This window comes from Eublepharis macularius, chromosome 19 (assembly GCF_028583425.1).
Source record: "Eublepharis macularius isolate TG4126 chromosome 19, MPM_Emac_v1.0, whole genome shotgun sequence".
Lineage (NCBI taxonomy): Eukaryota > Metazoa > Chordata > Lepidosauria > Squamata > Eublepharidae > Eublepharis > Eublepharis macularius.
The window spans coordinates 13,278,288-13,399,436 of record NC_072808.1 but is presented as its reverse complement, the minus strand read 5'-3'; the positions used below and the strand labels follow the sequence as shown (position 1 = coordinate 13,399,436).

The following is a 121,149-nucleotide window of genomic DNA, read 5'->3' as shown; positions in this document are numbered from 1 at the left end:
GCCACTGTGTGAAACAGGATCCTGGATTTATATGGGCCATTGTTCTGATCCAAGGGGCCACCTCTTATGTTCTTAAATAACTGTTGTTAATTGGTCCTAATCATTTTGCTCCGTGCAATCCATAATATGCCAAATGAAATGACACAAATCCTAGTTGACAAATTAACTATTTGCTTATTGCAGTGTTGAAATGCCACTGACTGCAGTGTGAGGCCTGTTGCTATTGTAAAACATTGCTTTGCCATAGTAAGAGATACAAACAAATGATAGGTTGAACTATGATCACAATTTTTGCCAGTGGTGATTCATTTTTAATTGGAAGGTGGTGGGCATGGTGCTTCAATGGGGAATTTATTGTCAAAACAACTTTAGAGATGATAACGAGGTTTGTTGTGAAATGCGCCTTGTTTTAGGCAATCTTTCAGACTGAGAATGGCAACAAGACTAGTTTCAAAAGAACATGTTGATTTGACAAAATAAAGGGGAGCCTTGCAGACTTCACAACATTACAGAAACAGGAAAAACTATGATGTTTACTTTGAAATTCTGTTGTGACCAGTAGAACTGTGAACTGTAATAAAAAGAGGCACCAGTTAGCAAACAGATGACCTCTGCACTGCAAGAAACACAGCAGTTCATAATTTGTTTCTGGGTGCAATTCAAAGTGCTGGTTCTGATCTATAAATGTCTAAATGCTTTGGGCCCAGGATATCCAAAAGATCATCTGCTCCTACATGAACCTGTCCATTCATTAAACTGTATTTCCTGAGTTACAACTGGTAAAGTGAAGGAACCTTCAAGCACGTGCCATTCCATCTCCCCGTAATATTCACTGGTGCCTTCATCACAAGAGCTTAAGTACGACAATGTGAAGCCTCTTTTATTTCATCAGGTGTTCCGTTGATTGTTCCTTTCTGATTTTCTATTTTTGTCTCTTTTGATTCATTTTTTTCTGACGTGATTTTTATCGCTGATGATTTTTGCGTGTTTGAATTTTATTACTTGCTTACAGCAAACTTGTTATTGTTCATGCGGAATGAAAATAAGAAGAATACAATAAATATATTCTAACAGACTGGAGCGTGCAACAATCTTTTACAATGAAGACCGTCTGGCTAACCTTATTTCTTGATAAGATACTTGTTTTCAATTGAATTGGACAACGCTTGTAAATTTTACAGCAATATTTCCAAATCGGACTTTAACCAGAACAATTGTTCACCTACAAAACCTTGAAAAGAAATTGTCGTTTGTTTCTCTCCATTCTTTTCAAGAAGCAGTTTGTTCTGTACACCATGTTCCAATGACCTTTCCTCTACTCCCAGATCAGCGAAATTAGTCCTCCTGACTGAGCCCTTTGGCTAATATAGTCCCAGCCTATTGTTAGAGATATCACATGACTTGTTAGGGGAAGGTTTACTCATGGTCGTAGAATCATGGGTTTCCAAACAATGACTCCCTCCCAGATCCATTTCACTGTACATAAAGTTGCCAGCTCCAGGCTGGAAAATTCCTGGAGATTTGGGGTGGGGCCTGGAGACTGTGGGATTTAAGGAAGGGCTCAACAGGGCATAATGCCATAGAATCCACCCTCCAGAGCAGCCATTTTCTCCAAGGGAACTGGAGAAAATGTGGCCTGGGAGATCTCCAGCCACCACCTGGAGGCTGGTAACCCTAACTGTACAGGACCTATACAGAGTTTGCAGTTGAAGCTCATTGAAACCAATGGACTTGGACTGGATTTACTCTGCGTAGGGTTGCAGCCAACTATGAAAGCCAAGCACTTCTCAGTTCATCTTGAATTTAACACATCAACAAGTACCTTTACATTCTGCCACATCCGACAAAGCAAATTTCCAGTTCCCTGAATTATTACGAAATTACCCGGGTGTGATACATTCATTGTGTAAACTCAGAGAAACAGTCACGCCATTCAGTGGGGCCTTCCCATTGAACTTCCTAGGTTTGCCACCATTCAGTATTTTGATCTTGAGTTCTCAATATATCCGTTATATTTTTGAATAAAAGTATCGAAGGATGGGACAGCTTAGGGAGCCAACTAACTCCTGCCACGCCCGTGTGTTTCCCTGCCAGTACAGCAGCTTGCACCGGCATTGCTCCATGATACTGGTGCCTGGCTAGGTGCAGTGCGCTGGGATGTTCCATCAGTGCATTTTGGAGATATGCTAGCATATTTCAGAGATATACCAGCAGAGCACTTGGTTGGCACCTTGTGTGCTTTCAACCCCTCCCCCTGGATTGCAGCATTAACAGATGTATTACATCACAAAGTTTTGTCATAGGTTTGCCAGCCTCCAGTAGGGGCATGGAAATCTCCCGAAATTACAATTGCTCTCCGGACTGTAGAGGTCCGTTGACCTGGAGAAAATAGCAGCTTTACAGGGTGGACACTGGGGCATCAAATCCCTGCTGAGTTCCATCTCCTTCCCAAACTTCATTCTTCTCAGAGCCAAGCTACAAGTGACACCTGACACAGGTTGGACACTTGTCAGCTTCCCTCAAGTTTTGATGGGAAATGTAGGCGTCCTGGTCTTGCAGTTTGGCTCTCCATTTAATTAAAGTTTACAGAGCGGCAGTCTATGAGAGGGAGAACATGCGGTTGGGAGGGGAGTGCAGGCATCGGGCTTTTGCCAGGCGCCCCCCCTTCCCCTCTGCTGGGTGTGTGTGGGGTTTCTGTAAACTTCAATTAAATGGAGAGCCAAACTACAAGACCAGGACACCTACATTTCCCATCAAAACATGATATATATCAAGTCAAATTTGAAGGCAAAAATTCTCTACAAGGGAGTAATTCTTGTAATATTGACTTGATGTATATCACTCTAAATAATTCACACAATTTATATATAAATGATTTTGATATAACTTTTATTGTTGCATTAAATATTTTGCTAAATATCTCGCTTAGTAAGTTTTCATGACACTATTGCTTTCGAATATCAGATGGCATAGAGTCAAATAAGCTAGGAAACATTAGGAGAATTAACTCCCTAACAGAAGTGATATGGGTGAAGATACTGAGAGCCAAGCTACAAGTGACGCCTGACACTAGTTGAACACTTGTCAGCTTCCCTCAAGTTTTGATGGGAAATGTAAATGTCCTGGTCTTGCAGCTTGGTTCTCTAACTGCTGTCCAATGGACTTTTCAACGGTCACTTGTCCAACATTCCTCCAAGCTGCCTACATTTCCCGCCAAAACTTGAGGGAAGCTGACAAGTGTCCAACCTGCGTCAGGTGTCACTTGTAGCTTGGTTCTCAGGCTCCGCCGCCAAATCGCCAGGAATTTCCCATAGCAGAGCTGGCAACTCTATTTCATGAACAACTGCCTACTTCATCAGAAAGCCTAAGCTGCAATAAATCTATTAGTTGTTCAAGGGCTGCAAGATTTTCCATTGTTTTTGCACAACAGATTAACAGCGTTATCCCTCTGTTAATGAATGGAGGCTTTGGTCCCAGAAATTGCAAAGCATTGCCAGAGGGGTTATCTGGCTTCTCTCTCAAGTGAGACGCAAGAGGAGAATTGGCTGCTATACAGATACATGATTTTGAAAACTTTAAATATTCTTTAAAGTAAAGGACATGATCTGGTAACCTCCTCAAATATCTATATAAGTGCCATTTATTCAGATAACATCAGATTATCCAGAAGTTTTTGAACATTGTCCCAGGAGATGAGATTTCATTCTCTCTCTGTGTGTGCGTGTGACACCAGCAATTAGCTGGTGTTTTATAATTCTATAGATAATGTAGTGTCCTTTTGTGTGGTTGTGTGAATATTATTCTATACAGGGGTCATTTTGTAGAAAAAGAGCTGGAGGAACTCATTAGCATACCTCATTAGCATAACTCATTAGCATATACCACACCCCTTGCCATCACCTGAAGTGTGTCATTGGCATCACTGATTTGCATATGCCACACCCCCTGACATCACCCATACTGGCTGTTTTGGACCCAATCCTGGCCATTCAGGGCTGAAATTGGGCCCAAAATGGCAAAAAGGGGGCTGAAAATGGCCAAAAAGGGGCCCAAAATGGTCAGGATCGAGCCGCTGCTGAGTGGGAGAGTGATCCATCACCCGTCAGAGGCCCAATCCGGGACATTTCGGCCCCAATCCAGGCTGAAACGGGCCCAAAAGGGCCAAGAGTCAGGTGGGCAGGACCACCTGACATGTGACCTCTTTGGGGAACTACCAGAACCGCGTTCCTGCACATACCCCCTTGAAATGAGCCCTGATTCTATGGTACCTTTAATAATTCAGTACCTTTTTGTGTGTATACTTGCCTGTACTCTTGCACACAAAAGTCCTTAAAACGTATATCACCTTTCATGCATCACATGGTAACATTCATGTCAGTCTCTGAGCAAAGGATGTTTCTGAAAAATGTGCTTATACATTGGAAGATAGATTCATGTGGCACATATCCTATGATGTGAGCACAGTTTATTTAATGTGCACTTATGTCTTTGAAGAGCAATACTCGAAACAACCAGACAACTTTAGGTGTGTGTTTTGTTTGTCTCACATTATTTTTTTTATAAAGTCCTATTGCATTGCAAGAATCACATCACTCATAATCTCATAGCACAGACTTTGGGGCAAGTGTTCCATGGATTGTTCCATCTGTTCAGCAACAAGAATTGCTAGAGCATAGTGCAGAGCAAAGACGGCAACACTCTTTTTTTCGAGGATCATCTAGTTCAGGAAGCTGTCAGTGTCGATAACAAATCCTTGCCAGCATTGGCCATATTACCTCCAAAGGTCCACTTTAAGAAGATTAAAGCTGCGGCTATTTATTCTATTAATAGGCAAGAAGGCGAAACCTGGCAGGAAAGGTTATTCAAACAAGTGATCCAAGCTATGGAAGGCAAACTGGCGACTGTTCCCCACTGGACTCCGGCAATGATCAAAAGATTGCTCTCTGAGGACGTGAGGCACCCAGCTGTGTGGAGACCCTAGCCTCTTCCTTCTGGGCATGGAGATATTTTCAAAATGAGCTGGATCAACGCATGAATGCTTTGTACCTTTAGCAACGAGATTGTCAAGTTCCATCCCTGGAAGAGGCTGGATAACATCTGTCAGGTACAGAAAAATGAGTGGGTTGCCTTGCTAGGATTTTCCCAAGACCCTTCTAGTCCATGAGCATTGATTCGCTGTCATTGACTTGTCAATGCTCCTTTATTTATTGAGATCTTCAAGGGACGCCTTTGATTCAAGCAAGGAACCATTTGCCCGTGGCGGGCATACATGCTGCAGTCTAATCTTCCCCTTGCCTCCAGTACCATGTGACAGAAGCTGGTACGGGCAACTGCCTCCTAGTACTCTCTGTGCCCTTACAGCAGCCATCGCAGATATGAAAGAGTGACGATCCAAGGTCTCTTAGCTAGCTTCACAGCTTAGCAGGAATTTTAATCCAGGATTTTGTAGTCTGGCTTTTATGCGACACCTTCTCTCTGGGCTAACTTTTGGGCAAGAGTAAATTGCAGAAATTTTATTTTTTAAGAAATGTTCTTAGCTGCATTCTTCTGTCCTAAGAGAGATTGTACTTTTGCAATCTTCTGCTCCCGATCTGTGGCTTTTTGAATTGGCTGTATGTATGTGATCCAATCATTAATTTTTTTAAAAAAAAATCTACACTATCCAACTATGTCTCCTTTGCAATACTAAGAGAGCAATCCTAAGCAAGTCTACTCAGAATCTTACGCAGGTCTGATCAGTGCTCTTACTCTCAGGAAAATATTCTTAGGATTGCACTGTCCAAGAAGTTTGTGGACATTATTTCAATTACTATTCTTCTAGCTCAACAACACCCTTCTTGAGGCTGAAGCGATGGTTTCCCTTTTTACTGACAAAACCCTGATTGTGAACAACAAAGATAACCATGAATTGGATGTGGAGCGCCAGCTCATCCGAGCGCTGGAGAATAAGGTGATTCTCTTGTATTTTGGCTCTGGCGAATGTCCTCGATGCCAAGAGTTTGCACCCATCCTGAAAGAGTTTTTTGTGAGACTCACAGACGAATTTTACGTGGAGAGATCATCCCAGCTCGTCCTGATTTATGTGTCTCTGGATGAGACTGAAGAAAAGCAAGACAAGTTCCTGAAGAAAATGCCCAAGAGGTGGCTGTTCTTGCCCTTTCTGGATGAATTCAAAAAGTAAGAATTTCACAGTTTGGACAGAGCAAAGACTCAATTAAAATTGAGCAACTATGGCCACACTTCCTTAATTTGCTTTGCTTATTATGTGCGGGGACATTGCTATGCAAAATGCATTGGTTTATTATTCATCATATTAATTTTGCGTGGTTTTCCTTATATGTATTTCTTTTTAATTGTGAGCTTTTATGCTTGTAATCTGGTCTTTTGGTGTGGCTTTAATCTTGCTTTATAAGAAATCTTGTTGATTGGACTATGATGTTTGGTGTCCTCACAACCTGGAGTTGCTTCGTTAGCCACCTTGAGTCTGAAAAGCTAAGGTGGGATATAGATGTTTTAAGTAAATAAATAACTTATACCCTGCTTTCCAATCATAAGGTCCTCAAGGCGGCTTGCAATGTAATATATATATACACACACACACACATACACAGGGCTTTTTTTCTGGGAAAAGAGGTGGTAGAACTCAAGACCGCACAATGACATCACTTTGGGTCAGCTGGAACAAGGGGGGAATTTTTTAAAGTTTAAATTGCCATCAGTGGAAATGGTCACATGGCCACATGGCTGCGCCAAGCAGCACGGAGGGCAATCTAAACTCCCCTCTGTCTGGAGATCAGGAGGTGGGGCCACCGGCCATATGACCATTTTAAGAGGTGCTGGAACTCCATTCCACCACATTCCCGCTGAAAAAAAGTCCTGTATATACAGCTTCAGCTTCTGCTCAAAATGTTAGTCCTTTGCTGCTTTGACTCCAATATTATTCCATTGCTAATTTCAGAATGTCAATTGCTAGGTGGTGTATATGCCTCTTCTTCATTCCAGAATGAGAGGTCTTTTTTAATAATACAAATTTATATATCCAATGATATATCAATTCTACCTTAACTGGTGGAACGCCTAGATGTGTAAAAGGTAAACAAAGTAATTTAATGTACTTATTGACAGCTGAAAGAATGCAATTGGGTCAATTGTGAAAACAGTCAGGTTTACCCAAGATAGATAAATGACTTTTTTAAAAAAATGTAGAAAAGAGCAAGAGTCCAGTAGCACCCATAAGGCTAACAAAATTTGTGGTAGGGTATGAGCTTTCATGAGTCATAGCACACTTCTTCAGAACAACATTAAAAAATGTTGTTCATGATGTTAATGGACAAACTTTCCGAATTGAATCCAACCAGCTTTTTCACTCGGTCTCATTCAATTCCCCTCCTTATTATAGCTCCTTTGTGGCTTTTTCCATGCAAAACTCATAGTTCCCAGCAAAGCCTTTTTGGTAGTCGAAGGTGACCTCCTCCTTCCTTTTTCACTAGTGGAAAAGCTGGCAGGATCCAACCCACTGCATATAAATAAATTGGGGGGGGGGGACAAATATGGAAGATAGGTTTGTTCAGCAATGGCAAACTTTGATTACTGGGATAAGAGAAACCCAACAGTAAGAGTTCAACAAGAAGTTTATTTTGTATTTATTTACTTTATTTATACCTCACCTTTTCTGTCCCATGGTGACCCAAGGCGACTTGCATCATTCTCCTTGCCTTCTTTGATCCTCACAATAACCCAGTGAGGAAGGTTAGGCTGAGGGTGTATGACTGTTCCGAGTTTTCCGGAATTACAACTGATCTCCAGGTGACAGAAATCAGTTCCCCTGGAGAAAATGGCTGCTTTGGAGGGGGGACTCTATGACATTATACCATTCTGAGGCCTCTCCACTCCCCAAATCTTGCTCTCTCCAGGCTCCACCCCCAAAATCTCCAGGAATTTCCCAACCTGGACCTGGCAACCCTATATAAGGCTGACTAGGCCGAAGCCTAGGCCAGGGCCATATTATTCATAAGGCTAACTAGGCTGAAGCCTAGGGGCCCCACAGGGACTAGGGGCCTGTCAATTTTTTTTGCTGAGGCACTGTTACCTGCACCCTAGGACTCCAATAGTTAAAGGCACTTTACACTCTGTGCCGTAGCAATACGTGTACATATCAGCTCCAGGAATTCACTTGTATAAGTGAATTCACTTATATTGACCTCCCCTGCCTCCATCACAATTCAGTCTCCAGGGGAACTGATCTCGGTCACCTGGAGATTCGTTGTAATTCCAGGAGAGCTCCAGCCACCACCTGGAGGCTGGCAACCCTAGTATCAGGGTCAGGCTGTCATCTGTAGTGGGGTGAAAGACTGAAGTGCTGGAGGGGGCCTGAAATACCTGAAAGCCTAGGGGCTCGGCCATGGGTTAATACGGCCCTGGTGGGAGCACTGGCTGGTTCCATGAAAAACTCATAAAAGAAGTAAGGTGTAGAGTGACCCTAAGTTGTTGTTGTGATGGAGGCAGGGCAATACAGAGTAAATGATTCTACACATTATGTAGGAGAGGAGGAGAATTCCACAGGTTCATTCCATTTTCAGCATCTTCCATTTGAGAAGTGTAATCTGTCATTCCATCCCGAGACAAAGAAAACAAATGAACACCAAATGATCCTTCATCTCTCTGTCATACCTCTCCTCAGACTCCAGCCAGCATTGATGTTCTTTTCATTCTCTGGAGATGAATCTTTCATTCTTTATTGTTTCCTAGGGAACTGGAATTACGATTTTCTGTGAAGGACCCCCCAGTTGTGGTGGTATTGAAGCCAAATGGAGAGGTCATCAGTGCCAACGCGGTAGAGGAGATCAAGCAGATGGGTACAACTTGCTTCCAGAACTGGCAGGAGGCAGCCGATCTGGTGGACAGGAATTTCCTTTTGGCACAAGATTCTGACAATGAGGCTTGGAGGAGCATCACGGATCCCCTCCGTAGGCTTAAGTACAAGCTGAAAAAGAAAAAAAGGAAAAAGAGAAGCAACAAAGAGGAGGAGGAGGAGGATGAAGATGAGGACGAGTCCTCTTGATGGGTCATTTCTAGAGATGGGCACGAACCAGAAAAACACCGAACCATGTGGTTCGTGGTTCGTCAAATTCCACGAACCACGAACGTTCACGAACCTGCCCCTGGTTCACGAACCGGTTCATTTGGTTCATGAAAACATCACATCCAGGTCAGAAAATCATCACTTCCGGGCCAGCAGACGGTTACTTCCAGGCCAGCAGAAGTTCACTTCTGGGTCAGCAGAAGTTCTGCAGGAAGTCCATCCACTGTTGCCTAGGAAACTGATTGATTGGCACCAGGCTGTCGTCAGAAATGGGATCTTACGAACCGTGGTTCACGAACCACAAACTGGCCTGGTTCGTGCTTCATTTTGGTTCATATTTCGGTTCGTGCCCATCTCTAGTCATTTCTTTTGGACACTCTGATGAAGTTGACTCTTCCCAAATTATTACTATGATTTACAGTCACAGTAAAAGAAATTGTTATTGGGCACAAATTTCTGCTTCCAGATATCCTGTTTTTCTCCTCCTTCTCTTCCTTCTGACTCTGAACATACCTATGGAAGCGTTTAAGCAACATCTGGTTAAACGTTGAATCCGCATGTGCGGATATTGGTGTGAACAAACCAGCTTCAAATTCATCCTTTACCATTTTCTAAACTAAAGGATGGCCCCATAGAAAGATCACAGCCAGGGCTGGATTAAGACATGCTGAGGTCCTAAGCAATGTCATGTTTAAAAGGCCACAGAGCATTATCCACAAATTGTCATTTTTACTTTTTTTTTTTAATTTAGTGGCTCCCATATATCCTAAGACCCTAAACTGTAGCTTATGTAGCTTGTGTATAAATTCTGACCTGAGTTCCACCTTCCTTCTTTTACAATGCAGTTGTATTTTCAGCCTCAGAAGTTGGGGACTGACATTGTTGAGCAAGATTTTCAGTGGTTGGTAGGGTTGCCCGGTCCTCTTAACCCCTGATGGGAGGGGGGGACCCAGCATTCACCTTTTGCGATGTCTTTGGATGCACATGAAGTGCAGGAGTGCTTCCAGGGCAGCATGATAACATCACTTCCAGGAAGTGACATCCTCAAGTAGGGCCCAGGCATTCTCCCACATTTCACAGTGGGACAATTTGGGCCCCAAACTGACTCAATTTGGCCCATTTAGGGCCCAAATCGTCCCAATGCAAAGCATGGGAGTGCTCCTGCAGCTGCATGATGATGTCACTCCCAGGAGTGACATCTAGAGTTGCTAGGTCCCTCTATCCTCCTGCTGGAAAGGTTGGGACCTGGCACTTACCTTTTGCAGGTCTCGCTCTGGCAACGGTGTGATGACGTCACTTCTGGACGTGACCACTCCAGGTGAGCTGTGATGTCACTTCCGTAATGTTGTTGCACTAGCTGTGGGAGCACTCCTGCACTCCACACGGCTCTGATTCGGCCACTTTTGGGCCCAAATTGGCCCCAAATGAAGCTTGGGGATACTCCCGTGGCTGGCACGATGACATCACTTAGTGCCATTGGCGGGCACCTGGGAACCCTAGTGACATTATCGTGCCACCCTGGGAGCATGCCCGGGAGGCCTATTTCCTCACCTTTCCCCCATGCCAGCCAGATGAGTGGTGGCGAGGGCAGAGGGTGGGAACAGGGGATCTCCCTCCCCCACCGCGGGACCTGGGATCGCTAGTGGTTGCCAGTAATGTGTATAGCACTTTGCTCTTCCCCATGAAAAGCTGAAGGAGTAACAAAGTAAAATAAACTAATATTTCCGTATTTTCTTTATCTGCAAACTTCATAAACATCTGGTTGCCTACTTCCTCCCCATGTACTGCTGTTTTTCTCCAATCCACTATACTTTAGATTCATGTAACAGCTCAAGCTGGCCTGACATTCAAAACAAGCTATGTTGGCCTCTCTGTAGGGTTGGGAAATTTCTAAAGATTTGAGGGTGGAGCCTGGAGAGGGTGGAGTCTGGAGAGGGGAAGGACCTCAGAGGGGTATTATACCATACAGTCCATCCACAAAAGCAGCCATTTTCTGCAGAGGAACTGATTTCTGTGGCCTGGAGTTTAGTTGCAATTCTGTGAGATCTCCAGCCAGCCACCTGGAGGCCGCCAACTCTTATTGCTCTTTTAGAGAACATCTCCTTAGAAGGAACCCAGCAGATGACTCTTCCTATTGGAATTTGGAAGAAAGAAAGAAAGAAAGAAAGAAAGAAAGAAAGAAAGAAAGAAAGAAAGAAAGAAAGAAAGAAAGAAAGAAAGAAAGAAAGAAAGAAAGAAAGAAAGAAAGAAAGAAAGAAAGAAAGAAAGAAAGAAAGCCCTGTGAATCCATAGCATTCTTTTTTTTTTTATAATTTTTTTTATTTTTCATAACTACAAAACACTACACCAGACTATCACAAGGAAAGGGGAGAGGGAAGGGACAAAGGGGGGTGGAAAAAGAAAAGGGGGGGGGAATGAACTACAAACACTAAACACTACACTTCAATGTTTCCCTTCATACTGTCATAATACAAAAATAGCTCCATAGAATAATGATGGAGTGGTTAATCATACAGAGAATAAACATTTCAAATTCTGATTAAACTTTCCTCCCCCTTCTAGGTCCCGGACGCAGTTCTCTCTGTGCAACTGCTGTTGCGATGCTCTCCTCCTCCTCCCCCCCCTCCGGCTCCTCCTTTTCTTCGTTCTTGGTGCAGCAGAGTTCTGGGTTTTTATTCTCAAAATCCTTTAGTTGATCTTCTGATAATATCTTATAGGCCTGATCTTTATATCTGAACCATATTCCTTCCGGGAATAACCATTTGTACTTTATTCCATGGTCCCTCAGAAGAGCTGCAAACTTTTTATATTTAAAACGCCGTTTCCGGACTAGAAATGGAACGTCCTTCAAAATCTTGACTTTCAAACCCATAAAGTCCAAATCCGCATTGTATGAGTTATATAGGATGGTGTCCCGAATCTTTTTAGATGAAAAGTCAATAATGATCTCACGAGGCAACTGTCGCTTTGTTGCATATTTTGAAGAAGCCCGACGGACCTCCAAAATGGCGCTTTTAATCTCTTCTTTAGTCGTCCTCGCGGGTATCGCCAATAGTTCCGAGACCACCTCCCACAGATCCTCTTTTTCCTCCTCTTTCACGTTTTGGAGACGCAAAATTGTCTGCGTTCGTTCCACCTGTAGCCCGATCAGCTGGTTCTCCACCAACTTCAGCTCCTTTTTTGTAGCCTTCACAAGTGACGCACTTTCCAGAGCAGACTTTTCTGCCCCCCCCGCTGCTGCCTTAATGGTTTTCACCTCGCTTTCAATTAAGCCCACCCTTTGATCAGTTTCGTTCAGCTTGTCAACAAAGGGTTTTATAGCTTCCACCACCGCCCTGCGCACCAACTCTTCGAGCGACTCCCCCTTCTGCAAGGTAGCCGAGATTGACTTACCGAGAGCGGGACTTTGCTTCTTTGCTGCCATTTGGGGGGGGGGGGCGCCAACAAAATTCTGGAACTCAACGAAGGGGAAGAGCGAGTCTTCTTCAGATCAACCTCTCCTTCACAAACGCTTGTAGAACAGAAGGGATTCGCTTGTTTACAGGCTTCCGCCTGTTTCTTTTACTTGCCGTTTCTCGTTGCCCGGCGGCACTCGAGGCGGCGCGCACATCTGCCGGCCTCCATAGGGACAAACGGGCAATTCCCCCCCCGCATTGATTTCGGGGAGTTCTTCCCGCCGCGTCCCGGACCCTGGCTCCCTCCCTGGGAGTCCTGGGGGCTAATCCTTGCGGATCAGCCGCCCGGTCAGGGTGCCCGGTCGTTTCCTCCCGGACCAGCCGAGAGGAGCGTCCGGCATGGCTGAGAAAACGAAACCGAATCCTGAATTCATAGCATTCTGCTAGGCACTTCATGGTGAATGCAATACAGACCTATTTTCTGTTGATTTTGTAAATCTGATGTTACTTTGATTGATTTTGTATCTGATTGTCGGTTTTAGACACGTTATATAGCTCGGATTATTATGTTGGTTTCAATTGCGATCAGCCTGAAGGGCTTTGAAGTGGAATGGACAGGAGATTATTTTGAAAAATAAAGTAAAAAAATAAATCACATAAGTAGGCAAAAGGGAGAAGACATTTAAAACCTATCAGGTGTCATCATTACGAAGAGAATGACCTTCCTCCATCAAACTTACATCTCACATCCAGGATTTTTACAGTCACTGATTCTTAGCCCAAACAATGTAAATGGCTGATTGTGATACTACTATGATTGCAAACTCTGGCCTGGAAAATTCCAGAAGATTTGGGGGCTATGCCTCTAGAGGAGGGAGTCTGGGCGGGGGGGAGGGGATTTCACCTAGCATCTAGAGAATAACATATCCTCCCGAGCTGCCCTTTTCTCAAGAGGAACTGATCTCTGTACTCTGGAGAGCAATTGTAGTTCTGGGGGAACTACCTGGATGTTGGTAAGCTTAGGGCCAAGCTACACATGACGAATGACACTTGAACGGCAAGTGTATTTCTCCCTGTTCACTTGCCCTCCACTCAATCCACTTGCTGTTCAAGTGTCATTCGTCATGTGTAGCTTGGCCCTTAGAAACCACACTAAGGCAAGGGTGCCAGTCTGCTCCTGGGGAATTATCTGCCATGGGGCACAAAAAGAGGAGGAGAAGCCAAGTATCTTTGACATCCATTGTTCCCTCTTGGTCCAAGGTGAACCCTTAAGATACTGAACAGCTGGGTTCAGCCCTTGACTGGCTTCTACTAGAAAGTCATTTTAAGAAAAAAACATTCTCAGCCTAGTTGCCAATTTCCAAAGAGCTCCAAAACGCAATATAAATTTTCTCTTTCAAGATATAAAAGGGAAGGTGTTTACTAGTCCCTTCCCAGCTGTGTCTGTTTGATTGAGAACAGCAGAAGAGCAAAGATGGATGGACGGATACACACACACACATATACATACTAGATTTTTAAAACTGGAAAATAATTTTACATGGTGCCATTCGTGAGTCAAAAGGCACCAAACGGCACGGCACAGACTGAGTGGGCGGAAGTAAGGCCTCCATTCAAGTACATAGCCTGCAGGGGGCAAGTAATTTGGGACAACACTTCTTGGGGTTTAGTTAACTGGCTGAGGTTGTGAACTGATCTATTAATTGTGAGCTTTGTAGTCAGTTTCTTAACTGCACGTGCAGGGAATCATTTAGAGGCAACATTACTTTGTATTGCTGGAAGATATCTGAGACATTTAATGCCGCAATACACTACTTTGGAATGGGCTGGATTTACATCTGAATAAGATCGGATTAGATTTTAAAGCTGTATTCACGCTTCACTGACAGATAGTTTCATAGGAAACTATACCGAAATCAACAGGAGGTAGGCGTGCACAAAACAGCACCCCAAATCTGACTTCAGCTTCCTAAGAGGACTTTCCATTTCTGCGAAGACTAAATGTTATAACCAGCTGGGTGTGTGCGGTTCAAGACTTGGGTGAAAAACAATGAAAACCTCCTACATGGGAATACCGACTTGCACATTAATTGAACACATGCAGAACCATGTACAGATAGAGCAACAAAACCAGGGACCATGGGGTACGGTGCCTTGGTCTTTCTTTCTCTGTCCTGAAACAAAATTTGCTGTTGTCTCATGGCCTGTCTACATGATAATAATAACAACATTCGATTTATATACTGCCCTTCAGGACAACTTAATGCCCGCTCAGAGCGGTTTACAAAGTATGTTATTATTATCCCCACAACAAAACACCCTGTGAGATGGGTGGGGCTGAGAGAGCTCTGAGAGAGCTCTGAGAGAACTGTGACTGACCCAAGGTCACCCAGCTGGCTTCGAGTGGAGGAGTGGGGAATCAAACCCGGCTCTCCAGATTAGAGTCCCGCGCTCTTAACCACTACACCAAACTGGCTGACAATGATATATTGTCACTGGGCCCACCTGGAAACTGTCAAGCAGACATGCTCTGGGAGGTCCTGGGTAAAACTTAGAGTGCCAGCCGCGTTGGGGGGCAAGGGGGATTTGGGCCAGGAACACAGACAGTGGGTGGGATAAACTTCCCCCTCCAGGCCATTTTCTTCATCTGTAGCCTCCAATGGGGCAAATAGTGACACCCAAGACCCAGTTCAGGTCGGGGCAATGGAGTAGAATATAAAGCTTAAGCCTCACTCCATGTGCTCTGTAGTCCCAATCTAAAACAGGCCCTCACAGACTTTGGAATTCAGTTCTGAGCACAGAACTCCCCACACATGTTTGGTAGAGAATCTCCATGGTTGATATCTGGGGAATATGAAGACAATATACTTTGCTCTTAGGCTCTCAGAGCTAAACTACAAGAGACGAATTACATGAAGACGCTCATGTGAAGGGAGTCGCAATGTTAGCCGGGAAGCCATGTTCTAAAAGACAGATCGGAAGGCTTTGTCAAGTTCCCCTCTCTACAGAGCCAGAAAAGATCGCAGCTCAGGGCCAAGCTACAAGTGACGAACGACACTTGAACGGCAAGTGGATTGAGTGGAGGGCAAGTGAACAGGGAGAAATACACTTGCTGTTCAAGTGTCATTCGTCACTTGTAGCTTGGCCCTCAGAGGGTTTGTTTATTTCCTCTTCGCCTCCCAAAGGTTTTGATAGTTTTACCTTCCCTTCAAGGAGGCGAAGAGGAAATAAACAAACCCTCTGAGGAGCAATATTGGTAGCTCTGTAGAGAGGGGAAAATTGACAAAGCCTTCCAATCTGTCTTTTAAAACTCAGCTTCCCAGCTAACATTGCGACTCCCTTCACGTGAGCGTCCTCGTGTAATTCGTCTCTTGTAGTTTATCTCTCAGTCGTCACCACTACACTTTTTCTCTGCTTAGGAAAAGTTTAACCAACAAAATTTCTGTCAGTTAACCTGCTGTTAAAGGCACAGGAGCAGGTAATTTAAAAAACAAACAAAACTGGAACCCCTGTTCAGTATTGCCCCTTCGCACTGTTTGAGGAAACTTAACGTTCCATTTGTGCACTTTGAACAAGAATCCCTGAAAAGTTCCACCAAACCTTCAGGTAGAAAACAGTTAATAAGAGGGAAGGAAGTCGGAGGATTGGCTTGCTCTTAGAGATACTCAGGAGGCCTGATTTCATCACTCCTGCCAAAGGAATGTGGGAGATCCACACTGGCTGACGCTGTGTCTGTAACCAGACGGGCTCGTCCATTCTCCACAGACAGCTAACTTGTACTGACACTTCCGAGTCTAGTGTCCTTGAAGGGGATTTGAACTGAGGGACAGGCAAACATTTGACTGGACATGTCTGGATTTCTTGCGGTACAATTTTCCACAGAGAGAGGTGAGGATTCAGTTCTCCAGGGTGACCAAAAACAAACATGGCAACTTGTCTCTCAAGAAGACCTTATTTCTCAATCAAGGGCACACCTCAGCTCACAAACTTTTGACGGATTTCCATATTGAGGAAGGAGTTTTCGATGGTTTTTAAAGGTGTGTCTGTGTCTTCTTCTGTGTGTGTTTGGAAAACGTGGGGCCTTCTGTGGTGTTGGATCTCTGTTTGAAAGAATTGTCAGATTGGACAGTTACTTTAGAAGGCCACGGGATCCGCTGCCCTGTTCTGAAAGCTGATTCATGACTTCTGTTCTTAAACAGCTCCTGAGAGATGCCTATTGAGATTTGCTCCCCGTCATGATTTGCTCTACAACCACCTTTGATGGAAACTGATTTATTGGGACACTGGCTAGACACTCGGAAAGCAACGAAGATGGGACTTCTTCAGAACCTGAGGACATTGCACTAACAAATGCCACGCTGAAGCCATGGCTACTTGGGAAGGAACTCTTTTGTGTGAGACTTACCTCAACTGTTGGATCTCCTCCTAGGATGCTCCAGGAAAGGGTATGGTAGGGAATTCACTGCTGCCGAAGGGTGGTGGATACCATTTGTGACTCGAATGCTAGTTGCTGGGGTCTGAACATGAGCAAGGCCAGACACCACAATGTCTCCAACTGTGATGTCAGACAGTCACTGGTGGGCAATGGGCTCCCAGCCAGTGATTCGGGCTTTCTGTGTGCCATTTGGGCTTCTGTGCAGAAGTCGGCCTCCGGGGAAGGCACAAGTTGTGTGAAACTCTGCCCTAACCAACTACTTCAAGTCACCAAGTATCTGAGGGAGATTGACGGAAAGTTCCAGAGTTTTCGGGAACTTTTCCAGCGAGATGGTGAGTATTTATTCATATATTTATTTGCCACTTAGCTCTTCCTCCACTGAAGCCAAAGGACACCGTAGTGCCATGGGAAACTGATGAGGTGGGTTATGCTGAACCAAGAAACAGTGACTTACCTAGTGAGTTTCCAGAGAACGAACAGTGATTTGAATATGGGGTTGAGTTGGGAGTTCCGCTGTTCAAGACCACCATGGTAGCTGCTGGGCTACACTAGCTCTCAAATTCAAGCACCCAAATTATTCGCATCCAAGTTCTATAAATTACCTGCCTGTATTAATATTTATTTAAATCGATTGGCTGTCTGCCTTGATTCAGAAGAATCAGGACAGGTAACTACATGTTAAACACACCCATCCCATTAATACAAAATGGTCCAGTTAAACAACTGAAAACGTAACTGTCACAACCAACACGGACTTAAGTGCCGTGAAGTCCATTGAAATCAATGAGTTTCAGCAGGCTTAACTCTTCCTTCGATTGCGGACAACTGACTTTGTAACTCACAGTCTTCTAATGGCTGAATCATAGCCTCCACAACCCAGGAAACAGGATTGTCACCTGTTTGCGTTATGAAATATTTGTATTTCAGGTGCACTGCCCATAGAAAAAATGAAACTGTTCTGTAGGGTAATAATTGGCTTGAAAGACCATGAAGCATTAGGGATTTGTGTTTCTGTTTTGTATTAATTAATTAAAGCAAAATGACCAGACATTACTGATTGTTTATATGTTATGTGCCATCAAGTTGCTTCCGACTTATAGCAACCCTATGAATTAATGACCTCGACGACATCCTATCATTGACAGCCTTGCTGAGATCTTGCAAACTGACACTGTGGCTTTTTTTAAATTAAGTCCTGCCATCTCATGTTGGGTCTTCCCTTTTTCCTACTGCCTTACACTTTTCCTAGGATTATTGTCTTTTCCCGAGAGTCCTGTCTTCTCAGCTTCAGTTTGGTCATTTTAGCTTCTAGGGAGAAATTCAGGTTTGATTTATTGTGTATTTCCTTAGTAGTCATTACTTTTGTCTGCAGTCCTGCTTTGGCACTTTTTAAACCTTCATCAGTAGTCATTTCAAGTCTTTGCTGGTTACTGTGGTATCATCTGCATATCACAAAACCATAGAGTTTTCAGTGATTCCTAGACAGGCCTGGACAGTTCCTAGACAGTTCTGTGTTTTCCAGGAAATGAAGTCACACTGGCACACTGGACCCATGCCCCATGCCCCTGTCCCCCATCTTTCAACATCAGATGTTGTCTAATGTCATACAAGTTACAAAAGTCATTTCTGATGGGGCCAGTTCAGAAATGCCTTGCTCTGTCCACACACTTCCAAAAGATTGGCATTCCCCACATCTTGTCAATATGCTGGAGAAAGCTGTGCCTCTCAAATGCCTAGAAAGCTAGCAGGTGTGCAGGGAACCACTATGCCCTCCCCATTCATACCACATCTGGCTCATCATCACATTCAGATGCACATACACAAGAAGCTAGATAAGCCCAGGCATGTTGCTACTATCCTCTAGGGTTACCTTGCCTGGTGCCTCACGGTAACTCAGGTCCCCAGAATTTGTCCCCCTGGTTGTCTTGTATCAGGAACCATGACAGTTAAGAGATTTTTTAAAAAGTTTTCCTAATTCTGATGTTATCCATGTGACATCACAATCCCATGACATCAGAGTCACATGACAGGAAGAGGGGGCATCAGAGTTATAACTTCATTGGAGTTCAAGCCAGGACTGTAGGCAACAGACCAGCAGTGAAATCCTATGCAGTTAACTCCAAGCTGGCTATGGCTATGGAAACGTATGTATTTATTAATTTATTATATTTCTACCCCACTTTTTTCCCTTTTGGGGACCCAAAGTGGCTTACAAAAAAAAGAGCATGTTTTATACATGTTTAAGTACAACACAGTATAAAAAAAGTTTTTTTTATCAAGGACCTCTGCAGATTGCAGTCTTTAAATTTTAAACATTTGTGTGATGCCTCTGCAGCGTCCGCACTAGTCAGTGACAATAAAAAGCATTGCCCTGTAAAATATTGCAGTTAAAACTAAAACAAGAAATATACTTCTAGGAAGAAACTGTCAACTTTCAAGAAGGGTGCCCAGCAAGCTATCACCGAAGTATAATTCATAGTGGACTGGTTTAAATCTGTACACCAAAAATACAATAAAATATGCTAAGTACACAAGATAGCAGCAACCATCTGACAAACTCAACTCCAAAGTACTGACTTAGGATTTTTTATCTCACTATACCTTAATAAAACTTGCAACTCACCACCCATTACAGGTGATACTAGCTTATTCTATTTAATAAAGGTAGGTAAAGGTAGTCCCCTGTGCAAGTACCAAGTCATTACTGACCCATGCGGGACATCGCATCACGATGTTTTCTTGGCAGACTTTTTACGGGGTGGTTTGCCATTGCCTTCCCCACTCATCTACACTTTACCCCCAGGAAACTGGGTACTCATTTTATCAACCTTGGAAGGAGGGAAGGCTGAGTCAACCTCGAGCTGGCTACCTGAACCCGGCTTTCACCGGGATCGAACTCAGGTTGTGAGCAGAACTTGGGCTGTAGTACTGCAGCTTACCACTCTGCGCCTTTTTTTCCTGATCAGATTTGGGTTTTGCCAGGGCTTTTTTTCTGGGAAAACAGGTAGTGGAACTCAGTGGTGGACTTCAAGACCGCACAATGACATCACTTTGGGTCAGCTGGAGCAAGGGGGGAGTTTTTTTAAAGTTTAAATTGCCCTCGGTGAAAATGATCACATGGCCGGTGGCCCCGCCCCCTGATCTGCAGACAGAGGGGAGTTTAGATTGCCCTCCGTGCTGCTTGGCAGCACAGAGGGCAATCTAAACTCCCCTCTGTCTGGAGATCAGGGGGCGGGGCCACCGGCCATGTGATCATTTTTAAGAGGTGCTGGAACTCCGTTCCACAGCATTCCCGCTGAAAAAAAGCCCTGGGTTTTGCTTATTGTACTCTACACATCCTGTATTTTATGACCTCATGACCCTGCTGTTCATCGGCTTGTTTGTTTGTTTCAAACCTTTTTGTGAACATTAATGCAAAGCGAGGATCCGCTCACGACATTTGCAGAAACGAGCTCTAGTCCGCGAAACTATGCTGCAGTAAAATGTGATTGGTCTTTAAAGTGCGACAACAAGACTGATTATTTTTGCATAGATAAAAAAAATAAAGTTCCTATTCAAACAACATTATGAATGAAGAATTTAGAAAAAGATGCACAACTTTCTTTTTTAAAGGGAAATAGCCCACTCCAAAATGCCTGGGTGAAGACCAAAGAGAGGAGTTTTGGGAATGCCAGGTTCAAAGAAGAGGAACCCGGCTTCTTTTTAGGCCTCCGAAAAGAATATGAGACATGGCCAGCAGGTGGCGCTCTCAAACAAGTGATGCTATTCCTGGCTGTTTGTAGATGCATCATAAGAAAACCTCATACTACATCATAAGGAAGTCCTGTAGCATTAGGCTGGATTTCCAAAGTTGATCCAATCTAACCGTAATTTGGTGGCACACAGCAGTGGCGTACAGCACTGGTGTACAGATTTAATAAGAGTAATAACAACAAACAACAACAACAACATTCGATTTATATACTGCCCTTCTGGGCAACTTAACACCCACTCAGAGTGGTTTACAAAGTATATTATTATTCTCCCCACAACGATCATTTTGTGAGGTGGGTGGTGCTGAGAGAGCTCTGAGACAGCTGTGACTGACCCAAGGTCACCCAGCTGCCTTCAAGTGGAGAAGTGGGGAATCATACCTGGCTCTCCAGATTAGAGTCCTGCCGCTCTTAACCACCACCACCAAAACAGCTTAAATCCACTGGGAATTACATAACAGGTGAGACACAAACGTAGCCCATGTGGGGTGCAGGGTTTTCATAACAATTACTAAGAATTTGCTCTCCCTCCATCCTAGTAACGCTGCTACAACATTTCATTGTTTATCTCTGAGTTTTACAGTTACTGTGGCAGTATACTCAACAGTATTGTTACAATTTCCAACTTATATTGGAATTATTATTTGTGCATATTTGTGTTTGAAAGCCGTAGCAACAGAATTTACTCTTAACAATAAATACTACTGTCATTTGTGTCCTCAAAACTTACCATAAACAGGACTCATTTCGAGGGGGAATGCGCAGGAATGCAGTTCTGGTAGTTCCCCCAAGAGGTCACATGTCAGGTGGCCCCACCCACCTGACTCTCGGCCATTTTGGGCTTGTTTCGGCCTGGATTGGGGCCAAAATGGCCTGGATCGGGCCTCTGATGGGTGGTGGATCACTCTCCCGCTCATCAGCGGCCTGATCCTGACCATTTTGAGCCCCTTTTCAGCCATTTTCAGTCCCTTTTTGCCATTATGGGCTCAATTTCAGCCCTGAATGGCCAGGATTGGGTCCAAAACAGCCAGAATAAGTGATGTCAGGGCGTGTGGCATATGCAAATCTGTCACACTACTGACACACTTCCAGTGATGGCAAGAGGCATGGCATATGTTCATGAGTTATGCTAATGAGTTATTTTAATGAGTTCCTGCAGCACTTTTTCTACGAAATGACCCCTGACCATAAATGATAAAATATAACAACCGAATGCCTGTAAACGTATAATTTCAGATGGGTATCTGACAAAGGTACCTTTCAAAAAGCTCATACCCTGAAAATCTAGTTGGTCTCCAAGGTGCTACTGGACCCGAATCTTAGTAAACATATAAGCAGTCTTCTTGAAATAAGGTTTCAGAAGGGTTGCCATGTTCGTCTCATAGTAAAACAAATCTGAGTCCACTAACACTTTAAAGATAGGAGTGCCAGCCTCCAGGTGGTGGCTGAAGATCTCCTGGAATTAACTGACCGCCAGGCCACAGAGATCAGTTCACCTGGAGAAAAGGGTTGCTTTGGAGGGTGGACTCTATGGCATTATACCATTCTGAGGCCCCTCCCCTCCCCCAAACCCTGCCCTTTCCAGGCTCCACCCCCAAAATCTCCAGGAATTTCCAGACCTGGAGCTGGCAACCCTATTTAGAGACCCAACAAAATTGTGCAGGGCACAAGCTTTTCTGAGGCAAAGCTTACTCTGTGAGATCCAAAAAGCGTACAAAAAAAGTGTCAAATACGAAAATATCTAACGAAGTGAGCCTTGATCCACGCAAGCTGACATCCTGGAAAATTTTGTTGGCATTTTAGGTGCAACTGGACTCACGTTGTTTGTTCTCAAAGCAAGTGGGCTATTTTCCCCTATCATTGTGGGACCTGGGTACTTTAACAAAGTGATTGATGGGACATAAGGTCCAGATGTTGAACAACACTGGTTCGTTTAGCACGGGGCCTCACGAACAGCTTGTTCGCAAACAGCTGATTGGGCTGTTCGTGGCTTTTTTAAGTTTGTATTGCTGTTCGTGCCCATCTCTAGATATGACTGAACACCATCTGGTGCAGACATTACCAGGAGGCATGTGGGGGCAGTGAAGACCCCATGACTTACATACGTATCAGCAGACATGTTCTGTTACATCGGATGTGCGTCTGCCCTCGGTTTGCCAATCTCACAGGTAGCTATTGAAAAATTTGATGCTCAGGAGGTATCCTGGGATACAACACTGGCTCCTTTCATGCATGTTGGATAATGCGCTTTCAATGCACATTAGCAAATCACTTAGAATGTGAAACAGGAAAATCTACTTGCAAACGATTGCTAAAGTGTATTAGAAAGTATGTTATCCAACATGTGTGAAAGCACCCATTGCTGGTGGCCTGGTTTTCTTCAATTACTCATCGAGACATTGGATCGCCTCTAAAGAAAGTTATGTCTTAAAACTCTGAGTGTAGATTATTTTTTTAATGGAAATACATGGTATAAGGAAAACACTGAGCTCTCAAGCTTGTAAGATAAATGCAGGGTGGGGGGCAAAGCACAGGCAGGGGACATTTGGCGGATGGAGAAAGGGGGTATTTAACCCTTCTTCTGCTTGCCAGTTCTCCCCTGCAAATGCCCTCTGTCTGTTTTAATCAATGGTCTCCCAGGGCAGGCTTCAAAACCTGAAAATAAACCTGACTTGAGCATTTGCAACGGAGAATCTGTGATTGCAAAAAAAGTTGAATGTCTCTCCCTCCTGTTCATTCTTTTGGCACATATGTAGGTGTTATTAATTTTAACAATATGTCCCATGAACATATTGGCCCAGTCCTTCGGAAGTGGCTCACGCCGACATGACCGCTAATTAAAACCGCATGTAAAAAACTAAAACAATTGTTACAATATTGCTAACAGCAAAATCAAGGATCGATCCATTACGAAGAGACAGGAAAGAGGAGGAAAGAGTCAACACAATCAGCAAAAAAGTCTGAGTGAGTAGAAAGACTAGGCAACCAGGTGAGCAGCAGCGGGGAGAGGGTTTCAGAGGCAAGGCACCACCACAGAAAAGTCCCTGTGCCTAGTCACAGCATCTCTGCAGGTAGTGGACACATATAGGTGGGTCTCGGACAGATATTTTAATTCGCAGGCAGGCTCCAACAGGAGCAAGTGGTCTCTTAAATATCATGACTGCAAACTGTTTAAGGTTTTATGAGTCATGCCTAACTCTTTGAATTATGCTTGGAAGAGCGCTGGCAACCCCCACAGCTTTTTTATTTTTTTTGCAGGGCAAGTGTGAAGTGTTTTCAACAGTTTGTGGTCAATAGGCAGCCTTTCTGCAGCATGTTCCACTAAGCTCTCAAACAGTCTTCAATGGCAGCCTCACGTATAGCCCACTGCAGTTGTCCGACTACTGTCTATCCCCCCTTTCATTTTTCAGTTCTCAAGAAACTGTCGTTTGCCAACATAACAAATCGTTCCAAAGGAGCAGTTTGGTATGGTGGTTAAGAGCGCAGGACTCTAATCTGGAGAGCCGGGTTTGATTCTCCACTCCTCCGCTTGAAGCCAGCTGGGTGATCTTGGGTCGGTCACTTAAGAACGGCAGGACTCTAATTTGGAGAGCCAGGCTTGATTCCCCACTCCTCCGCTTGAAGCCAGCTGGGTGACCTTGGGTCAGTCACAGCTCTCTCAGAGCTCTCTCAGCCCCACCCACCTCACAGGATGTTTTGTTGTGGGGATAATAATGGCATTCTTTGTAAACCGCTCTGAGCGGGTGTTAAGTCATCCTGAAGGGCGGTATATAAATCGAATGTTGTTGTTGTTATTTTGTGCTATGGAGACAATTTCCGCTCAATTAATCTTTTGAAGACTATGGGTAAAAAGGACAACTCGGGCTGCATCTACACATTGTCCTTTTTTGCACAGGCGATTTTTGCGGCTTTTGGCCCCATACCTCTTCAGGTTTTCTTCTGAATTCTAGACGATTAATTTCCTCTTCAGATTTCAATGTGGCGTTTCAAGGGTTCTCTTCCGAGTTTTCTGCCTGCGCTTTTTCTGTGCAGGGTGAAAACTCGGAAGAGAACCCTTGAAACGCCACATTGAAATCTGAAGAGGAAATTAATCGTCTAGAATTCAGAAGAAAACCTGAGGAGGTATGGGCCAAGAGTGGCAAAAATTGCCCGTGCAAAAAAGGCCATTGTTGGGTATTGTGCTATCGTTGCACTAGAGCAATTGTTTGCCGCTGTATTTTCTCTTGTATACTAGCCACTGCCAGTTCAGCTGCAAGTGATTGCTATAGTGTACGGTTGCTGTCCTCCAGGTAGAATCTAGAGATCTCCCTGAATTACAAAGCTCACTTCCCTTACCGAGAAAATGGTTACTGTGGATGATGGACCCTCTCCTTTCCAAACTTTGGACACCCCAGGCTCCACCCCCAAATCTCCAGGAATTTTCCAACATGGAGTTGGTAACCCTATATATGATGTGTGGATGCAGCCTTAGTTTTGAAAATCAGTTGGAGGTAACTGTGTGGGCCTAATGCCCTTCTGCCGAATACTAGGTTGGACATCTTATCGCCTGTAATTTTGTTTGTAGGTGTTATACGCTCAGGCCCTGTTGAAGTTAAGCTGGCTAGCCTACTCCAGGCGGTCTCATCTTTTCTCAGCAAGTACACAGCCATGAACTGTAAAGCCATCCATCCAGCCACGGCTTCTCTCATCTCCTGTGTAAACGGTAAGCGTCTCACCTCAGACATTGACAAACCATCCCGAACAACATTTTTAGATCGTTCCCAGAGGATGGTGCAACCATATGCAACAGGAAACCAGTGGTGGAATATCAGACTAGGATCCGGTACACCCAAGTTCAATCTGCCATGGAAACTTGCTGATTGACCTTGGGCCAATCACCTACTCTCAGTCTTTCCTACCTCAAAGGGTTGTTGTGAGGATAAAAAAATGTAAGACAGGAGAACTTTGTACACTGCCCTGAGCCCCTTGGAGGAAAGGTGGGTTAAAAATGCGTGCCAGGGAGGTCAGAGCAAGATAAATTAGTGGTGCTGCTGGCAGATAAGGATAAACAGATTACAATGCAAGTGGCAAAGTTTGTAACATCGGTAAACAAAACGCAGTTAAGACTATTGAAGTAAGTTTTATTCTAAAGGTAACAATAAATTCCTCTTAGTAGGACTTATTACACTACGTTATATGCTGTATGGATTTTATGGATTTAGAATTCTAGATGGAGTTTTGTTAACTTGGGTTTAAATTTTAGGATGTAGTAATTTGTATTAATAATATTGTACTTTTTTTGTTATTTGCTACGGCTGTGCTGAAGCAATAAAGTCTATTGGATATTGGGTTAAAAAGGAACTGGACAGATAGATCCAAACAGCAACAAAGATGGTAAAACTGTTTTTGGACTGTACCACTGTAGACATGAGGATGGGGGGCCTGAATGGTAGGATGCTTTTTCATGGGAAAATATATTCCCTGACATACCATAATAGTATTCTGTGGAGAAGAATAGGTTGAAACTAATTTCCCTAGCCTCCAGTCTTCTGTGTATAGGAGATCTGTGTGTATGTTGGGGGAGGGGGTATGCAATCAGTCTATTCACACAGACACAAAAACACACACAGGCCAGGTGCCACCATTGAGGCCGTGAGGCGGGGGTCACGGGCGCCGTGGGGCCGGAGGGGGTGCCAGAGGGGGTGCCAGGGTGGAGGCGCGCACCCCGGAGCTGGCGTGCCTGGCCTGTGCCGCCGCCACCGGCCAGCCCCACACCGCCGCCACACACCCATGGGCGGGCGCAGCAGCCGTGGGCCAGAGACGGCAGGCCACCGAGGTGGCATGCGGAACGTAGGCAGCCTCTTTGCGACGCCCGAGCCACCCGCCGGCCAATGGCCCCGGCTTTACTGCATAATGATGTCATCACGTGACGATGTCATCACGCAGTGTGTGCTCTACGTGCGCATGCACAAGAGGGTGGCCGCAGGCGCCAGAAACCCTGGCGCCGGTGGTGCACACACACCTCTGCATCCAAAAGTGGAAGAGTCCTGAAACACTTTCTACACCCTGTCCTGCTTCTGTTTGAATGTGTCCAAAGTAAAATGCGTGAAGGCAGGTTGTTGCCCAGGGTGCCCAAATAAACACTCTAATTTCTGGATCCATATGGCATTCACTCTGCACTGATTCTCTGGAAGTAATCTCCATCTAAAAAAATTTGACTGTGTTTATAAAAGAGTGCAGGAGTGGGAGGATGTGTGGATTTTAGCATGTTGGCAAATATGTTGTGGAAGGCTGTTACAAAAAGGTTTTTTTGTGGCTTAGAAAATGCAGAAGTGGAGGCAGAGCTGCCTTCCTCTTTGTGACTCAGTCATTTGCCACATCAGTTTGCAGTTTTTCCTATCAACAGAGCAACTCATATTTAGAGTCCAGTCCTGTGAAAGTGCAACGTAGATTAGTTTGCTGTATAAAACCTAAACAAGAAACCCTTTAATTGTATCCTAAGAGGCTATTTTCCCTGTATTGCTGATATGTTTATGGAATCTGTGCCAATGAGGGAGGCTGCATGCATATGGTCTGAATTCTCTGCTTTGTTTTTATCACCACTGCAGCATGGGCATTGTCAACAGAGTTTCCACACTTAGGAGATTTCCGTGCACTTTCTCATCCTTTTTCTTTAATTTTTCCCTTCCACAATGCTTCACGGCGACTTTGCATAGGCTCTTTGAGGGTGTGGTTGCCACAGCTACAGTGTGATTTACTCCCCCGTCTTATTTCTTTGTGCATGCACTATACTGATATATCACCATATACCATTATCGTGCATCCTTTCAGGTAGAATCTGCACCAATATTTACTTTTTCAAACAAATACTGAAAGTTTAGAACAAGGAAGGAACTCTGGTAGTGCTGCAATGTGAATGGATTGCACAGCAGAAGCACAAAATTTGGTATATAAGCCATTGTGGGTCAGTGGTCAAAGAAGAGGACTAAGACTGGGCTGGGGAATTCTGGGTTCAAATCCCTGTTAAAAACCACTTGGTGATGATGGGCTCATAACTTTCTCTCGGGGTTGTTGTGAGGATAAAATGAAGTCATTCTCTGCTGGGGAATCTCTCTCTTTTGCAAAAAGCCTCGGCTCGGGTCTTCCTCCAGGAACTTGGGGTGGGGGAGGGGGGATGTAACAGAAGGCCGGAAATCCAGGGTGGCTTTTTGCGAGAGAGAGAATCCACGATGCTATTCACCACTGGGGAGAAGAGCGGTGAGGAGGATTCTCTCTCTTTCTCTTGTAAAAAGCTGCCTTGGACTTCCAGCCTCCTGTTGCATCCCCCTACCCCCACCCCCAAGCTTCCAGAGGAAAACCCGAGCTGGGGCTTTCTGCAAGAGAGAGAGAGAGAGAGAATCCCTCCCATTGTCCTTCCCCTGGCAGAGAATCGCATCAAGCAGCTGTTCTTTGTAAGACTGCTCTACCCAGGGAACTTTGCAGGACCTGACACGTGAAGAACACGTGTCTGGCGTCTCGTGTAGTTTGGCACTCAGTCAAAGTGTGCTTGTATACCGTGTGGATGGGAAGCTGTGCATTTTGCAGGCCCCACCCACACTGGCACCATTTGCTTTACCTCAGCCCTCTATAGCTGCCATTCTCCCCTCCCCCTTCAGAAGGCTTTTGGAAGGGGGCTTTAGAAAGGAAACGGTAATGGCTATACAGAGAGACAGCAATTGCTGATTATTTGAAAAAGCCTGCTGTTGGTGCAAGAGGGAAATAGCAGCCCCAAGGAGTTGAGGCAAAGAAATGTGGGGAGAACCTCCATATGGACACTCCATTGCTGCTGCATTTGCTGTGATAATCAGAGCTCCACAGCTAATCATTGCTCCATAGAAGCAACCATATACACATCGATAAAAGGGTGGCAAGAATGCAGTGTGATTCCCCCCCCCACAAGCTATAGCAATATTTTTTTTTTTTTTTGAAAAATTTTTTATTGGGTTAGAACATTATTATTTTTACATTACATTCAATTTTCCCCTAATTTTTCGTTTCTAACCCCCTCCCTTTCCCCCCCTTTTGTTGACTTCCAACAGCTTTCCCACCCTCTGTCCCTTTTCCCTTACTTCTATAAAATTCATCTGTCTAAAACAAATATACATTCTCCATTATATTAAGCAGTACATCTTTAACTCCTTTACTTATTATACACCCAAACCGTACGTCTTTAGATAACCAATTTATCCCATTTTCCAGTTTTGAATATTTCTATATATCATAAACCTATACATCGTAAACCATAAAAATTTCCCACATTTAAATCAAACAATTTGATTTATTCTCTATATATTACTCATTTCATCTTTTTATGGTAATTCTATCTAACTTATCACATAATCAATCAATTTAACTCTTCTATGCATTCAGTTTGGTGCATATAAATCTTATCAGAAAAAGAAAATATTGTTAGTTACTCAATCCTCATGTTTAAACCTTATCATTAATTATTCTCTATCAGTATTCTATCACTTAATCTTTACATATCTATATATATCTCGATCAATTAATCTAACTGCTTATAAATTCACATTTCTCTTCCTCCCCCGGTAAAGTCACCCCTCTCTTTTATACTTTTATTATACTTCAGTAGTTCTCAAACTGCCACAGTTTTCCTCCCACCTCCCATTTCTTCTCCAGATATTGTTTCAGCTTCTCCCAGTCTGTGTTAAACTGCCCTGAGTCCAGATCTCTCAGTTTTCTTGTCATCTTGTCCATTTCAGCCATGTACAGCAATTTGTAGATCCAATCTTCAATAGTTGGCACTTCTTGTACTTTCCATTTCTGCGCATACAAAAGTCTAGCTGCTGCAGTCATATAAAATATCATCGTCCTATGATGGGCTGGAATTCCCTCCATTCCCAAGTTTAGCAGCAGGAGTTCTGGGTTCTTATTTATTTGAAACTGTAAAATTTCACTCATTTCTCTTATTATTTCCCCCCAGAACTGCCTAGCTACCTCACACGACCACCACATATGATAGAGGGAGCCCTCATGTTTCTTACATTTCCAGCATTTGTTAGATGTATTCAAATTCCCTAGCGCAATCTTCTTTGGTGTCATGTACCAACGACAGATCATTTTGAAAATGTTCTCTTTAATATTAATACATGTCGTTGTCTTCATTGTAGTTTTCCACAAGTATTCCCATGCCTCTATTGTTATTTCTTTATTAAAGTTTATAGCCCATTTCACCATCTGTGTTTTAACTATCTCATCCTCAGTATACCATTTCAACAGTACTTGATATACCTTAGATATTCTTTTCTTGTCTTCTTTAAGAAGGGTCTGCTCTAGTTCCGAGTTCTCTGTTCGTATGCCCCCTTTTGCAAAGTCCGAGTTGTATAAGTCTCTAATCTGTCTATACTGAAACCAATCATAGTTAGGTGATAGTTCCTCTTGCGTCTTTATTCTAAGTTTAGATACTTCAATCTTAGTTATTTCTTTGTACGTTAAACATTGTTGTTCATTATCCACAGCTCTCGGATCTATCACCTCATATGGAACCACCCACAAGGGGGTTCCTTCTTGTAGGTAAGTTCTGTACTTCTTCCAGATTGTATATAGACTTCTCCTTACAAAATGATGCAGGAACATCGAGTTGACCTTTACTTTGTCATGCCATAGGTATGCGTGCCATCCAAAAATTTTTTTATATCCCTCTAGGGCTAATAGTTTCTTATTCTTTAATGTCATCCAGTCTTTTAGCCAAACTAGGCAGATTGCATCATGGTAAAGTCTCAGATTGGGCAGTTGCATTCCGCCTCTCTCCTTTGCATCTTGTAGAACTTTTACTTTCACTCGAGGCTTCTTGCCTGCCCAAACAAAATCTGATATTTTCCTCTGCCATTTTTCAAATTGTTTAGAGTCTCTGATGATTGGTATTGTCTGTAACAAAAACATTACTCTTGGTAACACGTTCATCTTAACTGCTGCAATCCTGCCCAACCATGACAAATTCAGTCTATTCCACTTGATCAAGTCTCTCTCTATCTGAGTCCATAATTTTTCATAATTATTCTTGAACAAATCTATATTTTTTGCAGTCAGCTCAACTCCCAAATATTTCACTTTACTAGTTACTTCACAGTCCGTTGTTTCCATTAACAATTGTTGTTTCTGCTTAGTCATGTTTTTACATAGTATCTTTGACTTCTTTTTGTTAATGAAGAAACCTGCCAAATCACCAAACTCCTTGATCTTATCTATCACTTTTGGCATGTTCTCCAATGGATCTTCTACAATTAACATTATGTCATCTGCAAATGCTCTAACCTTGTATGAATAGTCCTTTATTTTTATTCCTCGTATTTCCTCATCTTGTCGTATTTGTATCATCAGAATCTCCAATACTAAAATGAACAACAATGGAGATAACGGGCAACCTTGTCTTGTTCCTTTACTAATCGTCAATTTCTTGGTCAATTCATCATTCACTACAATTGCTGCAGTCTGGTCTCTATAAATTTCTTTAATTGCTCTGATGAATCTTTCTCCCAATTGTAGCTTTTCCATAGTGGCAAACAAAAAGTCCCAGTTTAAATTGTCAAACGCTTTTTCAGCGTCTACAAAGAAGAAACCAACCTCTTTATCACAACGCTTGTCATAGTATTCAATAGCATTGATCACTGTCCTTAAATTGTCTCTTATTTGTCTGTCCGGCAAAAAGCCTGCTTGTTCTTCCTCTATGACTTCCGAGAGCCACCCCTTCAGTCTCTCCGCCAATATCTTCGCAAAAATTTTGTAATCATTGTTAAGTAATGATATAGGCCTGTAATTTTTCACGTTAGTCAGATCTTGGCCCTCTTTTGGGATCAATGATATATTCGCTTCGCTCCAAGTATCTGGAATTCTTTGATCCCTGAAAACTCCGTTCATCACCTCTTTTAGGAATGGTGCCAGTTCATTGGCCATTGTCTTATAAAATTTAGCCGTGAGTCCATCTGGCCCTGGCGCCTTTCCTAGATTTGCGGATTGTATTGCCTTACTTATTTCTTCATCAGTTACTTCACTGTTCAACTTGTTTCTCCAAGCTTCCGAAATCTCTGGAAGTTTAGTTTTCTCCAAATATGATGCTATTGATTCTTTGGTTACTTCTTTTTTATTATACAGCTTCGCATAGAATTTATAGAAGGCTCTACTAATGGTAGTCTGCTCCAGGTACGTTTTATTTTCTTCACAGATTTTATTTATTATTTTCTTTTCCCTTTTCTTCTTCAATTGCCATGCCAAATATTTCCCAGGTTTATTAGCACCCTCAAAAGCTTTTTGATTCAGTCTTTTAAGGTTCCACTCCAATTCTTTATTACTCATTGCTGTTAACTGTTCTTGAAGAATTTTGATTTCCTGATGTATTTTCTTTTTCCCTGGTCTCTTTTTTAACTGTGCTTCTTTGGCCTTTATTTTCTCCTCAATCTCTTGTCTCTTCTCCTCTTTCTTTTTCCTTGCTCTGCCATTTAAGTCCATTAGTATGCCCCTTACAACCGCCTTGTACGCGTCCCAAACTTTACTGGTTGGTACTTCTTTATTCACGTTGTATTGTATAAAAAACTTAGTCTCTCTTCTCAATGTTTCCATATTCTCACTTTCCTGTAACAAGTCCTCATTTATTCTCCAGGCTTTCCTTTTTCTCCTTTTTCCAAATTTCCACATAATTGGGTTGTGATCTGAGCCTACCATCGGCATTATTTCTACCTCCTTAGTCCATAACGCTAAGTCCTTTGAGGCCCAGATCATATCAATTCTTGATAATGTAAAATGCCTTGCAGAATAAAAAGTAAACTGTCTGGTTTTAGGATATTCTCTCCTCCATACGTCTTCGAGAGTCTCTTGTTGAATCAACTCAAAAAAAAGCTTTGGCAATAGTCCTCTTTTCTTTTGTGCTTTTGTAGTCTTTTTGTCTAGTTCCAAATCTGTCACTCCATTGAAATCTCCAGCAAGAATTATCTGGTCATATACAAGATCGTCTAGGTGCTTCCTTAAGTCCTCAAAGAAGCTTTCCTTTGCACCGTTAGGTGCATAAAGTCCGACTACCAACACTCTCTTTAAGTTCCAATTACATTCCACTGCTACAAATCTAGCTTCCACATCTCTCATAACAAGTTTTGGCTGCAGCTCCTCTTTTATATACAACACCACTCCTCTTTTTTTCTTGTTGGAAGCCGCTACAAATTCTTTGCCCAATTTTCCAGATTTTAAATATTTTACATCCTGTTTTCTAATATGGGTCTCCTGCAAACAAACAATATCACATTTTTGTTTTAATAGCCAATGAAAAATATTTTTTCTCTTATTCGGTGAGTTTAGTCCATTTACATTCCAAGATAATACTTTACACTCCATATTCATGGTTTTGTTGGTAAGTCTTTTTCATTGTCCTTGATAAATCTCTCCATCTCCCGCTCAGATCTGATGCGTTTTTTTGCCCCTCCAAACTCAAAGGACACTCCTTCCGGTAACTCCCATCTGTATCTGATATTCATGTCCTTCAAAGTCTGAATTAGCACTCTATATTTTTTCCTGTCCAATAACACTGATCTGGGCAGTTCCTTCATTATAATAATCGTCTTGCCATCAATCTCCAATGGATCTTGAAATTGTTTTGTCACAATCCTCTCTTTCATATTTCTAGTTGTAAACTGCACAATCACATCCCTTGGTAGTTTCCTCTGGGTTGCAATTCTCGAGTTCACACGATACGCCACATCTAGGATAGCCACAATTTCCTCCTCCTCCTTCCCCAGGTAATCAGCCAACACCTCAGTCATCTGTTCTTGCGCTGACTTCCCTTCCACTTCTGGCAGACCACGAAAACGGAGCTGCTTCTCCATGTGTTTAGTTTCTGCAACTGACATCCTCCCCTTCACCAGCCTCATCTCTGTTTGTTGCGTGTCTATTAAATTCTCCATCGCGTCTTCTACTGTTTTAACTCTCTGCTGCGTTCCTTGTAATTCACTGCTAATCGTTTCCACGCCTTTTTTCACTTCTGACAGCTCCGACTTTACTGTCTGTGTAACTTCCTTGACCTCTTTAATAAGCTCCAATTTCGTGTCCTTAAGTTCTTTCATCATGTCTATAAGTTTTTTGTCCAAATTTTCTATTGCCGATTGCCACTCTTTTTTCGACATCGTGGGGCTTGCTTTAGCTCGCTCCCACGAATCTGCTCTCTTCCTCAGCTCCGTGGCGTATAATTAAACGTTTTCCTTTTTTTTAAATGTCCCAATCTTTGCCAAAATTAATTTTTTATATCCAAAATGTCGGGCGTCTTTTCTCTATGGTTTCTCTATGTTATTGTAATCCAAGATGGCCTACTTCCTCTTCCGCTGAAGCCACGACCCTTCCACTTTCAAAGATGGCGATTCCCCACTTCCTGTCCTTTGGCAAGGGCCGCTTCCCTCCAGCCACTCTATTGTTGTTACGCACTTCCTGTCTCCCGTCTTCCCACAGCAGGTCTCGCGATGGTGTCTTTTTCCCACAGCTCCAAAACCACAGGTATTCAAAACAATAGTCCGATTTTTGTAATAACTTCTTTAAACTTAGTCTCTTTTAAAATACAACTCCTGCCGAGTCTTCACCTCCTTTTCACTAGTCTGTTGCAGTTTAAAAATCTACTTTCTTTCCTCTCTGTTTTTGTCAATCTGTCCCGTTTCAAGAGATAGCGATCTTTACCTTCTCTTCAACTTTCTCGGGTTGTAATCGCTGTTTCGATCTTAAATTCTCCTCTCGACTTCCCTCCCCGATCGAAGCTTGGGTATGTAGGTCTTATGCCAGCCGAATTGGCCCCAAAATTGCCGCAGAGATTATAGCCGACCCGTCACAAGGTGGGACCTCAAGGATCGGGGGGGAGACTCCTTGTGTAGAGCCCCCCCTCGTCCGAGATCTAGCTCACCCTAGGGTCTTGAGCGTTCTTTGCCTGCTCCCCGCCTGAGAGCAGTCGGCCGCGGGTTATTTTCACCCCTCCGGCCGGTTAAAACGGCAATCCGGTCAGCTCCACAAATGGAGCTGCGTTAGACCTCCATGAATCCCAAACCGGAAGTCAGCTATAGCAATATTTGAGTCCAGTAGCTCCTTAAAGACCAACAAGATTTTCAGGGTGCAAGCTTTTGAGGGTCAAAGTTCCCTTCATCAGATACAAAGGGAGCTTTGACTCTTGAAAGCTTCTGCCCTGAAAAGATTTAAGGTGCTACTGGATTCAAATCTTGCTGTTCCACTGCAGACCAACACACCTACCCACCTGAAACTATTACTACAGCATTATGCCATTATAACCTATCTGCTGGTTCCTCTGATGTCATACATCTCTGGCTCTCTTTGTTGAGAAGATACTTATCTCCAGGTCACCGCCCATAAATAGGCTTTGCAAGTCGTTTTAAATTGTTTCAAAAAAACTGTTTGAGGAGGACAGCGTGTGGAGTAAAAAGTGTTGTGTGTGTGTGTTGTGTGTACTTACAACAGTGGAGGTAAAACAGAGTTCACTCTTAGTCCACTTAAAGCCTGCCGGTTATGGGATGCCTGCCAAGAATGTTGAACAAGGTGGAGCTCGCTCTAGCAGGACACTTCCTGTGTTCTTGAGAAAGAATGTACGCTCATGATCCTGGAAGACCAATTCTTTTTGCCTTAACAGATCCTGAGTTTGCACTCTTGCAAACTCTAGTAACCACAAGGGTTCTAGTTTTTTAAAAAAGTATAGGTCAATCTTGCAGGACTGATGTCAGTTCATCCAGTGTGTTGGAGGGGTTAGAACATCACACTTTTATTGGAGGAAGCTGAATTCATCGTCCCCGTTCTCCCCCCGCACGAACCGGCGCCAGGCTTTCTGCAGTGATGAACCAAAAAACGAACCAAATGAACGGGCCTAAAGTTCGTGGCGGTTCGTCAGAAATAGGCTCTGACAAACCGCCGGTTCACGAACCACAAACAGGCCCAGTTCGTGACGAATTTTGGTTCATATTTTGATTCGTGCCCGCCTCTAATTCTAACTCCCAACCAGACTGGAACCTCTTTGGATGAGCTTGGGCCAGTCACTCATGCTTGGCCTGGCCTGCCTCACAAGGCTGTGACAAGGATAAAATGAGGTGAAGAATCAGGAATACTTCCCAGAGCTTCTTGAGAGGAAGAGGGGGTGGGAACAGTGAGATGCACAATGGGAAGTGTGCCTCTCTCCAACGGCATTGTTCTTGTAAAAACAACGGGCATGGCGCTTTTCCATGGATGAAGGATTTCCGCCCCTACGGCATGACTTTATGGACTCCCTGCATTCCACTGCAGCCCAAAATGCCCTTAGGAAATTGGAAGGCATTTTGGTTTGCAGCAGGAGGTGCAATGGTGAGAAAGCCATGCTGTGTAGGCAGAAATCCTTCTGTCTGTAGAAAAGTCCCCATGGATCGAGCCCATTATCTATTCCTAGCCTTATTTGAATACCCTGATGATGTACCGTGTCTGGTAGGTAGGTGTGTTGGTCTGCAGTAGAGTAGCAAGATCTGAGTCCAGTAGCATCTTAAAGAGTTTGAGGGTAGATGTTTTCAAGAAGCAAAGTTCCCTTTGTATCTAAGGTTGCCAGCTCCAGGTTGGAAATTCCTGGAGATTTGGGGGGTGGAACCTGGGGAGAGCATGGTTTGAAGAGGGAAGGGACCTCAACTGGGTATAATGCTATAGAGTCAACCTTTCAAAGCAGTAATTTTCTCCAGGGGAACTGATCTCTGTTGTAATTTCTGAGGAGGTTAAAATAAAGCAGCAAGCTGTGAAAACGGACTAAGATATCAATCAAAATTATCCAAATGAAATACTTAGAAAACCAGAAGCAATAATGTTTGAAAAATACATATAATTTGTCCTCAAAGGAATTTTTATAGCTAACAAAATTCTGTAATGCTCTTACACATTTTTTACAATAGGCTCAGTTGAATACATTTTAAAGAACCTCAAAGTGCTATATAAGCCTCAATGAGTGCTAGTAATTACATATCCAAAATTCCTATGTCCAACCAGAGTATCTCAGACCTAGTGCAATTTGGCCATTCACAAATATACAATCAATATCATATATCAAAATATGCAGAACCAGTTTATAAAAAATACCAATTCATACAAAATTAACACAATAGAAATAGCCTTAAAAAGGCAGTACAATATAAAGTGCATTCCAGAAAAATTCCAGAACTGGTATACTGCATACAAAAAAGCCCAAATTCGTCCTTGACTCCTTTTCAAGAAGCAAATTTCCAAACATGACCATGATGGGTAATCTTGTTGGAGAGCCAAGCTACAAGTGACGCCTTACACAGGTTGGACATTTGTCAGCTTCCCTCAAGTTCTGATGGGAAATGTAGGCGTCCTGGTTTTACAGCTTGGCTCTCCATTACAGCTGCAAGACCGGGATGCCTACATTCCCCATCAAAACTTGAGGGAAGCTGACAAGTGTCCAACCTGTGTCAGGCGTCACTTGTAGCTTGGCTCTCAAATCCTGCTGGCAACAGAAGCAGAATAATGGTTAAAAGCATAAGCGAGGACAGGGTTTACATCACCATACCTTAGGGTGGGCAGCTGCCAGGTCCCAAGGCTTATGGCGGGGCCTATTGCCACCAACTCTCCCATCCACGTGTCTCTCTGGACGCCCCCACTGAACCCCCCACCTAACTCCCAGTTAAAAATGCTGCCCAGCATCATTGGGGGAAGAGCATGTCAGAGGTGGGAAGGCTTATGAGAAAGGAAAGGGCACACCTGCAAGTGAGAGGCACATGGGTGTAGTAGAAAGGGGGTGCAAGCGGGGGGCTGGTGGTAGGCAGAGGGACCCAGGGGGTCCCTAAAATCCAGAACTTGGCATGAGCAAGGAAGTTCATGGTTCAACAAGGCGGCATTAAGTAAGCCCCTCTTTTCACACATACAACAACCATCTGTAATATGGAGTGAACAACAGACTGTGTCCAAGTTGTCAAGATTATATACTATAGACAGACAAACAAGGTTATTGTATATAGCCATAGGCCTTTACAAGTTAAAAATGTATTTAAAACTCTAAAATTTTAAACCTTCTGATATTACATCTGTCTCTAAAATTTGCATTCAAACCCAGGGATTACATGTTATTTCACCTAGCTGCTTTCTTGAGTACCACATTTGCTCTAATTCTCTCGGCAGCTAAAGCAAAGAGTGCCACCCTGTTGGAAACAAAGGGAGGCGTGTCTGACAGCCTGAATTCTAGTTTGTCACAGTTAGAGTTAGGGATTGCAGAGTTGTTGCAGAGTTTGTGTGAAGTGTTTTGAATGCAGTCACAACAAGCACTGTCAGTCTTCAGTGTGTGGGACTCAGGATTGTCCCAAGTGGGTGCACTGATATTGTGTTCTCCCCCCACCCCTTAAAAAAAACAACACTCCAACCGGCGATACCTTCTGCACCGCCAGCAAGATTGCCCAACGGTCCTCGCTCTTGCAAAGTTAAAAGTATGCAAATCAAAAGGACAAACAAGTTTCCTCACAGGGACGGAAACGCTGTCAGCAGGAAGCAGAGAAGTTTGAGTGCCTGAGAGCTTTGCAGACCCAAGGAGGTGCAAAGTATGCAATTCCCATGGGTCTACCAACCACAGTCAGTGGCTTTTGAATTGGCTAAGGATCAGGGCTGGAATTCACCTCTGGTTTTCCCGTGCATTCGTCCTCTGAGGACTTGACCATGGCAGATCCAGAACCAACTGGTAGGTGTAGCGAACTTTTGGTCACTTTAGAACAAGGCGGGTCAAACTTGCCCTTAGTATACTCTACTGCAGACATTTTCTGGGGTTCAACTCTGGCTGCATTTAAGGTCTTTTCTTATGGAAATAGTTCTTTTGAACTTCTGATAGTAACGACTGGGACAATTTAGACCAATGGTTTGTTCAAGGTGGGAGAAAGGCATCCCCCTCCCCCTCCCCCGGTACGAAATAGGCATTGTTACTCCCGGTGTGTACACAGATCGTTGTTATCTGTGGCAAACAGGTTTTCTGGATTTTGTAGCGCTTCAACAACCTGAAAAACCCGTTTGATAAGATGCAACGTTGGCCAGAAGAAGCACAAGTCTGTTGTTCCCCTTGCAATTAGAGCCTGTCAGTATATAGTATTTCTTTGAAGCTGGTACAGGGAAAAATTGAACAAGGCCACATATACAGATTTATAAATCAAGTTAAATTCAGCAACACTGAGGAATCATTCCTGTATTGTTATTCCTTGATTGGAAGATGAGCTCAGATGTATTTGAGAATATTAGGATTTATAGAAAGATTTGTTTTATATTTGATTTCCCAAATAAACTCTTCAGGGTTGGATAATTTAAGTTATCATTTCCAGATTTTAGCAGTAGTGTATGCACACATGGTAGCCTGGAATCCACTCTAAATAGAAAAATTCATAATTTGAAACTCATTTTTGAACGCTGAATTAGATCAAGATGGGCAGCCATTTTAGTCTTTCTGTAGCAGTGGAAAAGAGCAAGAGTCCACTATCATATATAAGACTAACAAAATTAGTGGCAGGGTACGAGCTTTCATGAGCCACAGCTCACTTCTTCGATCTGAAGAAGTGAGCTGTAGCTCACGAAAGCTCGTACCCTGCCACTAATTTTGTTACTAATTTTGCTACTGGACTCTTGAATTTGAATTGTAAGGCACAGGTTTCTACACAACTGGAAACGTTAGAAGCTCTCCAGTTTGTCCAGTTCTTGAACCTTATGCTTCTGAGGTTAAAGAATGATCCATCCCCTATCAGCCATTTTTACTTTCAGCCATTGAGTTTAGATCTCATGATTGACGTGAATTTCCATTTCCAGTTTGGCTGATCACATCTGTGTATGCAGCTGCCAGTGCATTGCACATAAAACCGTAACATCACAAGGCCAGAAGAAACAGCAATCATACAACCTAATCCAAGTCCTATAAGGCAGGATTTTGTATGCACCAAACCATCCTACCATGGTCCTCCCATAGATGGTCATGCAGACAATACTAGAAGATGGAAATTTTGTTCCAGTCCCAAATGAAGTACCTGTGTGACCAAGGGCCAAGCTACACGTGACGAATGACACAGGTTGGACACTTGTCAGCTTCCCTCAAGTTTTGATGGGAAATGTAGACATCCTGGTCTTGCAACTTGGCTCTCCGACAGCTGTCCAACGGACTTTTCAACTGTCACTTGTCAAGCTGCCTACATTTCCCATCAAAACTTGAGGGAAGCTGACAAGTGTCCAACGTGTGTCGTTCGTCACTTGTAGTTTGGGCCCAAGAGAGTGCTGCAAAACTATATCAAGATCCCATCTACGATAATCTTTAATAAATCTTTAAGAAGCTTTAAGATGATCTTAAAGAAATAATCCAAGCTATTAAAGAGGAACGAAAACCATAACCCTGAGCTAAATAATCCCTTCTGTGTTATACCTGTAAACTGCTATCCCACTGTGAGGTTTATAACGAAACGGGCCTTATGGACCACTGAGAGGAAAGGTTTAAAAAGGTGGGAGGAGCCAGAAGGCTTTTGACCAATTAGAGGTAGAAGCAATTTGACTGATAGCAAGAAGATGGAGTGAGAGGTTGGGTAATTATAACGTACCTCAACAAGGAGCAGGTATCTAGGAGCAAAGTACCGCATAAATATAACAAGTCTTTGATTCCAGAACAAGCTTCCGGGTTGTGGTTTTTTATAATTCACTAAACTCAAGGCTAAATATGCATCTATTAGTCCTCCTATTAATTATCCTCCTTGCGGGGGATAGGAAATTCCATTCTCTTTCCAACCTCAATCTCGTTACTCTGCCTATTCACGCATTTAGTTTCTTCCTTTCCTAACCCTCTCACCCAATTCATGCCAAGTTTCTTTCTCATTATGTGTGTGTATGTGATGTGCAATGTTTAAATTTGGGAAGTGACTCCCATGTATATCTTTATAAACTTTATTTTTCTGCATACTTTGGGACTATGGCCCTCCCTTGTAGATTATTTGAGCCACATGGGAGGACCAACTGTCACTTTTAGAGAGAGATAAAGTCTGCTTCCAAAGTCTGCAAATTCCAGATAAGGTTGCCAACTTCAGCTTGGGAAACTCCTGGAGATTTGAGAGTGGTACCTTGAGAGGGCAGTTTGGGGAGGGCAGGAAGATCAGTAGAGATGTAGTGCCGTATAGTCCACCTCACAAAGTTGCTATTTCCTCTAGGAGAACCATCAGAGTAGTTTGAGGACCTATTATAATCCCATGAGAATTTCAGGCACCACTTTGAGTTTGAGAACCATAATTCCACAGCAAGACAAGCTGAATTCTGTTAACTAAATGTGTTATCAAATCATAAGCAATCTATGACAACCCCTCCAAGGGGCTTTCAAAGCAAATAAGAAGCAGAGGTGGTTTGCCATTGCCTTTCTCTGCAGTCTTCCTTGGTGGTCTCCTACCCAAGTACTGACCCTGCTTAGTTTACAAGATCTAATGAGATTGGGCTATGTCATGCCGCCTTCCCTCCCTCGATTTGCATATACATGTTATTTTTGCGTGTTCTATTCTTACTAGTCAGTGGGAGCAGCAATGCACTCAAAGACCACTCTGTTGCCAGGGGGCAATAGTTCTTTGTGATATGGAGAACAATGAGCGCATATTTGGAAAAGAAATAGATTTATTTAAATAATCTAGGGAAGTTTACAGGATCAAATATACAGAAGAGTTACTCATTACAATAGGATAATACATGCTTATATGTTCCTTCAGCTGCTTGGAAACCCTGAAGAATGACAGCAGAAGGGCCTCCTTCTGGTAAAATGCACAGCATGGCACTGCAGTAACAGTCTGGGCTGTGAGTCAACAGTTAGTTGAGCTGATAGTCAACAGTAGTCACATGGGACTTATATAGGTTTTAGGATACTTGGTTTCACCCATATGTGTGCAGTTTACTGAAAGGAGGGGGGTAATACTTCCAAGGCCAGCTGAGGAGCAGTAATATGGCAAGCCAGTGTTACTATCTTCCCTAAAATGAGGTACATTAAGTTTAACTTGAAAACAAACCCTCGCCCGTGTGCAGTAACAAAGTGAAACAGAGAGAAAAACATTCCCAAGGCAGTACAATTAGGCCTGGCTTATGAGGCAGGTTAGATACAAGATGGAGAAGTGGTGGTGCACCACTGGCTGTTTCCACACACGTTAAATAATCCACTTTCAATACACTTTAGTGCACATTTGTAACTGATTTTCCATGTGTGGAACAAAAAATCCACTTCTAAAGGATAACTAAAGTGCATTGAAAGTGCATTATTCAATGTGTGTGGAAACGGCCACTGACTCCTTGGATTTATGAGTCTTCCTCAAGTGCAGCTACAACCACCCCCTGTCCAAAACAAATCCTACTGAGCTCCTACCTGAGAGCCAAGCTACAAGTGATGAATGACACTTGCCTGGCAAGTGAACAGACTCAGGGCCAAGCTACAAGTGACAAATGACACTTGAAGGGCAAGTGTATTTCTCCCTGTTCACTTGCCCTCCACTTGCACTCCACTCAATCCACTTGCCGTTCAAGTGTCATTTATCACTTGTAGCTTGGCCCTCACGTGTATTCCTCCCTGTTCACTTGCGCTTCACTTGTGCTCCACTTGATGACTACTTGATCAAGTGGAACGCAAGTGAATGGCAACTGAAAAGGGAGGAATACACGTGAGTCTGTTCACTTGCCAGGCAAGTGTCATTCGTCACTTGTAGCTTGGCTCTAACTTTGGACATTTCCCCACACAATTTCAACCCACCAGTGCTGCTGTCCTTTCTAGCAACAAAATCCATTGAACATTCAATCCATATAGTAAATTTAAAATATTATCTCAGTTAAACTCTGTAGGGAATACGAAGTAGAGTTGCTAACATCCGGGGAGGGGGGGGGGGCGGTGTTCTCCCAGAATTACAACTAGTCTCCAGTAAGGTTGACAGTTTTGAACTGGACAGTCCAGTATTTTCTCTCTGTGTCCAGTAAATAAAGAAAATATAAATGTCCAGTATTTTATAATTAAGTAAGCCTGACCTGGATAGGCCAGGTGAGCCTAAACTCATCAGATCTCAGAAGCTAAGCAGGGTTGGCCTTGGTTAGTAATTGGATGGGAGAACTCCAACGAAGACCAGGGTTGCAGAGGCAGGCAATGGCAAACTGCCTCTCTGTTAGAGCCAAGCTACAAGTGATGCCTGACAGAGGTTGGACACTTGTCAGCTTCCCTCAAGCTTTGTTGGGAAATGTAGGCATCCTGGTCTTGCAGCTGTAACGGAGAGCCAAGCTGTAAAACCAGGACGCCTACATTTCCCATCAAAACTTGAAGGAAGCTGACAAGTGTCCAACCTGTGTCAGGCGTCACTTGTAGCTTGGCTCTGAGTCTCTTGACATGAAAACCCCACCGGGGTCGCCATAAGTCAACTCTGACTTGAGGGCAATACATACACACACGCAAGCCTGCTGCAACAGTCATGGCCAAGCCTATTTACGCGCTCTTTCTTTCCTCTGTGGCTTGATAAAAGTGGCAAATCCCCACATCCACTTGTTTTCCAACCCAGCCAGCAAGGGAGAACCAAATCCACCATTTGGCAGCCAGGCAGGACACTCCTTGAGGAATCTTGTTAGCTCAATGGAAGGAAGCTGGAAAGGGAAATCTTTCACAGCCAACCATTCAGTGCTGGTTCCAGCGGACTGTGGGGGTAGACGGGGGCAAGAATGGATCTTTTGAAGAAAAGTGAAAAGGAGATCTCATAGTTGGGGGGATCATAGTGGATAAAAAGGCCGGAGGGTTTGGAGGCAACAAGCCCCTCAGAGGCAGTATGCAGACAAGGTGTCTGCCTTGCATTTTTATCTTTTGCACAGCCCTGGTGACTGCAGGTGTCTTATTGCCATTAAGTACTTTAAGGCTGCAAGAGTGTGGACATTTACCTGCAAGTAAGTGCCATTGGCCCTGGCCTGGATAGCCCAGGTGAGCCTGATCTCGTCAGATCTCAGAAGCTAAGCAGGGTCCGCCTTGGTTAGTAATTGGATGGGAGACCTCTCCAGCAAAGACCAGGGTTGCAGAGGCAGGCAATGGCAAACCACCTCTGTTAGTCTCTTGCCATGAAAACCCCATTGGGGGTCGCCATAAGTCAACTCTGACTTGAGAGTGCCCCGCCATTGAACTCACCGAGGGTTATTTCTGAGTATACAAAGTAAGGATTTTGCAATAATTCAGTGATTGCAATGGTAGAATTAAGTGTATGCTGTTTTCCTTTCAGGACAATGAGGATTTTAAAATGCTTAGCTTTGGACAGATTGTTGTTTATTATGCCCCTTTTATACTGTATAAAATGTATTTTGCTAGACTATCTGTGTAATCTTATGCGGATATACTCCTTTCTGATTATTTCATTGATTCCAATGGGTTTAGACTGAAAGTAACTGCATAGGATGGAACTGTGTATTATATTAAATGCAATCATGCTGTTTGAAATGTTAGATTTTTTAAAAAGTTTAGAAATGTGTAACTAGAAAGCTGTGATAGATTTGTCTATAAAGAAAACTTAACCTATTATTGGCTTTGCCTGTTGAATTCTGGCCTGCTGCACAACCATGTACAACCCAGAAAACTCTGTGTGTATTTGTACACACATGGGGAGGGGGGAGTGTGTTGTTGTAGCGCTTAGCATGTCAGACTAGGACTGGATAGAACAGACTATATAAATCAGTTCCTTTAGAGAAAACGGAGCATAGACAGTGGACTGTCTGCCACCATATCCCTACTGAGCTCCCTTCTAGGGTTGCCAGGTCCCTTAAGTCCCCCAGCGGGAGACTGGGATGCTGGCATTTACCCTGTGCCAGCTTTGGAGTTTTCACTTGCACATGCATGCAGCGCATGCACGCAGCACATGCTCCCAGCATGCATGATGATGTCACTTCTGGGAAGTGACATCATCACATGGGTCAAAGGGCAACCCAGGAGTGCACACGCACTCCCCAAAGGGCTGAATTGGCCCCCCATGAGCCTGATTCAGCCCCAAATGGGCTTGTTGTGGTGTGCAAGAGCATGCCGCACTGCCCTGACATGCACTGCATCGCCAGGGGGGCACCCCAGGAGGCATGCCCCCACTGGTCATGTAAGTGGGGGCAGGGGAAGGAGGTGGGAGCAGGGGATCCCCTGCCCTAGTGGGAGAATGGCAAGCCTACTCCCTTCATATGAGCCCCAGAGGACTCTTCGCTCGAGTGATAAACATCTATTAAAGATCCCTGGCCCGCCTGGCATCGACCAGGGCCAGGGCATTTTTGGTCCTGGCCCCAGCCTGGTGGAATGCTCTGTCTTATGAGACCAGGGCCCGGCAAGATTTGTTAGCATTTTGCCTGCAAGACGGAGCTGTTCCGTCAGGCATATGGTTGATGCTAGGCGGTGCCCCCCCTAGTCGGGGGGAGGATAAACTATATGCCTTCCCATCCAATGTCATCTTCCATCTCTCACATATTTTTCTGGGAAAAATGCTTTATAGATGGAGAATGGTGAGCATCTAAATTATGTGCTGCTATGTTTCTTGTTTTTTATATTTATATAGATGTAGTATTTTTAAATGATGGTATGTAGTATTTTATGTTTTTAATGGTAATAATGGTTGAATTGTGCAATGTGTTTTTAAGCCTTGTTGTGATCCGCCCTGAGCCCACTGGTGTGGGGAAGGCGAACTATAAATTGAATAAATTAAATTAAAAATTAAATTCATTCACCAAACCCTACCCTCTCCAAGCACCTCCCCAAATATTCAAGAGGACTTTTCCAAGCCACAGTTGGCAACCCATATTAGAAATGGATGTGCTGTCATTTACTTATTACTTTTGTGTCATAGCAGAAACCTTCCAGAAAGCTCACCATTAAAGTCATAAAAATATAACTTAAAAAAAGCTTCACTTTGGCTATTTTCACATGTCCTTAAAGGGATGGCCCACTCACTGAATGCTGGCGGCTTTCCCCCTTGACTCCAGATGTCTCCATTTTCAAAACAGTTGCAGGCTGTTTGCCTTCCATTTTTTTTGGCGCCTTTTCTCGGACCATGGGAAAGTGCAGTCGCAGAAAAGGTGCTGAAGAAACAGAAGCTTTTTTAAAAAAAGAGTTTATATGCATATGTTGGTCTGCAGTACATGAGCAAGTTTCAAGTCCAGTAGCACCTTAAAATATTGCATATGAACCAGTATCTTTCCATTATAGGAAGTTGGAGTGAGATAGGTTTCATTCCCAGCTGGTCCACAACTCCTTCTTTGTGAAATAATATCGCAGCAGTCTCCGCCATAAGACTGTTGTAGGGAGAATTAAATTTAAAAAGTGAGACAGTTTATACACCCTCCTAAGAACACTTAAAGATCCAGCTCATATGTCCACTGCTGAGAATGTTAGCCAGATGAGAGCCCAGCGTGATGTAATGGTTAGACTGTTGGACTAGGATATGAGAGACCCAAGTTCAATTCCCTGCTCTGCCACAGAAGATTGCTCAGAGCTAGACCACACGATACAAATTACACATGAATGACACGAAAACTTACTTACACGTGTTTCAACGTTTACTTACACGTGTTTCAACGTTGTTTTCAACTACACGCGTCAGGACTGCAGGACCTCCATCGAACCCGTGTTTGCGGTGGCACAGGTTTTCTCCACATACCTCCAAGATATGCATCTTCACTTTACACAGATAGGAAGCGGAAGATATAGGAAATAAGGACGCTCTGCATTGCCGACTTACTGATTGTGACCACGTACACGCGCCGTCGTGGCTACACTGGAGCAGAAAATTTTGAATGCATGCCAGGACCAGGACACGTGCTCATCGACAGAATGCTGGACATGGGCATTTGGGATAAGACAGGACTCCTGACACTCGTTCGGTCTCGTGTAATTCGTATCGTGTGGTTCGACTCTCAGTGACCTTGGGCCAGTCACGCACAGTCAGCATAACCCACCTCACAGGGTTGTTATGAGGATAAAATGGAGATGGGGTAACTGTTGTAAGCCATTTAGGGTCCATAGTGTGGAGACAAGTGGGGTACAAATGAAATAAATAAATAGATTGAATCTATTGATTCCCTAGGTTCTTCTAATATAAACACTCGTTTATACTATACATGAACGAGAATTTTTGATCCCAGATCAGGTATCCGTTTGTCCACGTTAGGCCATATGGGAAGGGAAGCATGCACTTTTTTTGCAGGGAGTGTTTTTAATAAGGAGAAGTTTGTCCGCGTTCAGCAAGAAGACAGAAGTTCCACTTCCCTTTATGTTTCTCTTACTTCATTTCACAGAAAGTATCAAACTTTTTTTTTTCAAAAAACCTCAGCATCTTTCCCTGCTTCAGTTAGAACAATACTTCCGTTCTGAGGCCTGATACATTAAGAGGTGTTGAGACTGACAAAGAAAGAAGAACGCGTACAACAAAGGGGAGTGCCACTTTGCATATTTACAGAATCCCTACAAAGGCATCATTTCTGTATACAAATTCCTAGGCAACCCATGTGTGGACCATTGTGTATTAAAACTTTATGTGTAATTGTCACACATAAACAAATAATTTTGCCGTATTGGCTGGATGGCAAGGTTTTACCCAGAATCTGGGCATTCCATCTGGCACCCATTTGGGCTGGCCTGGATTCCCAGTTTTCCTTTGTTGTCCAAAGCCTTCTGGGTCCAGAGACAAAAAGCAAATCTGCAGGATTCTGATTAATGTATGAAATAGAAACAAACCGGTTCCGTCGTTCCTTGATAGTAGCCAGTGTTAGGAAAATCTTTGTTTTTTAGAAATGGAAACTAATTTTAGATGGAGCGTTAGCAAATCAAACGCAGCCAAGCTAGGGGTCACCAAACATTACTTCCTTCACAAATTCACCATGGAGCCGACCCAGGCCTGTGCAGACATACAGGAACTCTGGGGAATGGCTTGCATAAAAAAGGAGAGCCCAAATAGGCTTGGAAAGCTGCTACCAGAGGAATTACAGCCTTCTAGGTCTGTTGAAGTCAATGGGTTTAGGAGGGCGGAACTCTGCTTAAGATGGCACTGCAAATGCCAAAACCCAATACTTGGGAGAAAAAGAGACAAGAACATCCTGCATAAGAACTTCTAGTTGCACATTAAGATGCAGAGACATGTAGTGCGAGAGGAACAAAGCCAGAGACTCTAGGGCACAGGGCCTTGCTTAAGGTTGCCAGCTCCTGATTGGGAAATTTCTGGAGAGTTGGGGGTGGAGGAGGCTGGGGAGGTGGGATTTAGGGAGGGAAGGAACCTCAGCAAAGTAGAATCCCATAGAGTCAAAAGCAGACTTTTCTCCAGGGAAGCCAATCTTTTAAATCTGGAGATCAGTTGTAATTCCAGGAGAACTCCACACCCCACCTGGAGGCAGGGCTGGCCCGCCCATTAAGGCTGGCCCAGCAGCTGCCTCAGGGCACTAAGGCACCAGAGGGGCGCCGGCCCGGAGGCAGGGGCGCATGCCACGGAGTTGCTGCCACCACCACCGGCAAGGAGCATGTGCTGGCGGCAGCAGCATGGGGCAGCGAGCAGGCAGCCTCCTGTTTAGTTGCTTTGCGGGCCAGGCGGAGGGCTAGAAGGTCCCCCGTGCATGCACCCAGCTCTGCATGATGACATCACACACAGTGACGTCATCACGCAGTCCAGTGCACACACATGCACGCGCACAGAGGCAACCCTTAAGCTGCCTCAGGTGCTGGGGACTCTGGAACCGGCCCTGCCTGGAGGTTGGCCATCCTAACCTTGGTCGATCTTTGTTTCTCAAAGATAAGCTTTGCTTTTGTCTCTAGTTGTAATTTACAGCAGGAGATGCAAAGCAACTAGTAGATAGCATAGCAATTAATTTGCTCGATTTGCATAATTAGCTATTTGCATAAATTGCAATTTGCATAAAATGCAGATAAGGTCGCCTGGGTTTGGGGAACTTGAATATGGCACATTCATTGCTATGCAAGAGTCAGAAGTTTCCTATGGTGAGGCTGTGAGCAATCATACGCCCTCCCCGTGCTTCAGAATCCATTACACCATTTTCTGCGGCCGAAAAAACTTGGGCTGCAAGTGCAAGCATTCAGTGACTCTGTATGAATTTGTATGTAATCTCTTTGATAAAGTCCAAGGGGACATGGAGAAACTCATAGCGCATAATTATGGAGATCATTTCCCAGCCATTTTTTAATGTAATGTAATGTAATGTAATTTATTAGATTTATACTCCACCCTCCCCACGTCAGCGGGCTCAGGGCGGATAACAACACAATTTAAAACATACTACTGTAACGCACTCTATGCTGGGCTTCCCTTGAGCCTGATCCAGCGATTATAGCTGGTGCAGAATGCGTCAGCGCGGGTTATCGCCAGAACGCCAATATGGGAACACATAACACCAGTGTTACGCCAGCTGCATTGGTTGCCGGTGGAGTACCGAATCAGGTTAAAGGTTCTGGTATTAACCTACAAAGCCCTAAGTGGACTGGGACTGTCGTATCTGTGGGACTGCCTCTCCCCATATAAGCCCCAGAGGACCCTTCGCTCAAGCGATAAACATCTGTTAAAGATCCCTGGCCCTAGGGAGGCCTGCCTGGCGTCAACCAGGGCCAGGGCTTTTTCGGCCCCAGCCTGGTGGAACGCTCTGTCATGCGAGACCAGGGCCCGGCAGGACTTGTTGGCATTTCGCCGGGCCTGCAAGACAGAGCTGTTCCACCAGGCATATGGTCGATGCTAGGCGGTGCCCCCCCTTTGGTGGGGGGGTTAAAATCTTATGTCCTCCCGCCCAATGTCACCTCTTGTCCTTCACATAGTTGCTGTAAAATACTTTCGTGCTGCCATATTCTTTGTTTTTATATTCGTATTTATATAGTTGTAGTATATATTTTAATTGAATGACATGTATTATTTATGTTTATAATGGTGATGTGATTAGTTGTGTGGTGTATTTTAAGTCTGTTGTGATCTGCCCTGAGCCCACTTGTGTGGGGAGGGCAGACTATAAATTGAAGAAATTAAATTAAATTAAATATTCAGCGATCGTTAAAAATTATAAAATTACTACATATTATCATTAAAATTACATCTATATAAATATATGTGTGTGTGTGTGTGTATACACACACACACACACACACACACACACATAGAGCAAGGAACAAGGCAGCACATAATTTGATTTAGACATTCCATACAGCAGTTCTTCCCAGAACAAAATATAATAAGATGGACAACAACATTACATGGGAGGGCCTATAGTTTAACCCGCCCCTGCCTAGGGGGGGGGCACTGCCTGACATCAACCATATGCCTGGCAGAACCACTCCGTCTTACAGGCCCGGCGAAATGTTAACAAGTCTTGCCGGGCCCTGGTCTCATAAGACAGAGCGTTCCACCAGGCTGGGGCCAGGACCGAAAAGGCCCTGGCCCTGGCCGATGCCAGGCAGGCCTCCCTAGGGCCAGGGACCCTCAATATTGTCATTGAGGCTGTTAAGCTATAGTCAGCTCTTCTACGCCTTATCCAATTAGACACAAAAGTGGAGTAGAGGGAGTGGTCTTTAAAACTTTTAATCCAATAAGAGGAGAGAGAACCTTAGGCAAAAATGGTTTCCTTTGACCTTCCCCTAAGCAGAACAACTTTTATAGCATCAGAACATCAGTGTAATTAATTATAATATGATTGGTTCACAGTTATGTCACAGAAATTTTAGTACACATGTCACCTTTTGAAGTGCAAAGTCAGCTCCTGTTATATTGCACATGTGTGACCATAGAGAATAAGCTATTGTCTGAGCATGTTACCTTTTAAGCATTCCTTTGCCTCTGTCCAACATACACAATGCTTGTTTATGCTCTGTTATATCTGAGGCAGAGCTCTGAATTCTTGCTGTCAGCATCTAATGTAACTAAACACAGCTTCTCAGAGTAACTAAGCAATTGTGAATTGCTTATATCAAACACATAACCAAGAAGTCACTGATTATATTAGGTCTATCAGCATTCAATTAATTGTTAATTATTATAGTTGAGCTTGTAGAAAAGGGCAAGAGTCCAGTAGCACCTATAAGACTAACAAAATTTGTGTGATGTGTGAATGCATGTACCACATGGAGCTGAAGATATGGCTCATGAAAGCTGATACCCTACTACAAATTTTGGTAGGTTCTACTGGACTCTTGCTCTTTTCTACTGCTATAAGACTAACACGGCTACCCGTCTTGATCTATAGTTGAGCTTGGCTGTGGTATCAGGGCCATTGAGGACACTGATTTACCTGGGGCAGACAGGCAAATGTCAAAACTAGGCAGATAGTGTCTGCCTGGGGCTGTTTCAGGTAAAGGACTGTCATGAACGGAAGACTGAACTCCCTTCTCCTTGCATGCTGTGATCCTGATCCAAATTCGACCCTGAATTGAGTTCCCAGTGGGAAATTTACCAGTGTGTGTGGATTACAAGGACCCAAGGGAAAGTGTAACATGTAGTTAGGCCCTCTGAATAATAGTGACTGACCCAAGATCACATAGTGAACTCAGATCTTCCTAAGTCCAAGACCAATATCCTATCCATTGCTCCACACTGTCTGAAGAGCACACAATACAATGTAAATTTTAAATAAATATGCTGTTTTATTGCAGTTTAATTTTGAATATCATGAGGAGGTAGTTAACCTGGCAGGAATGGCTTATGTCTAGAGATCTTGTAATATGGGAAGCAGCCCTGATAAGCGATGGATAGAAAGTAGAGGTGGGTATGAACCGGGAAAATTCCAAACTGTGCGGTTTGTAGTTTGTCGTGTTTCACGAACCACGAACCACAAACTTTCACGAACTTGCCCCAGTTTGTAAACAGGTTTGTTTGGTTTGTGAAAACGTCACTTCTGGTTGTGAAAACGTCTCTTCTGGGGAAGCAGAAGGTCTGCAGAAAGCTCCTCCCTCCATTGCCTAGGAAAGTAATTGATCGGCGCCAGGCTGTCTGCAGTGATGAACCAAAAAATGAACCAAACGAACTGGCTTAAAGTTCATGGCGGTTCATCAGAAATGGGCTCTGATGAACTGCTAGTTCGCGAACCACGAACCGGCCTGGTTCATGACGAACTTTCATTCATATTTCGGTTCGTGCCTGCCTCTAATAGAGAGGAAAGACAGAAGGAAGTATTTGACAGAAAGTCTCAGTACTGGAGAAAGACCTGTTGTTCTAAACAGCAAGGAGCTACATTACTCTGCTTAAAGACATTCTACAAAGCCAAGGCTTCCAGCTATTTTTGTTGCGGTTTGAGGTTCAATAATATTGTTTGGTTTGTGGGAAGGGAATCCAAGAGCAATGATTCTAGAAAAGCAATGAACTGTGTGTTTAGGGACATGATCAAGTTTGAAGGGGAAAAGCGTGGGAGCCCAGCCAAGATGAAAGTTTGATTGGACCAGGGAAGTAATCCTGTGGGTAAAATGAATAGAAAGAGAGGCTTTGGGGGGAAATTTGGTTTTGGATTTCTGAAGTTTTAATTTGCTGGAAAATATGTAAAAATTGTATTCTTGGTTTTACAAATGAGTCAGAAAGGGCGAGATGGGATACTTAAACCTATGGAAATATATGAGATATAAATCTAAACAAGATTAGTTTAAACATTAGAAACAGCTCCCTGGAGTTGTATTATTTACTCTTACCCCAACAATTTTTTTATAGGCAAGTATCTGTCAGGAGTGCATTGGAAGAGATCCTTGGTGCCTTGTGCAGAATTTGGTGTGTGGTGTGGCATTCTGCATCCTGCCAACCTTAGTATTCATTTTAAAGTAAATATCTGTCCCAGTCAGGGCTCATTTTAAGGGGGAACGTGCAGGAACACAGTTGGGCAGTTCCTCAAAGAGGTCACATGTCAGGTGGCCCCACCCACCTGACCCTTGGCCATTTTGGGCTCATTTCAGCCTGGATTAGGGCCAAAACAGCCCAGATCGGGCCTCTGACAGGTGGTGGATCACTCTCCCACTTTCCAGCGGCCCGATCCTAACCGTTTTGGGCCCCTTTTTGGCCATTTTCAGCCCCTTTTTACCATTTTGGGCCCAATTTCAGCCCTGAATGGCCAGGATTGTGTCCAAAACAGCCAGGACAGGTGATGTCAGGGGGTGTGGCATATGCAAATCAGCTATGCTAATGATACACTTCCGGTGCTGGTGAGGGATGTGGCATATGGTAATGAGTTATACTAATGAGTTCCTCCAGCTCTTTTTCTACAAAATGACCCCTGGTCCCAGTGATTCATACAGTTGCAAAGAATCATACAGTTGCAAAGGGGTGATCTACAAAATAGCATTTAGAACTTGGGCATTAATTAGAGATAAAACACTCTCTATATTCATGGCAAATTGGAAACCCTTTATGGACTATTTACGAGAGACAAAGAAAAACGAATTAATGATTTGTGGTTTTGATTTTTAAGAAAAAGGTTCTGAGATATCAAGAAGATGAGACACAGAAAAAAGATATTAACGAGACCACTAGCTGATTGATAATAAAGGAGGAAGTGTTGCAGGCGAAAAACTGAAATGGATTAATAATATGCCTATTATGTTTTTTATTGTTTTCACCTTGTAGACTGATTTGTAGGCCATTCCTGGCTATTTGTAGTTGTCTTTTTATTATGGTTTATACTTTCTTTCTTTTGCTCTGTCTTTTAACTTTTCCACAATACATACATACATACATACATACATACATACAGACATACATACAGACAGACAGACAGACAGACAGACAGACAGACAGACAGACAGACAGACAGACAGACAGACAGACAGACAAAAACAAACAAACAAACATAGATAGATAGATAGATAGATAGATAGATAGATAGATAGATAGATAGATAGATAGATAGATAGATAGATAGATAGATAGATAGATAGATAGATAGATAGATAGATAGATAGATAGATAGATAGAACTTGGGCATTTTAAAAATTGGAGCTTTTAAAAAAATGGATTTTAGGCAGCTCCCTTCTGTCCTCTGGTTTCTCACCCACCCTGAGTCTGAAATCCCAGACGCTAGATTTCTCCTCCAGGCTCTTAAAATGTGGTGTGCGCATTCACACATATACAAAGATGGCTTATACTGAATTAGACGATTGGTCTGTCAAGGTCAGCATTGCCTATTCAGACTGACAGTGGCACTCCAGAGCCTCAGGTGGAGGTCTTTCACATCTTCTAAATCCTGGTCCTTTTAACTGGATATACTGGGGATTGATCCTGGTACCTTCTACATGCAAAGCAGAGACTCTTCCACTGAGCCACAGCCACTCCGCTCCACTGAGCCCTACAACAAATAGCCATCAGACAGGAATACTTCCTCCTTACTGGGAGAAGCAAGAACAACAGCAAAAAGCTCTCCTCCATCCATGAGAACAACTATGTGTGATAAGTGTCCAGAATTTTTTTTTAAAGAGAACCGTACTGTAATAGCAACAAAGACATGAGAGAAACAGGTTCTCCATAAAGTCTCAGTCAGGTTTGAACCACCTCTGCTGTTGATTTCGCCCTACAGGACTGCCTCCCTCCCTATGTTCCTCCATGGCAGCTTCACTTATCTGAACAGGGTCTCTTGAAGGTGCCTCCCTACACATGGCGAAATCAACAGCAGCCCATACACGGGCTTTCTCTGTGGTGGCCCCTTCCCTGTGGAATGGCCTGCCTGAGGAGGTGAGGAGACCCCCCACTCTCCTATCTTTCCACAAACAATGCAAAACCAAATTATTCAAAAAGGCTTTTGTATTGTAGGGAGGGGCTCTCAGATGCTTTGCTAATGAGTTAACGACCATAGACTTCACCACTATGTTGCCTTATGTACTACCTGTTGTTTTAAATATGTGCTCCTATAAGCTATCTGTGCTTCATGATGTCTAATGTCAGTCCTAGAATTGCTTATGTTCTGTTTCAGCATTTCTTCAACTCTGTATTGGATTCTTTGCTAATGCTATGTCTTTGTAAACTTGTGTTTATTTACCCTATGGCATTGTTTATGGGAATGTCGACACTGTATGGAAATGTCCTTCATACTGATTGTAATAATCTCACACTGTATAATCCGCCTTGAGTCTCAGTGAAAATGGCAGACTATAAATGCCATAAAATAAATAAATTAATTAAAGTAAATAATATACTATTAATATGAATAGAGCTTTCTTGTCTGCAGTTTTTATGTCGTCATAACTTCTTACTTGTAGTTGGGGGGCTGCATTTAGTAATGTTCCGTACTTAATGAGTAGTTGTGATGGCAATGGGCTTGTATCCTCCCCCAACAATGCTCTTGGGAGTCTGGTAACCCTACCAAAGTCCTTTCTTCATGAATGCCACAATTGCAATGTAAATCAAATGTCACATGAGTGTGGAAAATGAGGAAATCACATAGTAAATGAGGAAATCACATAGTAAAGAGTCCAGTAGCGCTTTTAACACTAGCCCACTTGATTGTAGCATAAGCTTTCGAGAACCACAGCTCTCTTTGTCAGATGCATGAAAGCTGCGGTTCTCGAAAGCTTATGCTACATTAAATTTGGTTAGTCTTAAAGGTGCTACTGGGCTCTTTGCTATTTTGCAACTACAGACTAACATGGCTAACTTGATCTATGCATATCACAGGTAGCTGTTACTCTCAAGAGTACAGGGTATGGACTGTGGACATAGGGTTGCCATCTTCAAGCTGGGGAATTCATGGAGATGGAGGCTTTGGGGAAGGGGAGAAACCTTGGCAGGATTAAGATATAATGCCATAGAATCCACCCTCCAAAGCAGCCATTTTCTCCTGGGGAACTGTTCTCTGTCACTTGGAGATAAATAATAATTCTGGGGGATCTCCAGGCCTCACCTGGAGGTTGGCAACCATGTTTGGACCCAACCAATGTCATCCATAATATTTATGCCGAGAGGGTAGGATGATCTAATTTGTCTTTTTTTAAGAGTGTGAGTCCATGTATATTACACCAAGTCATAAGGGATCAAATATTGATGTATAAAGATAAAGAATAATAATAACAACATTCAATTTATATACCGCTCTTCAGGACAACTTAACGCCCACTCAGAGTGGCTTACAAAATATGTCATTGTTATCCCCACAACGAAACAACCTGTGAGGTGGGTGGGGTTGAGAGAGCTCTGAGAGAACTGTGACTATCCCAATGTCACCCAGCTGGCTTCAAGTGGAGGAGTGGGGAATCAAAACCGGCTCTCCAGATTAGAGTCCTGCCGCTCTTAACCGCTACCCCAAACTGGCTGTCAGGAATCTGCCTGAGGCAGAAGTATAATTGGCATCTCCAGGACCACTAAATAATAGATACGAACTGCAAAGGAATATTGGCAGTTGATTATTAGAGTCAGGACATTTTCAGTCATGGCCTGCTCCTTTCGTAATGGTTTTGGCCCGAGAGGCTCACCTGGTTAGCTTACTTGCAGAAGAATGATTAAGGCCTTCTGACTTTGGAAGAGAGTTCTGGCTAGGCCTGGCTTTTAGCAGACTCGCATCTGCTTTATTCTCCTTGATTGTTGTCATTTCGGTGGGGTGTGTGTGTGCTTTCTTATCTTGATTTGATTGCGCGTACTTTTTATGTGATTGAAGAAGGACGTTTCTTTGATAATTGACTTCAAGTCACTTTAACGCTCCATCGGTAATGGGGTGTGTAAAAATAGAAGTTTTCTTCTTTGCCTAGGCATGCCATTTCGAATGGCCACAATTTGCATAAGGGATTTCCCCTGAGCTTTTAGGGGGGAGGAGGTTTTGTGTTCTTCTGTTCCAGAGACCAGGCAGGTGTTTTCGGTTGCTAAAAGTGACAAGTCATTTTCCAGGGGTTCCAGTTTGCTTCTTCAATAAAGCATCTCTTTCCCAAAGCAAAGAGACAACACTGGTTTTTCTTCACCATTAGAGCAGGAAGTGCTTCAGAAAAACCCGAGAAGTATCACCATTGTATCTACAAGAAAACACCCGTTTAGAAATAGCTGTCTCCATCATTCGATATTTTTAACTTGCAGCCTCCCATCATTTTGTGATTGGCCTTGGTGAAAGGCCCCATGGCAGCCATTTTGTGATTCCCATCTGTGACAGCCATTTTGTAGTTTCACCTGCCTACTCCCAGTTCTCGACATTCCAAAAGTACTACAGGCTCAACAAGATTGGGGACCCCTGGGCTAATCTCCTTGCCATTATATGGGTCAGTCTAGGGCTGCCAGGTTCCTGCCCCTGGCTTCCATTTCCTGCTACTGCTCAAGCAGCCAGAGTGAGCAGGGGGGGGGCGGGAATCTAAAAAATCATTGTCAGCTAACAGCACTTTTAGAAACTCTATGGTAAAACCACAGAGTTTCTGGTGATTCCTGAGGCAGACTGATCTTGCTTCTGGGGTTTTCCCAGAAGTTACGTAGCCATCGGTTGACAGTGTCCCCCTGTACCCACCCTCCAGACTTCCGCTGGTTGCAAGAATATGGCTGGCAAACCTAATTTTGGCCAGGGTGAAAATAAGCAGGCGGTACTGAGGACAGGTAAGCAAGTGGCTGAAGTGATGCTCCCATCGTCTGCACTGAGCAGCCCAAGACAGACTGACTGTACCAATAAGAATAAGTTACTTTCATTTATGGTTCTGGCTATAAATGAAGTATGGAAAAAACAAAATGTAGAAGCTGGCTTTCTAAAAGTGGCACTGCCACCCCCTTACCTTCAAAGTGGGTGGCGGGGGTGCCAGCCAGGTGTTGGAGACATCAGCAGGAGGCCTCCAGAGCACGCATGCACCATCACATGCTCTGGGGACTTCCCTGCACTTCCCTCCTACCAGCCAGGTGAGCGGTGGGGGGAATGACAAGTGGCAGCATGGGATTCCCCCACCCCAAGAGGAAGGCTGGCAACCCCAGGCACTGAGTTCAAACTAGACAATACCCCCATGAATCGAACTGAGTCCAGAATAGTCCAATCTGACCCTGATCCTCTCGGAAACAGATGGTAGTAGCTGTGAACTAAGTTCCTAAGTGTGCCAGGGTCTGATTTGGATGTGGACTTTGGCACAAGGATAGGTATGGGGTGGGGACTTTGGGGAACAGCCATTGGTGATGATATGATGTCACTTCTGGGAAAACATGGAAGTGGCATGCCTTTATAGGAATTGCCAGGAACTCTGTGATAAAACAATAGAGTTTCTGGCAATTCCTAGAAAGGACTGATAGAACTTCTGGATTTTCCCTGGAAGTGATGCCATGCCATCAACCTGGTGGCCATTAAACTGATAGGAAGGCTACTGGTAAGGATATCGGGGGGGGGGCAAAGGTGCTGGCTGTGGGGTCATATCACTTCCAGAAAAAGAAACCAGAAGTGACATAGGAAGCTCTAGGAATTGCTCTGGTAAAACCATAGGATTTCTGGTGATTCCTAGACCTACCTTATGTCACTTCCTCTTTTTTAAAAAACAAAAGTAATATGACACCACACACAATGCTACTTTAAAAAAAATTCTCTCCCACCACAGCTCAGTAATAGGAACGGGGTAGGAGATCCCTGATTCCACCAGGGGAATAGGACCATTAGATGCACATGCAGTATTCAGTGAACATACAGTCCCCCCAAGCAGCCATTTCAGGTCAGGAAGACAGCATTGGGGAGAATGAGCATTGCTGAAGCCTCTTCCCCCATGTGACAGTTCCAACTTGAATTGGGTCCTGGTGTGTATGGGAACTTAGTTCCCAGAAGCTGTCATCTGTCTGAGAGGCAAACTAAACGAGACGAGTTACTCGAGTTCTACACATGTCCACTTACCTCAAGGTTTGATGGGAAGTGTAGGCGTCCTTGCAGTTTAATGTTTACAGAGTGGCAGGGAGGGGAGTGCCAGCGTTGGGCTCTTGCCGCCCCCCTTCTCCTCCACTGGGTGTGGGGGGGTTGCCAACCTGCAGGTGGGGCCTAGAGATTTCCTAATATTACAATAGATATCTAGACTATAGAATTACAATTGATCTCTAGACTATAGAGATCATTTCCCATAGAGAAAATGGCTGCTTTGGTAGGTCAGCTCTATGGCATTATACCCTGCTGAGGTCCCACATTTCCCCAAACCCTATTCTCCCCATGTTCAATCCCCAAATCCCCAGGAATTTCCCAACTCAAAAGCTGGCAATCCCATTCTGGAAGGAACATCTGACATGAGTTCTGATGTGACTCACGTCAAAATGTATCACCTTGTTTGGACCTGAATTTTGAAGTCAACTGCTCGTTGATGCTCAGATCAGTGAACACTCATAGTCCAGAGAAGGTTTGGATTTCAGTTGAATCATCTATGCCTGTGAACAAAAGGAAGGTTTAGCATGATTGATCCTGTTAAGGCGTGTCAGGCCGATACTGCAAGAATGAAACTGAACTCAAGTGTTCATCTTTTCCCTCTTAGCTGCCTCCCAAATAAAATCCACATAGTTCAGAAGTGAGGCAAAGAGGTGAGACGTTGATGGGTCAGAATGAATCGAGAGGCGCTGGATTATTTTTTTCCTCTCCAGCAAGAAAGCTTTCCTGCCCCTTTGTGAAGCAAGCCTTCATTTAAGGCAACCACATCCTGTGTGGGGAGGGGGAAGGCTGAAAGAGAACAAGGAGAGTTTGTTCTGTTTATTTCATGAGCGCATGCCTACGGTGTCTCATTTTGTTTTTCTCATTTGTAATTTGCCAGTGAATTATAGACTAAAAGACCTGAAATGCATGCAAGGAAAGGCCTATTAGAATTCCCCCACATATTTCTGCAGAAGCAAAAGAAAAAAAAATCTGACCATGTTTATGCTGCAAACGTAACTTTAACTGTCAAAGCTCCCTGGGAACTATAGTTTAGTAATGCTAAAAATTCTCTGGTAGAATTCACGGAAGTACAAGTGCCCCTGGAAGACAGAATTAATATTAAACGGGGTTAAGTGTAGCGGTAGAAAAGAGCAAGGGTCCAGTAGCACCTATAAGACTAGCAAAATTTGGGGTAGGGTAGGAGATTTTGTGAGTCAGCTCACTTCTTCAGATACAGCTAGAATGTGAGTCCATCTGACCTTGTATCTTGGAGAGTGGAGTGATTTCAGATGCTGAATGACAATAGCCGGTGGTGTATGCAGAGGGGTAGTGGGTGTGGAGAAATCAGCGTTAATGAGACAGGAAGCCTAGGTCTTGATTCACTCCAGGTGAATGCATTGTCTTGAGCTTCATTCTCAGTTTTAATTCAGCAGTTTAAATGTACATATCTGCAGCTAGTAGAGAGTGAGATAGTAATGTTCAGCTACTACAGCTCAGAACCAGTAATAGAACCGGTCCACACATTTGTTAAATCCATCTAAGCCAAAAATCACATCTTGAGTCCCGTGGCGCAGAGTGGTAAGCTGCAGTCCAAGCTCTGCTCATGATCTGAGTTCAGTCCTGGCGGAAGCCGAATTCAGGTAGCCGGCTCAAGGTTGACTCATCTTTCCATCCTTCCAAGGTCAGTAAAATGAGGTCCCAATTTCCTGGGGGTAAAGTGTAGATGAATGGGGAAGCAAATGGCACACCACCCATAACAAAAGTCTGCCAAGAAAACATCGTGATGCGATGTCCCCCCATGGGTCAGTAATGACTCAGTGCTTGCACAGGGGGACTACCTTTACCTAAGCCAAAAATCATATCTCAAGACAGTGAGTTCCACAAAAATATTTGTCATTTGAAGAATTACTTCTTCTAGTGTGGCCAACCTCCAGATGAGGCCTGGAGATCTCTCAGAATTACAACTGATGTCTAGACTGTAGAGATCAGTCATAGAAAAAATGACTGCTTTGGAGGAGGAATCCCCATAAGGTGCATGTTGGTAATATGGCTGTAGGATCTGGAGGGATTTTCTGGTGGTTGGAGATACCAGTGAAAAATCCTCTTTCAGTGGTTGGTTGGGCACTGCTGATGTCACAGTGAGGTTGAGCTGTATTTATGATGTCACAAGAAGACAGCTGAGTTTAAGGGCAGGGAGATGAGAGTCCTGGTTGCCACCACAGGGAGCTGAAAAAGAACCTGAGGAATGCCAGAGGAATTACAAGATCTGGAGGCTAAAAGAGCATTTGGAGAAGACTGGAAAGAGGAAGCAGTGTGCATACATAAGTATGTGTGTGCATGTTTGCGTCCATGTGTTTTGAGAGTCTCTTTTCCTTTCCCCTTGTTTTCTGTGACCGTATTCCAAAGGAACATCTCTCACTCCTCCTCCTGCTTTGAAATCTTTTTGCCTCTTTTTACGAAAGGTATTCTTGACTAGACATGGGCACGAACAGAAAAAAAAACCCGAACATGGTGTTCGTTGTTCGTTGCCATCCACGAACAATGAATATTGACGAACATGACCTGTTCACGAACATGTTCGTTGTTTGTTGTTCGTGGGGGCCAGCAGGCTCTCCTCCAGCCATCAAGATCCCTATCGCACCACTCTCAGAAACTCTACCTGAGGAGGCAGCAGGAAATGTACCAATAATAAATAATAGCTTGGCCCCAGAGACTGGCAGCAGCCCTGGAACCTGAAGGGGTAGATCCCTACCGCACCACTCCCAGAAACCTTACCTGAGCAGGCAGCTGGAAAGGTACCAGTAATAAATAATAGCTTGGCCCAGAGCCTGGCAGCAGCCCTGGAACTTGAAGAGGTAGATCCCTATCCCACCACACAGAAAGAAAATTCAAGCACAGAAAGAAAATGCACTCTCCCTGTCTCACTCTCAAAATGCCAACAGCAACTATCTCTCCCTCACTGTCTGGAAAACCAGAGCTGGGAGCCCCCCTCCTCCCTGCTCTTTGCTTCCTTGTAACAAATTTGGAGCTCCACACTTGAAAGGAAGACCTGCCTATCAAGCTAAATTGGGCTTAGATTGGGGTTTCCAGGGCAACAGCAGGAGTTCAGACAGAGTTCAGGCAGTCCCTGGCTCTGGTTGCCAAGGGAATTGATTGCAGGTGCCAGATTGTCTGGCTTGATGAACAGCAACGAACAGCAACGAACGAGGCTTGCAATGACCACCTGTTTGTTTAGAATGGGCCCTCACAAACAGCTTGTTTGTGAACAGCTGATTGGGATGCTCATGGCTTTTTTTCGTTTGTATTGCTGTTCATGCCCATCTCTATTCTTGACCTGGAAAGGAGGAAGCTGCAGGTGAAGGGGAAAAACCTAGCAAAGGAAGGAAACCATCTTCAGCAAAGGGCCCCACCCTACCTGTATATTCACATTATTTCCTTTGTTTTTAACCCAATGGCTTACTTTCTGTTCTGTTCCAGCTATCTAATTCTCTTGGGGCGATCGTGAATAAATGGCTAATTATCAGCTGGGGGAAGGGGATCAAGTACTTTTCATTCTCTTTGCAAGCAAGCCGAAATCACTGCTCATTTTTTTTAAAAAAAATGTACTGCTACATTTCGATTTCGAATGCAACAAATTACTTTATTACACAGTAGGAAAGCAGCTGTTAAGCCCCCCTAATAAGAGCTGACAATTAACTGTTTATTCACAGGTACAATGAGGTTAGTATCCTATTAGAGATCGGGAAGTAATTAATTTGGCTGAAAGGAGGAGACTGAAAGGGGTAGTGTTTTGACTCTCCTTATGGAAGAACTTGGTGCTGTGTTTGTATTTTAAGGAAAAACCAAAATAAGGCTTAAATGAACACAGAATAACAGAGAAAATACAGGAATCCAGCAGGTTGACAAAGATATCCTTAGGAGGCATGAGACCTTCTGAGGAAAGATGCACAGGAGGCTGTATGTTTTTCTTAAACTCTTTATCTTCCTGAAGTAGCTAGGGTTGCCAGGCCATTACAAAGTGGCAGCAGGAAAGAAAATGATGTTGCCGATGCTGTGATATTTCTGGGCAAAACCCAGATGTGCCATCATACTGACTCTGTGATGCTCTAGGAAACCCACAAATCTCTATGGTCTCTATGGGTGAAGCAGCAGCAGATTGCCCATTACCCAGTGGCAACCCTAAAAATAGTGGAACTTTCTACTCTTACCTTTCTTTATGTACTTGGCTAATTAGCAATGTATTTGTGTACACTCCATTATCCCTCTCCTCCACAGATTAATTGCATTTATTTATAGTCCATCTTTCTCATTGAGACTCAAGGCAGATTACAAAATTTATCATTGCTGTAGGAATAGTATAAAATATATATATAATAAACATAAGAGCCCTGTGGCACAGAGCGGTAAGCTGCAATACTGCAGCCCAAGCTGTGCTCATGAGCTGAGTTCGATCCTGGTGGAAGCCGGCTTCAGGTAGCCAGCTCAAGGTTGACTTAGGGCCAAGCTACACATGACGAATGACACTTGAACGGCAAGTGGATTGAGTGGAGGGCAAGTGAACAGGGAGAAATACACTTGCTGTTCAAGTGTCATTCGTCATGTGTAGCTTGGCCCTCAGCCTTCCATTCTTTTGAGGTAAAATGAGTACTCAGTTTCCTGGGGGTAAAGTGACTGGGAAAGGCAATGGGGAAGGCAATGGCAAACCACCCCATAACAAAAGTCTGCCAAGGAAACATCGTGATGCGATGTCCTCCAATGGGTCAGTAATGACTCAGTGCTTGCACAGGGAACTACCTTTACCTTTATATAATAGTAATAACATGGGAATGAAATGAAATCCTGCCCTCAAGTCATAGTGACCCCTGGTGGCGTTTTCATGACTAACAGAGGTGGTTTGCCATTGTCTGCCTCTGCAACCCAGATCTTTATTAGAGGTTTCCCATCCAGTTACTAACCAAGGCCAACGCTGCTTAGCTTCTGAGATCTGGCTCTCCTGGGCTATCCAGGTACAAGTCAGAAAAACAGTGCAATAAAAACAGGCACTCGTGGAGTTAGGAAAATTCTAAGTATAAGGCATGGCATGCATGGCGTTAGAAGATGATGCAACTAGAGCTGTATCCAGTTTAGCAAAACGTTTCTAGTCATCTGGAAAAGCTCTTGCACAGGGGGAAGACGGATATACTATTTATAGAGAAGTCTCAGCGGTTTTTTCACCTGTAGTGCGAGCCAACCCCACTGCTCAGCAAGTCTTACAGTTGCCTTTCTCCTCAGTCAGAATATCCTTTGGCCTCCAGTGAAATTTGGAGTGTATCCACGTTGCTAATGGTCCAGTTTTCTATGCATTGCAGTTTCAAAAGAATGGCAGAGCCCCTGTGTAATTTTAACATGACAGGAGGGGGCAGGATGTGGTATGCATGGTTAGGTTCAATATTTCTTTGCTGAAACAAGGTGTCGTTGCAATTGCTCTTTAATCCTTTTCTTCCTTTCCAGGTCTCAATAGTCAGGTTAAAGGAGCTGAAAACAAGAAACGCTACAGTGAGATTTTCCGGAGTTTGGATGCCCTAGAAATTTCAATTGGAAATGCGTACGTATCAAGGAAATGATCACAGAATCACAGAGCTGGAAGGGGCCGTACAGACTTTCTAGTCCAATGCAGGACTAGAGCCTAAAGCATCCCTGACACACATTCATTCAGCCTCTTCTTGAAAACTGCCAGTGAGGGGGAGCTCACCACCTCCCGAGGCAGCTGATTCCACCTTTGAACTACTATTACCATGACAAAGTTTTTCCTAATATCCAGCTGGTATTTTCTGCATGTAATTTAGCCCCATTGCTTCGAGTCCTATCCTCTGCTGCCAACTGGAACAGCTCCCTGCCCTCCTCCAAATGACAGCCTTTCAAATATTTAAAGAGAGCAATCATGTCCCCCCTCAATTTCCTCTTTTCCAAACTAAACAATCCCAAGGCCCTCAGCCTTTCCTCGTAGGGCTCAATCTCCAGACCCCTGATCATTCTCGTCGCTCTCTTCTGCACCCTCTCGATTTTGTCCACATTCTTTTTGAAGTGAGGCCTCCAGAATTGCACACAATACTCCAGGTGTGGCCTGACCAAGGCAGTATAGAGAGGGGCTGTGAACTCCTGCGATTTCTATGCAATGACCCTTTTGATACGACCCAAGACTGAGTTTGCCTGTTTTTCCACCGCATCACACTGACTGCTAATATTTAGTTTATAGTCCACTCTTACTCCAAGATCTCTTTTGCATATACTACTACCCAGAAGTGTATCCCCCCAGCCTGTATTTGTGCTTCACATTTTTGTGGCCCAGATGTCATACTGTGCACTTATCTTTGTTGAATTGCATCCTGTTCACAACCGGCCACTTCTCCAGAGTATTCAGGTCTTGTTGAATTTTAACTCTATCTTCTTGGGTGTTTGCCATTCCTCCCATTTTGGTATCAGCAGATTTAATGAGTAGCCCATTTACCCCTTCATCCAGATCATTGATAAAAATATTGAAAAGTACCAGGCCCAAAACCGAGCCCTGCGGCACCCCACTGGACACCTCCCTCCTTCCTCCTGAATTTTATAGTATTCTCACAAACAGGTGATTTTCTAAGCAAGCCAGGTACATGACTGCAAGGTGGAATGTCAGTGTGACCTGAGCAGTCCAGACAGGAGCTGGAACAGCCAACTTCACTGTAGAAAGTGCAAGTATGATTAGGGAAAAAATGACGTAGAATTGCCACTTAACCAGAATTGTACTTGCTTGTCCCGAACGTTGCCCTCTTGTCCATAACTGGAGGGTGGAAAGTTGCTGTTCCTGCTCTTAAGATGAATGAAGGACCAGTGCAGAAAGATGTTGGTAGTTTCATTTTTAATTTTTTTTAATGTAAATCAAAGACTTGGCCAATACAGGCTTTAAAAAATTAAATTACAAAGCAGTAGTACAGTCTAAAGCAGCTAAAAATGCACAGTTCAGAGACAGAGAAATCATCAAAAGAATGTGGAATCCCACTGGATGAAGAGAACTGTGATTCTGACAAAGAGAATGGTGATTCTCGAAAGCTTATGCTACAGTAAAGTTGGTTAGTCTTAAACGTGCTACTGGACTCTCTTCTATTTTGCCATTGGAATAAAAATTTCTGAATAACAGGGACCCAAATCGCCCAAACTCTGTACAATAAACTAGGCAATGAGAGTTGATGAAACCACAAGTGACAAATGAAAGGCCAATATTTCAGTATCTGGAAGTTAGAGAAGGAAGAAAATGGAGAAGGGCGGGGGGAGACATTGTCAGCTGTGTTAGTTGGTAGCATGTAATCAAGTGCACAAAAACAGAAGGTGGGTTAAGATCCCAGATGGACCTGCCAGCGTGTTCTCGTGGCATTCTAAGAAGTAACAGAAAGTGAAATCAAGACTTGTGGCAAAAGGAACTTTTGAAAATACAATGCCAGTCCTTGAACTATTTTGGCTATGGCATCTCTGCTGTCTTTATAACTTGTCAGAGAGAGGGGGGATAACTCGTCACCATGGCAACACGACACAAGAAATGCAGAAAAAGTTAAAATCCCTTACAGTTCCAAAGCCTGCTAAACCTCAACTGTTTCCAAGCCCATTAAAGTTCATTGGAGATGATCAGTGATAGTAGGATGGAAGGTGGGAGGCTACAGAATTCAAGTGCATAATTAACACAGTCAGAATGGATGTGTCAACAGCAGTTAAGAATGCAACGTTAACATTCCTGAAAATAGAAGGCAAACCTCGTATCAGGGCACGTGATCCTATTCCTTCTAAATGCATGCTGGGCCTTTTCTCTTTGAGTCTGTCTACATGAGACATTGTACATGGGGGCGCTCAAGTGTAGGGAGACACAATGTTAACCGGGAAGTATAGTTTAAAAAGACAGAGCTAAAGGCTCTGTCAATTTCACCTCTCTGCACTAGGGTAGTTTAAAAAGACAGAGCTGGCAGAGATCACTCCTCAGAGGGTTTGTTAATTTCATCTTTGGGGAGGTGAAATTGACAGAGCCTTCTGGAGACAAAAATATATGATTGAACGTTATCAGGATGACCCAAGATATTCTGGTGCCTGTGAGGGAAAGTACAAATGTTCCACTTCATTCTGGAAAAAAATGATAATAAATTATAATAAATAACTGGAAACCTGCTGTTTTTCAGTGGCACTCAAAAACCTTGACCCGAGGTAGCTGTCTCACTCTGCTTCATGGTAAAGGAGGTACCTATTCAACCTCATATGTCATTTCTCTGTTGGTCCATTTTGCTTTTCAGGGCAGTTGATTTGTTTGCTGATGATACGGAGGACAACAGCACTGGAGACTCAAACACACAGCCGGAACAACTGCAGGTATGTAACAAAGCAGTTGTATGCTAAATCAACTAAATGAGGCTTTGAAAAGGCATTCATGGGAGCAGTTTGCCTTGCTTTTTAAAAAAAGCCACTTCTCTCCCTAACCCCACCTCCCCATCGCTTATGTTTCACAGACAGATCAAAGTTTCAATGAGCATGACAGAAATTCAGAGGCAGAAGAACCAACAAACATGTCAGGTAAATGCAAAGAAGGTTGAACAAAAGGACTATATTTGAGTTATGATGTGTTTAAAAATTATTAAGCTTTCGAGAACCGCAGCTCTCTGCGTCAGATGCGTCAATGCATCTGACGAAGAGAGTTGTGGTTCTCGAAAGCTTATGCTACAATACAGTTGGTTAGCCTTAAAGGTGCTACTGGACTCTTTACTATTGTTTTATAACAAACTCCCAACCCCCACCAGCTGAGCAATGGGGGGAGAAATGGGAGGTGGCTATCAAGCTTGCCCTGGAGTATGCCAAGATGTGGTGCAAATACGTCAAGGAACTCCTGACGTGGGTGGACAAACATCTCAATTATGGTGGGGTTCATTTCACAAGATCATGATATCAATTCTGGTGCAACACAGAAATTCTGCAGCTGGCCGCTTCGCGATTCGGGTTATTCCGGATTGTTTTCCTGCTTCAGTTAAACCCAAAGCAGGAAACTCAAATCTTTTTTGGGTGCACACCCCTAGAAATATGCACTTGACCATGAGGAAGTTTACAGGGCAAGGGAGAAAAGGAACAGGTAGGGCTAGGCAAGAAGTGGAGACTGTAATGGCAAGCAGCTAGTGCTTTGTTATGCAGACACAGCCTGTTTATTATTTTTATTTTTTATTTTATCATATTTATATTCCGCCTTCCCCGCAAGCAGGCTCAGGGTGGATAAGTAAAAGTAAGGGGATGGTTACAAGGGTTAGGAAGAGCCTGTAACAAGTGACAGTAGGAGTACTGCAAGGCAAAAAAAATGCAACCCTGCTTGGACTTCAGGTTTTCTATTTTAGGGATGGGAAATTGCTGGAGATTTGGGGTGGAGCCTGAGAAGGGCACGATTTGGGGAGGTGAGGGACCTCAGGAGGTTATAATCCATGAAGTCCACCCTCCCCCAAACAGCCATTTTCTCCAGGCGCACTGATCTCTGTCCTCTGGAGATTGGTTGTAATTCTGGGAGGTCTCCAGCCACCACCTGGAGGCTGTTCACAAAATAAACAAAGCTAATCCCCTACGGGGGATCGCCAGCATGTCAGTAATCCATCCTGTTTCACAGTAATAGCTTCTTCATAGGCAGTATAATAGTACATAAAACAGTCAATTTCAAAGAACAGTCAATTTCAAACCACCATTAACCTCTATAATGAATGCGTTAGTGCCCCGAGGTAGCTCTTCTTCGGTTGGTTACCACGTGGAGGCTGGCAACACTGTCAACAGTGGCCAAATGAGCAGTGCTACCAGGAAGTCTCCCGGTTCGTGATGACCCTGACTCTCGAGACTGATTCACCTGCCTAACAAGATCTCGTTTTATTAATGATCCATTCCCCCTGGCAATGCAGCCATTTTGCTAGCTACTCACTGAAACTCATCCATTCATTTCCCCAGTCGAAGAAGCGGATGAGAAGCTGATCAAATGCGACGGGGGCGTGGAAGCGGCCCTGGAGTATGCCAAGATGTGGTGCAAATACGTCAAGGAACTCCTGACCTGGGTGGACAAACGTCTCAATTACGGTGGGGTTCATTTCACAAGATCCGTGTTCTAAGCAGGCCGACAGACACGCTAAATCCCCATTCCTCCCCCCGCCATATGCACGCTGCTTTAAATTGGAAGTAACACATCCAAATGATATTTTCCCATGTTTATACAGCCCCCTCCCCAATGCTCATGACTCATCCTGGATTGAGGCTGCAAATTATTATATCAGAACGGATGCACAGCTGTTCCCCCCCAAATCTGGCCACAAGGGGGGAGCAGGAGATCTGCAGATGTGAGCTGTGACTCAGGGAAGCTCTCCTTTAAAGAAACGTTGTTGTGCCACCATACCTTTACTTCACTACAATAGACTAAAGTGGCTGTCCCTTTGGTCAGGACTAGAGATGGGCACGAACCAAAATACGAACCAAAATTAAGCACAAACCAGGCCAGTTCACGGTTCGCAAACCACGGTTTGTCAGATCCCATTTCTGACAAACCACCACAAACTTTTAGGCTGGTTTGTTTGGTTCGTTTTTTGGTTCGTCACTGCAGATAGCCTGGTGCCAATCAATCACGTTCCTAGGCAACAGGGGATGGACTTCCTGCAGACCTTCTGCTGACCCGGAAGTGAACTTCTCCTGGCCCAGAAGTGACAATTTTCTGACCCGGAAGAGATGTTTTCACGAACCAAATGAACCAGTTCACGAACCAGGGGCAGGTTCATGAAAGTTCGTGGTTCGTGAAATTTGACGAACCACAAACCACATGGTTTGTTTTTTTTCCAGTTCATGCCCATCTCTAGTCAGGACCAGTGTCAGCCCATGGCAAGGTGGGCAGCTGCCAGAGCTCATGGCTTCTAATGGGGCCCACTGCTGCTGACTCCCTAGTCACAAATCTCCTCTGATGCCTGCACTGCCTGCTTGTAAGTGCTTTGTCACCTGTGCTCCCAATGTCACCTAGTGCTGCTGGAGAAGGGCACGTGGGTAGTGCACAAAGCATCAGCATTCCTGGTGGCCATGGCAGGAGCACGCCTAGCTGCACCCAAGACCCAGCACCATTGGGGAAAGGGGGTGGTGGGAGAGCTTGTGAATGGACAAAGGAAGGATGCACAGGGAGGTGGGGGCAGATGGGTGGGAGGGCAAGAAGGGGAGCCTAGTAGCTGGAATAGGACTCAGAGGACTCTTTGCCCAGGGCTCCCCCAAACCTGGAACCGGCCCTGCCTTTGGTTTTCAAAACCCCATCTTTTTTGTGCCTCAGAAAGATCTTTTTTGCTCCCTACTGTGCATTTTCTTTACAAATTGCCTGTTGGTGTCGTTCACAGAGATTGAATTTGCAAAAAACATTCTGAAGATGGCTGAAATGGGCAGAAATGCCGTTATCCAGCAGGTAGTGTTTCCTGGCTGCTCCCAGCTCTGATTTCATTCTGCAAACTGTGTGAAACTGTTTTGGTGTGAGTGACTTTTTGCCTCACTAAATATTTTTTAAAAAATTTTCTCCAGATGTAGCCCAGAGCAGTATGTTGGCTTCTGAAATTTAGCTATAGATACAGCTATTCAGAAATATATCTATATAGATATAGATATAGATAATAATAACAACTGTGATTGCCCTGACCTAGATAGTCCAGGTGAGCCAGATCTCGTCAGATCTCAAAAGCTAAGCAGGGTCGGCCTTGGCTAGTAACTGGATGGGAGACCTCCAACGAAGGCCAGGGTTGCAGAGGCAGGCAACGGCAAACCACCTCTGATAGTCTCTTGCAATGAAAACCCCACCAGTGGTTGCCATAAGTCACCTACACAACAACTGCATTTATATACCGCTCTTCCAGACAGATTTGTGCCCCACCCAGAGTGGTGAACAAGTTAGTGTTATTATTATCCCCACAGTGCAGCTGGGGAGTTGGGGCTGAGAGGAGTGGTTTATCCAAAGCCACTTTACTGAGCTCATGGGAGTAGTGGGATTCGAACGAGCTGAGTGCTTATTCGTAGCTGAACCACTTAACCACTGTGCTACAGCAGCTCTCTGTCTGTCTATAGATATAGATATAGATATAGATATAGATATAGATATAGATATAGATATAGATATAGATATAGATATAGATATAGATATAGATATAGATAGTTTTTTTTCTGCTGGAACGCAGTGGAACGGAGTTCTGGCACCTCTTGAAAATGGTCACATGGCCGGTGGCCCCGCCCCCTGATCTCCAGACAGAGGGGAGTTTAGATTGCCCTCCACACCGCTCCAGTGGCATGGAGGGCAATCTAAACTCCCCTCTGTCTGGAGATCAGGGGGCGGGGCCACCGGCCAAGTGACCATTTTCGCCAAGGGTGCTTTAAACTTTAAAAAACTCCCCCCTTGTTCCAGCTGAACCAAAGTGATGTCATTGTGCGGTCCTGAGTGCCACCACTGAGTTCCACCACCTCTTTTCCCAGAAAAAAAGTCCGGGATATAGATATAGATATAGATATAGATATAGATATAGATATAGATATAGATATAGATATAGATATAGATATAGATATAGATATAGATATAGATTACTGCATGCAAAAGCACCGTTTTCCTGGCACCATTTTTCTAATGAGAGTAAATTCATCACCCACTGCACAGAGAGGCAATTGTTCCAGAGTGTAATTTCCAATAAAGCTGCTATGGTCTGGTGTCATATTCTTATATGCATCTCATTGGATATGCTGTGCTGAGAAGTGCCTCTCTGTGTTTGGGAAGAATCAATTCTCACCTGCATAAGGGAAAAAAACAACAACCTGCCACTAGCCCGGAAAAGTGCACAGTTGTAATCATCGAAAGAGTGATCTAATCTTGACAAGGAGGGCTCCTCTGTGCGATTGTGTGGATTGGAATTTGTTTCACACGTCAATGCCTAAAGCAGCAGTTTTCCCACTGTGTTCTGGGAAACCTCAGGAGTCCCTGGCACACTTTAAGTGATACCTGAGGCCACAGTGAAAGTAATAGAGAGGAAAATACAGATGGGATGGAGGTTTCTTTGAAATTTCCATCACCTGCTGAAAAGGCAAGCTGTTTTTCAATTTCTAAGATAAAACTGAAAAGAAGCTTGCCTCTTGAGCGGTGACAAACTTCAGGGGTACCTGTTGCTACTTTCTACCATGCTTGCACATAGCATCATTGCATCATGATTAGACACGGGCACGAACAGCATTACGAACCGAAAAAAACCCACGAACAGCCTAATCTGCTGTTCTTGAACAAGCTGTTCATGAGGCCCCATCCTAAACGAACAGGTGGTAGTTGCAAGCCTTGTTCATTGTCTTTGGCAGCCGTTTGTCAAGCCAGACAGTCTGGCGCCTGCTGCAATCAATCCCCTTGGCAACCGGAGGCAGGGAGGGACTGAACTCTGTCTGAACTCCTTCGGGCTTTCCTTCTGGCTTTAACCCTTCAAAGTACTTCCAGCAGAAAGTCTTGTTTTTGCCACTGTGAAGAGAAAATGACAGCCAACGTGGAGAACCGTGGATCATGCCTTTCCCGGGGTACAATCTCTCTGAAACTTGAGGGAGGGTCTTCAGAGGACAGTGAGGACTATGTCCCCTGCAAATTTGGTGGGTATTGGACATTGGGAAGGTCAGTTTGTGGGGTATTTAAAGGGCCCTACCCCTTGCACGTGGCAGGAAAGGGCCCTTTAAACCCCTGCCGCCTGCCAGCTGATAGTTTAAAGGGATCTTTAAAGGGCCAGGTAAGTGGGTTTGAGGGGAGGGAGCTAAGTGGGGGGTGGGGGTGGGTTCTGGCCCCCACGAACAACAAACAACGAACATGTCCGGGAACAGTTCATGTTCGTCCATGTTCGTGGATGGCAATGAATGATGAAGAGGGTATTCGGGTTTTTTTTCCCCGTTCGTGCCCATGTCTAATCATGATTCCATGCAGCAGCTGTAAAATAAGAAAATGCGATGATCTGCAAAGAATAAGCAAACTAGCAGATACAGCAAAGAACCACTGGACGTAAAAGACTTAAATGCAACCTGTTTCTTGAATGGGCTCGTGGAAAGTCTTCCTGCCAGTAGCAGCATCTTCTGGGCAATATAGCATTGGTGTGGAGGCTTTATGGCTGATTCACTTGGCAAGCTTTTTCCATGTGCTGTGGCAACGGCACAGAGCTCCTGCCAAATGAGTGCAGTTTCTGAAACCCACCCTGCCACCCACTGGCGATAATGAAATGTATCCCATTGAGTTTCGCTACACGAGATACCTTACACGAGAATGCTCAAGTATAGGAAGATGCAATATTAGCCGGGAAGCGTAGTTTAAATATCATCTCCCGTTCAAGAGAAGCAAAGAGTTTCAATTCTTTTTGAGTCCCTTCCAGGATTTAGAAGTTAACAATTAAATTATCCTCGTCCTCATCATCACTTGTGTTCTCTTGTAATATATTTATGTACTCTGGAAATAAGCTTTCTTCCTCTTTGTGGAAGGGGAGCAGCCTGATTCTCCCAGAAAACACAGGGGATGGGAGTTTCACTAACTGGAAGGAAATTTGTAGGTCAGATGAAGTCTCCGGGCAAAGGAAATGTGGGAGAAACCAACATTTATTGCAAGAGATCTTGCTGGGAGATCCACGAGGTGGGGTGTGTGTGTGTTGATTCGGGACGAACGTTTTTCGTTCCTTTTTCAAAGCTCCACTTTGAAGAGTCGTTTCTCCCAAAGGGAAGGTGAAATTGAAAGAACCTTTGGCTCTGTCTTTTTAAACTACGCTTCCCGTCTCAGCTAACATTGTGCCTACACTTGAGTAGACGTCTTATGTAAGATGTCTTGTGTAGAGAGACTCTGAGAGAGAGCGCCTTAAGTATGTCTATCAATGATCTGAGTTCTGGACCCAAATGTCCTTGTTCCAATGAGAATGATCTAATTAGTTGGTGCTGTTGGCTCTGTGCTTTGTTTCTCTAGAGCAATATGCCCCTGCAGGAGCTGTACACTATGGTTATGGAGCATGACATCAAGATGGGGAATGTAGCTATCGACACCGCTGGAATTCTGCAGATGAGAGAATACTACAAGGTACTGCATTTCCGGCTTGCATCAGATGCTGCCGGAAGGGCAGCCACTAAAATATCTTATGAGCCAATCTTAGACCTAAAATGACCACGGCCAGAGCTTCTTCTGCAATTTTTGTAACTGTGGTTGAAAAAGGAAAGGGGGATGGGGAAGGGGGGGGGGGAAGAAGCTCTAGGACTTGTTGGATGGAGAAGAGCAAGAAATTTAAGCGGCTCCACCTGTCTGTATTATGGCATTTCTGTGCTAAGAGGTTTTCAAAGGTCAGGCTTGATGACACGCTGTGGAACAAAATAGAGGGGTTAAGTAACAACCCAAAAATATATATTAGAAAGTATTTATTATAAATGTGCACAAATGTAGATTAAAAACAAGTTTAAAACATAAGGCCTGAATGGCAGGCTATATGTATACGCTAAAACTTGCAAAAACATCTCAAGGTACAGATGATCGTACAATGCAATGACCAACACAAAAAGACCAAGGTACAGTTTAAAAAAAATGACTAGATGCATTTCGGCCCTAAGGCCTTCCTCAGTGGTCAATTGTAAACAATTTAACCCACACATATAGAAACTAATCATGAAATGCTCCCGATGTTTTATCTAGAGCTGTAATAAAGAAGAAGGGAGGATGACACGCTGTACCTACCATCTGTAAACCACACCAACGCTGCCCGGTGGTCATTGCTGCTCATTTAAACTGCAGAGTTTAGTGCGTTCCAAAACTCGTACTGTAGGCATGGGTTCCATTTCACGCCCCCCTGGCTTTGTTCTTTCCCTGCAGCCTCTTTGGGCCAAGAGGAATGAAATTGAGAAATGGAGGAAGGAATTCAAAGATCAGTGGCTGAAGGAGAAGAAGAGGATGGTAAGCACTGACCTAAGGGCGGAGGAACAGTACAGACTGGAAAATATGTGGCTGTTTTCAAATCTGATTGATTGATTGATTGATTGATTGATTGATTGATTGATTATTTCAATTTATAAACCACCCATCTTCAGGGGCTCTGGGCGGTGAACAACAGTTAAAATCAATAAAAACAAGAAAACAATCATTCTAAAATCAACATACAATAAGCAATAATAAAATTAATTAACCAAGTACATTAAAGTGCAATGGTGGGGAGAACTCCCCCACCCCAAAGGTGGGAGGCTGACATGGCACCGCCCCCTTCAACCACCGAACGCCTGGCAGAACAGCTCCGTCTTACAGGCCCGGCGGAACGATAATATGGCCCGCTGGGCCCAGGTCTCCATTGACAAAGCATTCCACCAGGCTGGGGCCAGGACTGAAAAGGCCCTGGCCCTGGTTGAAGCAAGGCAGACTTCCTTAGGTCCAGGGACCACCAGTAAACATTTATCCAGTGATCGAAGCGGTCTCGATCAGCGGATAACTTTAGAACGCAGAAGCCATGAACAAGTGAAGTTTCCTTATCCTGAGTCAGGTCCCTGGTCTATTAAGTTCAGTATTGTCCGCTCAGACCGGCAGCAGTTCTCCGAGGTATGGTGTCTTTCATATCGCCTCCAACCTGATCTTTTTAATTAGAGGTGTCAGGGATTGAACCCGTAGCCTTCTGTGTGCGGAGCAGATGTTCCGTCACTGATTTACAGTCCCAGTCGCACGTTAACCGAAAGGACCAACTTCTTCTAAAGTACCCAAAGTCATTTGCATTTCCTTTTTAAATTTTTTTTTAACATAATAACAAATATGTAATAACACGCCGCAGGATTATCTACAGAGTCAAGGAGGAAGCTGAACACAGTCATCTAAGAAGTCCGAGTTGGACCAAACTGCAATGGAAATTTTGTGACGCTGTCCCAATAACAAACTATATTTTAGGTTTTAAATACAGTATCTGGGTTTCTCAGTCAAAGTTATGCAATAAAACTATAAATGAATGGATCCATTGTTTTTGAGTTATTTGACTGTTCATGTAATCCAAGAAGGATAGCCATTGGTCAAGAAGTACCGATTGATAGTGAGGACTATCAGCGGAATCTAAATGATCTCAAATCTTATCCATTATGAAATAATCCCATAATTTTTTAAACCAGGCAGAGGTCCTTGTTTTTCCATGTTGAAGCTTTGGCAGCTGAGGGCATTAGAAAGATACGAATTTTCCTGATAGGTGTGATTGAAGGGTCCTCCCATAAATTCAGGAGGATTCGTTCAGGTCACAAACTACATATCCAGTGATTTTTTTTTAATATAGAGAGTGATAATTTCCTAAGATTGAAATTTGGGACAACCCCACCACAATGTATATAAGCCACAATATTTCCGCCACAGAGGTTAAATATCGGGATTAATGTGGTGTAGTAGTTGGGGGGTCATGTACCAGCTTGCTATCAATTTGAATGATATTTACAGTGAAATCCTAAGCAGAGTTACTCCAGTCTAAGCCCATTGAAGTCAATGGATTGAGACTGGTCTACCTTTGCTTAGGATTTCGTTGTTAATGATTACCTTGGAATTAAGGGGTTTTGAATGCCATATGTGTTTGGAGCAGTTCCTTTTTTAATTTAGCACATAAGATGTTTCCTTAGGCATGAGGGAAGCTACTGCTTGGATAGAAACCTAGCTCAGGATAAAGCGGTGGAGGCAAAGCCCAGGGCAAGCTAAGCCATTTCGAACCACAGCTGGTCAGGCATGCTATGATGACTCTTCTTCTGCTTGCAGAATGACTCCTTGTCCTCCATGCGCAAGTCCCGCCAACATTACCTCCAGCGCTGCGAAGATCTGGAGAAAGCCAAAGTGCTGAGCACCAGAGCGGAAGAAGAATTCCAAGGCACCGCAGGCAGCGGCAACAAACAACTGGAGAAACGGCGTCGCTACCGAGAGGAGGTCCAGTTAAAGGTGTGAAGACGGCATGATAAAAACTTTGAACCTTCTGCTCTTTGGGAGAGATCTGATCTCTGGGGCAGATCTTGGATTTGGAGCATTCAAACCCTCGTAGTGAATGAGCTGTCCAGAGCGGGAGGCAGCTAGAGCCATTTGCCTTAGGTCCCCACAAAGCAACTCTGCTGTTCTGCATACCTTTGTCCCCTGCCCTAGCCCTGCTAGATTGCTCACCAAGATTCATGATGTTGAAAGTTTCTCGCAGGTGGGCTCACACATGCATGGATCCTTGAAGGAAGGAGTAGACTTTTAGGACCGATACTCCTTGAAGGAAGGAGTAGACTTTTAGGACCGATATCATGCCCCAGGCCTCTATGAAGCTGTTCAGAAGCTGCTATGTTTGGCACGGTAGGGTTGCCAACCTTTAGGTGGGATCTGGAGATCTTCTGGAACTACAGCTGATCTCCAGACATCCTTTTCCCTGGAGAAAACAGCTGTTTTGAAGGGTGAAGTCTATGGCATTATTCCCCATTGAGGTCCCTCCCCTCTCACAAACACCACCCTTCCCAGGCTCCACCCACCGCCCCCCCCAATCTCCAAGAATTTCCCAACCCAGAATGGGCAACCCTATTGGAGGCCCTGCTTCAGATTCCAGCACCAACTGAGGCTACATAGGTGGAAAACTGAGAGAGGACCTTCTTGACTATTGCTCCAAAAACTCCCTTCCCTAGGATCTAAATAGTAAAGAGTCCAGTAGCACCTTTAAGACTAACCAACTTTATTGTAGCATACGCTTTTGAGAACCGCAGCTCTCTTCATCGGATGCATCTGACGAAGAGAGCTGTGGTTCTTGAAAGCTTATGCTACAATAAAGTTGGTTGGTCTTAAAGGTGCTGCTGGACTCTTTACTACTAGACCCCACTATTTTGCAACTACAGACTAACACAGCTAACTCCTCTGGATCTTCCCCAGGAGATTCATCTTGTCTCCCTCTGTTGTCTTCCTCTACCGTGTAGGACTTTGCTGTTTCATTTGGCATACCCCCAGTAATTCTTATTGGCTCTCCTCTCTGGCTGTGTTGTGCTGATACGTTTACATGTTTTTATCGAATTGCATGAATATTTTAAATGCCTTTTTAATGTTTTAAATATTTTAAAGTTTGGATGTTCGCTGCCTTGGGGACCCTGTTTGGTTGGAAAGGCAGCACAGAAAATTTTAAAACAGTTCTTCTATGCAATGATTAACTCAAAACTGCACAGCTTGAGTTTGGCTTGGCCTGGGATTAAAGGATGCCGAGTAGAAAGATGTCTGCACGCTGATTCTGGTTGCAGAATTCTGGGCCCACACATGGCTGTACCCGGAGGCGTCCCTCATCATTCAAGTGCCCTACCTCCTGCATTGCCAACTGAGCGCTCTTCCAGTTCTCCTGTCGCTTTGTGTTTCATTGCACGCAGGCTCAGGAATCAGAAGTCGTCTATAGAACCTGCATTTTTGATGCCAACACTCGCCAGCAAGAGCTGAGGAAAGTCAGGGAGAGAATTGTCTCCCACATCCGCAAGCTAGTGTACCAGGGAGATGAAGTTTTGACAAGGGTGAGTAGTGTCTGGTTGCTAGGAATCTCCCAGCCTTTTTCTACCCCTCTGCAGCAGCAAGAGGGGAAATTACTAGTCAATAGCATTTTACTTTAGATTGCCATCCTCCTGCTGGTAAATGGAAATAAAGGGCACCAAGGAACTGGACTAAGATATGGAAAGATACAAGATCTTCCGCAGCCACAATTACAATTTGTTATATACTCAGGGCTCATTTTGAGGGAATGAAATTTCGGCAGTTCTCCCAAGAGTTCACGTGTCAGGTGGCCCCGCCCACCTGACTCTCGGCCATTTTGGGCCCATTCCAGCCTGGATTGGGGCTGAAACAGCCTAGATCGGGCCTCTGATGGGTGGTGGATCAATCTCCTGCTCAGCAGCAGCCCAATCCTTACCATTTTGGGCCACTTTTTGGCCATTTTCAGCCCCTTTTTGCCATTTTGGGCCCAATTTCGGCCCTGAATGGCCAGGATTGGGTCCAAAACAGCCAGGATAGGTGGTGTCAGGGGGTGTGGCATATGCAAATCATTTGGGCGAATGACACACTTCCGGTGATGCCAAGGGGCGTGGCATATGCTGATGAGTTATGCTAATGAATTATGCTAATGAGTTCCTGCAGCTCTTTTTCTACGAAATGACCCCTGTATATACTTAAAGCGTGCAATGCCAGATAATTATAAATATTGGTTGGATATTTAACTTCACCATTAACCACTATAGTGCACTGTGCTATGAGGTCAATAAGTACAATAGTAAATAATGCTAGAATATATCAAACTATAAGCCTCTATAATTGGCAACAAGATAATACATAATTATCAAGGCTGTTACTCTTAGTAATCAACAGCCAGAACAAACTCAGTAAAGAACATTCACATCCAATCAATTTTTTTCACATACAATCATGTAACGTTCTCTTATAGACAAAAGATCAAGCACTGTTCAGAAGCTGCTCAGCTCCCCACTTTCTCCAGGCTCATGAACATCCATGTGCTTTGGGGGATGGACTCCATGACATCATACCCTGCGGAGATCTCTCTCCTCTTCAAACGCTACCCTCTCCAGGCTCCGCCACTCCAAATCTCTAGGAGTTTCCCAACCTGGAGCTGGCAACTCTAGTTGTGTGGGTCATGCTGACGTGAAGTCAGTTCCTTTGGAAGTTGTTACCGGAGCAAATGCCTGCTATAAGCAGGGCTCATTTCGAGGGGGAACGCACAGGAATGCAGTTCCGGCAGCTCCCCAAAGAGGTCACGTGTCAGGCAAAACTTTCAAGGAAGATACGATTTAGAGGAAAGAGATAGGAAAGGAGGAAGGGATCCTCCTTAATTCTTTTCTCATCCAACATTCACCGCCTCCAGATTGCAAGCGGGGAAGCTCTTCAGCTAAGCGATCTCTCATGTCCCCATTCCCTCTCCACTCTAAATGCCCTCCCCTGAAATGACTTTGGAAGACGACCCATTAGCTTGCTAGCTCACAGCACATGCTGTTAGTCCCCAGCTGAAAATTGTAGATTTTACAAATTTCTAAAACAAATTCTGACCTTCAATTTTTTTTAAAAAAAAAATTGCATTAATTTTCACATTTCTGGGCGCTGTTTCCCTCAGGTCACCTTGAGGATGTTCAAGCTTCGGCATGGCCAAGCGGAGCGAATCCCCGAGGGATACCAGATCCTGACCGAGTTCTGCAAACCCTACAAGGTTGGCGAAAAATACCTGGAGTTCATTCAGAAGCTGCAGAAAAGAGAGTTGCCAGTAGAGGAGTACGCTTTTGAGGAATTTATACCCTCGGGATCAAGGTAAAGAAGTACAAACATTATTCCCTCACCCACCCAAATCGGGCGTCAGTTCCAACAGACTGTAAATATTGGTTGCCAAATTTGGTTGGTTGGCATACCGAATTCGGGAAGAGACAAAGAAGTACAGATAGGGTCCTTTGGCCTTTGATTTTAACATTAATTTTTAGATCTTTAGAATTTTTATGTGTAATTCTAGATGGTATTCTATTTTGCAATTGTATCGCTTTTTTATTCATCATTTAATAGTTTTTTGAATTGAATTATTGAACTATGGTTGTTGTGGGTTTTCCGGGCTGTATCGCCGTGGTCTTGGCATTGTAGTTCCTGATGTTTCGCCAGCAGCTGTGGCTGGCATCTTCAGAGGTGTAGCACCAAAAGACAGAGATCTCTCAGTGTCACAGTGTGGAAAAGATGTTGGCAGGCCACACTGTGACACTGAGGGCCAAGCTACAAGTGACGAATGACACTTGAACGGCAAGTGTATTTCTCCCTGTTCACTTGCCTTCCACTCAATCCACTTGCCGTTCAAGTGTCATTCGTCACTTGTAGCTTGGCCCTGAGAGATCTCTGTCTTTTGGTGCTACACCTCTGAAGATGCCAGCCACAGCTGCTGGCGGAACGTCAGGAACTACAATGCCAAGACCACAGCAATACAGCCTGGAAAACCCACAACAACCATCGTTCTCCAGCCGTGAAAGCCTTCAACAATACATCGAATTATTGAACTGTTTGCTGTTCTTTGACCATAATAATAAATCAATTTGACAGCTGTACATGAGTCCAAACCAGCTTTTGTAGAGTGGTTAGTGGTTATATAACACCCCCACCCTTGCTAAAAGTACAGGAAATAATCTGGGTTTTTTTTCCCCCACCTATAGCATTTATTTCCCATGGCAATAACTCATTAGGTAAATATGAAGAGAAGCCTTAACACAATTAGAAGTTTAAAGATGAACATGCAAGCATTATTATTTCTTTTTACATAAATTAAGAACATAAAAACTAAGCGCAAAGCATTAATAGCGATCAGGCGAGAATATAATGTGTAAAATATTGAAGAACAAGTAAATCCCCCAGTGTCAAGGAGTGGGAACATAAGACATTCAAATAGGCTGTAACGGTAAAACTAATTACGTAAAATTAGGAAATAAAAAACTTTCCCTGTTTCACTGTCTTTTATTAACTGTTGGAACAGCAGAACCAAGTCACAGCAGACTGAACAGTGTAGTCCTAAGTAGAGTTATAGCCTTCTAAACCTGTTTACTTCAATGGACTTAGAAAGGTGTAACTGTTTAGGATTGCATTGTAAGACCTAAGTGCAGACCTAAGAATTACTGCCCTGGGAGTAAGCCCTGTTGAATAGATCTAAGTAGAATTCTGCACACGCCCATTTAGGACGGCATTGTTAGAAGATGGTTTCAGGTTGGTAGCCATGTTGGTCTGCAGTAGAACAGCAGGATTTGAGTCTAGTGGCACCTTAGAGACCAAGAAAATTTTCAGGAGGCCCGGCATAAGCTTTTGAGAGTAAAAGCTCCCTTTGAGAGTAAGAGCAGACCAACACAGCTACCCACCTAAAAATAATGGGAGCTCTGACTCTCAAAAGCAGCAGCAGCCTTACCTGGTCACTCGTGGGGCAAGGTGGCAGGGGGGTAGCGGTCTAGCTGGCCACTCTCCTGTGATAGCAGCAGGGCTTTTTTTCAGCTGGAACGCAGTGGAACGGAGTTCTGGCCCCTCTTGAAAATGGTCTCATGGCCGGTGGCCCCGCCCCCTGATCTCCAGACAGAGGAGAGTTGAGATTGCCCTCCGCGCCAAACTCCCCTCTGTCTGGAGATCAGGGGGCGGGGCCACCAGCCATGTGACCATTTTCGCCAAGGGCAATTTAAACTTTAACCCTCCCCCTTGTTCCAGCTGACCCAAAGTGACGTCATTGTGCGGTCCTGAGTTCCACCACTGAGTTCCACCACCTCTTTTCCCGGAAAAAAAGCCCTGGATAGCAGCATGCAGGAAGCTGGGCAGGTGGGCTGGCTTCTCACTTCCCCACAGCGGCAGTGCTCAAGAGGCTGGGCAGGCAGGCTGGCTGCTTACTCCCCCAGCAATGGCAGCACACAGAAGGCTAGGCAGGAGGCTGGCTGCTCACCCCCCTGGTGGCGATGCAGGTGGGCTGGACAGGCAAGATGCCTAGAAATTTAACTGTGTTTCTCCTGGATAGTCCAAATAAACAACAACAACCAGACTGTCCAGCTGAAAGCTGTACAGCTGGCAACCCTATAATCATCACACGCTATTGTTCCCACAATGCTGCTCTTAGATTCTAAAGTCTGGAAGGAATATTATCACTCGCAACATGATAGGGCAAACTGGTGACCTAGAATAATAGAACCATAGAATCACAGGGTTGGAAGGGACCTCTAGGGTCATCTAGTCCAACCCCCTGCAAAATGCAGGCAATTCTCAAATACCTTCCTCTCACACACACAGTGACCCTTACTCCTTGCCCAGAAGGTGGCAAAACTCCATCAGGATCCCTAGCCAAACTGACCTGGGGGAAATTGCTACCTGACCCCAAGGTGGCGATCAGCCTTACCCTGGGCATGTAAGAAGGGGCCATGAGAACTGATGTAACCCTTCCTGCCCTCCCTTTCATGATCTGCCTAGGTTCACAGAATCAGCATTGCTGTCAGATGGCCATCTAGCCTTTGCTTAAAAACCTCCAAATAAGGAGAGTCCACCACCTCCCGAGGAAGCCTGTTCCACTGAAGGGGAGTGCTCTAAATGCCAGAAAGTTCTTCCTAATGTTCAGCTGAAAACTCTATGCATGACAAAAGCTACTTCTAAATGTGCCTGCAGGGGCAATCTGTTGCATCACTCAATGAGTCAAATGTTTTTTCTGTGTTCTCTATTGCTGCTCTTTGCATGGGATCATATAAGGAACAGTGAGGGGCAAATGCAAAGACAATGAGAATAAATGAATCAGGGCTCGGAATGCAAGAATGACCTTTCAACGCAAGTCTCTTGGTCATTCATTGGAACAAATTCTTTTGGATATTTCTGAAAGGGAACGCCCGTTCACTGATCATTAATGTTTTGGTTTTTTGTGGGGAAAATGGAGACATACACATGGTATTGTGCTTTCTCAGGTCACCGTCCAGTGGCAGAAGAAAGAATATCCCGTATTATGGTCACATCTCTTCATCGGCTGCTGACCTCAGCAGCTCCTCCGAAGATGCCTCTGGAAAACTGTCTTCTGTAAGCAGCGAGCAAAGTAAGATATGTGAAAATACAAGCTAGTTTCTTGTCTTATCATTCAGGTGTGTTTTATCTTCTGTGCCTGTTTTATATTTTGTGACTGCATCAATGAATACGTTTAATGCCCTTGGAAGTCTATACGAGAATATTAGCTGGAGGGTCAGTTATTCTGGTCGCCTCCAGGTTGGATTACTGTAACTCGCTCTACGCAGGGCTGCCCTTGGGTTTGATCCGGAGACTACAGCAGGTCCAGAATGCTGCTGCATGTGTTTTGACGGGTGTTCCTTATAGGACACATATTACACCAATTCTGCAGCAGCTTCACTGGCTCCCCGTGGAATTCTGGATACGGTTCAAGGTGCTGGTTTGGACCTATAAAGCCCTAAACAGACTGGGACCAGCATACCTGAGGGACTGCCTCTCCCCATATGTGACCCGGAGAATGCTCCGATCAGCTGGAAAACATCTGCTAGTGGTCCCTGGCCCCAGGGAGGCTCTGTTGGCCTCAACCAGGGCCAGGGCCTTTTCGGTCCTGGCCCCAACCTGGTGGAACTCTCTGTCTGAGGACACCCGGGCCCGTCAGGGTCTTCTATCATTTCAGCAGGCCTGTAAGATGATGTTCCGCCAGGCGTATGGCTGAGGCCAGCATGAGATCCTCACTGAGCCTCCCACCAGCCTCCCACTAAGTGTGGGGTTACACAGTGTCCACCGGCCGGCTGCCCAACATATGGGTACAGCACGGGGCTATGTAGTGCCCATTCGTTTGCTGACCCACGTATGGGTTGCAGTACATTATCTGTCCGCTTCCCTTCCCCTGTATGTTGATGGGCAGGAATCCGGAATTGACCCCATCTTGGGACAGTTATTATCTATTTGTTGATTTTATGATGAACTGTTGTTTTACGAATTGTTTTAATATTTGTATTATATTTTTATAACTGCTGTACCTCGCCCTGAGCCTGCTTGTGGGAAGGGCGGGTTAGAAATGTAATAAATCGTAATTATTATTATTATTATTGCATACTGGTTAGAGTATTGGACTAGAACGGGGGAGAACTGGATTCAAATCTCTGCTTGCCATGAAACATATTTGGTGACACTCACTCAGCCCAACTTACCTCACAGCACTTAACATTGTTGTAGCATTATAACATTTTAACAACCAACCACGTTCTCTGAATTCACAGCTTTCAATTTTTCAAAAACAATCTCCGCAGTGATAAGGAGTCCAGGGAGCCTGACAGACAAACTGTTACGGCACTATAATGACATGTCCATTGTTGATTTAAAAATAAACACAAACCCTTCTGAGAGAAGAAATGGTGACTCCATGAATGGGACTTGGAAGATCTGGACTTTCCTGCCCATCGCTGCTTCCACACACATTGGATAATGCACTTTCAATGCCCTTTAATGATCATTTGGAACTGGGTTTTTACATGTGAAACACAAAATCCACTGCTAAAGGATTGCTAAAGTGCATTGAAAGTGCATTATTCAATGTGTGTGGAAGTGGGTTCCCCCCGCACCTGACTTTGTCACAATCTTTCCCAAAATATCTCAGCAAAACAGATTTGGAAAAAAAATCTCAGGGGAAACCCAGAAGGTACACAGAAGTACCGCCATGCTATGGAGAAGCACGGGGGGAAATCTTTTTCCCAAAGGCATTCAAGTAGAGTGTAAGCGATTTTTTGATTATGGATGGTTTCTGTATAAGCCGAGGCAGATTCTGTGTTCCAACAGGAAGGCAGGATGAGAAAGCATCTGAAAACTGCTCACCCTTAACCTAGTTCTCTCATCCAATCATTTAAATATCTTATTTTAAGCACCCGACGGATCAGATGAGCATTTGTTCTCTTGAAATACATGAAAGCTGTCAATATGCCATCACGACCCAGTTATTTTCGTTGAGCTAAAGTAACCAAATAACTCCAGACTTTCCGTAGATGCCAGATGGAAAAAAAGCTAGACGAGATTACTGTATAGATTGCCTGAAAGATAGAAGGCTGATTAATTATTGGAGTCTGCGGCTAGTTGGGAGGGGTGATGGTGTGGTGGATTCTCTACTTCATTATAGCAGGACAGCTCCTAAATAAGGCGTTGCAGCTTGGCGCAATAAAATTATCTTCATCTAGTAGAAGTCAGAACGAATTTCATGGTTTGGTGTAGACCAAGGCCAAACTGAATGCTTTTAGTAATGCCTTCTGACCTGCTAACTCTCGATCAGATTTCCCACTGCCTTTTAAGATGACTCTTCCGGGTTCATTTCTCTCCTTCTCCTTGGCTGTATAAAGACATAGCTTTGAATCCTATTCTCAACAAGCTCAGCAGCTCTTGGAGAAGAATATTTTCCTCCTTCAAGCGGTTGCCTGCCGTTCCTCCTGAAGTCATGCTTGGGGAGTGGGGGGTATCAGTGCCCCTCCCAGAACAGTGGCCATTTTCACATGTCCAACCTGCTGCCAGAAAGTTGTGCAAAACACCCAGAAGGCAGCATCTTCTTGCACGAAATTGCGCCAGGAAGACGCTGTCATTCAGGAGTTTTGTGCGAAATCGTGTCTTCCTGGCATGATTTCGCACAAGAAGATGCTGTCTTCCGGGTGTTTTGCACGATGTTCCGGCAGCAGATAAGATGTGTGAAAACGGCCATTGTTGGATATGAAGCAGGGGCCTACAGTGAAAGGGGAGAATTGGTCATATTACTCCTTGCCTCTTTTGCTGGTGGGAAATGCCTTCTGCCTGCAGAAAATATCATTAGGATCCAAAGACTTATTATTTTCAGAATTATTTTTCTCCTTAGTGTTAGCAGAGTTGCATAGTTTGCAGAGAAGCACAGGGTGTAGGAGCTTGCGTTGCTGGGTGTGTGTGGGAGAGAAAAACAAACATACACTCAGAGCCTTAATTAAGGTTTAGAAACAAATTCCATACTGGATAGGGAAAGTGAGAGCCAAACTACAAGTGACTTTTTTCACGTGGAGAACACTTGATTGTTCTCGCAAGTTTTCCTGGGAAATGAAGTCCAAGTGTCCTTCCCCTCTCTGTTAGAATTGCTGCCTGAAGAGGCAGAGAAAGCCGGCGGCAGTAGCAGCTTTGCAAATCGTTCCTTCAGTCACAAGAGGGCTTTCAACGATCGATCGTTTGGGGGTGGACAGCTGCTACTTTCTCCCTGGGCGTCCTGCTCCCGGGGGGCTGCTCTGGAGAAAGCCACCGAGTCGGTGAAGCTCCAGCCGCAGCAACAGTGGAAGAATCTGCTGCTGCTCTAACATGCCCTTCCCCTGCTCCTGGAGAAAAACTGGAATGAGGGCATGTTAGAGCAGCAGCAGATTCTTCCACTGTTGCTGCAGATGGAGCTTCACTGACACGTTTTCTTTCTTTTTTTAAAGAGACAAGTGCACTTTTTGTGCCATTATGTTCATCCTTCACTTTGCTAACAAAAATTATTTTTAAAAAAGTTGAAAGCTTTTGCAAAACTGGCATGGGAGTGGCAGTAGGGTAGGAGAATCAGTGTTACATTGCTTCATTAACAACACAGCACAGCACAGGTGCTAGCCAGTAGGCACTCACAAAACTCTGTGACTAGCATCTCCCTCCTGGGAGGAGAAATCGGGTCTTCCCTGGTTCAGCTTGAAAATGTGCCAGAAATGTGCCAAACTCATTTGACAGGCCACAGCAGGACAGAATGAAATGTTCATAGGTTTTGTGGACAATGATGATGCTCTCAATCCATTTTCATTGCTTTATATATATATATATATATATATATATATATATATATATATATATATATATATATATATATATATATATATATATATATATATACACATTTGTAGACAGCTTTTGCTCTGCTTCCTATCATATAGGTCCCAGCAAATCCTTCTGCAGTGACACTGAGAGCCTGGGAGGAAGCACCGAGGGCCAGTCCATGGATTCCCCCGCCTCCAGTCCAGGTGAAATGAACGTCATCCTTTTTCATTCAAAATGCATACTATTTATTCGAAGATAGATCAAGACAGGTAGCCGTGCTAGTCTGTCTGTAGCAGTAGAAAAGAGCAAGAGTCCAGTAGCACCTATAAGACTAACAAAATCTGTGATAGGATAGGAGCTTTCGTGAGTCACAGCTCTGTGAAGATACCTATCACAGATTTTTTTAGTCTTATAGGTGCTACTGGACTCTTGCTCTTTTCTGTTTATTCGAACACATCCAAATGCCTTATACTGAATCAGACCCTTGGTCCAAGACATGATATCAAGTAAAGTTCTTCCCATTTTAATTTCTGCTTAAGGCAATAGCTGTAGGAGCAGTACTAGACAGACAGACAGACAGACAGACAGACAGACTGACTGACTGACTGACTGACTGACTGACTGACTGACTCTTGGTCCATCAAGGTCAGTATTGTCTATTCAGACTAAAAGCAGCCTTCCAGGGTCTCGAGTAGAAGTCCTTTTTCGTCACCTGTTACCTGATCCTTTTAACTGGAGATGCCGTGGATTTAATCTGGAGCCTCCTGTATGCCAAGTAGGTTTTTTAAAAACGCTGTTTATAGTCTGCCTTTCTCACTGAGACTCAACGCAGATTGTACCGTGTAATTCAGTAAGATCAACAGCTGGGGCGTTCAATAAACAATACAATAGAGTGTAGATCGCAGAAATTGGAAGCAATGTCGAAACAAAATGTATGCAATATATTGTCAAAGGCTTTCACGGAAAGCCCGGAAAATCCACAAAATCCACAACAACCAAAATGTATGCAATTTGACATGACATAAAAAAAGATGGTAACAACCTTTTTTCAAAGCGTCTCCTTACAGTTTGGCTCTACTACCTATGTATGGAAGCCCTCTTGAATCATTTGATTTTGCAGTTCGCGGAAAGCCAAGGGAGTGAGAGGTTTCTTGTCCTCTTCAGGCAGGTCATTCCATAAGGTGGGGGCCACCACAGAGAATGTGTGTGTATGGGCAGCTGCTGATTTTACCCATTTGCAAGCTGGTACCTGCAGAAGGCCTTGTTCAGATGAGCAAAGCTGCTATGGCAGGGCATACGGAGAGAGATGCTAACATAGATACAAGATGCCTCTGAGCCATGGCCCGATAGAGTGGTCCTATGGAGTAGGGGGTTGTGAGAGTTGTGAAAATGAAATGAAATCATGCCCTCAAGTCACAGCTGACTTATGGCGACCCCCCAATGGGGTTTTCAAGGCAAGAGACTAACAGAGGTGGTTTGCCATTGCCTGCCTCTGCAGCCCTGGTCTTCATTGGAGGTCTCCCATCCAATTACTAACCAAGGCCGACCCTGCTTAGCTTCTGAGATCTGACCGGATCAGGGTCTCCTGGGCTACTGCTTATTGATCTTGCCTAAGAGTACGACACAGCTTGATATGTTAGTCCAGGCATCTACAGTTTTAAAAAATGTGTGATCCTTGTTTTTTCCAGGTACCCACATTTTCAAAATGTGTTTGTTTTTTATTAAAATATTTGTCTCCTGCCTTCCCCACTGGCCCCAGTGGCTTTACACAAATTACATTGCCCCATCCAATTGCCAAAACAGCAGTTAAACCCATTACCAATCCAAAAATCAACAAATAATCCCTACTAACAATAAATCACAGCCCCACATCATAACTCCAAACAAGTGATCAGCCAACTAAAGAAACATCCTCATTACCTTTTATAAGAAGAGGGTTACAGGAGGGCATTCGAACTGGCTGGGTTGCTGTCCCCAGAGTCAAGAGAATTGCTTTTAAAATTCAGTTTTGAAGAAAGTGACTTCATTTGTGTTCCCTTTGCAACCTCCTGAGTGATGTTGAAATTAGCGTCACTTGGTTTTAAAATGGGGAGCCCATAAATGATGAGGGAGCTCTTGATGCTACACAACTGCAATAGTTGCATTGAGACCTAATTAGTAACCTGCATGGCAGGACGCCAAGAGCTCCCTGTAGGAGCAGCATACAAGTTTAATAAAGTACATATTTTTAAAAGCCGTCTGATTTGGAACTCTAATTTTATTCCAGCAGTATCAGTATCTAAGTGAAATGACATCAAACAGACCAGAGGCACACAAATGTGGCTTGAGGGGACAAAGCATAGCAACACAACCCATCTTTGATATATGAAATATGAGTCATAAAAATAAGGTTACATAAAAACAGAAGGCAGTAGAAAACAAGGAAACCGATCTGTAAATGAAGGGTTCTCCAAGTTAGGGGTCCCGAAGGGAATTTGAATTGGGAAATTGCCCTCCTCCCAGCGCCAACTCACATTTTCCTTCCAGAATACTTTGTGTGTGCATGTATGTGCCGCTAAGTCACTTCCGACTTATGGCGACCCTATGAATGAAAGACCTCCAAAACGTCCTATCATTAACAGCTCTGCTGTTATTCAAGATACTACTTCATTTATATCCAGGTCACCGGAAGTTGCTGAAAGCTCCATCCACTGGCACGGTGTCCTCCTCGGAAGACTATGAAGACAGAGATTTGACACAACCCTACGACAATGGTAAGAATGAAAAAAAAACTAGTCCCCAGGTGCCGAGTAGAGATGGGCACGAACCAAAATACGAACCAAAATTAAGCATGAACCAGGCAGGTTCGTGGTTTGCGAACTGCAGTTTGTCAGATCCCATTTCTGACTAACCACCACGAATTTTAAGCTGGTTCATTTGGTTCGTTTTTTGGTTCATGACTGCAGACAGCCTGGTGCCAATCAATCAGTTTCCTAGGCAACAGGGGATAGACTTCCCGCAAACCTTCTGCTGACCCAGAAGTGGCCTTCTGCTGACCCAGAAGTGGCCTTCTGCTGGCCCGGAAGTGACCTTCTGCTGGCCCGGAAGTGACGATTTTCTGACCTGGATGTGACGTTTTCACGAACCAAAAGAACCGGTTTGCGAACCAGGGACAGGTTCATGAAAGTTCGTGATTCGTGAAATTTGATGAACCATGAACCGCATGGTTTGGGTTTTTTCCGGTTCGTGCCCATCTCTAGTGGTGAGATGAGGAGTGAACCAGGTATCTTCTTATTGGTTACAGTTAATACTATATAGTGGGCACACAGAGAAAAGGAAAAAGAATGCTTCTATCTATGATCAAAAGCTGCGGGTCATGTGCTTCCGTTGTTCCCAGAAATGGCCGCCTCAAACTGTAAATGAAGAGTCCATATTTATATATTCCCCTGTGAGAACAAAGTCCTTATACACAGAAAGCTAGTATATTGGAAAGAAATATAAGCAATAACTCTTGCTTTCCAATAACCAGTTTTCAACGTGCACGGAATTTGTTTTATACTTTGGGGCATTCAGTCAGGTGATCCCACACCTGCAGTCTAATATTTTAGAGAGTCCAAAAACAGTTTTGCCATGTAAACTATTTATCTAGACTGGTGTTTAGAACTGGGCTGATGTTGGGCGTGCTCCCTAGTCTAACATGGACCTGCCCTTCATTTGCCGTTCATCACTACAGAAGTATAAAGAAACCTATGCAACGTAAGTGGAGTGTGACAATGTGTTAAACTTGTATCTAACTGAGAGTCTCTCTATACGCTCAGTCAAGTGTAGGGAGATGCAATATTAGTTGGGAAGCGTAGTTTAAAAAGACAGAGCTGAAGACTCTGTCAATTTCACCTCTCTACACAGAGCACAGGCAGAGATCGCTCCTCAGAGGGTTTGTTAATTTCATCTTTGCCTCCCAGAAGAGGAGATGAAATTGACAGGGCCTTTGAGGAGGCGATGAAATTAACAAACCCTCTGAAGAGTGATCTCTGCCTGTGCTCTGTGTAGAGAGAGGTGAAACTCTGAGTCAGGGTCAGGGTCGCCATAAATCAACTATGACTTGAGGGCCATATTTCATTTGTTTCAGCTCCAGAAGTTACTACATATTTGCTCATTTAGCCAGGATTGCTCTGCAACTGTTTTAAGTACAAATCGGTTTCTACAAATCAGGTTTGAAAAAGATGGGGCAAGGACACAGAAAAGACAAGGATGTCATTTATTAATTTATTAATAATTTATTACAAGGATGTAATAAATTGGCAACAAGGCTGTGGGGATAATAATAACATACTTTGTAAACCCCTCTGAGTGGGTGTTAAGTCATCTTGAAGGGTGGTATATAAATTGAATGTTGTTGTTGTTATAAAATCATGATGTGTATTTGAGCCCTAATTTTCCATTCTAGTCTGCCCCACCTACTTCTATCCATTATCTGTGTAGCTGCATTTTGGATTCTGCTTAACAATCACTCCATAGACAAAAAATTCTCCAATAGCCAGAGGTTCTCCAGTTGGCATGGCCACGTGTCTCATTTCTTTCTCAGATCTCACAGATGCTGCATCTGAAAATGGCTTGTTCCACGGCCACTATAAGAACATCATCTTGTCCAGCGCTGCTCAGACCCACCGGCTGCGGAAGCTCCGAGGCCCTTCGAAATGCCGAGAGTGTGAGAACTTTATGGTCAGTGGCACGGAGTGCGAAGAGGTGAGCGGACTGTGGGGGGGGGACAGGGCCCAGGTCTCAACAGGGAGAGCGTTCCACCAAGCCAGAGCCAGAGCTGAAAAGGTTCTGGCCCTGGTTGAAGCCAAGCAAAGATCCTTGGGGCCAGGGACCACCAGCAGATGTTTATCTACAGAGCATAACGCCCTCCGGGGAACGTACAGGGAGAGACGGTCCTGATGATATGCAGGTCCCAGGCCACAAAGAATCAAACCTGATGCACCTTTGGGGTTAATTAACCTTTTGGGTTAATGTGATGAAAAGAGATCCTGACCAGTCTGACGCAGTGCCTTCGGGTCCTTCGCAGTGCTCCCTGACATGTCACAAGAAATGCCTGGAGACTCTTCTCATTAACTGCGGCCATCAGAAGCTACCGGCACGGGTGTCGCTCTTTGGGGTGGACTTCCCTCAAGTGCCACGGGATTTCCAGGAGGAGGTGCCATTCATCGTGGTGAAGTGTACTTCCGAGATCGAAGCTCGTGCCCTGGGAGTGCAGGTAACCCATTTGTTTCCTCCAGGGCTTTTTTTCTGAGGAAAGAGGTGGCGGAACTCAGTGGGTTGCCCTCGGAGAAAATGGTCACATGGCTGGTGGCCCCGCCCCCTGATCTCCAGACAGAGAGGAGTTTAGATTGCCCTCTGTGCGGAGGGCAATCTGAACTCCCCTCTGTCTGGAGATCAGGGGGCGGGGCCACCAGCCATGTGATCATTTTCAAGAGGTTCCGGAACTCCGTTCCACCGTGTTCCAGCTGAAAAAAAAGCCCTGGTTTCCTCCACGTTCATATCCCTTGCAGCTCCGCTCCTAACCATCTGAAACTAGCTGCAGCAGGGTAACCATTCTCAGTGCTGATGCTCACAGAAACAGCTGGTTTAACTATTAGGCTGAATAAACTATAGGGAGGCCTCCTGGAATTTCCTGATTCCATACAAGTGCAGCATTAATGTCTTTCAAAGGCAAGCTATCGTTTTAAAACCACCAGATCGCTAAAGGCTGGAAAGACAAGCTGGAAAGTGTGTGGGAAAATACCTGGTGAAATTTGACAAAAGAGGATCATAGAACTAGGTGATCAGAAGAAATTCTTTGGCCTTCCCAAAACGAATAGTAGGAAACTGGCAGTGCAATCCTATGCGGTGTGACTCCAGCGTAAGCCCACTGATTTCAATGAATTTAGACTTGACTTAACTCTGAATCACACCATTTTAAAGCTGACAATGAGGAAATGGAAATTGTTCAAGATTTTCTATTTCTTGGCTCAGTCGTCAACCAAAAGGGAGATTGCAACCAAGAAATAAGAAGGCTGAGACTTGGAAGAGGAGCTGTGAGGGAGCTAGAGAAGATCCTTAAAGATAAAGATGTCTCTCTGGGAACAAAGATCTAGATAATCCAAACTATGGTATTCCCTATTGCCATGTATGGATGTGAAAGTTGGACAGTGAAGAAAGCAGGAAGAAAATTGATTAATGTGAAATCTGGTGCTGGAGGAGAGTTTGGACAGCCAAAAAGACAAAATAAGTGGGTACTCGATCAAATCAAGCCTGAATTCTCCCTAGAAGCTAAAATGACAAAGCTGAGGCTATCGTACTTTGATCACATCATGAGAAGACAAGATTCTCTGGAAAAGTCAATAATGCTAGGAAAAGTAGAAGGCAGTAGGAAAAGAGGAAGGCCTAAAACAAGATGGCTGGACTCAATAAAAGAAGCCATGTCCTCCAGTTTGCAGGGTCTGAGCAAGTCTGTTAATGATAGGACGTTTTGGAAGTCTTTCATTCATAGTGTTGCCATAGGTTGGAGGTGAGTTGACAGCACATAATACACACAACTCTGCATAGGATTGCAATGTAAAAGATGCAGACAGGCGAATATATGCACATCTAATTCATTTGCATAATTTAGACTGAATGCAGGGTTCATCTTTCCCTGGAGCAGAATTTAGATTTAGACGGGACGTGTGTGAAGTGTGAGCCCTGGTTAAAGAATACAGGCTCTTGGTTCCCTGTTATAGTTTAATTTGTGGCGATTTTGACCTGATCTTTCTCCTGATGCTTTCCATCTTCAGATTTTCTTTACTGCTCTTCCTTGGCAATTTCCCTCGCTATGCCCTGCCATATCTTTGAGCCATGAATTCCAAGTTGGCCAAGCTGTCTGCCCTGACTTAGAGGGCTAAGTACACCTTATGTAGCCCTCAATTCAAGTCTGGGTTCACCGCGAGGACTGTCAGTCAGATGCATCTTGCGAGTTCTGCACAAGTCCCAGAAACACAAGGACAAATTGGGATCAGAATCACTGTGTGCAGGAAGAGGGCACTTACATCTCCTCGTGTGCCTTTTCCCCACCCCTGGAGGATGTGCTGTTTGTCCCACTGGGGAAACCATAGTGTATCCCATCAGTAGACATGGTCATTTCAGGTTGTTAAAACAGTGCAGGGGAAGGCTGAAGCCCGTTCTTCACATGTGCCGCAGTCACAATCCGAATTGGAACCTGGGAATTCAGTTCCCAGTGTGAACTGGCAAGAACACATGAGCCATTTCCACATGGCTTACCTTGTTCCGGAAAACAGCGAAATCTCACGAGAAGACGCTGTTATCGCGTCTTCTCGCGCATTTTTGTGCAATAACAGCGGCTTTTTGTGCGAGATTTCACTGTTTTCCGGAACAAGGTAAGCCGTGTGGAAACGACCATGGATTGCATATTCCTGAGGAGGCCCCAGGGATAAACCAGTAACATATCTTTAAGCCCTTAGAGGAAATGTCCAAGGCCCAAATCACACTCGCACTGTAAAGCGCATGAAGGTTAGAATGCAACTGTAAATCAACCTTTCCCATGCACTTTAAACTGTCTTGTAGCACACCAACATGGAGAGAGGATGACAGAGCATTTTGGCGAAGGAGTTTCCGGACAGAGAAAGAAAGAGTACACGGGGGGTCCCCATCTTGGTGTCCTGGAAATCTACTCTCCCGTCCATTCTCTCTCTGCTGTGTCACTCACTATCATCTCACTGCTAAATCAGAGAGATTATCTTTTAGATTCCTATGTCACCATTTCCCCAGTCAAATTGCTCCCCTACTCAGTTATTCTTTGCATCCTCAACACAGGGGATTTACCGAATCAGTGGCGCCAAAGCCCGGATGGAGAAGCTGTGCCAAGCCTTTGAAAATGGCCGGAGCTTGGTGGAGCTTTCGGAACATTCACCTCATGACATCACAGGAGTCCTCAAACATTTCCTTAAGGAGGTAAGGAGCGGACGCGGAGACACCCTTAGCACCCTGTTTCCTTAATCTTGAAAGCAGCTTTATATGGCTCATTCTTTAGCAGAACTCAGCTTCTTAATTCGAATGTCTGACATACATACTAATGAAGCGAATGCTGGTTTTAAAGTGCCGTCTGTGCGGATATACATTTATATATCCATCCTCCACGTTACCAATAAGCACAGATTTTTTTTAAAAAAAAATGCAAAACTGCTCGGGAGATTTGGACGAGAAGTTGTTTTGGTGACTTCACAGACGCTAGCCAATCAGTGCTATTCACTTCCTCCTTTTGCAGAACCGTCGCTGGGAGGCGGTAAACTTAAGCAGCATGTATTCCAGACTGTTCAAAACAGGATTTGAAGGGGAGGAGTAAGAATTTATTGGATGTAATTTTAGGTGGGGCTTGGTTATTTGGGGAAAGCACCAGAGCAACACCGGCAGCTTCCTGCATTCAAGTCTTTCTGGGGCCTGAGCCCTACCCACAGGCATCGTTAGGGATTCTTTCTGGAGCCAGTTTGGTGTAGTTGTTAAGAGCGGCAGGACTCTAATCTGGAGAGCCAGGTTTGATTCCCCACTCCTCCACTTGAAGCCAGCTGGGTGACCTTGGGTCCGTCACAGCTCGCTCAGAGCACTCTCAGCCCCACCCACTTCACAGGATGTTTTGTTGCGGGGATAATAATGACATACTCTGTAAGCCACTCTGAGTGGGCATTAATTCATCCTGAAGGGATATAAATTGTCATTGCTGTTGTTGTTAAAAAGATCAAAGAAGAGCTGGGGAAACCTGTGGAGGTGCACAAATGCCCCATGATGCTATGGGGAAGCAGGGGGGGAACCTCCTTCCCAAACGCAGTGAACTTGGGCAGATAACCCATGTGGAAGACGCCTATATTACAGCTGCCCCTGTGCTTGCACCGGAGCCTATGGCCCAGATCCAACTCCATAGTTGTAGAAGTCGCACTTCTGGGGACCCACTGAAATCCCAAAAACCCCTCAAGCCATTTTCCAAAATAGCAAATGGGGAAGTATCTGGTGCATGTGGAGCAGTAAAAACAGGGAAATACCCTCCACCCCGTGCTATTTTGACATGGGGAAACAGCTTGTGGGGGGAGGGGGAGCAGGAGCGCTTCCTTCCCTTGCCGTGTTGGGAGCTGCTGTGTGGCTGTGGGGAACTCAACTCTTTAAAACTTGCTTGTCTAGTTTGACTCTCAGATAAAAGAAAACGAAGGGATAGTAGATTTTGCAGAGACAATATTGTACGAGACATCGAGCATGGTGGGATAACCTCTTAGGAGCTGAAAACATTGCAAACAATCCTGATCTGAGTCCAGCGGGTCAGCAGCACTGGGAAGGTATTGTGACTCTCGTTTCCTTCTGCTACAGCTCTCCAGCCCTGTGCTTCCCTACAAGCTCTACGATGATTTCATAGCCCTTGCAAAGAACTTGCAGAAGCCTGAAGGCGGGGCAGGAGACGATTCTGAGATGGCGGCAGATCCCATCAAGAGTGCAAAGGATATGCTAAGCAAATTGCCAGCCACAAATTATAACACCTTACGGCACCTCATCGCTCACCTGTACAGGTAACAGGGAAGCTAGCACTGAAGACGTATCTTTGTGTTTCAGGAAAGATGGGCAGTGCGATCAAAAGCGGTGTTACGCCCTTCTAAGTCCGTTGGAATCAGTAGGCCTGGAAGGGTGCAACTCTGCTTACTATTCCGCTGTGGATCTCCTGGATCCTGTAGTGAACCTATCACATGAGTTTTCTAGTTGTGCTCCAGGGAACTGTGGAGTTCCCCAGAAGTTTACCAGGGTTACTTGGTGAGAAGATCCATAATGGTGGGTAAACGTCTTTGAAAAACAACCAGCCCATGGCCACCGGTCTTCTCTTGGAATGCATAACTGCAGGAGGGTGTTGGGAGAGGTGCTTGTTCAGTTTATGTGAGGATACAACAAGGCCCAGTAAGCCAGGCCACTATCCCGCATGACCTGACAGTGGCCATTTCCATATGTTGTTAACATCGCGCAAAACTCACAGAGTGTCCTCATGGCGCGATTTCCTCATGGCGCGATTTCTGATGTCATTGCGCCACAAAATGGAATCGTGATGGGGGGACGTCAGAAATCGCACCACGAAGACGCTGTCGTTCCATGAATTTTGTGCAATGTTGCGCAACGTTAACGACATGTGGAAACGGCCGGTATCTCCTAAAACATTCTGCAAAGCCCTCCGCAACATGGAGGCAAATCAATGCAGAAAGAACTTCCTGACGTTGACAAGCTGAAACGTGCCGAAAGGAGGGCAACAAAGGGGCCTGGAGACAAAGTCCTATGCGGAAACGTTGAAGTTGCTGGGAACGTTTAGACTGGAGAGGAAGTGACCAAGAGGTGATATGATAGTCCTCTTCAAGTATTTGAAGGGCTGTCACATAGAGGATGGAGCGGAGTTGCTTTCTGTTGCCCCAGTGGGTTGGACCAGAAACAGTGGATTAAAATTAAACGTTTTCAGTGAAACATTAGGAAGAACTTCCTGGCAGAGTGGTTCCTCAGTGGAACAAGCTTCCTTGGGAAGTGGTAAGCTCTCCTTCTTTGGAGAATTTAAAGAAAAGGCTAGGTCTGCCAGCAATGCTGTATGAATTTAGGCAGATGGTGAGAGAGAGAGCAGGAAGACTGAACCGGTGCGAGGCTCGCATGGCCCTTGCTTATATGCCCAAGGTTATGTTGATCAACATTTTGGAGCCCAGAAGGAATTTTCAGGCCACATTGCCCGGAGATCCTGGAGGTTTTTTGCCTTCTTCTGGGTTCAATGGGGGTGTGGTGGGGAGGTAGCTATGAATTTCCTGCATTGTACAGGGGGTTGGACTAGATGAACCTTGAGATTGCTTCCAGCTCTACCTTTCTGTATTTCCATGAGTCTCTCTACATGACACGTCTGGGCGCGTGTTCGTCAAGTGCCAGGAGATGCAATGTTAGCCAGGTAGCGTAGTTTAAAAAGACAGAGCCAGCAATCGCTCATCAGAGGGTTTGTTAATTTCATCTTTGCCTCCCCAAAGGCTCTGTCAGTTTCACCTCTCCAGTCTAAAACTGTGTGGGATCGCAACCTGAGGGCGGCGAGGAATGGAAATGGGCTGGAGCTGCCTTCCAGAGCCAGGCTTGGACCTGGAGAGGTTCTAATGGGCTGAAGTTTCCCTTCTGGCATTTCACAGCCTTTTCACACGGTCCCAGTGTATAGCAAAGCCTTTGCCCTGCCACTAGTGCTGTCTTTTTAAACTACCCTTCCCAGCTACCATTGCATCTCCTGATACCTTTTCTTCATGCGTCAGATGTCTTGTGTAGAGAGGCTCATAGTTTGGTGTAGTGGTTAAGAGCGCAGGACTCTAATCTGGAGAGCCAGATTTGATTCCCCACTCCTCCGCTTGAAGCCAGCTGGGTGACCTTGGACTAGTCACAGCTCTCTGGAGCTGTCTCAGCCCCACCCACCTCACAGGGTGTTTTATTGTGGGAACAATAACGGCATACTTTGTAAACCGCTCTGAGTGGGCATTAAGTTGTCCTGAAGGGCGGTATATAAATTGAATGTTGTTGTTGTTATTATTATTCATTTGTTGTACAGTATCCAGAATTGTTCCTTCAAGGTTGCGCTTCATTGTGGAAGGGTGTTGCATTGTTCTAGCACTTAAGCTACACTATTTTGTCAACTAGGAAAATGTGATTCTTCCCCAGATAGCACATCTGTTGCTCTTGAGACCGCTGGGGAAATTGGTTATCATAGCCCCGATTGGACTGTCTGTGACTAGTGGCCACTGTACTCCATAACAAGAGTAACAAGATAAAAATGCTTATGAAGTGCACAGAAAATGCAACACCAAACACCATAGTATTGTTTCTGAAATATTGTTCAAGCTGAGGACAAACATACCAAGTCCATAGTGATTGTCTTTCTTTCTCCGAGGGTGGCTGAGAGATACGAGGAGAACAAGATGTCTCCCAACAACCTGGGAATAATCTTTGGCCCCACACTCATCCGCCCTCCCACTGGCAACGATGTGTCCATGTTGTGTCTTGTGGAGTCTGGCTATCAGTCCCAGTTGGTTGAGTTTCTCATCCTCAACTACGAAAAGATTTTTGGGATGGATGACCTCCCTCCGACTGGATTCTGCGAGCGTGAAAATTCCTTGCGAGGAGGAGCGCCACGTGAAGGTCTTCCGGACAACGCACGAGAAATGGATGTTTCTTCAGAGGTAGGAAACAGAGAGGGGACTTCTCAAATATCGGCCTTCCCAGACTTTCCCTGTTTTCACCCACAGTTTCCTGTAGTTCGCTGTGTTTCAAACGATGGCCTTTAGAAAGGGGGAAATTGCTTTGTTGGAAATCAGCAGGGAGTGAGAAATCACAGAAGAAAAGGTTCAACGAGAGCTATGCAGCATGAATGAAACATTGGACTGTTGCAGAATAGCATGATGGTACTCGGGTCAGTCAGAAGATGACTGTACCATGTCTCTTTTAGCTGGGTTGCAGTGGGGGAGCTCTAGAGTTCTGTGGTAGATTTATGCTTTACATACGTAAGTCCCTAAATCAAACCCCATTAGCTGCTGGTTAGAGTGCAGGTTGAGGTCTGGAAAGGCCTGACATGCCACTCAAGGTTGACGGAACTGTAGCCCACTTGTTGAATTTACTCTAAGAATTGAGCTACAGATTCAGAATATCACATACAAAGTTTCTGTTTCTGGACTGTACCACCCTGTGCAGCAAGAAGGGGAATTATTCGTTTGAAACACACACACACATACACATTAAAACACCCTTTCAGACAGAAAATGAGGACAAAACTAGAACTTTTATCCCTGACAGGATCGTTGGTGTCGGGAGATTTTTTTTTTTCATAGTGTAGAACATTCAAAGTATAATCCCCCTCCTGTTGTTTGAAATAGTACCGTCAAATACAGCCAAAGACACTGCAAAACACTGGAATTTTCATTTTGATTTGCTCAAGTTCAACCTGCACTGCCCCAGCTATCCTCTGCCTTCCTATAAATCTTATGAGCCAGTTTGGTGTAGTGGTTAAGAGCGCTGGACTCTAATCCGGAGAGCTGGGTTTGATTCCTCACTCCTCCCCTTGAAGCCAGCTGGGTGACCTTGGGCTAGTCACGGCTCTCTGGAGCTCTCTCAGCCCCACCCACCTCACAGGGAGATTGTTATTGTGGGGATAATAATGACATACTTTGTAAACCGCTCTGAGTGGGCATTAAGTTGTCCTGAAGGGAAGAGATTTTCCTGCCGTTTCAGCTTCCTGTGAGAATACATGAGTATTTCAATATAACCCAAATAGCTTGTTGAATAGCTTCATTTTTAATGTTTGTGTATTAAGGGATGTGTTTTATTATCTTAGTTGTAAACTGCCTCGAGCTGCTCTCTGGAGAGGCAGTGCACAAATTTTCTCAATAAATAAATAATAAAAACGTAACAGGAAGAATTTGCCATAGGATGGAAGAAGTCCCTCCAGTCTAAAGAGATTTCCGTCAACTCAAGTGGTTCCCCTATTGGAGGAAGAGGAATTTAAGTTGGAGGAAGGCTCTTTAGCCTGAAGGAAGGTTTTAGACTGGGGGGTCCCCACATGGTCCCTGTGGGTGCCATAGTGACCACCCACCCTTACAGCTGCTCATCCTCCAGTGTGATATATGCCCTCATTTGCCAACAATGTCCATCTGCTCTGTACATTGGACAAACCAGCCAACCTCTGCGCAAAAGAATAAATGGACACAAATCTGACATTAAAAATGGCAGCATCCAGAAACCAGTGGGAGAACACTTCAATCTACCAGGACATTCCATCAAAGACTTAAAGGTCACTGTAGTTCAACAGAAACCTTTCCAAAACAGAATCCAATGGGAGGCTGCTGAATTGGAATCCATATGTAAATTTGACTCAGTCAGGCTTGGATTGAATAGGGACTATGAATGGTTATCTCATTATCAGAAGTAACTGACTTCCTTAACAGAAGCAAACTGATCTCCATATCAGAAGCTACTGTTTGCATCTAGTTCCCCCTCCCCTCTCCACCTATATATCTAACCAGTTTCTTCTTACCCGCCATGCATCTGACGAAGAGAACTGTGATTCTCGAAAGCTTATGCTACAGTAAAGTTGGTTAGTCTTAAAGGTGTTACTGGACTCTTTTCAACTACAGACTAACACAGCTAACTCCTCTGGATGGTGACCACCAACACCATTCTTGACACCTGCCAAGTGTTTTTAGAAAGTTGATGGGGCCATGTGGGGATTTTGCCTAGCGGGGCTTCAGTTGGCCACTGGAGATTGGATTAGTTGTGCAAATTTTTCATAAGTTGTTCGGTGTCTCATGTAGGGAGACTCTTAGACAAGTGCAACTCTGCTTAGGCTCACACTGTAAGAGTCTGGTTTGGATTGCCGTTCTGTAGCCATGGAGAAATATTTTAAAATGTGGTACTTGGGGTTGTACTTATATCTCCCCGTACATGTGCACAAAAAGTATTTCCATTCTCACCTCCTCCGGTTTTTGTTGGCTTTTCTGGCGTCGTTCTCTTGCAGCAGAAATGACACCATCACAGAGCTGTTCAGGGAGTTCAGTGTAGACAGGTTTACTGCTAATATGGCTTTTCCCAACAGAAAATCCCCTCTGCGCTGCACCGGAATGAGGACAACGGGGCAGCTGAGGACGGCTCATCCACCGATGCCAGCCACAAGCAATGTACGGAGCAAACCCTCTCTCCCGTGAGCAGAGACAGCGTAGGTAAATTTTTACTCTTGGCATTTGCAAGAATATGAGCCCATATTTTGGGCATCTGGGGAAGAAATATATCATCCAACTACCTCGTGCCCGCTGAGCCATCCAGCCCTTTTGCTCATGCTTACTCATAAGTATTCCCATGCGGTTTCCCCAGTCAAGAGTTGCTATATGTGTGTGTGTGTTTCTTGTTGATTTTTTAAAAAAAATTTAAATTAATAAATAATAAATGACAAACCAACTATTTACATAGAATGTAAAAGCTTGACTACAGATACAAATTTGGCAATAGTCCTTACGTGAGGGATTAGGTACATACACAATTAGTAGAAAAGATGAGAAAGAAATACATTGCTCGTTCAAAGAGGTTTCAAAAGATTATTTGCAGATATCAAAAGTAATCTACGGTGTGCCCTTGTATTCATCTCCAGGTAGGTATTTTACTAATCATAGGTTTTGTTAGATCACAGCTGTATGAATGCAGTCTAATTTTACTCATTATCAGATTGTTGTCATAAGTTATCTCTAGACATATATTCGATAATTGGGTCCTGTTTGGTTGCAAAGTTTGTTTCTCTAGGGAAATGTTCAGCTCTAAAAATGGTATCGTAGATTTTCTCTTGAATGTAGTGGTCAAAGGTTCTCGTTCTCCAAGTATCTATTGTTGGAACTTTTGGAGATTTCCAATTTCTTGCAATTACTTGTTGATTTTAATAGCTTTTAAGATCTGATGTCCTTAAGACATGATTACTGCAATGTCCAGAGTGGCTTTGTTTGCTTTAAAGTGCCGATGGTTTGGATAAAATCCTCTCCATTATGTTTTGTTGGCCTGTGAGCAAGGCCGATCCCAGCCGCCACACAAACAGATGTACCCCAATTTCCTTTGCAATGGTAGTGAGGATTTTGCAAAACTGCACAGAATCAGAGAGTTGCATTGTAGGGTCCTCTGTCATGTTGCAAGAGATTCTGTGCCACGTCACTGGCATCCCCTAAAAATATAGTCACCCCAGTATAGCTCACCATGTCAGACACTTGTGCTGTTGGACCAGCCCTACATATTGTATTAATAAATGTATTCTATTTAAAGAAAAACAGTTTGCTTAAAAGAAGGAATGCTTTATGACCTTAACATCACAAGTTCCCTGGCTGTCTCGCCATTCCACTACTTGCAGTATTTCTAGCTGGTTAATGTTTTGGAGGTCTTTCATTCATAGGGTCACCATAGGTTGGAGACGACTTGACGGCACATAACACACACACACAGCTGGGATTCAGGGATCTCCACCCATTCAAACTCTGTTCTCATGAATGTAGTTGCTCTCTTCTGTAAGCATGAAATGTCTTGGCTTTGCAACTCTGTTCATGAGAAGTTCTGTGCACCACTCTTTAGCATGCCTGAGAGGAGATGTCAGTTAGTTGTGTGTGTGTGTGTGTTTGTGTGGGATCTTATCTAATCATATTTCTTTGCATTCTCTATTATCCAACCAGCCTTAAAAATAATCAAGGCATTTGCCTAGCGGTAAACACCTGAGGTATACTCACACTGGCAATTTACTGGTGGAATTACCTGATAAATAAATTGCATGTTGGGTCCAGAAACCTAATTAAAGGACTCCCTCTTTGGGCCGTTAGCAGAGTTTATCATTTAGCAATGGAAGCATGATTATAGGTGGTTGTGAGCTGGTTCTGCTGGCTGGTGTATGTGCAAGAGAGAAAATAACAAAGTGTACACTTGTTTATATTTAGAAAAGTCGTAAGAGTTCTTTATTGTAGGAACTCCATACTCTGATAGGATAAGAGGAGAGAAAGATCCTAGCTACCTATCTAGTCTAAGGATGTACATGGATGCTAGGATAAGTCCTGCATCCATCCTTCCAAAATAGAGGGAGGAAAAGGAGAGAGGAGTTGCCTGAAACAAAGCCAAGAAGAGAAGAGGAAGGAAGTCAAGAGGAGAAAGTCCTAAGAATAGCAATCTACATATCAAAGGGATAGTCAGAGCAGTAAACAGTAAACAGGATGCCCTGACCTCTCTGTCTTTCTAACTCTTTGGTTTGTCCCCCTCTGAAACCCGAGGAAAGGGACGGCGCTGAGTCCTCCTCTTCCAACATTACCAGTTGAAGTGCCACAATCACAGTGGAGATTAATATAATGTTATCAGTGGGAGTTAACATTGGGAAGTGACACGTTCCGTATTAGTTCCAAATCATTCCGTGGGAAACAGCAGTATAAGGACAGGTCTGGAATTCAGAATAACTACTCCGTCCTCCTCCTGGGCAGAAAAATATTGGATAGCAAGGCCCTTTCAGAGGTGGCACCCATGATATTTGATGAAAGGGGCTGTTAGGCCATTCTGCAGTCTTCTCCGATGGAATGGATAGGAGAGAGGAAGAGGAGACACCTACTCCTAACTGAGCTGGCCATGTGAGTGGCACATTAATACTGCTGATTTAAAATAGACGTAAAGATGTATCTTTGGAGGAAGGACCCTAAACATCTCTGCACTACAGGTTTAAAGTGGTTTAATTGCTCGTCTTTAACTCTGGGAACTATAGTTCAATGGGAGATGAGCTTAGAGCACTTTTCAGAGAATTCTCAGCATTTTCATCACAGTACAGTCTTCGACACACATATTACTTTGAGATCTGAGAATCTTTGGAGAAACTGTGACTGTTACACTGGTATGAAAGCAATACACATTGATAGCATAGGTATGTCTTAGGCAGTGGTATCCATCCTTTCCAAGACTTGAGCATGGGACCCAATAAGTTTCATGTGACATCACAGTCATGTGACAGGAAGAAGGGGCGACAGAGTTAGGACCTCACCAGTGTCAAGGCCTGGACTGTGAGCAGCAGACCAAAAAAGCTGGGGGACAAAACTAGCTGCAAGAGGTAAAGTGAGGGACAAGCCCAAAGTGAGGGACAAGCCAAAGTGAGGGACAAGCCAACGTGAGGGACAAGCCAAAGATCAGCTTGCCCTTTAAGAAGTCTTCCTTTTTTTAGACCAACATCTTTCATGTTCAATTGTCTGGCCTCTGGAGACGTTGCATTCAACAGCTCTTCTGCGGTCACTCTTCCCTAACACCTCTCTTTCTCACTTAGAGTTGAACTGCACGGATGACGACGAAACAGAGGACTATTCTCTTGACCAGGATGCCGTTATCGGTACACAGTCCAGAGCGCGTTTCAGCCGGATGCCTGTGAAATACACTCGCCCCTTCGTCCCCAGAGTATCCAGCCTGCCCCGTCTGGCTGCTGCCCTGTCTGGCTCTGAAGCCGTAAGTGGCCTTGTGGAGATGGGTTCAAGCAGCCGCAGTGCCTCGCCAGATACTCGTGCGCGGCGCAAGCACTTTGAGATCACCCCAGAGACTGCCAGAATAGTCGCCAAGCTCCAGCCTCAAAATGGAAACCAAGGCTGCCATCAATCTGAGGAGGCAACGCCACTGTAGGAAAAGACATTGAGAGGACACAAGGAAGAGCTTTGAGGGGTTTGGAGCGCCGCAGATTGGATAAAAGGCTGGAGACCTGCGTCTTGGAGAGGGCAATCCTTGCAAAAGCAGAATATCTTCGTGTCCCCAAAGGTACTCTTGAAAGTTGGCGAAGAAACAGCTCTGGGTGTTTCTCCTGCAAATGCAGGCACTTGGTTCTCTCTCTAGACTGAACTGCCATCCAGCTGTTTTCAGTGTAATGTGCCTATCTACTCCAAAAGGAAGTGGAAGAGACAGAATTCAAACCGGTGGCTAAAAGCCTAGCGGCCCAAGCTCTCAAGGGGAGAGTGCAGATGCTGGATGTCGACTTCTGTGGCATGGAAGGAAAACTAAATACTCTTGGGAGTGTTCAGGTGGGGAAGGGGCAGGCAGCAAAACACTCGGAATAGCAGGACCCTGCTTTGGGTACCCGGAGAGTTGCAAGCATGGCATAGCCGTATGGGGATGCAACCTACTTGAACAATGTTGGAGCAGGGTGCAGCAATGCTGGTAAGAGCCAGGATGACTGTGGGGTGGGTTTTCAGATTGGTCTGAACCCTTTTGGAAAGGATTACTTGGCTGTGCTGTGCGGAGAATATATAGCGGGGGACGGGGTTTGACCAGCTGAATCTACTCTGCACTTTTGGGGGGGGGGGGGGGACTGCATCCGGAAGGGTGAATTCTGTGACCCGTATAAATTATGCAAACATGCATGAATCATATTTTGCATAATTTAGTCTGCTTTGATGGTTATGCATAATTTATTCTGCTCCTGATATTCATGGCGAAGGAGGCACTGAAACTTCATCCTTAGTCGCTGGAAATCTTATTTAGCCATCCTTCTGACTCCTGGGATTTCGGCAAACATCGCCTGCACCCTTTCAAATATTTCTTTGTAACCCTAAGGACTAGAAACTTCCTTGTTTAAAGAAAACAAAATCGGAGACCAGGAAACTGAGTTCTTCTGATTCCAGTATTATACTTATGTGGAATTGCAACTTACAGCCCGCTCCGGGAAATCAGTCGTGTTCTGCCGAGAATTTTGAGCAAAGGTGCTAAATTTGTTCTTTGTTGTGGGAGTCAGGGCTCATTTAGAGGGGGAATGCACAGGAACCCAGTTCTAGCAGTTCCTCAAAGAGGTCACATGTTAGGTAGCCCCGCCCATCTGGGCCCGTTTCAGCCTGGATTGGGGCCAAAATGGCCCGGATTGGGCCTCTGACAGGTGGTGGATCACTCTCCCACTCAGCAGTGGGCCAATCCTGACCATTTTGGGCCCCATTTCGGCCGTTTTCAGCCCCTTTTTGCTATTTTGGGCCCAATTTCGGCCCTGAATGGCCAGGATTGGGTCCAAAACAGCCAGGATAGGTGATGTCAGGGGGTGTGGCCTATGCAAATCAGTTGTGCTAATGGCACACTTCTGGTGATGTCAAGGGGCGTGGTATATGCTAATGAGTTATGCTAATGAGTTCCTCCTGCTCTTTTTCTACTAAATGACCCCTGGTGGGAGTGTCAAAGGGAAACAACACCCGTGGTTGTACAGGTGTCTGGCTGCAAGGGTGAACGGGAGGGTAGTTGAAATGCTGGCATGTTATAATGGCAGCACAGCCGCACTTTTTTTTTAAAGGCCACATGCATAGCTTTTAATGTTGCACTTATAAATCTCATATGCAGGCGTCATTTCCACGTTGAAAACTGCATGTACGTGTCTATGGTTCCAGATTTAACCAGTACACAGATGGGACTCCTCCAACCTTTCCCCTCCCAGGGACTATAACTTGGAGCCTTCCTGACCCAGCAACAGAGGGTTGGAGGTGGGGGGGGGGACATGATTAGGAAGAGAATGGATAGGGGGAGCCACAGAAACCTCATCTCCTGCTTCAATGGAGATGTAAAAATCCATGGATAGTGGCTGGGCTGCAGTGTGGCACCCCTGCTTTTGTGGAATCAACTGTAGAATCATAGGATTATAGGATTGGAAGGGACCTCTAGGGTCATCTAGTCCAATCCCCTGCATAATGTAGTTACCTCCCGTCCTCCCCCAACACACACACCCAGTGACCCCTGCTCTGTGTCCAGAAGATGGCAAAACACCTCCAGGATCCCTAGCCAAACTGGCCTGTGGCAAATTGCTACCTCACCCCAAGGTGGCGATCGGCATTACCCTGGGCATGTAAGAAGTGGCTGGAAGAACTAAGCACTGATGCAACCCTTCCTGCCCTCCCTCTCACGATCTGCCCAGGTTCACAGGATCAGCATTGCTGTCAGGTGGCCATCTAGCCACTGCTTAAAAACCTCCAAAGGAGGAGGGAACCTGTGGGAACCTGGTAGCTGATGGGATCTCCCCCCTTCTTTCTATGTGGTGAAATACATGTGTGTCTTCCTCCCTTGTGTACATGCTGTGTATATGCAGTTTCTTACATGGAAAATTCTGTGCACGCAGGGAGTTCTGTGTGAGCAAAGCAGCTCTCGGAAAGCTTGCGAGGTGCTCTAATGGCAACATGGGATACCCCTGCACTGAAGCCCCCTAGGTCCCAAAGCAGCGGCGCTTACCTCCACTGTGATCTAGAGACTCATCGTACTGGTGTGCAACTATGCAACAGTGCGGGCTGAACACCAAAGCACAACCTATTTTGATTACACACACACTTTTGCACTAATGCAGGTACGCCTTTAAGATTAAAGGGATATAGGACAACCCGTAAATGCAAGAAAGCAATAGATGTTGACCTACGTTGGCTCCTACAGCCAAAGATTTTTCAGCTTTGAGTATCATTACTGTCCTGCCCCTACACATTTATAGCTGGAGGCTATAGAAATAGCTTATCAACTGTCCATTGCTGCAGAACCTTTCCCATTCTGCCAGACAGCCTTCCGTACCAGGGTTGTATATTCACTGTCATCTTGTCTGGGTTAAGAAAATGATGCAAATTCTTTCCTAGAGAGAGAGAGAATTTTTTTTAAAAAAGAAATCATCTAGAATTAAACAAAGGGTGGTCGGGAACTGCTGTGGTTTAGCCTTCCCACCTTCCACCCACCAATCTGTATTTAATGTTTGATACCTTGCGGCAGATTAAATTATGTTTTTGTCACCCCGGTTGCATGCTGTGCCTTCTTGAAGTTCTCATTATCTCTTCTGGCTCAACCTGGCCCATCAGCTGGGCAAACAGATTACTTGCCAGGGGTGCCAACTTCAGCTCTCTCCCTCCCACCCCCCATAGCTTCTACTGGCCAGATCATATTGCCTCATTTTGGAGAAAGAGGGATTCAGGCCCCCCAAAGGCCTGCGGCAACAAAGGACTCGAACGTTCATTGAATAAGTTTGCATTGGTTTAGTTGGTCTATTTTCAAAACTGCACATGCATGCAGGGTTTTTTTTCAGCGGGAACGTGGTGGAACGGAGTTCCGGCACCTCTAGAAAATGGTCACATGGCTGGTGGCCTGCCCCCTGATCTCCAGCCAGAGGGGAGTTTAGATTGCCCTCTGTGCCCAGCTGGGCACGGTGAGCAATCTCAACTCCCCTCTGTCTGGAGATCAGGGGACGGGGCCACCAGCCATGTGACCATTTTCGCAGAGGGTGATTTAAACTTTTAAAAACACCCCCCTTGTTCCAGCTGACCCAAAGTGACATCATTGTGCAGTCCTGAGTTCCACCACTGTTCCACCACCTCTTTTCCCAGAAAAAACACCCTGCATGCATGGAAATGCTACTGATCCAGATTGACAGCCATTACTGTTGCTTTGGACTACTCTGGCAAGCACTGAACGGTAGGAGGTTTTCTTAGTGTTTATTTATGGCTGATGTGTAGGATTGGTGACTGATTTCAACGATTTTCTGCCAACTGAAGCATTGGCAAGGCAAGGCAGGGCGGCAGACCTTGATCGGGTGGTGTGAGAATGTGCCTACATTGAATGCCGATTACGCCATACGGAAGTGATACGGCGAAGCAACTTGCTGAGCCGCCACGAACAGGTCGGTGAACAGTCTGTTGAAAACTCAGTTCCCTGTCCACGACTGACGAGCAAGATATGAGCTGAGTCAGCAGCTGTTTAAGCATCCTTGAACAGAACTAAAAAAAGAAGTCATTCCAAAGACAGGCAGTCCATCATCCTCAACAGAGATTTTCATTCCAGGAGCATCAACCGTGCCCACAAAGCTTCCTTACTCTTATTAGGGGAAAGGGCTAATTCACACGTGCGTTGGCTTCTGCCGCTAAAATCAATGTTCACAAAGTGAACAAGTTCTCATGGAAGCAGATTCTGCTGTCATTAGTCCCGCATTCGATAGCACCACCTGTCTAGCGGGTTCCACGTACATGCACAAGCGCGCACGCAAAACCTTCCACCGTATCTCACTTATCTCCCAGCAGAGAGACTCTGCCGCTAGGGATCTCAAAATGCCAGTGGGTATTTACGTTGCTTAAATGATTTTAAATCCCATGCAGTTATGCGAAGAAATAGCCAAGTTAATGTTTTTCTTCCGATCTAGGCCAGAAAGCCACAAACAGAGAGCCTTCCAAACTTAAATGAAAGGGGGGGCTGTTTAAAAGGCCCAGACATACATCCTGAAGTTGCCCGATTCTGATTCATATCATTGGTTTATCCAAGTCAATATTGTCTACTTTTAACTGGCGGTAGCTCTGCAGGATCTCAGGGCCAAGCTACACATGAGGAGTGACACTTGAACGGCAAGTGGATTGAGTGGAGGGCAAGTGAACAGAGAGAAATACACTTGCTGTTCAAGTGTCATTCGTCATGTGTAGCTTGGCCCTGAGGTCTTCCATATTATTAACTATCAGATCTTTTTAAATTGGAGATGCTGGGAATTGAGACCCTTTGCAAGAGAAGCAGGTGTCCTTCTCTTGAGCCACAACTGATAAATAAATCATTCTGTAGTCCCCAGAAACCTAATTAAAGGATTCCATGTTTGGGCCGTTAGCAGAGTCTATCGTGTGGCACAGGAAGCGTGATTATAGGTGGTTGAGAGCTCGTTCTGCTGGCTGGTGTGTGTGCGGGAGTGAAAATAAAAAAGCATACACTTGGTTTATATTTAGAAAAGGAATAAGAGTTCTTTATTGCAGGAACTCCATACTCTGATAGGAAAGGAGGAGAGACAGAGCCTAACTACCTATCTAGTCTAAGGACGGACATGGATGGCAGGGCAAGGCCTGCATCCGTGCTGCCAAGATGGAGGGAGGAGAAGGAGAGGGGTGTTGCCTGGAACAAAGCCAGAAAGAGAAGGGGAGAGAAGGAGGAAGTCAGGAGGAGGAAATCCTGAGAATAGCATATTAAAGGGCAGTCAGAGCAGTAAACAATAGTAAACAGACAACAGAGTGCCCTGACCTCTCTGTCTTTCTAACTCTTTGGTTTGTCCCCCTTTGAAAGCTGGCTCCTCCTCTTCCAACAACAGCCCCATCTATTCCCAATTTGGAAATGAAACAAATACCTTTAGCTTGGGTGGCACTTTGCATTCATGTCCAGCTTGAAGTCAACCAGATCAAAGGGTCAGAGGTTTTATATAATGTGATGTCAAAGATCAGCGCCATATGGAGTCCTTCCAATACATTTTCAGATCCATAAAGGAGGGGCATGGAGAAGTAAAATAGGCAGGAAAGAAGAGGAACCCTTGAGCTGCTTCTCCAATCCAACAAGCGAGTATGCCCGTAATCAATGATTACGGGGACTGGGTTAGAACTTACCCATGCTATATTTTGCATGCCTACTAGCTGGTTTGAACTGGGCCCTCAGCCACTACAGGAGCACGTCAGAGATCCGTAGCTAGGCTTATATTATGCTTGCAGGTGATCCTTGAAAAGGTAGCAGCTGAATTTCAACGAGATGCTGGATGCATGCAACATTTTATGCATCAGTTCTTCTGGATGGCCAGAAGTTACATCCCAGATACAAACCTAACATGAAGGTGCAGAAGAGAGCGATGAGGATGATCAGGGGGCTGGAGACTGAGCCCTACGAAGAAAGGCTAAGGGCCTTGGGAATGGTTAGTTTGGAGAAGAGGAGATTGAGGGGGGGACATGGTTGCTCTCTTTAAATATTTGAAAGGCTGTCATTTGGAGGAGGGCAGGGAGCTGTTCCAGTTGGCAGCAGAGGATAGGACTCAAAGCAACAGGCTTAAATTACATGCACAAAGGTACCGGCTGGATATTAGGAAGAACTTTTTCATGGTCAGAGTAGTTCCAAGGTGGAATCAGCTGCCTAGGGAGGTGGTGAGCTCCCCTTCACTGGCAGTTTTCAAGAAGAGGCTGGATGAATATTTGTCAGGGATGCTTTAGGCTCATCCTGCATTGGGCAGGGGGTTGGACTAGAAGGTCTGTATGGCCCCTTCCAACTCTGTGATTCTGTGAAAGTGAGATGCCCACACCAAGTGGCAGATATTGGGCACCATGGGGTCTCATTAGATCTGATCCACAAAGCATAAAATACCAGGGAATCAGGAAGGATTCTATGGGATAGGAAGACTGGTTGGTCCCCCCACCCATCCATTTTTGCTATCTCTTTGCTCCTCCAGTGCTCAGCCACAGTGGGCTAAGATTCTGCAGCCTTTACAGAATAAACAGAAAGCCTGCAGGGATGCTTCCGCACTTTGTGTGGGCTAATTCTGGTCTGTTTGGGGCCAGAACTGGCCCCAGCAAAACACAGGAGCATGCCTGCAGCTCGGAGGAGGAAGGCAACCCAATCATGAAAGTGGGATACTGGCTAGTTGGCAACCCTCGAGTGTACGTGTAGCAAAATCCTTTGCCGCCCCTTTGGTCCCTCAGACGGGTTTTTCTATCACCTCCACGGCAGGACGTTCAGCTGTACGAACCCAATGGAAATGAACCAGAGCTTTGCAAGAGCAAACAAAGAACTTTCACTACAGAAACTACTACATTCAAGGGGAAATGTTCTCACTTTTTGGCTGCTCGTTCCAGCTTGGGTGACAGAGGTGTTGAGTTTATGGCCCTGGCTCCAGCATTGCCAAAGTCTCACACATGTGGAAGAAGGCGCCTTCTAATGTTTGGATTCCTGATGTGGGCCGTCTGCCTCCTCCCAGCCTTGCTATGTGCGCTTCCAGGGAGTCATTTCAGATAAATATCCGCTCAGAATTCTCCCCGAGTCGAACTTGGCTGGGAAGGACGAAAGGTCATCCAGCTTGATCCAGCTTGCGGAGATTTGTGCGATGCCAATTTCAACTGTCTTTTCAAAAATATTACAGTCGCCGGGTAGTTTAAAGAAACACACAGAAGCTGAAAGTATGTCAGGAAGCATTCCATTACCTAATCTGAGCATGGGATACCAAAAAAATGACCATAAGGCACTTCTTACCTTTCTTTTCTAGAGGCAGCTGCTCTACGAACAGCAGGGCCGTTTCCCACACTACTCACCTTCATCCAGAACGAGGTGCAACGTCACGAAAAAAACGTGGAAGACAGCATCTTCTCGCGTGAGTTTTGCACGACATCACGCAAAACTCGTGCGAGAAGACTCAGAGTGATTCCGCACACGTTAGATAATGCACTTCCAATCCTCTTTATAGATCATTTGGAATGGATTTTTTCATGTGTGGAACAAAAAATCCACCTCAAATGATTGATAAAGTGCATTGAAAGTGCATTATCCAACATGTGCGGAATCACTCGCTATCTTCCGCATTTTTTTCGCGATGTTGCACCCCATTCTGGATGAAGGTGAGTAGTGTGGAAATGGCCCAGCTCTGGGTTTGTTTGCTTGCTTGCTTGCTAGCTTGTTTGTAGTCCACCTTTCTTACTGAAACTCAAGGTGGATTACACAGCGTAAATCAATATGATCAATTACTGGGATGTTCAACAAACAATATAATAAGCTAAGGATAGCAGAAATTTAAAAAAACAAGCATAGATCTGAATAGAGCTGAAAACAAGGCTGAAACAAAACACACACAATTTGAAACGACATATTAAACAACATGGAAACTACCCAGTAGGAGCATATTACAGTAACAGAAAATACACAGTAGTAGAGTCTACAGTCCCTATGTTTTTTCCAAAGCACCTCTGAGCTATTTCCTTACAGCATAGTCCTATTACCTATGTAAAAAAAATCTGAATAATTCAGTTTTGCATAGTTTGCAGAAGGCCAGGAGAGTGGGAGCTTTCCTGACCTCTTCAGGGAGGTCATTCCACAAGGTGTGGTGGAACGTGCTGTCAAGTCACAGCTGATTTATGGTGACCCCAGGTGGGGTTTTCATGGCAAGAGACTATCAGAGGTGGTTTGCCATTGCCTGCCTCTGCAACCCTGGTCTTCCTTGGAGGTCTCCTATCCAATTACTAACCAAGACCAACCCTGCTTAGCTTCTGAGATCTGACAAGGTCAGGCTCACCTGGGCCACAAGGTCACCTGGGCCACCAAAGAGGATGTGTATTTATGGGCAGCTGTTGATTTTGCCCATGTGTTGGGTGGTACCTGCAGAAGGTCCTGCTCAGATGAGCAGGGAAGATTACAATGTGAGATTGATGAATTCGAGTCTATTCCCAAATTCAGAACAACAGAACCTCTGGGGCTGAATAAAGACATGGGATACTTATCTCACTACAGATGCTAATTTCTGCGGTAATCAAGCGCCATTGTACCTCTCCATCCTGACTCCCTTCTTTGCTTCACTCCACCCACCTCCTGACTGAGATATAAATGCTCAGGATTTCTCCACTCCTCCCTGTACCTGAAGAAGGGAGCTTTGACTCTCTTTTTTTTTTTGAAAATTTTTTTATTGGGTTAGAATCCATTATTTCCACATTTACATTCAATTTTCCCCAATTTTTTCATCTCTAACCCCCTCCCTTTCCCCCCCTTTTTGTTGACTTCCAACAGCTTTTCAACCCTTTGTCCCCTTTCCCTTACTTTTATTAGCTTCCTCTATCTAAAACAAATATAAATTCTCCATTATTCTAAGCAGTACATCCTTAACTATTTTTAACATTATATGCCCAAACTGTAAGCCTTTATTTCCATCTTAGATAAACAATTTATCCCAATTTTTCAATTTCAGGTATTTCTATATATCATAAACCATATAGATCATACATTCGTTTATATCAAACAATTTGACTTATTCTCTATATATATTACTCATTCTATCTTTTTATAATAGTTCTATATATCTCTCCTCACGTAGTCAATCAATTTGACCCATCTATATCTTCAGACATTCAGTTTGGTACAAAACTTGTCAGAAAAAAAAGAAAATATTGTTAGTTAATCGCTCCTTATATTTAGTCCTTATAATTAATTATTTTCTCTATGTTCTGTTTGTTAACCTATATATATCTATATATATGTCAATCTATTAATCTGACTGCTTATTAATTCACATTTATCTCTTCTCCCCCCGGTAAAGTCTCCCCCCTCTACTTCAATACTTCAGTAGTTCTCAAACTGCCACAGTTTTCCTCCCACCTCCCATTTCTTCTCCAGGTATTGTTTCAGCTTCTCCCAGTCTGTGTTGAACTGCCCTGAGTCCAGATCTCTCAGTTTTCTTGTCATCTTGTCCATTTCAGCCATATACAGCAATTTGTAAGTCCAATCTTCAATAGTTGGCACTTCTTGTACTTTCCATTTTTGCGCATACAAAAGTCTAGCTGCTGCTGTCATATAAAATATCAACGTCCTGTGTTGGGCTGGAATTCCCTCCATTCCCAAGTTCAGTAGCAGGAGTTCTGGGTTCTTATTAATTTGAAATTGTAAAATTTCACTCATTTCTCTTATTATTTCCCCCCAGTACTGCCTGGCTACCTCACACGACCACCACATATGATAGAGGGAGCCCTCATGCTTCTTACATTTCCAGCATTTATTAGAAGTATTCAAATTCCCTAGCGCAATCTTCTTTGGTGTCATGTACCAACGATAGATCATTTTGTAAATGTTCTCTTTGATATTAATACATGTCGTTGTCTTCATTGTAGTTTTCCACAAGTATTCCCATGCCTCCATTGTTATTTCTTTATTAAAGTTTATAGCCCATTTCACCATTTGTGTTTTAACTATCTCATCCTCGGTATACCACTTCAACAGTACTTGGTATACCTTGGATATTCTTTTCTTATCTTCTTTAAGAAGGGTCTGCTCTAGTTCCGAATTCTCTATTCGTATACCTCCCTTTACAGAGTCCGAATTATATAAGTCTCTGATCTGTCTATACTGGAACCAATCGTAGTTAGGTGATAGTTCCTCTTGTGTCTTTATTCTAAGTTTGGATGCTTCAGTTTTAGTTATTTCTTTATACGTTAAACATTGTTGTTCATTATCAACAGCTCTCGGGTCTATCACCTCATATGGAACCACCCACAAAGGGGTTCCTTCTTGTAGATAAATTCTGTACTTCTTCCAGATTATGTATAGACTTCTCCGAACAAAGTGATGCAGGAACATCGAGTTGACCTTTACTTTGTCATGCCATAAATATGCGTGCCATCCAAATATTTTTTTATATCCCTCTAGGGCTAATAGTTTCTTGTTCTTTAATGTCATCCATTCTTTCAACCAAACTAGGCAGATTGCATCATGATAAAGTCTCAGATTGGGCAGTTGCATTCCGCCTCTTTCCTTTGCATCTTGTAAAACTTTCACTTTCACTCGAGGCTTCTTGCCTGCCCAAACAAAATCTGATATTTTCCTCTGCCATTTTTCAAATTGTTTGGAGTCTCTGATGATTGGTATTGTCTGTAGCAAAAACATTACTCTTGGTAACACATTCATCTTAACTGCTGCAATCCTGCCCAACCATGACAAATTCAATCTATTCCATTTAATCAAGTCTCTCTCTATCTGAGTCCATAGTTTTTCATAATTGTTTTTGAATAGATCTATGTTCTTTGCAGTTAATTCGACTCCCAAATATTTCACTTTACTTGTTACTTCACAATCCGTTGTTTCCATTAACAATTGTTGTTTCTGCTTAGTCATATTTTTGCATAATATCTTTGACTTCTTTTTGTTAATGAAGAAACCTGCCAAGTCTCCAAACTCCTTGATCTTATCTATCACTCTTGGCATGTTCTCCAATGGGTCCTCTACAATTAACATTATGTCATCCGCAAATGCTCTGACCTTGTATGAATAGTCCTTTATTTTTATTCCACGAATTTCATCATCTTGACGTATTTGTATCATCAGAATCTCCAATACTAAAATGAACAACAATGGAGATAACGGGCAACCTTGTCTTGTTCCTTTACTTATCGTCAATTTCTTGGTCAATTCATCATTCACCACGATTGCTGCAGTCTGGTCTCTATAAATTTCCTTAATTGCTCTGATGAATCTTTCTCCCAATTGTAGCTTTTCCATAGTGGCAAACATAAAGTCCCAGTTTAAATTGTCAAACGCTTTTTCAGCGTCTACAAAGAAGAAACCAACCTCTTTGTCACAACACTTGTCATAATATTCAATAGCATTGATCACTGTCCTTAAGTTGTCTCTTATTTGTCTGTCTGGCAAAAAGCCTGCTTGTTCCTCCTCTATGACTTCCGAGAGCCACCCCTTCAATCTCTCCGCCAATATCTTCGCAAAAATTTTATAGTCATTGTTGAGTAGCGATATAGGTCTATAATTTTTCACATTAGTCAGGTCTTGGCCCTCTTTTGGGATCAATGATATATTCGCTTCACTCCAAGTTTCTGGAATCCTTTGATCCCTTAAAACCCCATTCATCACCTCTTTTAGGAATGGTGCCAGTTCATTAGCCATTGTCTTATAGAATTTAGCCGTAAGTCCATCTGGCCCTGGCGCCTTTCCTAGATTTGCAGATTGTATTGCCTTACTTATTTCCTCGTCAGTTACTTCACTATTCAACTTATTTCTCCAAGCTTCCGAGATTTCTGGAAGTTTGGTTTTCTCCAAATATGACGCTATTGATTCTTTATTTACTTCTTTTTTATTATACAGCTTAGCGTAAAAGGGAGCTTTGACTCTCGAAAGCTTATACCCTGAAAATCCTGTTGGTCTCTGTGGTGCCACTGGACTCAAATCCTGCACCACACAGACAACTTGAATATGGTTTATTATTCATATGAATCTTTAGTGAGGTTTAGAACAAGGGGGTTATCAGGGGACAGATCCTAGTACTACATACTCAGTTCCAGCTTTCCAAGATTATGAGGACTGAAGGCATGAGAGATTAAAGGGAAGTAAATCAAAATGTAGAAGAATTAAAAGGAACAACCTACATCACAAAGAGACCACATGAGGAAGACTAAAGGACCACAGAATAAAAAAGAATAAGTTACATAAAGAGAATCACAATGTACCTGAGGCTAAAATTACCCTCCAGTCTGGACAAAAGGCCTCCTCTTTTTCTTATATTCCAGTAGTTCTTCTCTGCATCACCTTTGAGTCGTCAGCCTTGGAGACAACTATTTTTATGACAGCATCCAAACATCCGCGGCTGGCAAAAAGCCCTTTGCCACTCTGCAAAGTCCAAGGCCACACAACCTCACTGTAAACACCTGTCTGGAATCAGCCATCAGTTTGTTGACGAGCTGGGCTATTCCAAGGGATTCTGGACCAGTTTATATAGGTTCCAGAATCAAGAGGTAATTCTTTTCTGGGCGTGAGTCTGACCAGGCTGCAGATACATGGAAGACTGTGGCCATTTCCACACACCTTGAATAATGCACTTTCAATGCACTTTAGCAATCCTTTGGAAGTGGATTTGTTGTTCCACACATGGAAAAGCAGTTCCAAATGTTCACTAAAGAGTATTGAAAGTGGATTATCCAATGTGTGCGGAAGCAGCCTGTCTGTTGGTGTGCTCCTTTATTGCAAAAGGGAACAATCCCCAAGAAAAGATGAGTATCAGAGCTCAACTTTGTCTTCTCCTGGACATGCCACTTGCAGGAAGTTTTGGATGGGGAAGTGGTACAGTCAAGAAAAAGCTCGGCCACTTGATCTTGCAAGTAGAATGGCACACTTGGTGCTTATATGGAGAAGGAGACATAAACCCCTTTCATTTCTGGATAGGGCTCTGTCTAAATGAAGAAAATAATGTGAGAATTATCTGTCATAGGTCCAAGAAGCTCAGAGCAGCATATGTGGTTTTCCCCGCTGCCTTTTTATCCACATGATGCCATGACATAAGCTAGGCCAAGAGAATGAGAGGGTCAAGACCCATCCAGTGGGCTGTGTAGGGATTTGAACCCGGGCCTTCCCCAAGCCCTAGTCCAACAATCCTAACAAGTCTGCTGCACTGTGATGAAAGAGAAAGAAAACCTGCTATGCTGAGCCCTGGGTGCTCGCTTGTCCCTTCTGCTTACCCTCAGAAAAAGGCAAACCATTAGAGGCAGATAGCTCTCCAATTCCTTCCAGATGTGGCCCACTGCTGAAGCTGATAAGCACCTTAGCAATACTCCACTAAGGTGTCTCGGAATATATATTTAGTTCCATCTATGTCTTCAGTGCCAATCTGCTCAAAATGAACGAGTGATGGTCTGTGGCCTTGGATGATATCTTGGAGTCAGCAGCACAGTCACCTTGAGGTAAAGTGCGGTGTTTACGAAACCAAGACATGGCCTGCTCTTTTCAACCCAAGAGCTCATTTTCCCTGGCACCGTTTCCTGTTGTCAATGAAAACAAAAATTAGGCAGACGCTGTCCTCCCCAAGCAGGCCAGTATCAGCCCACATATTTTGGTCAAGGCCCAGCGGGGTGGAAACAAAGGAAACAATCCTAGGAACCAAAATCCACATGCGTTTTTTTTTCTTTTATAAGAATTATGTCTGCAAAAGCCAGCTTTCTCTCCATCAGGTCGAATGTCAGATGCCTGCGGAGCCCTAAAAAATTCATTTAAACGGCCTTTCTGCTTAATGTCTGGGAAGAAATAACAAAGGCCCTGAGTGGAAGCCTTGACCAAAGGGCAAACACATAAATACTGCTCTTTCCCTGACAAAACAGGCAGAGGTGCTGTTCAAGTCAGGGATGCAACCTGCTTGCGGCCTGTTCAAAGATATCTCCTGCAAAACCACCCTTTGGCCAAAGTCTTGCTGCTGTGGAAGTAGCCAAAAATTTCCTCAGCGCCTGTGCATAACCGCAAATATCGTGAGGTGAAGGAGCCGAAGCAGAGTCCCAAGACATTAATTATAAATCAATGCAAAACAGCAAAACAGAGGCCCGAATTAAATGTTGAGGAGGAGGAAGTGGCAGGGAGGTGGCTACAAGCTGAGAAGCAGGGTGGTGCCTCCGCTGAATCTTTCCCTCACTTATTGTTTTCCCGAGCACTTTTCTCCCACTCAGGTTCTAAGTAATAAGCCTGCCTGGATGGAGGGGAGGGGTGGCTCGGGGAACAGGTTCTGGAGATGGGGTGAATGAAAAGCTGAGGAATGGTTTCTTTTCGGCACACTGTATCTCTCTTTGACATCGTAAACAGCAAAATAGTAAATAGAAAAAGGAAATTTTGCTATTTTACAGTTGCCAAAGGCAGGGGTACCTGCCAGTTTGGTGTAGTGGTTAAGAGCGGCAGGACTCTAATCTGGAGAGCCAGGTTTTGATTCCCCACTCCTCCGCTTGAAGCCAGCTGGGTGACCTTGGGTCAGTCACAGCCCTCTCAGAAGTCTCTCAGCCCCACTCACCTCACAGGGTGTTTTGTTGTGAGGATAATAACAACACTTTTAAAACCGCTCTGAGTGGGTGTTAAGTTGTCCTGAAGGGCAGTATATAAATCGAATGTTATTTTTATTATTATAAAAACAAAAATACAAAGAGGCGCCTATCAACAAATACAACCTGTTAGAAGGTGGAAAACCACACATATAGGAAGGCAAAAATAAATCAAATAAATGAAAAAGCAATAAAGGTCAAAGTGAAGGCATATGTTGAATACATTAAGAGTATAGAGTTCACATTCCCTTCTATATATACACCTACACTACACGGCCCATTATAAACCAATAAACAATTCACTGGAAAATCTTTATGTCATCATTAATTATTAACAAGAAAGTTCAACAGGTACACTAAACAACTCAAGCTGGGAAGACATCCAACAGGTAAGCTTCCACAGTATAACACAATCAGAAAAAATGTAAGTACTATATTTCTTATATTTGTATATAAGCAGGGCTCATTTCGAGGGGGAACGCACAGGAACGCAGGCCCCACCCACCTGACTCTCAGCCATTTTGGGCTTGTTCCGGCCTGGATTTGGGCTGAAACGGCCTGGATTGGGCCTCTGATGGGTGGTGGATCACTCTCCTGCTCAGCAGCGGCCCGATGCTGATCATTTTGGGCCCCTTTTTGGCCATTTTCAGCCACTTTTTGCCATTTTGGGCCCAATTTCGGCTCTGAATGGCCAGGATTGGGTCCGAAACAGCCAGGATAGGTGATGTCAGGGGGTGTGGCATATGCAAATCAGTTGTGTTAATATAGCATAAGCTTTCGAGAATCACAGTTCTCTTCGTCAGAGAACTGTGATTCTCGAAAGCTTATGCTACAATAAAGTTGGTTAGTCATAAAGGTGCTACTGGACTCTTTTTGATTTTGCTACCACAGACTAACACGGCTAACTCCTCTGGAGTTATGTTAATGACACACTTCCAGTGATGTCAAGAAGCATGGCATATGCTAATGAGTTATGCTAATGAGTTCCTCTAGCTCTTTTTCTACGAAATGACCCCTGTATATAAGTGTGTGTGTGTGTGCTAAATCGCCTTCTCCATATATGCCACAGTTATAATCTAAATCAGGCACTGCATGCACAAGAGTTGAGGAGGGCCTGCAACTCAATATCTACACATTCACAAGTCATTGTATTTGTTGGGAAACAACACAAGGGCTATACGCAAATGAATGCCGCTTCGGTTTTCACAATGGACCATTCGCTGATTTCTGGGGTGGTGCGAGGACACGAAAACAGTAGCTTTTTTTTCTCCAAGGGAACCATTTTGTTGTTTGGTGATTAGTTGTAATTCCAGCTATCCAGCCACAACCTGGAGGTTGAATACTGCAAACCACACTTCCCAGAGAGTATCATTAAAGATAGTTAATTAATTAGTTTCCAAACATTTTACAGTATATTAAAGTGACAAAGTGCACCAAGTGTTCCACAATAGTAAATAACAATTCACAAACAAACAACCGTTAACCATACATTCAAAAACCCAATAAAGACTGTCCGGGGTCTGCCCCCAGACTTGGTAGGAGGGAACAGCAGGTCACCCGGGCTGATGGACAGACAGAGGGGGCAGCCAGCAG

At 44.3% G+C, this 121,149-nt stretch overlaps 2 protein-coding genes across 3 annotated transcripts; both read left to right on the top strand.

The window, feature by feature from the left end:
• The first annotated feature begins 5,851 nt into the window (after positions 1-5,851).
• On the top strand, positions 5,852-9,061 carry NXNL1 (nucleoredoxin like 1). The gene is made up of 2 exons (XM_055003796.1): positions 5,852-6,177; positions 8,749-9,061. The coding sequence occupies exons 1-2, from the start codon at positions 5,852-5,854 to the stop codon at positions 9,059-9,061; spliced, it is 639 nt and encodes a 212-aa protein (XP_054859771.1).
• Positions 9,062-16,252: 7,191 nt separating this feature from the next.
• Positions 16,253-107,995, top strand: GMIP (GEM interacting protein). 2 transcript variants are annotated; one of them, XM_055003687.1, is made up of 22 exons: positions 16,253-17,244; positions 25,229-25,366; positions 63,916-64,009; positions 66,717-66,792; positions 66,930-66,993; positions 68,392-68,517; positions 69,804-69,868; positions 73,406-73,516; positions 74,297-74,377; positions 76,190-76,366; positions 77,803-77,940; positions 79,542-79,732; positions 82,870-82,994; positions 86,839-86,925; positions 89,383-89,475; positions 91,287-91,447; positions 91,770-91,958; positions 94,553-94,690; positions 96,092-96,288; positions 98,658-98,946; positions 101,352-101,475; positions 104,571-107,995. In XM_055003687.1, exons 1-22 carry the CDS (start codon positions 17,001-17,003, stop codon positions 104,915-104,917), a joined length of 3,255 nt encoding a protein of 1,084 aa, XP_054859662.1. In that variant the 5' UTR covers positions 16,253-17,000; the 3' UTR covers positions 104,918-107,995. The 2 variants fall into 2 exon arrangements, with proteins under 2 accessions (XP_054859662.1, XP_054859663.1); XM_055003688.1 differs by lacking the exons at positions 16,253-17,244; positions 25,229-25,366 and adding an exon at positions 38,230-38,368.
• Positions 107,996-121,149: the final 13,154 nt, after the last annotated feature.

Coding starts and splice junctions, on each gene's coding strand:
- NXNL1 (XM_055003796.1), top strand. CDS start 5,852: ATGGTTTCCCTTTTTACTGACAAAACCCTGATTGTGAACAACAAAGAT. Junction 6,178..8,748: donor TTTCTGGATGAATTCAAAAA/GTAAGAATTTCA, acceptor ATTGTTTCCTAG/GGAACTGGAATTACGATTTT.
- GMIP (XM_055003687.1), top strand. CDS start 17,001: ATGAGCAAGGCCAGACACCACAATGTCTCCAACTGTGATGTCAGACAG. Junction 69,869..73,405: donor GAAATGCCGTTATCCAGCAG/GTAGTGTTTCCT, acceptor TTGTTTCTCTAG/AGCAATATGCCCCTGCAGGA. Junction 74,378..76,189: donor TGAAGGAGAAGAAGAGGATG/GTAAGCACTGAC, acceptor TTCTGCTTGCAG/AATGACTCCTTGTCCTCCAT.